A 144,179-nucleotide genomic window follows, 5' to 3' on the forward strand; every position below is an offset into this window, starting at 1 on the left:
ATAAATGGCAATAAATATTTTTTTCAATAATATTTACATAATATTTCATACCTGGCAACTTTAAGCCAAAGCGCGATTTTTCTTCCGAAAATTGAAAATTTGGGACGAGTTAAGTTTTTGTCTTGTTGAGTTGGGTTAACTTATGTCACATAATTAAGCGATGCTATTGTTGGTATTTCGAAAGTTAAAAAATGAAAAAAAAAATCTTAAAGAATGTTCTAGAAAATTACACATTTTTTACTTTAATTGCTGTCTTTTTTTTATAAATATGAAATTATTTTAACATATATCATGATGTGAGAATAATAATAAATATGAAACGGATATCCGTTATGATAAATAATTATTTTTTATTAAACGAACGCATTGAATATAGCTTAGTTTATTATTGTATTTTAATTTCAATATGAATTCTGTATGAATTTGCTAAGATCTAATTAATTGTTAGATAGTCACACTAGACAATTTTATATGCGAATGTGTATCTGTATAATAAATAATGAAAGTAAATTATCTATATCTTATATCAATCCTATTACATAATTCGACAAAACCTATATTATCGATTAGCTCGATAATAATTTCGATAAATTGACCTTAATCATTTGACCGACTACCATGAAAATTGGTACATATATATGTCATAAAGAATATTGTTATAATTCGCTACTAGATGACGCTGCGGTACATAAACTCCTATATTGTTCAACCAATCGCCACGACACAGGTAGGATAACGTCTGTCCGAGGGGTTTGCTAGTAGATTACATAGGCATTGGAAGTGATTAGATTAAATCGTTGCCATTATTGTCTATGAATATTTAACTAGAACACTTATTACTAATTACATTTACACTAATTACATATTCGAATATTAATTACGTTATGTACCGTGGAACACGAGGTGCAATTATTATCCTCCAAGATTGATTTTTGCTTAGAAATATATAATAAGACCCAACATAATGAACAATGAAACTGAAGAAAAGTTGAGGTGTTTTGGGATATCCGGAACGCAGTTGCTTTCGATATATATTATGTAGATTATATATATATGTATTAACAAACCGAAACCGAGCCGAGATGGCCCAGTGGTTAGAACGCGTCCATCTTAACCGATGATTTCGGGCTCAAACCAAGGCAGGCACCACTGAATTTTCATGTGCTTAATTTGTGTTTATAATTAATCTCGTGCTCGGCGGTGAAGGAAAACATCATGAGGAAACCTGCATGTGTCCAATTTGCATGTGTTGAATATGCTCCAAACCTTCTGTATGTATATATATAGAGGAGACGCACAAGAGGCGTCCTAATCGCTACGACAGGTATCTCTTCCAGGCATAAGGTAACCAAAGTAGGGGAAATAAAATAAACGTAGCGTTCACTACGTACATGACGTCATAATTATATATAAACTAACAACAATAATTAACAAAAAACGTGGAAACTAAACATAATATTAATACTATAATAAACTAGAGTCATAATACCCACGCAGCTCTCAGTGGTTATACCTACTCTCTTTGACGCAGTATACAGTACGCAGATCTCAGCACGAGCTATGAGCGAATGCCATTTTTTGAAGTTAATTCGGCTGCGGGCTTAATAAGACATGTGATTTGGGTATCGTCGATTTCAACGGATTAGAATTGACATTAATTTTGAGCGAAGATCCTTATTAATGTCACTTGTTTTTAGTAACACTGACCTAGCAAATCTAAAGCCGAGATATTTAGATTCAAGTTTATAATAAAAATTTACGTCTTGCTCGACGGCGAGTTTTATTAAGATTACTTATGTTGGCAATATCAGCTGCCTGTCGATATAGCACAATTGATATAATGGATCTTACCGAAGGGTTTAAATCCGGGCAAGCGTCACTGTATTTTTTTGTGCCTAAATTCTGTTCATAAGACGCTACCCGTCCGGCCTCACACTACAATAATGGGCTATGTACCTACAACTTTTATATTAAAGAAAAAACGACACAAGAAAAATCATTGTTTTTTTGGTAGAAAAATAGAAATTCTCGGCTTTTTTCTTCTATAATATGAATGTAACATAAACACAAAACTTCCTCTTGAAATACGCTGAACCGCATTAGTAGTTAAATAGATCTAAGCGTACAGAATTCAGAAAGCCTTTACTACCCATATATTTACAGTTAAAATGGTATAAGATTTAAATGATACCTACGTACTTCGTGCTGCTAATAAAAAAACTTGACAAAAAGTACCCAATAACTTTAAATATTGACTCGACCCTGGATTCCTTTGGTAGATTTGACCGTAACCGTGCATGTTCTACAAACATAATTATCAGTCTGTCACTAGGCCAACGAAGTTGTCAAATAACTGCTATCTGCGGACTTGTCAATCTATTGATGAAAACTTTCAGTACTTGAAACTACGTATTTTAATAAGAAATAAAATGTTTAAGTGGACTTATTTCGTCTGTAACAGCCAGTTAAAAGTAAAAGTCGTAAGATAGAAGCTTTGCTGAAATTTTGAAAGTTCTCCAATAAATCTTCAGTTTAGGGACACGTTTACTATCTCGTCGATAAAATAAGTATTTGTCAAGTGCTCATCTACTTTAGGGGGGCTATTTAAGTGATTTAGAAGTTTTTAAACTCAAATCCGGCCAGGAATTGTAGTCTTACTGTAGGCTTAGCATTTATTTCTAGCTTAACAATTTTAAATAGACCTTTTGTCCTATAATAGTTACTATTTATTATTTTTATTAAATAGTATCCGCTATACCAACCATTACTAAGAAAATAACAAGAAAATAGTTTTATTACGAAACAGATAAAAATGTGTACATGGCTTATAGATTAAAATTTGAATAATTTTAACTGCCAAGGTTAATTTTTTTTTTGTTACATCAACCAATTTCATCAGTGATTTTCTATATTCGTTCCTGAAATTGTTATATACAATCTTAAAGAAATATAATTGTGATCTATTTCTGAATTCGGCACATTCAGCTGAAAATACCAAACATTGCCACAATAATTATATTAAAATGTAAAAGACTATTTTTTTCTGTTACGCAATAATGTATTTTCAACTTTCGATGCAATCTTATAAATAATTGTACATATAATAAAATTGGAGTTTCTGTTGAAATAACTGTTTTTACTAAATGCATATGTATGTATACACGGTACATGTACCAAATTAACATTTTTTACAAATTGTCTGTCTGTTCCGGCCAATCTTTGGAACGCCTGGGTCGATTTTGACGAGACGGGCAAATAGCTGATGTAATAAGGAGTAAGGAGTTTTATCTTAGAATTATATATAAAATAATAATAAAGTCATGCTGCAATGTCCAAATACTGTTACTGTCCTGTATCGCGCGCAGCCCTCACGCATGCCACCACTCCGCCGTCACGTCGCGTCGGTTGCCTCCTACCAAAGACTTAATATCACAAAAGTTGCTTAATAGAGAATTAATAAGTTCAAGGAAAATCTGCGACTGAATAATAAATAGCACGAAGTCGCGGGCACAGCTAGTTGTACACATAATTAAATCTGATGCGTAATGCTAAAAAATCATAGAACAATGACAAAATTCAATGAATGACTTCATTAATATTTTTACCCAATATTCAATTATTCTGCCGACTATTTGTTTTCGAAATGTTCCTCAAAATCTCCAGATTTTTTTATCATAATAATTAAGTACCGAAAACCTTAAAAAGCAATGCGGTTGTTACTTTTGCGGTTGAATCTTCTACTTTAACTCATTTTGTACCTTTATAAGGAATATGGCATAGTTCCCAAGGGAAAACTAAGCGCCCGCAAATTACGGTACAGCGTAAAATTTAAACAAAAATTACTACGCCGTGGTTGGTTATTATTGCTGTTGTCATAATGATATTTAATTCATCTTTAAAAAAATAACTTCAGACTTCAGGCTAATTCTCAACAGATTAATATTGTGTAAATATATGTACGTATATAATTTATTTATTATCTAGAGATTTTAAATAAATAATATTTATACAGATATAATATAACTTTTGTTTCGAAGATTTTTCAAACTTTTTTGTTTTAAAGGCAAACGGACTCACATGATGATAAGTAAGTAGCCGATCGTCCAAAGAGTCTTGCACTGTAAGAAATCTAATGCTTCTCGAACAAAGGAATCTAATTTAAGATGCTAATTCCTGGAGCCTGTAATTACCCTAACACGCTTATAATTTAAAGCGTAATAACAATACAATACGTGGCGGTATAATAACTAGAAGGCATAGATGTGATTATCTCTGCTTTTATTTCAAAATAATATCTATTATCACTTGCTTTTATAGTCTCTCTCTAATTACACACACATATATATTATGAAAAACTATTGATTCGAAATCCTCACCTCGCATATACATATATACATAATATATAAATCCATTAATTTTTACTATTTATATTGCACAAAGTTTAAAGTTATTAATTTAGTGACAATTCAAATAAAGTGTGTTTTAGTAATTTTAATATTTCATATAAATGTATTGTATACTGATAGTGCCTTAACAAAATAAAGCTTCAGCTGGACAGAAACATTTCTCGTAATAAAAATAAATCTGCTACCCTGAGCGTTAAAAATATTATAAAACAGGATTTTTCTATAATGGAAATTTCTATTTTTTATAATGGAATTACAAAAGCTATGATATGCAAACGGGCCAGCAAAGCCCTCGTAGATATTTTAATATATCTACGTGCTTGAAAGTCTGACTACGTTGTTCATAAAGGCCGTAAATTCTCATTATACTCACACTGCCCGCGGCAACCGTCAAACTATGCTAATTTAACATACACCTCCCATGAGCTCTACCTGCAGTACACTAGGATATAGGAATAAGATATTTTTAGGATAAATTATAATAATAATAAGATAAATAAGTTTATCTTTAAAAATGGAACAGATTCTGCGTAATTGCTCATGCGAAATGAGGACATTATTAAAATATATTAAGTTAAATGTCACTATTGGAAACTAAAATAATTTGTTGAGCTCGCAGAGTACCGAAATACTACATAAAGAGAAACTAATTTCAACATTTAACAAGTATAACCCGCTGGAGCTTAGCTTGAGTCAATATCGGACTCGTATTTTGTTGGTTTTCCGAATTTGTACTCCGAAACGAATTAAATATTCGATGTTTAAATTATATTGTTAAATTATAACGTTGAAAAAAAAGTGCTTTGAAGTTTTTTTTTCAATTTTTTATTGACGCTTGAACAAAGTAAATTTTGAAGAACTTTTTTGTTTTTTTAATAGAACCCAAAATTGTTAAATCAGTTTGTGACTTATAAAATTTTTTTTTTTTTTAATTCTTTAGACACATTATTTCGAAACAAGCTTTTATATACTAAATTTCATGCCTATGACTGTAACATTGGGGAGTTTCATTGCCTGGGATTAATCCTGGGTGTAGAATCAGAACACGGTTACCATAAAAAAAATTGTCATCGAAACTGAACCAACATGTAAAATTTCGATTCCGTAGGCTTACAAGATTTCAACCGTCAAGATGTCACGGTAGCATGCTAAAGCGATCCCGTGGAGCCTACCAAAGAGACGAAGAGGTACCGCTGGTTTTTAGTGGGTATTCCGGTGTATTCGGACACCACCTATTACACATACCGCACCACTGCACGTGGGAATCACATAATTTTTCCTAGGAGAAATAAATTCTTTTAAGATTTGACTTAAAGATTGCAAGATAAATAAATTCTCTTAATAATTTAAAATATGGAATTTTAATATAACAAAAACATTTTTATTCGTGAAACCGATGAAATTGGTTTTTCCTGTTGTTATTAATAATAAATAAATGAAACGGTCGAACGTTTGAGCCAAATATAATTATAACTTTCCAGGAGGTTTCACCCAAATCACAGCTTGCTGATTTATATTTCACGCACCTCCCGAATATAGCGGTTGGGAATGTCACGGTCGGGGACACTCATAATGAGTGAAATATGGTAATGCATGAGTGATAAATTTTAATTTCTGTTTTTATTTTCAGTTCTATTTTTAACATAATGTAGTCTTGCTCTTAGCAATTTTACCATTTTCTATTGATTTACTGATCTAGCAAGAGTCAATAAATGAGATTTTATCTGTTCAATCAGGGCCGGATTTAGAGTACCGGGTCAACCGAGGCATCTGCCTTGAGACCTCTACAAGAGATGGGATCCACCATAGAGATCCCGACGAGTTAACGATTTAAATGTAATATATATTTAGATATCTACAGTTAAATTATAAAACATATTACTAGTTACTGTTTTAAAGGTTACTGATACAAAAAGTATTATTGACAAATGTGACTGACAGGAATGAAAATATTCGAATTAATTTGTAAGATAATATTTAGGGGCCTCCACTCAACTGTTCCACTAAGGCCTCCAGGACTTAAATTCGGTCCTGTGTTCAATTAAGTAAAAACAAACATTTCAAAATTCACCCATAATAAGTCTCCTAATAATAATTTATTAATTTTTATTTTTATTTTATTTTATTATTTAATAATACTTCATATGGAAAAAGCTACTTAAGCAGTATTGCATAGCGTAGTAGTTGTACTAGCAATCGGGCAGCCTTAAGGCTAATTAGGCATTTCGTCCAGCATTACTTAAGTAAAGCATTGTTATATTTAATAACTTAGTAGTTACTAAGATAATCTGTGGCAACAATAGAATGTACATACTCTACGAAAATGAGGATAAAAAGCTTTGATCTCTTCTAAACTAAAAGCTTAAACTATGATAACCGGATTACTCTAACGTAGATACCTTTCTATGCAAATATTTTAAATGAGTAACATAAAATTTTGCAGCCTCAATATTCGCAGTTTCATTTTCTAAAATGAAGCCTTTCAAATTCATGTAACGTTTGCACTACTTAAATATTATCATGTTTCAACCTCATAGAAGTTGACTACTGTATTTAGTAGAAAGTAGAATTAGTATAATAAAAAAAATATATAATTTATTATTTTATATTTTACATTGATTGTTCTATTTTTAACACCTCTTTAATAAAAACAATGTTTATAATTCGAAACCGAAAATATAATATATTTGTGTACTTCCCATTATACATGTACATCCCATAACATACACATTTAAATTAATTGATGATTTAATATAATATAAATCAATTACATCATACGATCAACTTGATATCGAAATCGAATACTAACTCGAATATGCATGATTTTGTTTTGATGAATTTTATATCTTATTTATTAAATGGCGGCTATATTACAACACAATTTAATTACACCGGGCAAGCAACACTCTGTGTTTATAACGCACTAACTATTACCGCCCGCTTTGCTGAGCAAAAAGGGGGAAGGATCAACGGATTACCATCCACGGATATTTAAGCTTCGATTGGTCATAGTTTCATACCGATACGTTCAGTAGTTTTCACGTAATTGACGCACAAAGAAAAAAATATATACGTAGATTACAGTTTTGATGATGAAGGAAAATATTGTGGAGGATACTTGTATCCGTACAATAAAATTATGCCATATGACTTCTACATCCAAAAACTCGCATTGGATAACGTGACCGGATAAGCACCAAATTTCCCCATAATAGGAGAGAATGAAGTCTTTTGCCCAGCTGTGGGATACACAGGCTTTTACTTTATTTACCAAGGATATTGTTTAATAATACACAATGTAATATTATATTCTCTATATGGATGCTTATTTTAGTCCAGATATATTGAGGTGACTTTTTATAAAACTCTGATTTCGCTGAGTATTTGTCATTGCATATATGTAGGGAGATAAAATGGGCGAAGATGGAAATGGGTCGAGTATCTGTGAGATTAAAGTAGGTACACAACTACACATTTCTGGCTATCAACGGACCCAGCGTTTCACTTCAAGATAGCAGACATACGTTATTGCGCTTTCTATTTGATTTGTATGCTCTTACATTTATTACGATTCTTTTTGAAATATATATTTAAATTTCGTTATATGCTCAAACGATATCATGACATTTTATTTTATTCGGATCGCGCACTCTCAAATGATTCATAATCCGAATACTGGAATATTTTAAATAAACGTATACCAAAAATGTTATGTAATATGCTTCCATGTTAGTTTGATATTGGTACTTTTTTTCCGGAATCGTGTGAGTAAATCTGCCGGATTTCAATTTTGAAGGTCAAATGATGCTCTAATGAGACAATTACCTGCTTTGAAGTAGATTTATTTATAAAATAAGTTATGATTCTTTTCTTATGGAGTACAATATTAATTTATTATCACGCAATACTTACAATAGGATTATCGCTCCAGAAGACTTGTGATCTCAAATTAATTGTAAAAAAATACACATTTTATAAGAGCTATCAAATATTCTTATACAATCTAGTTTTAACAATAGGTACTTAATATACTTACGAAAACCACCAAGATATTCAATACTCCATAAATCTAGTTAAGTTTACTTATCTTCTTATGAGTATGACCGATATTTTCTTTCATCTGTTTCATCTTCAAATCTCTAGAATTGATTCGTTATGCTGAAAGCTTTTACAAGCTGACTTCTAAATGTCAATCTAGGATACCTAATATCGTTATCAGATTTGTACGGCAAAACTCAAACGTCACAATTGCTGTTGTTATTTTAAAAAATAGACACAACAAATACTTGTATCAAGAAATCAATTTTGAAACGTGTTATATCACTCAAGCTTATTACATATTAACTTGAGATAAAACATCAAAAACGATTGCTTATTCAGCTACCATTAGCATCGGTTGGCTCGAAGCTGACAAGTCAATAAATCATTTCTCAGCGTAGGCATTTCTTGTCGATTTCATTGAATAGCGATTTATTTGCGAGGCGCTTACTTGCCGCTTTTAAAGCGCCTAATGCGCCTGTGGGAAATAAAACTTCCTTGTAATCTTGGCGTGTTTTTACAGCGTTATTGGATTTTAAAACGTACACAGGGATTTCGTTTGATTCTATTCTGTTTTGTGTATTAAAATTCTGAATACATATATATTTAAGCGTAATTTGGTATTATTAATATTTAGTTAATATTATATAATTAATCAAAACATTTTAGGTAGGTATTTGATATTTAACAGCTATTGATATAACAATAGGTACGCATTGTGCGTGTGTGTGTGTTTTTTTTAAATAACAAATTATTCTATATATAAACATTCCATATGCCTCCGGCAATATAAAATCTATAAATTGTTTTCATGTAAATGTTTAATGTAATTAAATTAATGGTCGTTAATAGATATATATGTACATATATTTATATTAGCAGTCATTATGTGACGCAGAATTGCTCCTGAAGATTATCACAATAAATATCTATCGCTGGGTATCTCAAGACACCGTGAAAAGACACAAATTCAGGTCGGTTCAGAAAAAATAGAAAGTATTCAAATATGTTGAGTCAACATTTGGCTTATTCTCTTAATATTAATAATTATGATATAATTAATCATTGTTTACAAAATAAAGGTAGAATCTAAATATAAACTCAGTTCTATTGTGATATGTTTAAAAAGGATCATTAATCTTTAGAGACAGACTTTTTATATAGATATATATTTGTTACATAATCTCTCTATACAGAGAGTAAAGAGGGTCCTGTATATTTGTAGAATATCTCTTTATTTGTCTAAAAATAAAATATATATTCAAACAATATACTTTTGACGGAACACGCATATCATGAATTATTTAAAACATAATGTCTTTGGTTATCTTAAACAATTTTATGAGCACAATCTTGAAATTGAAATTTTTACTAAAATTATATAAAGGATTTTCCGCCGATAACTTATATGATATAGTTTTCTATTTCCTTTTCGACTATCGATTAGATAATTTTCAATTCGATATAACAAAATATGTCTTCGGCAATCTAAAGATTCAAAATTTGGAAATTGATAAATGAGACTAAACCTACTGACGTACGTATAGTTTAAAAAAAAATGATAGTCAGCATCACTCGGGACGGTGAAAGGATTCTAACATTACCCCATACATCCAAATATGTTCAGGCATTTAAAATGTATGGCGGAATAAATAAACTCACATACATACATGAAGGCTAAAAACCTTGCACTGCTTTTTAAATAGTCGCTAAACGTTAAATTTTATTATGAATTTCAATTATCTCTATATCTATTTTTTACAAAATATATTATATTTAATCAATATATTATAAATAAATAGATCTTCAAGTCTTGGCAAGCGAAATACAAAGAGATGAAAATAGTTTAGCATGTTCTCGTATTTGCAAGACAATCTTGTGAACATTCGAACAATGCCGAGACAAATTGGTCTGACTAGAGAAGTATCAAACAAATTGCTGCATAGATCTGCATCTCTGCATCTGCACCTTTGATAATGTCTTACGTATTTACTTACTTGTAACTCAAACCTTTGTTCTCCTTTTATGGTATTACTATTAAAGAACTTTATATAATTTATTTTCAAATATGTGAAAAATATACAACCGTCAATAAGTAAGTTATCTCAATACTTATTTAATTTTTCATTTTTGTACATCTCACGTGCATTTTGCATTTTGACGAGATAAGTATTATAATGCTATTCTATAAATTAAATATTTTAATATATCCTGACTACGGGCCAATTCTGAAATCGAATCGAATTCATCCACCAACCAACTCAAACACAAACAAATAAATACATTAAAATTTGTCTAACCATTTAGGAGGAATTTACTGACACGCGTACAGTAAAGACGTATTTATGAAAATGTATACAATTTTTTAACGCTGAAGTAAATAACACGGCATTATCTAAAATACATAACACATGTACTCAATCATAGATTAAATCTCTTCATCCTACAACTAACGTGGAAACAACCCAGATTGCATAAGGAATCGGGGTTTGTATTGGATATGCATAGTTTGCGCTCGAATGCCACTCAGGTACCCCGGGGATACGAGGCGGAGAGGCGAGCCGCATTCAACATTTTGATATTTTGCCACTTACTATGTCAGATAGAATTCTATACGTAGTTATGGATAAGTAGCTTTTGTAAACTTAAGACTGGATGATAATAAATAAAACTATAATCGATATATTTGTATATATCCGATATATTATATATATTAACGCTTCGTATAGCCCAGTGGATCGGACACGTGGAACTTTAACGAAATTTTCACGTGTATAATTTGTAGAAAGAGTTCAAATCGTATTTGGCACTCGACAGTAGAAGACAACTGAACCTAATATACTAAATCTATCTCATCAATTAAACATAATTTATCGACGATCGTGCATCATTCATCTATATTTGTGCAAACATTGAATACTTTTTATGGCACGTGCGTTAATATTTCTGATACAGTACTGAGTAGATACAATGTGTGTGTGTGAGTGATAGGTAGCACGTGATAAAAAGTAACAGCTTGTATAGCTGGATTGAGGCCTCCTCTCCCTTTGAGGAGAAGATTTGGAGCTAATTCCACCAATAGGGGTTTTAGGACGCATGAAGCAGAATTTCATTTAAATTAAAGATTCATTTCATTTAAATTATAGAGGTTCCCGAGCACGAGATGAATTATAAACACAAATTAAGTGATGATTTCCGGACTTGAAACCCCGATCATCGCTTAAGATGCACGCCTTCTATCCACTGAGCCATCGCAAATCTTTTAAAAATGTATATTTTTGTTATTTTTCAACGTACAATAATTGTCGCGCGAAATGTTCAACCCGTTTGTTTGTCATTATCATAACTTGGTGCGACAATAAAACATTACTCAAAAACTTTACATTCGGAAACAAAAAACGTTAAAAAGTTAAAAACAGTCCCATAGTACAAGTACCATGCGTCATAATGATCTTGTATTATAGCTACAGTCATTATAATTTGATAGTATTCTGTATTAATATTGCGTGCCTGTTTTACGAAGTCATAATGCATTTCAGTTCAGAAGAATGCAATTAACCGTCAAATAATGTATAGCCGCGAGTGCCGATAGATTGTAAATGTTTCATGTACTTAAAGTGATTTACGAATATAAATTAATTTACTTTGAGGAAGGCAGGATTAATAGCGTCTGACTTTCATATAGTGTACACTAGCTCAAATCGCATTTAATATATTGCAACCTCGATCAAATTTTATTCATTTGAAAGTGTATTCTAGGGAGGTGCGTTTTAACCATTCGATAAAATAATCAGTTGGAATTCTAATAACCGATTCCTGCGACTGCATCAAAGATTTAAAAAAAAACATAACTTACGTAATTTAATATATGTACTATTCTGTATAAGCTATAAATCTTTATACCTTTTCTTATATTTGAGGTCAATTCTATATCAAATTTAATTACGATCGGTCAAAATCAATTTGATTGAATTAAATCAAATATCAAATTAAATTAACGAATCGTCATTGATCAACCGATCGTTTTTGAATTGCGAGTAACACACAATCATAGTCGTAAGTTTAACATCACATACCTACTTATGCTTTCGCAAATTACGAAACGTTTTAAGTTTGGATGCTTTTGCATTACCTCGTAGACAATTCTACCATTCGTGACTAAAACGAATTTCTTAACCAATTTATCCGAACATAAATGTTTTAACCGTGATGATGTAACAAACACACAGACAAGAATTTCGTATATATAATAATTATTAGTAATAAGAAGTTAATTATTAATGAATGGTTCAAGACTGATTCATATTATGTTTACTTATATTAAAATAAGTATTAAATGAATATTATAATAAATTTGTCTTCGCTTATTGAATGTCCAACATCTAATACCATTTTATACCGAATATGACACACTCAACAGGTTTTTATAACAATGATTGCTTTACAATTGTATTTTATTATTTGATACAGCCTGAAGGCGATCGTGTTATTTCCCTGGGGTGTTATATCGTCCATAAAGCAGTGAGGTTTGTAGAAACTAACACACAACATTTCGTAACAGTTTTATGAACTTTACTATTGAAAAATGTTGAACTTTTGTCGGTGTAAAAATGTACACATTGTTCCACAAAATAATGATTAAATCTGTGGTTAACAAGTTTATGTTTGTTCCTTGAATTAATAGTACGAACGTCATAATTTCGAGAACAAATTTTTTATGCTTTACGAACATATATTATCGTGCTAGGTGAAGAAGGTATCGTTTACCTGCGTGCGTCGGATTAAAACCAACTAATGTATCCATTAAATCGCATTAGAACAGCGTGGTGGATTCAACTCCAAAACCTCAAGAACAGGAAGGAAACTTTTGACCAGTGGTATGTAATTTACAAGTTGTTAGATTATTTAACTTTACGAACATATATCACATTATCAAATATACATTAAAAAGTGTCAGTCAATGATATAACAAACATCATCCTATATCTTAATAATACTTAGGGGCCAGTTTATAAGCTGCGTAAATAGCTCTTTTGTGTAGATCTCATCAATATCAACTGCAATACTCGAAATATGATGCCATTTCTGCTGCTATTCGATTCGTTAAAAGTAAATATAATATTTTAATACAAAAATAATTTTATAACTTAATAAAGAGGAGGTTCTCAATTCATTCAATTTGTATATAATTTATTTTTAATTATGTTCGAGTTTATTTTTTTTTTTAATTTGAATAATTGTTCTTTTGTTTGATTCAATACAGCTCCACGTCATCTCAATAGTATTTCATAGTATTTGATAGTATTGGAGATCGATATAAAACGATTGAGATTTAACCCATCTCTTGTCTATTATTGACATCTACTTTATTTATTGAAGCAATTAAAAACATTCAATTATTATAACATAAATTATTTATTAACATAAAACAATTTTGTAAAAAATGAACTCATAAATATTGTCGTTAAAACATTAATGCTACGTTATTATACTGCAGATTTTATTAAGCCGTACAGATTTTCATTTCGCAACAGAAAACTGTAGCCGAAATTGTTTTACAATATAATTACAGAGAGCCATTGTTCTGAAATACCGCCGTGCTTCGATTTACATTTAGAATGGCCCAATTTGTGCGGATTCGCTACTTCATTTGTTTTCATTTCAACATTAAATCCGTTGGAATACTATTGTTTTATTGCACATGAATGAAATTCAAAATTAATTACCAATAACTTTTTCGTTGAAAAATGTTGATAAATGTCAGTATCCGTTGACAAATATATTGTAATAATGAACCTATTCATAGAGCCTTTGTTTCGCGTATTCAACTTTTACAATTGCATTTAAAAATTATGACTTTAAGTTAAATAATTTTCATGTGCTTATGAGAACTATTAACTAATTTTTATTCTTTTTAATATTTGATACAATGATCCGGTGAAATTATGTCATATTTATCCACCAGTCTGCATTAGAGCAGCGTGGCAAAATAAAATGATCCTTCTCCTCAAAAAATAGGCGTAGGAAACGCAGTGGAACATTTGCAGGGTTTATTTTTTTCATTTTATTTTTTTCGTGTGTTTTTACATACTTAGTTTGATTTTTAAACAGCAGTTATTTATTATTATTTCCAATTTCACCCCGATCTTTTGAAAACACATGTGTATGTTATAGCCAAACCTCTTTTCGAGTCTAAACTACTTCTGATCGGGAATACCGTTTAAGTACTGAATTAAGGCTGAAGACAGAATGCAAAAGATCAAAAAGAAAATAGCCACTGTGGATTTGGTACAGTAAGGGTATATTTATGGTAGCCAACAAAAAAAAACTAAGCAAATCATCGCTCGTTTCTTTTTTGTTTTTTAATAGAAATAACTCAAATATGTTTCACTAAAGATCTTTATTTGTTCTTATATTACAATTAACATTATGTACATCATAATAATTACATATATTGTTACAATCGTTAGTAGCAACAATAGATATGATACATGAAACTTATCTATCTTAGATCTGCACTGATAATTTATTTGTTATCTATTCAATCAACGAGTAAAACGGTTCCGTCACGTATCCATATTTTTATTTAATTTTGCTATTGTTATAATAAAGAAGACCGTACTAGAAAAAATCGATTTGTGGGAAATATTAAAAATTTTGTAACTTTTTATATGAAAGAAGTTCAAAGATAATAAGTATACCTATATCTAATAATACTATACGTGACAGGCATCCGATTTAAATAAGGAATAATAATTAATGATTCATTATTATTAGTAGACTTCTAACGAATTACATCAATCATTTAACACAATGCTTCATTCATTCATTACACAAAATTGACGCTACATTTTTATACATTCAAACAGTAACAAAAAAGTTTTTTTTTATCGTTAAATCTTTATAAGTTATTAATTTATCATTTGGTATTTCTCGATTTGTCGAAAATTTCAGCTTCAGAAGTGACAACCTTGAAGCTAGCTGACAGTTAACTGTTGCCAGCTTCGAATTCGTTACAAGCCTAATTATAATCAATTAAGGATTGTCATGTGCTCATAGTTATAATATTTACAATTCGATTAAAACAGCTATTCTCTTAAAATCTATTTAAATATTAATAGCTTGTTACAAAGAAGATAAATTTAGATAAAAGCTGAAAACACATATTAAATCAATATTATAAATGAGATACAAATAAATTCTCGACCCAAATACATAGCGAGGTTTCTCCGCATATCAGAGCAAGTAACAGTAAATATTATAATTGAAATATAATTAACAAATATTATACGTGTATTAAACAACCATTGGCACTATATATTTAACATGTTTGTATGTTGTACATTACGGTGAAGCTTTTGGTTTAATTATTCAACTAATATTATTCGTATATACACGGCACATTTTGCTAACCTAATATCAAGCAAATCAAAACCTAGTCATCAGTGCATTTTATTTACATTATATAACTTATCTACATAAGGTACTTTAATCCACTTCATTTCAAACAAAATACAGACAAATGAATGTATGGTACATTGTCGCTACCACAAAATTATCGTTTATAGGGTTTATAGGCTTTGTTTTAGTCAACGGCAAATTCGATCTCCCCAAAGTGCATTTGATTTATTTTCGATTCGAGATTAATCGAATTGGAAATAGCATTCATGTAGAGAATTGGATAATTCATTCATTCAGTTAAATAATGTTGTAATTTCATAAAATTCGTACAATACATTCATATCTTTGCATAGGACACAATTATAACACATAATATATTCACTTATATATGGTATTAAGGGCATTAATCACGTCTCACAAATAGCACTCGAAGTATCACTATAAACCAACCACATTGGTTCGATCATTACGCTTCATAGAAGTCCACTGGTTTGTTATAAATGTGCTAAGATGTCGATTTCGGAGGGCGGCTGCGTCTGCATGTGCGTTTCGTTTAGTGCTGCAGAGCCGGACACCGTTACTATGACAGGTTGAGCCTCTGTGTGCACGATAGTCACGAGATGTTCGTCTGGATCCTTCTCCTGTTCTGTAGGCTTAGGTAAGGATTCTATCGTATCGTCGGCGTATTTGAGGTCAAGGGGAGTGAGAGTTGGAAGCGCGTCTGTCACCGTGACGGGTGGGTCCGCACGAGGCGCGCGATATGATGGCGGTCCGCTGTATTCGGAGCCACACCACGCAGCTCCTGTTGATCCCCTATTAAAAAAAAAACGATTTAAAAACTCTAAACTTAAAATGAAAGCGATATAATTGTTGCCATTTTCTGCGTTGGTGGGTGGTTAAGGATTCGAATCAGCTTAAGTCGATATTTTTGTATATCAAAAATATATTCTTTTCAGATTGTATTGTTATGCTTCCATCAAAGATTTTAATCTAAAATGTAATTAGTGTTCCAATTTATGAGATTAAAATAAATAAATTCAAAAAGTTTGATCTTGATTTGTTAGCTAACGAGTGTATCGATTAACGATTAGCGCGGTACCTGACTAGACTGGCTGAGTTGGATCTGTATGTAGGTGGCGGGGACACCGCTGGCGCACTTCTGTCTAGGAGAAGTAACCTGGAAACAAACGTTTAACTACTTCAGAACTAGACTTGTGTAACATTCGACAGTCACGAAGCAATTGTTATCTGTAGTTTGAATATTTCAAGGAGCTGAGAATTCAATTTAAGTTCTGTAACTATTGAATGACGTGGACTTAATACAAAGAAAGGGGAAGTATATGATCTTGAGTCATGATAATGATTAAAACTAACATTGTTAGTTTATACAACATAGTACACTTATTGGTTTTGTTTAAAAGTATTATTTTGACTGATTGTCTATTGAATAAATTAAAATAACCAACTAGGGTCATGTACACTTGAGTTATTTAATTAATTATAATTTATTTCTAGTTAATTTAAGAAATATCTATACATAGATACATTTATTGCATAATATAGATTTATCGCTAATCAATCTTTGATTAGTCTCAATAATAGAATACTAGCTGAACCTGCGGTTTCACCCGTTCGAAAATTATACTTGTTTGGTAAAGTATTTAATCCCAGGGGATAATTAAAAAATTATCATATGTCCTTCATCGGTTTAAGCGTGCAAGCTTAACAGACAGTTACTTTCGCATTGATATTAATATAGATGCACAAAATGAAATCTTAAATAAACAGGATTTACATATAAAAAATATAATTACATTGTGGGTTAGATTTGATTTAATTTCATTACAATCTGAAGGTAATTAGAATTACCTGAGTCTATACTCTTGCATAGATGCTTGGTAGGTGGGCGGTGGAGGCCTGTAATGAAACTCCGGATACAACATGGCCGCATAAGGATGGTGCGGGCGAGCGTAGCTCGGTGGAAGGCGGGATACTAAGCGACGACACGATGCCCGCCGGAGCCCCAGCAAAGCGCAGGGAGCGTCACGAGCACCCAATCGCCACGCTAAACCGGCCGCTGTCACTAGCACGACACCGATGCCTGAAAATAAATAGTTATATTTACTTACAAATCAAAAAAAAAGAATTTATTAGACGTTCTATAACATATTTATATTCTACAACAAAGGTCTGGATTACTTCAAGGTATTAAAATGCATTAGCCAATATTTGTCGTAATGATGATACCCTTAATTGTATGTGAACGAATTTAATTACTAATGATGTATTTAAAAACTAAACAGTGATTGGTCAATTTGATTAACATGATTGAACATTTCAATTATCATTGGATATTTTTACTTCTTTGATCTGTATTATTCATCCAAATACCCGATCAATTATACTGTTAATTATACCGTAAATATAACAAACGCGTCTTAAAACTTGTACAATTTTAATATTATCTATTTATACTCATATAATATATTTAATATGTAAAATTGAACACAAATTACGTGTTCAATTTTACATTAATCTAAAAAGTTTTTACTAACAAGTAGGTAAGAAACATGTGTTGATAAACCTAATGAAAAGAAAAATGCAACTCATATTTACATTGACATATTCTGTTAACAGATTTAACGCATAAAGGTGAAGGAAGTACGTAAGCGACTATTTAGATAATTATTTTCGAGCTCGTGATCACGAACAATACGTTCCGCTTTGATCTGCCGCGCTAATGGCTCGCACCTGTGCTATTGAAGTTCATAGAGAAAAGCATTACCTTTATAAAAAGCCTTTATCGGGTTCGAGCAACGCTGCAACAACGCTTTCGGTCAGTCTCGGTTTAATGGTAAAATATTTTTGATAATTATTCGTAGGAAGATTTATCATTTATCCGATTGTGATTTAACTTTGGTGAGTTGTTCTGTATACGCCTGAAAAGATTACTAGCTCAAAAATGCAAGACTTTTTCTTCATATCGTTGTCCTTCAATATAAAGGTTCCACATCGACTCCTATTCTAGCCGTTCGAGGTAGGAACGGTGCATTTGTAGTTGCATAAGAAATAAATATACGCTTATTTAGAAAATATGTTACGTAAGGTTCATTAAATTGAATAAAAATAATAATAATAAATATTTTATTAGTTTCAACGAATCCCGTACAAATAGTGTAACGAATATTCGGTTAGTTCGTTAATCTACGGCACAGACTCTACGTTGATGTGTGAAGTTCACTGAGTGACGCGTACAAATTGCTCTAGCGTCAAAACAATAGATCGCTTGCCTGTAACAACATCATTTGTCCCCAACGCTAATGAAAATCCAATTAATTCAGCTCCAAAACTCATTCGAAGTTTAATTGAAAACTTCGCCCGATGAAGGGCGGAGGCGACTTCGTGAATGATGTAATGAGGTTTTGGCCAGAGTTGTTATTGTCATATGCAGAGCGAATATCCAATGAGTCTCCCCGGATTGTTTCACGGTTAATTACAGCCATTTGTTAGCGGTGTCGCTTTGAACCTAAATTTTATTAAAACGCGAACGCTTACGGACAACTGTCGGCAGCTGTATTTATAGCCACTCTTATTTAGTTTGCCCATAGTATAACGGACAGTTTAAATTTGATCGTTCCTAAAAAGAATAAAAATTGTGGCTCGGAACGTTCAGTGAACTGTTCAGCGATCAAACGAGTTGATAAGCAAAAAAAAAGACTTGATTGATAAAGTTAACCACGCTGTAATTTTGTGCTTTTTTTAATAATAAAAAGTGTTCGATATCAAATTCAATAAAATCTTTATCATTACTTAACTCTAATTTATAAAACTACGCTGACAAAGGTTTTTATTAAGTTAAATTTTAAAACGAATCTTGTACTAAATAGCACTACACTCATTCGACATCATATGCCCGAAGTTAACGAACTACCTTTCTTTTTATAAAACTGTTAATTGTGTATTGTTCGAGGACTATGCGAATTACTTTTTTTTTTGTTTCGGGCACTATTGGCAACTTTGAAGTACCAGGATAGCATAAAATTCAAAAAGATAGTATTCACAATCGCAATCCGTTGCGTATTACAAAATTATTCTGATTTTTCTTTACTTATGTAACTACTTTTGAAATCAATCAATATTATTTAAAAGTATTAAATTAATTTAATGTTAGCCACACATTTACTCTTGGTCCGGGATGGAGGAACTATTATTAGTTCAATGTTAATGAACCGTATTGTACTTTTTATTAACTTAGGGCTTAACATTTTCCATCAAAATTACCCCTTAAAGCTGCTTGCATGAGTCGCCCACTGTAACCATATGCAAGCGAATCAACATCTTCTCACCTTGACGGAAAAGGTACCATTGATTTATATGTAGTTCGTTGCCTAAATACTATGCAAGAAATGCTAAAATACATTTGTCAATTATAAAATTCAAGTCACGATTGGTGCAACACTTGCTTAAAGATACAACACACACATACAACACTTGCGATATTGAAAAGATGCTTTACCTAAAACCGTTAGTAGAAAATGTACCAGCATCAATAACACAAAATCGTACTACCTTTGTTTATATTGCATGCCGATACAAATTCATTACATGCCATTGCTGTTTGGCGGTAGAATATTGATTGTGACATGGATTGTGATCGGTATGTATAAATAGGAATAGTCTTTAATATTCCTCAATAACATCAAGAAAATGAGATCCTAAGATTAGGTTATTCAAATAAACGAACCAACCTTTTAACTTTATATATTAGTATAGTCGGCATGATATATCAATGAAATAAGGCTTATTAATAGGAAGTACAGAATTGTGTGCTTACCTATCATAAGTAACAGTAACGTGAGTGGTGCTCTCGGATGCGGCCTCAGTGCTCCCAACACAGCACCAGCGGCCACAAGACAGGCGCCAACAACACCGAGGAACAAGACGCATAGTCTAAGTGGGGGTCGACCGCAACACGACTTGGGAGCATTGCCCTCCCCTTCTGAACACGCATATGCTGCACCTCTTCCTGATCTGTAATAAAAAAAGAATTATGGTAAAGTTATTGCAGACTGTATATTTATATTTGAATCCGTCTGTATGAAATATAATTTATGAACAAATATTGTATCAAACTCTTATTCAAACTGAATAAAAACGAAAACAAGAGTGCAAATAAAGCTGGTACTATTTTTTATATGTTCATTTAAACTAGGCTTAACGTTTATAAAAACAAAAGCATTCGTTTCCAATATATGTAAGTTTACCTCTTAAATTATTTAAAAGAAAAAAAAATTATTTATATAAAAGTTAGTTAATTTAATTTAGGAAACTGTATAGGTCTTCAAAAGTCAGTGATAACCAGCTTAAACAATAGATCGCATTACGTATGTACCCGATGTTCATGCATGATATAGGGCTTGTCTCCTAAATCCCATTTAACCTAGTACATCACGTCAGATTTCAAACCATCTGAGTTATGTCCACTGTATGATAGAAACGTCAATGTAAAAATATTTCTTTGGTGGACTTTTTGTAACAACAAATGTGTTTTTTGCACAAATAGAAGACGAATAATAAAATATTAGTAAAGAAAAATAATTAATAGTAATTGAATAGTAAAATAAACGTTATGTGTGTTTAATTTCGCTTTAAGAAGTTAGGACGTGATTTATATTAAAAAAAATATCGGAATTGATGTCGTAAACAATATTTAAAGAAAACCATAATATTGACAAACATGCTCATTTTATCACAAATAAATGTGACAATTTGTTACATTTCCCACGGCTGGCCAATGATTTGCTGTCCTTTTAAGGGGAAGGTATCGAAGCTTACATCACGCGTGATCCAATGCGGGTTGCTGGGTAATAATTTTGACAGATTGTCATCCGACATGACATGCAAGTTTCATGAAGAGGTGAACTAATTATAAATCTGTGGTTCTGAGAATATTTCAAGAAAATCGTAAAACAGACAGACCATGAGAAAGACCATTTTTTACGTTCGTTCAAGAGTTCAGTTGAAAATTGGTACTCGAAAAAGTTCTAGCCAATTAAAAATACAAAATCTTTTGACCGCTTTTATGGTATGTTTTTAATATCGTCCCTTATATATATTTTTTCTTTTCATTGAATTAAAAAGGTTCTTTTAAAATAGAAGAAAGCGTTCTTTAATTTTTCTGTTGTATTATTCAAAAATGCATTAATGAATGAGCAACAGACACGAATGACTACAATTGTGACTATATTCAAGAGATTTAACAGCGTATAGTGATTGGCCGGAGATACGGCTGAATGCACCGGGGTTTATCGACCTATATCATTTGACCCTTTTAAAACGAGAACCCTCATAATGTTAATTGCTTACGAAGATTACTAATACAAAAACCTTTTGTTTGTGTCACGTATGATTTCTATTAGTCTTTGTGAATGACATTTATGGATCACACTGAAATAAATAGTCAATAGATTATTTCTGTCACATCATAATGAATGGATTACTTTTAAGCGTTCGTATGTCGTTGCTTTTGAAATATGTTTTATTATATATATATATATATATTGTTCAGTACCGTTGATTGCCTCGTTGATCTAGTGAGTATAAAACTGCTGAGGAATATAATAATATAATAAAATTGGTAAAAATTACTAAGATTGTCTATGTCTAAATCCCATTTTTTTTTTGGTTATATTTTATATTTCACAGAACGCCAGAAGGCTATGTATCATTACGATTTATACCGGAGGACTCTGTAATAATAATACATTTTTATATAGTGTAATTAGTACTTAAATGCGACAATAGCTTAATAGTCATAAGAATACAATCTCGAAGCCCTGGGATCAAACTCCAGTTTGGTCACTTCAAAATTATTGGATTCTTTGAGAAATTATCATTAGCATTCATTACAATCCCGTACTTTGAAAAGCTTGAAAAGTCTATTCCGGCGCCTGAACCCTTTTCAATCGTGTTGGATTAGCCGTCCATCGGATTATGAATGACACATACTGTGTTTGCGTAAAATCTTGCGTAAAATCTATCGTCTACCGAGACCGAAATCAATCATCAACCGAGTTTATCATAATGAATGAATAAACACTAATATGAGTATTTAATATATAAGACCTAAATATTAAAAGTGAATTAATTTTCATTACATGAGTTCAGTCTGAATAGGCGCTTTGACGTTGTAGCTGTATGTCTTGGGACAATTTGATAAATGGAGTCTATACGATGTTATTTGTTTCATTTTCCCAACGTCTTTTGTATGTTTTAACGGTTCATAAGTACCCTATTTGTTATATAAATACTATCATCATTTTCATCTTTCTTGTTGCAAAATTTCCTATATATATACATTATTCCTATTTCCTATACATTCGTGTATAATAAATTGTTTGATAAGTTTTAGTGACAGCATTACTCAGTGGTCAGATGGCACCATATGTTTTATTATTCGAATTGGAAGTGAAAATAGGATGAGTCATTTTTTACGCTCATGATAGTTTCGGTCACGCGATCCTTAAACGAACTCCATTCTCTAATAAAATTTACGTATAGGGGTGTTATACTGGTACAAATATTATTATGATTTCGTAAAGATAACATTGATGCGAAAAGAGCATTCATATATAATGCTATGCATTTCGACTTTTCTAGAATAAACAATTTACGTTTCAGCTATTTGTACTTCTTTCTAGAATTGTAAATATTTCTTCTTTCCAATGTAATCTAATAATGTGAGGTCTTACAGCCATTGCAAGCTCCGACGTACGTAAATCGTAGTAATAGCGCTTAAAATAATTTCTGTACTAACAATCGCGGTTGTTAACACAACCGGGTCTGGTTTATTGTTTATGGATGTGTTCCTGAACTTTCGATACAGAATGTCGAAGTGGAATCTAGGTGTTTATTTGTCTACATATATTTTACCAATGTATGATGTTCCCCTGAACATAATTTGTTAAGCAATGTCTTCTTACGAATGTCGATCTATGATGACAAATAGAGATAAATAATTGTTTAACTATACGTCTTTCATAACAATAATAAATCTAATACGTTACTAAACTTTATTATAATGTTTTTTTATTATATCTTTGATTATTAAACATGTTATAAATCTTAAGTAAATTTTCACTCTAATACGTTTCTTTAACAACAAAAAGATATTAAAGATATAGACGATAAATTCTAACAATTTCAAAACGATAAATTTATAGAAATCGCACGATTCAATAATCTGAAATTTATCTCTCCGCTAACTTAGTTCAATATGATTCAATATTAGGAACATTATGCAAATTCGAAACAATTTAAAGCCTGGATATTGTTCCAAAGTATCTGGCTTAAGGCATACCCAGACTTAGACGATACTAGCTCACTGCTTAAGTCCGCTGGTTACGTTATGTGCATACTAAGCCTACATCACATATGTTATGAGGTAGACCGTAAAATTTACGATGTTCATAAGGACTGGAGGGTTAATTATCTGATTTATGAGTTTATTACCACACTTGCGCACGCGTCGTTATAACCCTCCCTACATTGACAATTTAATGACCTCTTTCGTTAATAATGTTTAATATAGTTTATGTAATTCAGCCGAGGTTTTGGAATGTGTTTTACGGATATTAAGCTGAATTATACAAAATTTAACGTAAAATATAAAAAAGATTTAAAAAAAAAACATATTCTAAGGGGATAAATTGGGTTTGAAAGTTTGTAAATAAATTCGTCATTTCTGTTAGTAATATGGAAATCGGTATTTTTGCTTATGTTAATAAGTTAAATCTTTTTTGAAAATTCTTCAGCTAAGAGGGTGATACTCAAGATGATTTTTTTTTATGGAAGTTCGTTTGTTTGAAAGTTTTGTTGAAAAGTATGGAAATTAGTATTTAGATTTATAAGTGAAAGATAGTCAGTATATCGTTATTGAAATTTCATCCCTCAGGTGGGTGAAATCAGGGATGACAGTTAGCCTTTTTCATTTACCGTTTTATCCGGCACACTGCTAGAGCGATATACTTTATATTTCTGTTCGTACGAAAACAATTTACTTTATATTTTTGATGATTATATCAGAATTTATAATTTTTCGTATACTAAGTTACCTTTTTTTCTCTCAACTCTAAAAACATTATCCTAATATTATGCACAACGTTGAATGCGAACAATACATGTTTGGCTTAAAGAGGGCAATTTCTCAACGGAATCCCCTGTTCGTGTTCATCCAGACAGACAGTCACGGTCCATCAACCACGGAACCAATAAAACCATAATCATTGATAATATATCCTTTGTCGATCAGGAAAAAGTATATATTTATCCTCCTCATTGTTCTCTAACGTTATGCATTCGAGAGTTTTCCTAAATAACAATCTGTAAAATGGTAATGTAGGAGGTTAACTTAAAATCAAACTCCTTGTTGCAATAACTTTTTGGTGAGTAAAAACTGATTCAATTATTGGACAATTTCAATATAAGAACGAAAAAAAAAGATTTAAATATGAATATGTAAGAATTTGAAAGAGATTTACGGAGAAATAATCGACGTGAGTGTATCCTTTTCTATTTCTTATTCTTCTTCTCTTTGTTTATTTCTTATTGTTAATACGATTTAAGTTAATTACTTCGTATTCTAATGTATTTTAGAAGCACCGTCTAGAAACTCAGTTGCTAATTATGAGAGTAACCTTTTTTTATTTCGAGGGCTCAGGAGTACCCGTGAGCTTCATCGGATAGAATAAGATTATATGTACGCATATTTAAAAATAATAATAAGTAGAGTTCAAAATTAGAAACTTTATGATTGATGAATTATTAATTTTTAATTTGTTATCAATCGTTTAATATACACCATGAGTATATGCGAACTAAATAGTTTTTTTTAATCTTCATTAATGTATTATGTTTATGTATATAATAGCAATATTATAAATGCGAAAGTAAGGGGCAAACCGATGATCCGAATTTGATGAAATTTGGTAAGAACCAAGCTTGAATTTGAAGCAAGGACATAGGCTTTTTATACCCCTACCACGTGAGCGAAGCCCGTGACAACAAGCCATCTATATTTCTCCAATAACATGTCCTATATTTTGGAGGTTTTATACCTCAATTTTATAAAATTACTGTCATTTAAAAGAAAAAGGTTGATATCGAATGGCAAGAGAACTATGTTCTTCTATTTAAATGCAATAGACGTTAAACCTTGAAATCCATTTCATTAATAGTTCGTGCATGAAATATATAGTCGTACTATCAACGTCTTGTAAATCCAATCTAAAAGCGCAGTCAGCACTGTGCTTAAGCTCCTTTCGCTGTACGTATAGCGCTTTTGATGCGCTACTTCGCTGTTGTTATTTGATCATTCTGTCGCCTTAAATTGCGTGCGTATGTGTTTGAACTGGAGACGATCTATCTTAATCGTTATTTAATCGTTTCCTCTTCCTGGTTTTTGTTCTGAATGCTACGAATGCCAATATCTATACAATAAATGTTATTATAATCGGACAAAGCATGAACTGTTTCTCAGTGTAACTAACTTGTATATAAGCCGTTCGATCTATCTAGAATCTATAAAAGATAGAATTACATAAACAACAACCATTTTTCTATTTACTCATCAACGCGGGTCATATTTCTATGGTCTGAAACAAGGATTAAAAAAGGTTAATAATCACACAATGTCGATAGAGTTTTTTTTTAAACTCAACAAATAGAGAACAATTTTGTACATTATTAAATTATGTTTTGCTTATTAGAAGCTTTGCAATCTTTTCCCCCGCGTTTCAACAAATGTAGCAAAATTTGTACGAGTAATATGTCCAATATACGTTTTGCCTGAAACGTAGGATGACAAGACTATGACAATATCACGTTGAAATCCCCAGGAAATAAATTGGGACCCTCGATAAGCGCTCCCTTTGACGAGGCCCGTCTTCGGATTAGGGTGTGAAAAATGATAGCTTAGGTACGAGTAAAGATGGGTACCATACGAGCGCTTTGTAAAACATTTCGACATGATTCCAATATATGTCTGGTTAATATATAAAATGTATCCTATTTTTAATTCGCATTCTTCCTTCTCGAAAAGTTGCGTTTTCCGTTCCGACATTCCGAATTTAAAATTTTTGATATTAAGTAAAAAATAAAATATTATCTGACGATATCATATTTTTCGGACGTGAAATTGTAGTTTTTAAATTATTTCATTCATTTGTTTTACTTCGCAATGGTAAATATTCAGTTACATTTTCTATAAAATGAACTCCATTTGAATTCATATATATTTTTTTTTTTATTAAACGAAAAAACACGAAACGAACCTAAATTATAAGCCTCTGTATTTTAGTGGAAAGCTGTCAGCTGGAAACTTATTTGTTAGTGACGCGTGGCGGTTGACACACGTCAAGCTCACAATTTAGGAACTTCGAGCAATACCTAGGCACTAGGTACGTTTTAACATTGAGTGGATTAGTTAATCAAACTTTATGCTAGCCATTCATATCTCACAAAAGCGCTCCTTCAGCTGAAATTTTAGCGCAGTTTGGCTGTTACGACGTGAATGTGAATTTTTATTTGCCTTAATTTTATAGGTTTAATATGTTAATATAGTGAGCGAATATAGTTTACAACTTTGATGATAATATATTTCACCGGCTTTGTATTGTATTTTTAAGATTGTATTCTTGACTTTTTAAAGCCAAGAATAGAATCAAATTTATTAGATCAAATATTTATTTTTTAGTTCAGATGGTATTATGGTATTACATATTAGGTACCTTGTCATGACGAAGCTATGTAGTCGAAATTTGACATAGTGGTATTTTGAGAACTGAACAAGGATGTATACATATAAATTAATCATTAGGAATCTGTGGTAAAAATGACACTTGCTGGAGTCGAATGGAACTTTTAATAGAAGAAAAAAAAACTAATTGAATTAAAACAAGTTTGAAGAATTTGCATCATACATACGCCGCTTATATTACTACTTACATCGATTTAGATACAAAATATTATATCAACTCTGTTGATTGCACTCGTAATAAATCATTTAAGTGAAACCACATTATATATTAATTAGTCAAATTAAAATTATATTTATCTTGCCGAGAGAATTATTGAAACCATTTCGATTTAAATTTATGCAAATCTGTACGGATGATAACGCCAAGTCATAAGATAAATTATACGTAAAACAAACATATTATTTCACATTTAAACAATTGCAACTGATTTTTATCTTAAAAACAATTGCGATATTGTATAGTAGGCGCAATTTTATATATTTAATATATAATGATAATTTTGAATATATATATATTTTTTAATTTGAGTCTCGATCCAGAGCGGTGGAGCCCTTATCTCGAAATTCAAAAGTAGTACAGAGCTAAAAAGCTTTGCGACTTGTGCAATTGTTGACATCCTAAAGATTGGGTTGCACAGTTTTCTAATTTCACAATTTATTGAAATTAAAGATGGATGCCACTCAAGCTGTACCATCAGTCCTACAAAATTGCAGTCCTACAAAAAACAAATGCTGTTATAATAAGCGCTCTTCATTTTAAAACAAAAGCAATATAATAATGACCGAACCAACCAACTTCTTTGTGACTATATCGCTAAAGTACTTTGATTTTATATTACACTCTCGAAGCACAATGAGGTTTACGCAAATCTAGTCTGCGCGAATTTACTTAAATTTGACTGTGCAATTTAAAATACACAGGTTAGAACGGGACTTCAAGCGAAATGTTTTTTCTATATCATAAATATTATATTTAGTTAAATTAATCTGAGTTGATCACGATTTTTCTTCTTCGCATTCGAGCAATTTGGTATCTTACTGATGGATCTGTCTAAATATGTCATACGTCTGACATGTCGCAATATTACAATACGTTGCCTACGTGTAAGAATAACGCCGAGCTGTCTGTGAACCAGAGCAATTTGTACTGTACACAAACATCCTGTGACTAATTGTTCGAACCCACGCACGTCGCTGAGCAAAAACAGATGTGACTTCTATTTTCCCTTTAAAATATAGCGTAACTTATCAGATGTGATCATTTCAACTTACATTTATTAACATGTAAGGGATAATAGTTTACATTATAAAGACTTTCTATAAAGAAAGACAGTTACCATTTAAGAATTAATATAGACTACTAGACTAAATCGTTAATGCACCGCTAGACACGGAACAAGATGATATCTTATGCCTGTAATTACACTGGCTCACTCACCGTTTAAACTGTTCATACAATTCATCGCTGTTTATCGGTAGATAAAATGATGATTGGGTAAAACAGACGGTAACAGTCCATCGATTAATATGAATTTATTAATTATTTGTAATGTAATAATCTTACAAATAATATTACAAAATATTGAAAACAGATTATTCGAGCTATCTTATAAAACATTTCAATAAATAAAATCCGATAAAGCTCTAGACTCACGGAAACGTTTCAGATATGGGTACATGTTTCTTTTTATTAATTCATAGGACGTGATATTCAAATAAAGAGCGCTTCTCAATTTTTATTGAAAGAAGATGATATTATTATTTTTCCTTCTATATTGGTTATTAAGTTTATTAAAAATATTGTAACGACATAGTTATTATTATCATATTTCACACAACTTATATTAAACGGACGCGTGTTATATTTTTCATAATTAAAAGTTGATTAGTTAAACTATGTCGTGTCTTTATCTATCGAATGTCAAATCAATGATTACAAATTTTCAGTGTTCGCAAATAAGGTAGTGTTTTTTTTTGTCTGAAAGTTAAATAAGCAGACGAATTGGTATTCGTCCGACAAATGATGCATCTGGGTGTGAGCTAACAGATTCTACGATGAAAGTCCCTTACGTTATTTCATCACAAAGAAAAATCACGTCTTATAAAAATTTAAAAAATCCGACGCGATATAACCGCGAACTAATTCAATTAAATGAAAACAAATAAAGCACCTTCTAATCCTAATTAATTTTAAATTGTTGAAAAGTATGTCAATATAATTTAACTAATAAAGGACGTAAAAGTTCAGAGAATTATGTTAATCGGTATAAAAAAGTCTGGCATATAAAATATTATTTTTCGAATGTTTCCAAGTTTTGTACTTGAATATTTTGTACAAATGGATGAGTAGGTAGAATATGTGGACCTTAACAGATGATCCACCTGGATCATCTGTTAAGGTCCACATATTCTAATACGGACAAGCTTCACTGAGTTATGCATTTAATTTTATATTATTTTTTGTTTATAATTCGCCGTTAAAGGAAAACATCACGATACACGTATATGTATTAGTTATGGTCAAGTTTATTTATTTTAAGGCAAAATACTTTACCGAGCTCGAGAACTGTGTACCGCATAAATATAGTCGCATTAGTTTACTTCAAGATCATTTCGTTTCAAATACCAATTCTATATACGTCTGTATTATCTGTCCGCAGGTAAAAATATTTGTCGTATAAAAAAAATAGAACATTATCTGTGTTTTGTTTAGTCCCATCCCGAGGGAGACTTTCCATTGAGATTTCGAGTCGAATTTTTTGTTGGAATGCAGCTGATGAATTAAAAGGACCAGATGTGACACGCGGTAAGAGCTCGTTGAGCCATTTATTGTATGTTTATTTAGAGGCCATTGATATTTATAGAGTGGACCGCGTAACAAATTGTTATAGTTAACTGTGACATGCGTTAAGTTAACGACAAACTAGTAAATATATAAACACTGAGCATTTGTCCTCCTTGAATAAGATTTTGTAAAAATAAATACTTTCGTTTAAATGTTAAAAATACTTAAGACTAAAATAATCAAACATGTTGATGTTATCGTTTATTTTTTGTATTGAAAGTCATACATCTTGGGATTACAGACGTTTTTTTAATACAACTTAAGTATAAAATTAATTACATTGTATCAATAGTAGTTAACATATCGTTTAAATAAAACTATTAAATAGTATTAAAATATAAATATTTGGACTACAAAAATAAGTGGAGTTATTTCATTTAAAATCCCTACCAACACTTCGTAAAATACACCAAGAAAAATATCGAAATCCATTCTATATAAACGTTAACAAATTGAGTAACCCTCATCTACAAGGCAGCGTAAATGTGGTCCGATAAAAGCGTATCGAATCTCACGACACGTTATACATCTCCTTTCAAAAACGTATAAATTTTCACCTATATAATACAATTTAAGAATTCTAGAATATTCTATCATAATACTAATATTGTAAATGCATAAGTAACACTGTCTGTTTGTCTGTTGGTCTTTCACGGTCAAAATATTGAATCGAATTTAATGAAATTCGGTATAGAGAAAGCTTGAACTTAAAGGAAAGACCACACACACATATATATAGGACATAGCACAGACGACAAACCCCTAAAATGCGAGCGTAACCGCGGATGAGAACTAATATTCCTTAATTAATAATAATATTTAGTTTATTAGCAATTTCAATGTAAGCCTTGTAACCGTTGTTTTTTTTTTAATATGTTTTTTCCACTAAGGTTAAAATGATATATTTTTTATTAAAGATGTTATCCCCCCCGTCACGCTGTTGACTCAAAAGTTAAATTAACATTTGTCAAGTTTTAAGCGAATTACTTCGGTAGCTCGTGACAAGATGCGAATATCTTTCTAAAATGAATTTGTTTCTATAAATGTCTTTGTAATTTTATCTGTTTAAGTGACGTAGGCGACAACGTCCGCCAACTCGGATATTCGTGGCTCCAAATTCAATTTGGCATAACGCTTCAGGCTGATGAAAAATTTCCTTTCAAATTATGACGGCGATACCCTTGTCACGGACTTCATCAATTAAATTATCGGTGGACTTGTTTTTCCTAACGGGGATCGCAAATTATTTCAAGCGTGAGGTCGTCCTATCAATCAAGAACGGCTTTTTTATTATATTATAAGTTTTCTTCCGTTCATAGAAGTAATTAAACTCCTTTGACACTCAGCAAATAGGTTGAAATAGTTCTCGACTTAAATAAAGATGGATTGCTGGGTTAAATGAAGATCTTCAAAGAAAGGCGCACGAGAGACTAATTCGTACGGAGCAATCCAGAGATTATATCGGAACGATCAAAAAAACGATTAGGCATCAAAGAAATAGGAAAAATCGAATTAATCGCCACCAATCCCTTTTTCTGCTTGAAATACTAAACTACCAATATTAACATACTGTTCATATCAATTATATCATCATTAATTTTTACGTAATTAATTTTTTTTCTGCTATTTTTATTAAGCAGAAGAAAAGTAGTCATTGTTCCTAAGTTTTTGAAATACAACTACTATTACTAAGCTGTATACAATTTTTCATATTACTTTCAATGTTTAAATTCCAAGATCTTTTGATAATACCTGTGTTAGCGAGTTTAAAGCCTCGTGGAGCTCATTGTTACAAGGAAAAACGAAGGCTTCGACCTCAGGGATTATCGTGAGACTATTAATCATTCGAGGTATTGACGTTCGCGTTAGGCTTTCCGTAATCCAGGATTATAAACCCGCACCCGGGTAATTATTTAACCATTTTATAAAATGTTTTATACCGGTTTTATGTTAAGTTGAATTTATAATGTTAAAATATATATGTATTTATATTATATTTACAAAGGATCATCCTCATTTAATGGTATACTAAATACTAATATTATATATCAGCTAAAGTACCAACTGTCTGTTACCCCTTCACGCTTAAGCCGCTGAACTGATTTAGATGATATTTGGTATGAATATAGTTTGCGTCCCGGGGAAGAGCGTACGGTACTTTTTTAATTTACCTATTGAGGGGGTAAAATAGGGATCAGTTGGTTATGTGCTATAGATAAAGTTATATACATTTCTTGCAGGTAAAGCCGCACGTTCAGCTAGTATAATATAAAGACACTAAGGCGTCGAGAATAATTTAACGTATTGGCTAAATAAAACTAAATCATTTGTTACCAAAGTTTCCTATATAACGTGAGTTAGTCCTTAATTCTGACACGTGAATTAATGAGTAACGTTAAGCCACTAGCTTTGACCCATGTCTGCATGCGTGGTTCGTTTTATAGTAAGTAATGAAGCATATTCCTATAGAACTTCTTCATCGATACAAATACATTAGTTTGAGGAAAAAAACAGAAGAATTGTATATTGTTGTTCGGTCTTAAGCACAACAAGCGCCTCGGCACAAACAGTTCTGACGATCTCCCATTGAAAAAAATATATTAAAAGATCTTCTGTGGCGCCTCACCGCCTGTCACCTGCGAGGCGCCTTGGTTCTTTGGACCCACTGCACCAGATTAAGACGGTTCTAATTTTGATACAGTTTGAACTCTTGATCTTTGGTTACAATTAAAATGTTATGCTCACCATACCATGATAATATTTTTTAATTCAAGCAACTTTACATTAGCTAAGGGACAAAATTAAGGCAATTATAGATTGTAATAGATTCAAAATTATTTATTAATATTAAATTGAATACACGCATACCTACTTAAATTATTTATTTATTATAAAATTATATTTTGTTTTACATCGTGTCGAAATAAAGTACCGTTACATAATACTTTTGTTGGATAGTAACAATCACCGTGAAAAATAAAAACTCGCATACCAATAATTTGCGGGCCGTCCGAGCATGACATCCTGCGGACAGCGACGCAACGCAACGGCGCATCGGGGACACCACTTCCCGACCGCGCGGCTACGACGACGGCTTCACAGATGTTTCAAAACTACTTTTTTTATCAAAAGTACTTGATTTAATGAACAGCTTTTTTTAACGAGCTCGTTGTGCCCGCGAATTGTTACTGGAAGTACAGTTTTTAGGCTCTCCCGGTGAGGCTTTTATTTCATATGTTGTTTTTAAAAACCTGTATATATTCCAGCAGCTAAAATAAAATATTCTCAAATTGTCTTCATGGTTTCTGTATGGATAACGAATATAGAAACGTAGTCCAAATTTATTTAAATTTCATGTCAAAAAAATATTGATAAATAAGGCACATTACTCGATAGAAGATTATATTAATAATAAATAAAAGCGTTAACTTAGTATTTAATGATTTCCAGGCAGGATATACTAAAAAAAAAAATTGTACTGTATTGACATAAACTTCATATTTAAAATGGAGGTAAAGATTAACAACTGAGTTTCTTCCTGTTTTTCTCGATAAAATCTACTAGTAGCTTTACATTTAATTCGAAAGTGCTTTTATGTGCCTATTTGAATAAAAAAAATTTGATTTGACTTGATTTGATTAAGCTATTCGTAAATAAAATCATATTTTATGTAGTTGTTTTTAAATTGACTGCCTCTTTGGTCTAGTGGCCACATATGGCCGTAGTCCGTAGGACAGTCCTGGGTTCTAGATCCAAGTGGATCTGATAAAGTCATTGAATTTTTCTGTAGATAAAACCCTCAGCATTTCCATGGCTCGATAAGCGCTGTCGGTCCTTCGCCTACGTCATGTGGGATTGCCGTCTCATCGGGTCATGAGAGTAAGGACACAGTTGTGCATTGGCTAGTTCCCATTGTTATGCGCCACCGTGGCCAAAATCGGTCAGGAGAACATAAGCGTCATCGGATCATCATTTAAAATACGTATCTACTGAAGCGCTTATTTTAAAACTTTATTAAATGAAAAAAATATGCATATATAACAATTTTTTTTTTTTCATAATAATCTCGAACACAATATTCCAACATTTAATTACATTCGTTATCTTTCTCGTCTTAATTACGATATGATAAAATTGATGAATCTGGAAAAAAAGGAACAAAGACGAAACGATTGTTAACGATCGTAAATTCAAGCCGAATTGAGGTCAAATAATATATAATTTAAAGGTTGAATTTAAGATAATGTTGATATTAGAATCAAATGCTTTTAAAATCAAAATACTACTTTATTCAAGCGCTCTCCTAAAAACTTTTGTGTTTGGAAAATGTTTTACAAGATTATATTGTAAAGCTACCGAGAAGATCGAAAAGAAACTCAGTTCATATACTTTTTTCCGCCAATTGAATTATGAAATTGTTTTTATACATCAAATCCATGAAAATAAGCGTATAGGTTTGATATTACTTCGAAACAGTTTGATCAGTAGAACTATTCTGTCACAAATAAACAAATATTGAAACTCATAACACGATCGTGAAAATTGAAGTTATTTGGGACATAGACTACAATAATTAAAATATCACAAATTGCGCATCACCGTAAAGTGTTTTAAAACATTTCAAAAGTGAGATACAATGTGAGTTCTTACGGAATAACACTGCTAGATTTAGTGTTATTATTATTTACTCAGCGTTATAAATAGAATTGCGTTGCAGTATTATGCTCCATTAGTTATTCGCAATTGGCCATGTGATTCTAGAACAAAGACTATAAATTATGTTAGGATTAAAACCAGGTCAAAGTTAATTAATACCAATTTTAATTCAGATGAACGCAAAAAAATCCATTTCCTATATAAAGCAGTTGTTTGCAAAGTTTATACAACTATATAAAACTAGTCTATACCCCGGATTCGTACGATATTTCGAATTTCATCCGACATATGTTTGTTTCATTAGGGAAATATTCTTCACCGCCAAACATGAGATGTATGAATACAAATTATGTATATAATTATAATGAAAACTCAATTCTTGAGTGGTATTGAACCCGCAATCTTCAATTAAAATTCATATGTTTCAATCACTGTTTTAATCAATCATCTCTTTTTTTATTGCAAAGATTGGCGGACGAGCATATAGGCCATCTGATGGTAAGTGGTCACCACCACCACCTATAGACAATGGCGCTGTCAACCATTCCTTACATCGCCAATGCGCCACCAACCTTGAGAATCAAGATGTTATGTGCTTGTAGTTACACTGGCTCACTCACCCTTCAAACAGGAACACAACTATACTAAGTATTGTTTTTTTGGCGGTAGAATATCTGATGCATGGGTGGTACGTACCCAGAAGGGCTTGCACAAAGCCCTACCATCAAATAAATCTCAGTTCATTTGACAGAAAGCCCCAATAAAAATACCCTAGTCGAATTCAGAATCTCGTAATGTAACGCCTTATAAAATTAACCACTAGACCGGCTTTAAGAGCCTCGTGTTGATACTTGACCATCAAAAGAAGACAAACGAGCGAGTATAACTGCTAACAAGTACAATAACACGGTCTTGACACCGATATGGTTTTGGACAGCACTAATAAATTGAACATCATTTTAAGGAACTACGTATAATATTTATAAGTAACTAGATCTTTGTTTGCTGTTGCATATCGATACAACCTATTTGCAATATTAAATATATGACATGCAATGATCTTATTTATGAGATGTGTATCTGTTTGAGATTAACAGATTTCGACACTGTTTGACCAATTACCATGAATGTAACATTTTTTTTAATATGGTAAAGGTTTCTATACCATTTACTTTATATAACTCGCTACTAGATGGCGCTGTCGCGTAAATCACACTTCATTCCGTTGAACAGATGACAATTATTTTTATATATACACAGACTAAAAACAAAAAACGTCCGGGTTTTGCAAGTTACCGTATAATAGTGAGCTTGCTGGCGCTGTGCTGGTTGGTACTAAAAGATTTAGACAAAAGGCGGGTTCAAACCGTTCTCATAACAAATAATTTTGTGGGTTGTAACCAGAGTTCCTGTGGTTGGGTCGGGCGGTTTCCGGACTGACACAGAGTTTCCAGGTCACTGAAAGTAAACCAAATAAAAAGGACCGCTACAGTTCGTTTTAGTTATACTTACTAAAATAATACATTCAATTTACACTCAAATAATTGGTGAAGTTCTTTCTAAGTCTCTCATAAATATAATATGTACAATTCAACAAATCAAATGTATTTTGAACAGTTACATAACGTGGCTATACATAACGTAGGCTATATTTCTTTCACAGATAAAGCCGGAATGGGCAGCTTGTTTAAGATAAATGGGTGAGGTGCGCGTAGGTTCTATTGAAAATTGATGAATGACATTCGCGAACTGACAGTTATAGAATGGACAGTTTTTATCTCTAACGATAACAAAATATAAATGAAAAAACCTTTTCTATTCTTATTTTTAAATAATATTTTATTAATTAGATTGTTTACCCTTCATTACCCTAGTAGGGTAGGGTACTCGAAAGAAGAAGAATAGAAATATATTTAAGGAGTCGCCCCCCCCCCCCTTCTAAACAATATTTATAATTAAAACCGTTAATGTTTAAAAGCTAAGTAAGTATAGCTTCATATAATCCATGTCGATAATAAAAAACTAAAAATGTTCTTTCTTCGTTGGTTCATATGCGTTCGTAAAGCATTTACTCTATGGAGTTGATAATTTATGCAGCTGTTATTGTGCGAAAACTATTAACGTAACATCAAAGTATACGGGTGGCAGTAATATATAATAGTTTTCAAAATAAAATTAACTTAGCTTTTTATATGTCATATTAAAAAAAATAGTTAAGTCCAAAGTCCACTTTGTTAAGTGGAAAATTAGTTTTTAATTATTCGTGGCCTTAAGCATCGAAACAGACTGCCATATATGCGACTTTTGTTACCATATCTGCCCACGTAGCCTTATTAAATAGCAAGGTTAACCAAGACACGTTTAAATACAATACACTTTAAGTTACGATCACATCAGACAGGATGCTATTGATCGCTACTTGATTATTTATAAGGAAAAATAGAAATTTAAAACAATTTGAAGTTTCATCGATTGGTATAAATGACTAAAAATATTAAAACTGACTTTCAAGTCTGTTCTAACCAATGGATACAAAAAAAAATTGCGCTGGTAACATTACAATTTAGTAATTTATATTTTATTAGTTTTTTTACTTAATATTTATATTTAATATGTAATTTTATCATTCAGTAAATATGTACAATATCATATATAAGTTGGTACCTGATCTATTTTTGGGATAAGACAATCTTTGTTTTTTTTTAATTTCCTTCAATTTACTCTTTGTATAATTCAAACTCAAACTCAAATTCCTTTATTCAATATAGAAGTATTACACTTTCTTATTGATTGTCAAGTTAAACACTACCACCGGTTCGGAAAAAGAAAACACCCTGACCTGAGAAGAACCGGCGAAAGAAACTCAGCGGGACTTTTTTTTTTTCTTTACGTCAAATTAATTATATACATAATTATATATGAGTAGAAACAGCCAGGAGGCGATCGTTTCATTCCCAAGGTGTGCTATCAAACATAAACTCACTAATTGTATAGTAACCTTTCGCACACAAGCGTTCCTTAACAATTTTTTTAAATTTCGCAACAGAAGCATTTTGAACGCTTTTTGGGATCCTGTTGTAGAAGCGTATACATTGCCCCACAAAAGAGTTACTGACTCTATGCAGTCGAGTAACAGGAGTAACAAGATTGTGTTTGTTCCTTGTACCAACGTTATGAGAATCACATTTTCTCATAAAAACATTAATATTTTTCCGTACTTACAAAACATTACAGAATATATATTGAGAAGCAACAGTCAATATCTTAATTTCTTTAAATTTATACCTCAAAGATTCCTTGGCTCCCAGGTCATAGATTGCGCGAATAGCCCTCTTCTGCAGCACAAATATAGTATGGAAATCATTATATGCTTCATTATATTTGTTAGAAATGGATAGCAAAATATAGTCGCAGATTCAATGAGATGAAAATGACAAATTAATTAATGTAAGTCTTAATTATTATAAGTTATTATTATATTATAATATAACAAATAAATTGTAAAGAAATGTGCTTCTTGATTTTTATATTTATAAACACATATATTTATGATTTTAATTATGGAAAATAAAATGTACTAATGTTTTCTTTTATTTTAATTTTTTTAATGTAATTTAATTTATAATGAAAAGTACTAATAATTTTTGATCTATCCCTAAATTTAATATTCTGTGCTACATTTAATTTAATCTTAACTGTAATACATTTTTAATACCAATTTCATAGTCTCTATATTTTAATAAAAAAATATAATTATTGTTTCGTTTTTCTTATTAAGACTAGAACTTGATTTTTAATAGGCAAAAAATAATGTTCATAATACCGTCTCGACATTTTTATGACTTACCATATATAAAAAAAAAATCTTATCCTTGTTACTGACCTCAGTTGTGGTCACAGATTATATAATTACCATTGACAGTGATCTTGATTTATTTTTTGTTTACATTATGATTTTGCTGTTTTTAGGAATTATTTACAGTGTAAAAAATTTAAAGGTCGAAATGTATGTATTTTTTGTCTTCATTTTTTTTCATAATGAAAATATTGCGGTTTAAATGTACTTTAAAATGAACGAATTCTAAAGATTTTTTACGTTAAAAAATATGTTTTTTGACTATGTCATTTAGGATATTGTAATATTGAACGATTCATTATTTAACGGCTGATCGTTTTGTTTCTCAATGTGTATTTATTGAAAACATTAATTATATTTGTTATTAATATGTAACTGTAAGAAACAAATTGTTCAATGAAAATAGTAAACCCTATCATTGAGATTCTAATTGTAGTAAGTTCCATTTTAATTTAATATTTTTGTACTTCTTTTGAGAATCTGTGTTAATATGTAGATAATAAACTCTTTTTAATCGACTAACCTAAGCTACTAAAAAAATTCTATCCTTATGAACATATATTATCCTAAATATATTGTGAAGCAACTGACAATATTTGAAATTATATAATTTTACTATTATATTAAACACTTTTTTTTACGTTTCGTAAATTATGAAAATGATTAAATATAAAGTGCACCACTCACCAGGGTTGTCGCACACACGTGTCTGCGTGTCTGCATGTGTGAACTGTAATATCCCTTAATCAATGTTTATTAACGGCTTATTTCCGTTGCAAAAGACCGCAACAAAATATATCAGAATTACATAATTATCATCATCACAAATGGACTTATTTAAAAAGTTATATATTTATACATATATTAATACTACACAACAGAATCTTTGAATATTTAAAATACGATCATGAGTTGATGGATCACTTAAATTGGTTCTTAAATCTTTACAGGTTGTCTGGGTATTATCATGTATGTATTTATTTAAAGAAAAAAATGTATATTTCTTTATCTACGAGCTAACCTAAAGTACCTAACTACACGGAAGGTTGTTAGCTCGTATGAAAAAAAAGTAGAAATGTATATGATATTAGTTAAATATTTCGAACGTTTTAATTCTATTCGTTATCTATTTCAGTCAAATTTAAATTCCATTATTTTTCAGCGTCACATCCTGGATTGCGTCTTTATCGTTTCGAACGCATCCATATTATCCTACCGTAATCTTCTAACAATTACTGATTTAGGACCTAAAATTCTCCAACGAACTACGACACTATTAGCTCCTATTTGACAATATAGTTACTTAAAGCCAGTCAAGGCTGAAATAAAATATACTTATTTTGTTTTTTTTTTAAATTTCTATGGACACGTCGAGTAAAACAAGTCTTATAACTTATAGCGTGAGAACGCAACGACCTTGCTTTTATATCATGTAAGTGGGTAATACCTACACTGTTTTTGTTGTCCTTTAAGATTCTATTACAGATAATAGCTATGTACAATATGGGTGTTACGCGCATTATATAAACAGATTAGGAAGTAATGACCTATTAATTTGCATAATTATTTCGTTTAATTAGCTACATATGGTTAGAATACGTGGATCTTAAGATAAGATTGCGTGTCTGCCAATACGCAGCGAACAGCAGCATGGAGCAGCGTGATGAATAAATCTTCAAACTTCAAATGGAGATGGCCTATGTGTAGTCCGGTAGTGAGATGTTTACAGGCGTTACTTTACATTTTTTTCTTTTACATATCCTCCATGTTGTTTCTATTATCATAATGGAACCAAAGTGGATTAAGTCACACTCCAAGTACATGATATTTTATCTTTTATTTGTATGAATTGATAAAATATATTTACATCGTACTCTATAGAGTCCGTACTTAAACTTATTGCGTTTGGCATCGTTCCGACAAAATACATGAACTTTCTAAATTGCACCGAACAACATTTCGTGCGGCACAAGCGTTATTTTAGTATCAGGGTGGTGTTTAATAGTTAACGATTTGAATTTAAGACGTTATATTTTTATATTTGTAGCATTTCAATAGATAACAAATTAATAATAAATTATGAAATTAAGAGCGAAAAAAAAATTTATAATATCCTCCAGCCAGGCTGGCTGATGATCTGTGGCTAGATCCGAATGGATGTGGAAGGTCGAAAACCGGAAGCTTTGGCAAACCTAGGAAGAGTTTTTTGTCTGGCAATAGATTGACAATTAAAATATGAGAAAATACTGATAAAATATTGATATTAAAGTCTGTATATGATTATGTGTCTATTTATATAATTTATTCGAACGTGAATCGATCCATAGTTTATTTAAAATATGTTTAAAATAACTGATGATATACAAATTTACATATACACTTCCCTTATAAAATGCAAATAACATTAATTAAAGTCTTTTGACCTAGAAAAGGTAACAAATTATCATACATATGTGTAACTTAACCTTGCCAACGCAACGTCGCAACTATTATTTGAATGAACCATACAAAAGGAAGCAAATATAAGGACCCTTTTAGGCTAACTTTGTATTTACCTATTTTTTGCGTTAACTAAACGAGAATGGAAAATAAACGGACGAATAGACATGCCTTTATATAGCACTTTTTACCACGCGTTAAAAGCAAAATCTATTAACCTAGTTTAGTTTGAATGAAATCAAAGGCGAATCGGTGTATTGTATAGAACTAGAGTTTTCATCGGCTGCTCATAAAAAGGTTGACACTGGTCTTAAAAACCTATAAAGAAACCATATAAAGTTTACGTCCGTGTGGCGTAAAAGCGACAGCTAAAAAGTGGGCATAATAAAATCAGATGGAGAAGTGTGTCCCTTAATAGGAATCCGAACATCGAATAGAAAATCATTGATTCGCTTATACATAACGAATTAATCGCACTGTGCTTCAAATTAAATTTATTTGATATCTAAACTTTATATTGATTTTTTATATTAATTAAAAAAGTCTTAATCACTGGGTACCTATCACTCAATCATCATATATTATATCGCCAAGTATAATAAAAATGCAATACTTAGTATGTATTGTTGTGTTTCGGTTTGAAGGATGAGTGAGCTAGTGTCACTACAGGCAAGGGGCATAACATCTTCGTTTCCATAGTTCTTGGCACATTGATGATGTAAGGAATGGTTAAAATTATTACATTACATTAGCAGACTGTAAATTTCTCACTGTTGGGCTAAGGCCTCCTCACCCTTTGAGGAGAAGGTTTGGAGCATATTCCACCATGCTACTCCAATGCGGGTTGGTGGAATAAACTTATGCCAGAATTTCGTTAAAATTAAACACATGCAGGTTTCCTCGCGATGTTTTCTTTCACCGCCGAGCACGAAATGAATTATAAACACAAATTAAGCACATGAAAATTCAGTGGTGCCTGCCTGGGTTTGAACCCGAAATCATCGGTTAAGACGCACGCGCTCTAACCACTGGGCCATCTCGGCCCAATTATTATTTATATTTTGTTCATTTATTTGTTTGTTTGATCATCATAAATGATTTTTTTTATAGCAATACAGGGGGTACAGGAAGACAAGGTACCACCTGCAGCCGATCTATATACATATATTTTACATTACCTACTTGCGAGTCATATGGAATAATAATCCCATATGACTCAAGCGCCATCTATTGTACGTTGGAGGTACTGTACTAGAAACATCACACAATTGACAAGATGTCTAAAACAATTGCACAAAGTTTTCGATGAAACTTGATAAAATAAAAAATATAGAATAGGAATAGCATAGAAATCTGATATTTTATATAATATATGTATATGTTTTTTTCTTACAAAAGAACCCAAATTAAACAATAAAATTATATATAATATTTTTTTATGGATACAATAAAGACATATATGTATGCCTCTAAGATAAATTTGTACATCCAATGACAACAATGACAACAACAACTATTAAATGCAAATTTACAAATTAAATACATTCTGTAGTTTTTTTTATTAATTTTTATCGAAATGACCATAAATAGGAACATGAGATGTTACCTTTTAAAGTAATACAAAACGCATATAATATCTTCTTTATAGTATAAATATTTCAGCCAATATGTTCGAATAGGGTATTTTAGGTAGCGTATTTCTCACTTAACCTCTGGCTGCTAGATCAAAAGCGGTCCATTTCCGAATGTGGTCCAACACGGAGTATTGCTGAACCACATGATTGCAACACGACACGACACAACACGTGACTTGCCTAGAGTTACTACACTTTATATTTATTGATTTTTATCCCTAATAAGGTAAGCTGTAAATATTATGAATGATATCGTATTCGATTAATAAGAGCTGCGATGACCCAGTGTCCAGACTGAGTTGTACATCGAGCGGACATCGAGTTCTTTATGTGTTAATAAATCGTAACACGTGCTCAACGGTGAAGGACGACCACATGGGAAAACCTGCATATTTCTAAATAAATTCTAAGTTATTGATGTCTCTGGACCTACAGTCTTATCAGTGTAATGGAATAAGTTCCATTTCATTTTCATTGGCAGGTCAATAAACACTGATCTATCTCTTTCTGACAACAATTGATTGATATTCGAAAGAAGAAGATGAACAGCGGTTTGTTTTATTTAAATTTCCTTTTGCATTATAAACTCTTAACGAGGTAAGCAGTTCTGCATCACAGAAATGAACAGATTCGCAATTACCACTACATGCGTAATTCCCTACAACATTGCGTCGCATCGGTTTGACCAACCGCTGTATCTACTAAACGCACATGAAGTTAAATGAGAAATTTATTTATGCAAGTTTGACCTTTAATCTAACGTGATATGGTTGAAATTTGTCGGCGAGGTCAGACTGTTATTCTAAGCTTGCCTTTGGTAATTCACATTCGAAAATCTTTTAAACTGAATCTCGTCACACCATTCTGAGCCTTTGTGTGATGGTGTACGATCTATTTTCCCATATTGGATTTTCGTTCATCAATAGTCTGCTGTCGATTGACAAATCAACCTCGTTGGACAACAATACGACATTTGCTAAGTGGGTTCAATTAGCATTGGCCGCAATGGCTTGAACTTTTAATTTTTTTTAATTATTCTATACAATATGATATAAAATTAAATACATAACTTTATATAAAAGTAGGAATACTAAAATTACAAAGAGGTACAAAAATGTTTGTATGTATAGGGGGATCATTTTCGAAACTAATGATACAATTCTAAATTTATTTTCAGTCTTAGAAAGCTACATTATTTCTGAGTATGGTACTGTAAGTATAAATTTTATTTATATCAAATAGTTTTCTTTAATAAGTAATTGCACACATGCCAGCCAGGGTATGTCGTTAGTAAATTTATAAAAAGAACAAACTGTGAATTTAACGTAACTATGCTATGAGTGGAAATAATTAATTAATTAAACGACACATGGTGAGAAAGAGATGACAATATCTTCAATGCTGTAATATTAAATCCTAACATCTAGAAAGGTTATAGAAAGTAAGCGAGATCGAGGTAGACATTTCTGTTTTGCGGTAAAATTGCAGTTTTGCGTAACCGTCGGACGGAACGAATCGTAACGATGCAACACGAACTCATTTCCCCGCAGAAGTTGCACCGGCTTAATAAATTACACTTTTGATATTATGCAGCTGAGCAGAAACTCGTATATCATATAGTTCGAGAAGTATGTTATACAAACTAGAGAACGCGTGAACGGGTAAAATTTATTAGGTGTAAACAAATTCAAAAATATAATTAACATTCTGCATACAGTTGTAAGTAAAACAGCCGTAAACATCATTTTATTATGAGTTTATTTTGTTTAATGAATGACGTGAGGCCATTAATGAATCACTAGATTCGTTAAATAAACACACGTAAAATTGAATGTTGGCTCACAATTTGTATACAAAACATAGACGCTTAGTATAAAAATAAACGAACCATACCGATGGATTCCAGAATCTTAATTGTTTTGAGAGAACTTAACTTGAAAACTTTAGTATACTTTTACATTGCTTTGTTTAGAAACAAAACAACTTTTGTTATTGGATAAAATATAACGTATGTCGTAATTTACCTATGATAATAATGAATATATATTTACGACCTTATCTTAATGTAATTAAAACTATTTGACAATCCTTTGTCCTTAGGCATCCGTATCGAGAAAACATGTTTGATACGTTCAATGCAGCTCACGTAACAGATATTACAAATGCGGGCAAGGTTCATATACAAGAATCGATTGAATGAAGGCACATACATAAATAATACATTGCTACTAATATAACTAGTTTAATTACAATTATATTACAATGGATTACATTTTTTATTATTTGTTTGATGAATAATTTGCGTTTAAATGATAACGAATTACCTTATATAATTTTGTTGTACAGTTTTAAAAACACAAAGATTCATAATTGTTCAATAAATCCGACTCATAAATAACCGGTCTCTTCCCAATCAAACAAAGATAAAGAATTTAAGAAAAGAAACTGTTAAATTATTTACAGTTACTTTGGGATTGTATCAAAATTACTTTTGTTATTAAGACGTTCAAATACTGCGTGTTAATCTTTGTCTTATAAAAATATGTTATGAAAATATATTGTGTTCGCCGATGGTGCCCAAGGGACAGAACACGCGCATAAATAGTAAGCTCATACATAAGGATGTACGTGTTGTACATTCATGTATATATTTATGTATAAATATAGTTTCCAAACCGTATCTGCTTCATGACATATTCGTGGACTTAATATATGATTGCAATTCATATTGTGATTTGTAAGAAACAAATAAAAATATCGTATTCGTAAATGTTTCACGGAAACATATATTTTTTAAATAAGAACAAATTATATTTGTTTACATGGGAGTTATTAACATCAAAACCTTAATACATACAAATAATAATTAAAATATTCACTGTACAAATCATGACCGCTTAAAATGTTGGCAAAAATGCTAGCAGCATTTCCCCGTCGAATCGCAATTCCGATCCTCTGGGCAAAAAAACTCGTCTATCACTAGTGGTGCCATATACCTAATATAAAATATTACTCTTTTTTATTATTTTTTTACTGAATATCTTAATTTCATGTTTTAACTTCAATCAATAAACGCCGTTTTAGTGCGAAAAATATTAAGACAATTTTATTTTATTTGGCGTTTTTTATCCATAGACAGCGGCTGTGAAGTTCATTGAGTCGATAGACTAAATGACCGGGAAAACTATTATTTACTTATATGACGATCATTATGGATTTTTATCAAACTTTAGATGAACCAGATATTCTAAATAGGATCAAATGATTACTAATCCTGATAAAAAATAGAACTTTATGGAACAAAGTTCCAGAAACATTAACATCCTCGTCAAATATTTACAACACAACCTAGAAATTAGTTAATTTAAACAATAATAGTACATTCATCATCAAGTATCTTGTTTTAGTTTAAACTTAGTATCTAATCGATATGAGATAGCAAGCCCTGAATTTCATTTACCAACAATATAGATAAATAGAAAAAAAAATGTTCTCTATGTGTACAAAACTTTGTTAAAATTGCCTAACACGATAAACTCAATAAATAAACACATACATTTTGGACTTTTTATCTGTTCGGACCGGAAACGAGATAGATAGTGTCAGCTGATATTTTCAAATAACTTTCTATATTTTGTCGAATATTATTTTTAGGCTTTGACGAATTTATAAAGCAAATAACTCGATAAGCCGATATGCAAAAAATATGAAATGTTTTACGTACACTACAAAACTAAACTTTTAAAAATTACAAATAGCATAAGATAGGGATTCCTAAAAACGTTTAGTTTTGTATAGGGTGGAGTCGTCATGTTATCTTTGTTGTTTTGGCGCCTAAAACCAACGTATTAATTGTGAGACATTATGTATATAATTAATTATTAACATAAATATTTCATTTTCCTTGTAAATTCTAAAAATGAAACAAACACAAAAGGTGTCACAAGTTGCGTTCCATTAAAAAAAGTAGGACCTACAATTGATCTCAGTGAATCCTTTGAGCTTCACAATGGAATGCTTTAATAAAATCAAAAAATAAACTCATTCTTTGACATCCCCAATTTAGCGTATAATACGCACCAATAAAAATCATAAAATACCTGCGAAATATTTGGAGCGATTCCTAGTATTGCTCCCTATGAAAAACAGAATTTATACTGAAACGCACAAGAATCGGCAAAGGGGTTTTTTCTAATAAAATTTACATAATGACGAGAGTATTTATTAGCTTCTAGAATTCATTCTAGAAGCTAATAAATTAGATTCATAAAATATATTTCAGGTACTAATTTAATTGAATACTTAACAATACATTTGGTAACTTTTAAATTGTAGTTAAATTTGTGACGTTATTTATACTAAGAAGTTCAGATATTTCTTCTACTTTTACAAATACCAACAGGATCACGATCACGAAGTAGGATAGTACATAGTAGTAAATAGATCCAGTTTGGACCGCGCGATTAATGCACAAGCTTAACCAAGACATTGTCACTAACGGAGTGGAGGTACATCGGCGGATTTAGTCGATAGAAATCAAACTTAAACCTCCATCATATACAACAAGATCCATGTAGAAAATTAATCAGTATGATTGTTGATCTGTGTATATTTAAATAAGCATTTAATAAATAAATATAACCTGTGACAGCAACACTTCTGTTACCTGAAACAAAAATAAAAAAATATTTATTACATGTAATATTATCCATAAAAAGAAGTGCGCACAGTCGTAAAGTTAACGGAACATTTGGCAGGGTTTATTTATGTCCCGAATCTAGCTTTTAACGTTAACTGTTTCCTCTAAATAATTCTACGCAATATAAATGTACTGTTGTTGGATATAACGATTGTTTTTCGAAGAAAGTAAAATTAAAATACATATATATTCGTAAATATATGCTTTAATGCTATCTAGATATATTATAAGATACTATTTCATAATATATATCATCCATCTATTAAAATAGCAGATCTTCAAAATATCATAATGTTATTAATAAACATTTGTTGAATATGAATTGTTTATGATGAGTGACCCCGTATTGCAAAATATTAACACAGACCAACTAACCTTATTATTGAAAATTGCATTTCATTAACTTGGTTTGTTGACGCAATGTTCGATAAATTAAAAAAAATATATAAATACAATTCATTTGCAAAGACAAATACCGTCTGATGTTAATTATTGTTAACAAACAAACATATATCCGGATGTATATATTTATCTTATCTATTTTACTGACTAATATTATAATATGAGACAGTTTAATTTAATTTATTTGTTATTAAGATAATTGAATTTCGTATATGGTTAACCCAAACTCCAAACGAACCACTAAATATTATATTCGTAACACTTTCTTAAATAGTATTATATGCGTCTTTTATTAAATAGTAAATATGCCAAAAATATTTTCTAAACATATATTCCTGTTGCCTCCACTAGCCAGGATCAGAATTCAGAGGATCAGAATTGCCATTCAATGGGAACATGCTGCAAGCATTGTTGCCACCATTCCGCACTAAGAACATTTGTACAGTAGCTATTTTTAATTTTGATGTGGATATTTAAGAAATTCTCTGTTCTCATTGTAAATAATTGTTATTTTGTTGCTGTAATATAAATACGTGTAATATTCCATACATTATAATACGTAATTGCTAATGATTGCGTTTGATTCTTTAACGATGCTTCACACGTCCAAACGCGTTACGTTACGCACTTTAATAGAATAATTTGAATAATTGCTTTTGATTTATATGGTTCGATGTTATTTTTTATTATTATATGTTATGATAAAGATAAAATATATGGAGCGCAATATTTTAAATTTCGAACAAATTTTATTATTTAGTTTAAGTATAACAATTGAATTAAGTGTTAATTTCAGAAGTCAATTAAATCATTTATACATTAGTATTTTTAAAAGTTTAAATATAAAACTGAGAAACAAACGTGAGTGTACTAGCACTTGGAAAATGTATGTGAAAACACAATTCAACAACGACTTGGACAAACATATGTTCAGTATTCCAAAACACATTGATAAAACAAAGGGAAGTGTTTTTAAAACACGTGCATAGAAACAATTCGCGTATGTCGATGTGGTTCGAGTAACCGGGTCAAGTGTGCGCAGAATAAACGGTATACACCAATTACGTAAACAACCATACGCCAAATCACCCGCCGTGTCATGGCGGCCATATTTTCGTCTTTACGTGTTAAGTTGCGCCACACACACTTAAATGGAATCTTAAAATAATAATTACAAAACAAAAAAACAATTATTATTTATTTATTGTCTGGTCTTATATTATCAAATAATTAACAAAATCTACAATAATGTTATAAATAACACAGTCTGTTACGTCTTACTCTTAAACCGCCAAACCGATTTAGTTGATATTATATCATCATCAAAATAAAATATAAATATTATTGCAATTGTGTGTATTGAACAATTTGAATACTATTTATTTATGTCTATACATAACATATTCCACTCTATTATTTATGCCGTATATTTGCATTATGTTATGTTAAATATTTGTTCATAAATCTTACATAAGAAAAAAAAAAGAAAAAGACTAGTATACCATAGACAAGAATGATTTCGTAAGACTATAATGTCATTAAGATATGTTAACTACAATTTTATCTTAAAATATTGTGTAACTCAAGAGCCAAGCAACAACACACCGAAGTGCACTTCAGCTAAACATTAGCGTTTAAAGCTAAATTTTATGCAAAACTATTTAATATGTTGTTGAGCTATCGTTTCTTATGAAGATGTTTTGCTTAAAATGACCCTGATGTTAAAATTGCGCGTAAAGTAAGATAATGGTCTAACTTCAGCTTTATTCTCCAGGAAACATATTAGATTGAAAATTAATATAATTAAAAAAGATAAAACGTTTTTTTTTTAAACAATTGTTAGAAGCCGATGTATGTTAAAGGTCTTATGGTAATATAATATTACATCGATATACTTTTTAATTTAATTCCATATACCACCTCCTTTGCGTGTCTTCAATTTGTGTAGTGCCGAATTTCAAGAGCTGCAAAATTCAGTCCGATTTCGATGGGCTTTGTAACAACATTGCAATAAAATGAAAAAATATGCCTCACTACGCTATCGTAAGCTATGAAAAACTTTTCGAGAATAGTTGGCTGTGTATATAAAATGTTTCGTTTGATTAGTAAGTAGTTTAGTTATTGAAATAACGGTATTTTTTTTTAAATGCAATTTGTCTCTTAGAAGTGGTTGTCTTGTTAGTTCTATTATATTAATTATCTATACCTGTGGTTATTATATATGCAAGTAATTTCTTCTTGATTCATTTATTAATTACTACTAAATTGGTTCGTTTTATAAAAACGCAATTTAAACTATATATTTTGATCATCTTAACTCTCTATAATTAATTAATTAATTTATAATTGATTTAGTTTCTGAGTTATTAAGACAATATACGTATTACTTAATTGAAATTCTTAAAAAACCTCGATTTATTTTCCCAAATTAACTTTATCTTCAAGAATTTTCAGTACAAATTAACAGTAACAGAATTGAATCTTCTGAATATAAATCTGAATAGATAGAAAAAAGTTCAAAGGTTGGATTCTAAACAATATGACGTACCTGAGGTATCTTTATTTATATCTGGCCTTAGGGTATATTTCCTTGTTATATAAAAAATAATTTAGAAATAAAAAACATTAATTCCAATCTTGAAACTTTGAGAATATATCATGTCTTTTTGTTTTTATATCCTAAAAATATTTCTGCGTTTTCATTTTTTATTCTACATTGGACTGACTCGGTTTTGCATATCACGCTCTGATTACTGCGCTGGTTTTGCGAACTTCACTGAATATTTTTTTGCGTATTTAGCTCTTTGTTCCTATCATTACATAAGTATAAAATAAAATGTCATTGAATATATTTGAAGATCACATTTTGATATTGTAAATCAATTTTATTCGTTGTTTAGATAATCAATTTCAAACCAAGTATATGTGAGCCATTTCAAAATTAAATAAGAAGAAAAACTTATTACATTTTGTAATTAAATACATTATTTAAAGATAAAAAACGAAGTTCGGATTGCAATGAAATAATATTAAATGGTATTTTATGAATTCTGTCAAAAAATGGGATCATCATTTTCGTAACAAATGCATCACCTGGCCACTTCTCTTCTAGATTCCGTTATATTAAATATTTCCACTTTAATGAACATTTTTTAAAGAAAATATTAATTTTGATGTTATTAATACTTTCGAACATGATTCATTATAAACTAACATAAAATGCGAATCAGCTAGCAAATTTAGCGCTATTTAATAATAATTATTATGTTTAAAATTATAAGTACTAATATATATTTAAACTTCTATATAATGGAAAATGCGATGATAATTTTTAAAATTCCCAGTAGTAAAAGTCCAAGTATAGAAGTGGCCTAGTGGGTAGAAAACATATTTCTTAACCGAAGTTTGCCGGTTTAATCCTGTTTAAACACCACTGAATTTGGATGTACTTTATATGTATTTTTAATTCATCTCGTGCTCGGTAGCGAACGAAAACACCGCGAGGATACCCGCATGTGTCAGATTACATTCTAGCACACGTCTATCCAACACCTCGCAATCTCTCATGGGGAGAGGAGGCTTTTGCCCAAAAGTGGAACATTTACGGGCTCTTGCTATGTTGAATTAAAAAAGCCAGCTAAAATTGAATCTCGACATTCTGTCAAAGCCTTTGTACTGTAAACCTGTTAGCCTTACTCGTCACAAAATGAACAAAATCTGTTGGAAAAAGTTGATATTACTTCGAATATTTCAATACTCAAAAAATCGTATGACTAATATAATGAATTAACTAAACACAGATTGAATATTTATAAAGTTTATAAATACGTATTCATATATATGTATATTTATTTAGGATCAAAGGTTCAATGAGTAAATTGTATGTGCTCAAAGCATGGGAACGAGGATTAAATAGTGTCACGTCGTTTATATTGACTCATGACATCAATAATTTTCATAAACAAAACGGAGCGATTTTAATTAAAGGAAAAACATGATCGTATTCTATGCAAATATATGGATGAAAAGAGCTGAAATTCTAAAAGTTTTTCTTTATATATATACCTACTACGTATATATGATTAACTCAAATATATGTTTTGCTGTTCTACGTCGAACTATTTTATTATCATATTATTTAATTACCAAAGAAATCACTAAATTTTTTTTTTATTACAGTTTATTAACTAGTAAATAAAAAATAATCTTAATATTTTATGTTTTCTAGCTAATTATATAAGGAAATAAAAGATAAGACTTTATAGAATAGAAAGAAAAATTATAAATAAATAATATATATTTAATTACGACCATTGGTGCGATAGTATTAAATTAATATGTTTTAATCAAAAATTATATTGAATCTACTGCAACAAAAATTCAAAAATAATGAATGCTCGAATCGAACTCGTTTCGCAAAGATAAGTAATTACGTTTAAAGATGACAGTTGTAAAACCGAAGGTTTTACTTTATCAAATGAAATAATTCTATGTATTTGTCATGGTATATTTGTTGCGAAGATTATGGGACGTGTTAAATGAGAATGATATGTAATTATCTAGAGAACACGGTTACTTCAGTTTACTCGTAGTACATATACATTTTCTCGCTGTAACTTATGATTGCATACAGTCAAATAGTACGAGTAAAACTGAAGCTATGGCCCAGTGGTTACAAGACGTGAATCAATGAATCTGAGTTCCCGGAGTAAGCGCCACTGCACTCATGTACTTAATTTGTATTTATAATTCATCTCACGTTGGTCGACGAGGAAAACATCGTGAGGGAACCTGCGCGCGGCGGATGAGAATCTGCCAAGTGTATTCCAACCAATCCGCATTGAAGCAACGTGGTTGAGCAAGCTCCCTCGGAGAAAAGGCCTTTGACCAGCAGTGGGACACTAACAGACTGTTACTTAGATTAGTTATTAATAGGTCTAGTTTTCAGCTTAGAATGTATCAAATCTCGAGGTCCTAAATTGATTTCAAATCAGTTCACGGATCCAATAAAATTTAATATTTATATCTAATATTTATACTATCTATAAACTCATAACGGAAAATAAGAGCAGGAAATTATCATGTTTGTGTATCGATATGCATAGTACAGTACCTCTAAAAACACGTATAGCCGTTGGTCCTTCGCCTGATTTGCATGCAATTTCGCTCGGCTATGAGAAAGTAACAACACCATAGGAAAAATGTAAGCTTTAGCTTTTGTAAGCTAAGTATATATTGTATGTATACGATGAGTATGTTATACGTGTAAAGATCGTTAACACCTTTTAGAAATAATTAATACACTCGGTATAGAATAGACGTGCCGCTGGAGACGGCACGCATCAAAGCATTTAGGTTTTCGTGCTTCTAGGTCTTGTACATACAAGCAATTAAAATTATTAAACAACTCGTTTAATATCACTCCAAGACCCGCTTTGAAAGGACCCGGAATCGATGTTAATAAGACAACATAGTATATCACTTCTCCGAAATATATATTTTTTAATATATTTATCGGATAAACAAGAAAATACTCGTTAATTATATCCAGTAACCCAGTTTCACGTGACACAGATCACCATCAGTTCACCGTGTCACATATCTTAATTAAAAACGCTATTAAAAATTATTTATCGTATTTTCGTACATCATACATACTTATAGTATTTATGTAGTTCAATGAAAATAACCTGTTTTTATCGGGTCAATGTATACTCATCATGTTTTTGTTGCTAACATCAACCTGAAGATTCGTATGAATGGTAATTGATGGAAACTTCGCGAAGTTTCTGTCACATTATTTTTATGTTTTATTATCTGTCTAGTTATTTTTACATATTATGACACTCAAATACACTTTCGCATTTGTAATAATATTATTATAGTTCCATTTACATCGCTTCTAGTGTAGGGGTCATACAAAAATGACTCCTCGTTATATAATACGAGTTTTTTGTGAAAAATGTAATATTTTTTGGTATATTTCAATCTCCAGTCAATTGACGAGTAGGATCACAGCAAGTATTCATTTAATTTTTTTATATTATGAAAAGTTTTATAAAATTGGACCATTATTATAATTTTTAATTATTATTTGCAATTTTATAAACTCCACTCTATAGTGATCGTTTATCGTTACCTTCACTTTATCTAAAAATCCCATCTTGAACTTACTTTTTGAACGGTTTATCAGTAAAGGTTTTAATACAGCAGTCAATTTAGTAGACGTTATAATGCAATAAACGATTTCAAAAATTACTAGAAATAACATAACGAGATGGTGAAAGTAACATTCGATTTGACATTCATCAAATATAACGATAAGAAATCATTATTCTTTATGGTTTGTATTAGGTTTTTTTCTATGTAGTCGTTCTTGAACTAATACTGCTCCGATGTATGAATCTAGCTTAACACGTACCAGGTATAAATCTATTCAATTACGTTAGTATGAGTAAGTGACTCGTGCGTACAATATGTCGTAGAGTGTGTGAGATGTCTAAGAGTAAAAACAGCAAAATACAAATTAGACAAAAGTTTGTTAAGTTTATTTTATTATAAAATAATTAATTAAACGTGTGTGTGTGTCCCGCGAAAAATCGAAGCCGCATTAGTTGTATGGTATTTCAATACGTTTTTGATAATTATCCGACAAATTTTTCTAGATTTCTTCCTAAAAATTATTGATAAGTAAGTAAAAAGTTTTTATAATCTCATAGTTACAAATAAATGGACAGCTACCTACCAGCTAATCTAATACGAGTTCAGTAATCATGTGCACAATACGATTATTCTATTAGCACACGATAGCCTCGTCCTATCGCCATGACACATTTACCAACTACGGCTGAATTTATATTGAACGCAACCACAATATTGCTACATCCATTTTGAATTATCGATACTACTGCCAATAAATGTTACATTTATTGATACGTACAAAAAGTTTTTACTTTTTCTAACTGATCAATATTTATGTAGGACAAATAAAACTGTGAACCTACTCTGTCAGAACAAATTCGAAACTCACAAAGAAATAATCGTGATTGTTAAAAAGTGATTTGCGTAATTGAATATAATAATCGTAACATTTAAAGGATATACGCGCCAAAAAAGACAAACACCGTAAAACGGTTATCAAAAATTTACGTGTGAATTACGACGTGAGCTCTTACAGAATAGTATATCTCTTCAGAATATACAAATTTAAGCACGAAAGTAAGTTGCATAAATATTTTTACAATATAGAATCAATTAATTTCCTTCATATTTATTTATTTCGTTTATTCTAAATAAATCCAACGTAACGACATTCTTGTATAATAATATTGTACTAGATCAAACAATTAAATATTTAGTGTTTTTATTAATTTTAATTAATCCCTCTATGAAAATCCTATTATAGATACATAAACACAATTCGCTTTAAGAAATTGCAGTTTGTTTAACATCGACTTCGCGCAAAATCAATTAAAGATCGTCGGCAGCTTTAAGTACGGAATGGAAATAGCAATTTAGTAGCAATAAAATTTCAATCTTAATATCTATACTTATGTGCTATAAAATCAGTACACGAAGGAAGTCTTATAACTTTCCTACAACTCACAGTCCACATTCATTCATTTATATATTTATAAACATTATATAGAACGATTTCACACTTGGACTTGTTCATAAATAAACGTAGAACAAGTATAGTATATATAAAAAGTCTTAGTACGTTTAGTTCTTAAACAAATGAGAACGTAAGGAGATCAAATAAATGAATAATTAAGAATATTTTTTTAGTAGCATATCAAATTGTGAGAATTATAAATTTCTTCAGCGTTACCCAGAGCAAGTTTAAACTCGTAAGAAACGACTCCACAGTTAATTACTTTGTATCCAGTTAACAAAGTGCTAACTTATAATATATTCAGGTCTTTTGTAAGCTTGATTAATTAATTCATAATATAATATTTAATTAACCATCTCCTGAATTTTACACATTGTTTTATAGAACTCGAACCTTAAAAGTTTTATAGTAACGCTTTCAGTTTTAATCTCTCGTTAAAATTAAAAAGATACGAGGCAACGTTTTTTGTTATAAAAGCAAAATTTTAAAACGGATTATGTTTCGGTATAAATGTTTATTTTATTTTAAATGTGAAGCAGTTCACGTTAATAATTTTCGAGTATCATATCTGCTCCTCGGAAACGGAATATTTGAAACGTATTATTTTGCGAAATTAATTTAAAAAATCGACGATATTCAATTAAAAAATAGCATCTGGTTACAGTATAGACATCTGCACAGCTTGCTTCTCTTGCATAAATAAAAGCGCAAACAAATTAGTACTTAGCTGGAAAATATATTTAATGAATAAACCCGAGTTGTGATACAAGAGGCGATGCCCGTCACTCGCCTGTACAATTAGGCAAGTTCAAGAGGAGTTGGAAATTTCTCAATGCTACACAGACGTTTGTTACATATCTGACGTTCCACAGATAGTATTCAATTTTAAAATTTAAAATGAATGATATTGTAATAATCATCTTGTTTGGAATTCTAAGATCGTCGTAATAATAATAAGAAAATATTCGTTATTTATCGATATTATTCGTTATCTGTATCTGACTTATAGGAAATAAAAATATATATTTTTTAGTTAATTATTTTAGACAGAGTTTTTTAAAAAAAAAATTATATTAAATTTACGTACAATATAAGATATTGATAAATAACTTAAATATAATGATATAAAAATCAATCACAGATTATAAATAGGTATAGAATAAATAATAATGCATCAAACTTTATCTCTTCTGTCCTTTAATACGAATACCTACATCTAGTAATATTTTACTTTGTCGATAAAGCCGGAGCGTCCCATAAATTAAGAGAGCACGAACGTACCAATATAATTATCTTTTTAGTGTCGTCGAAACAACTTTAACCAAAAATATCCGGTCGTTAGTCGCCTCGCCCCAGGATTAAAATTAGTTAACGGTTTGAACTTAGTTAAAATTCAGACGGTTAAAGCGGCTTGATTTTTTAAATATGTATTTTATATATATTGTTTTTGCATTTAATGATGAAAATAAATGTAATTATTGCTTTTATTATTGCTTTTTAATAATATGATTATATTTTAATAAATTGAACTACAGTTTTCAAGGATTCTAATTTTATTTTGAACACGTGCTATCAATTTTTCATCGCTAGATTTTGTATTACAGTTTATATGTTTTTTAACAGTCAGGGTTTAATATACATTTCCCCCCTCATTTCACTATCTAATTAGTCTAGTATGTAGTATATAAGGTCGTAGACTCCGTACAAACCCAGAGACGTGCAGATGAAAATAATATTGAGTTTATGGAGTCATATCAGTTTATAAGGGATCGGAAAATGCACTTGTGTTGTCGCAAAAATTTCTCCTATGGCCAGTAACTGGCCGAAATCAGTTAAAAGAACATCACTATCCACCAGTCCACAGCGGTCGTGGTGGAATAAGCTTCAAATCTTATCCTTAAATATAAGGATAGAACCTGAATCTGGGCTAGGGTTCAATATACATTTGCTACAATAACACTTTTCATCATGATACAGTGAAAGAATACTTCCACAACATTTTTTTATATCAATTAAACAACTATTGTCCAGTTCCATTCGCGTTGACAATGTAATTTATTTTCAGAGATGTATTTTATTTATTTTCCGGGAAAAAATGGCTGTGCTTAAAACCGGGACGCAGACTATCTATCTAGATGTTTTCAGTGATTTATTTCTGTCATTCCAACGAGTAGATATTCCAAACGCTTCGTTTTATAATATTACGTTATTTCTACTTTCATTTAACAAATATTTATTATTGTAAGTTTGAAATAAATTTCTTAATACGAAAAATGTTTTCTTAGTTATGCTGTAGAAAATACTTTTTCATTTAAGATAATAAATCTTTTGAACGTAAACATTATTCTATGTTATTGAATATTGAATTTATTTATGTCGTTTTTATGGCAGCACCGTGTTTATTTAAATGTCAAAAAAAAAGTTATATGTATATTCTGCCTCGGTATATTTGAATTTATTCGTCGATTAGCGCCTATTGTTTATATAAGTATTGTATCTTCGTTGAAACTGTACTGTTATCAGGTCATAGTTCAATCGAAGACAAATAAGTTTAAGCCTTCACAGTGAATAGATTACTATCGTAATTTATATAACTTTGAACAATAGACAAGGCAACTATTATGAAGTTGACATAATGAAAACATAGTTTGGTATAAATTTGATCTTCCTCCAAAGATCGCTAATTTTAAAGCATGTAGTATTAACTGAACTAACAACGAGTATGTTTACTGTATTAAGATGCTTACTACAAGGGTCTATCACGTATCAGAGATTGTTCTTTAGTAGTTCTAGTAGAAACGTTAAAAAAGTATTTACTAATATGAAAATGACAATATAATTGTCGATGACAATTGAAAGGATTCTGTGAAATTCATAACCGAAACACTGAAGGTTTGTTTTAATTTGAACATTCCAGAAGCAACCCAATTTCAATTTTTTTAGGAACAAGCATATACAAAATCAGTCGTTATTAAATCTTTTGTAAAACAATATCGTTTACGTTTTTAAATCAGACTAGAAGAACGTTCAATAATATTAAATAGTATAAATTAAAAACTGAATGTACATTTATGTTCCAATATAAAACAAACAATCTTATAGGCGATAGGAAAAAACGCGCCTTCGGGGCGTTAAAAAAAGACATTATATTGGGAATTTGTCAAATAAAACTAAACGATTTAGAAGCCATTATATGAAGTTATATTTTTTTAACAATTTAGTTTGGTTATGTAGTTATTATATATATAATCATCATAATTTCGTATGTTTCGAATATATAAGAATAATCCTTCGTAGATTTGTTTACAAGAAATATCGGTACTTACGTATTAATGCTACCTCAAAAAATAATATCTGGGAATGCTACAATGGTAAAATTTAATTTAATTTAAGTAAATGCTTTAAATTGGTTAGGTTGGGTTTTATGTATTTATTCATTTATTATACATATATAAAAAATAATAAAAATAAAACGATAAAGCCTAACCTATATACGCGTTTTTTTTTTGCTTCGGTGTTGGTAATGTTTATGTGCTGAAATATCCTTCGTAGAATAGTTTAATTGTCATCTTTGCTGAAAACACAAGTAAAGCTAATTTGACGTTGTATATATAAAAGAAAATATTTATAAAAGTGTTAAAATAAAATTAAAAATTTATCATTGTCACGAAAACAATTTAAATATTTGGAAAATTTTATATCATTTTTATTATTTTTAATAACAACGGTTACCTGTTAGGTGCCCCAGCGAATAAAGGACCATAAATTTAGCCGGGGAAAAAATTAAGAGGAGCCATTCCGCTCGGAGGCCTTAAAAAAATGTATTTTGGAATGTCTGATTAAAACGCGTACCATTCCGAAGTCGCTCGTGTGGCTAGATTCGTTTCGGACGACTTTATTTCTCTGCTTTTCATTACGCTAATCGAATCCAATGAGGTTTTTTTTCGGTGCAACGTGACAGGTGAATAGGAATAGGTACTCGTTATTACACAACTGACTGGCAAGCTATTCGCTCGCTCTTTGTTCGGCAGATATATTTCATTTACGAATGGCTTCACTCCAAACGTTATTGGATTATACTGTATGGAATACTTGAAAAAAGATTTAATTCTAGAGGTATGTTCATCTTTTATGTCATATAGAAAAGTAAAGCAACAGCCCGTGAATGTTTCACTGGGTTGGATGCTCTTTTCTTTAGAATAATGGTTAGAGCTAATTTCACCATGCTGTTCTAATGCAGTTTTGTCTATATATATATGGCACATCAGACACGCACGTTTCCACGCCATGTCTTGTTCACCGACGAACACGAGATTAATTACAAACACAAATTAAGCACACGAAACATAGTTGTGTTATTTAGCATTTGAAGCTGCGACAAAGAGCGGCGTATTCTACCTTAAGGATCATCTCGACTCGTTTATTAAAAAAACGCATGAAAAACATTTGTTAATGAGAATCATTTCTTATAATAAAAATATTTTTTGTTTCAAAAAGTTATAAAGGAGAAGAAACTGCAACAAAAACATAAAATAATTAGTGTCGCAAGATACAATGGCGTTATCTCATTCTTTAGATGTAAACAGGCACTCGTTGATATCAGAACTTGTTAATGTACTTTCCGTAGACAACGTTATAAATTCGTTCTTCGTCGAGTTTCTTTAGCCATTCTCTTAGCGATGTTACTTACGCCCATTCCAGTTCCCGCGGTACTTCATAAAGGACTTGCTAAGGGTGTGTTTATAGTGATGATAGTTTGTTATAATAACATTTTTTATTAAACAATACATATAAAAAATTAGTAATTAAACTTTTAAATTCATAATATATAATTATGAATTTAAAAGTTATGGAACTTACTGACACCTGTCTGATTTGAATTTATCCAAAACGACAATACTTAATTTTAACTATAAATAATTAATAATACTATTATTATTTTATATTTATTTATATTTAAGTATAAAAATAGACAGATTGTCACATCCCGTCAGTCATAGCGTCATAGCTACCTAGGAAACCATAAATCAGCGTCACCTATTTAGGACACGTTTCATTGCTTATCAAATCTCTTTCTTTTTCTTTTATTCTTTTTCTTTATTACTTTCCATTTTTAGTGTTTTGTAGAATAAGTAGTATGTAATTTGTTTATTTTAATAGTTTTTTTTATTGACAGAATATATTTATATTTTTGATATATTTTTTGTATACTTTTTATAGTTGTGCCACGTCCTAAATAAACTTTTCTTTCTTTCTTCTTACTTAGTATTCTTGTGTTCTGTTATAATTGGTGAGCGAACAAGTAAAACTAAAGGCACAAGGACATATCTTAGTTCTCAAGGTCGGTAGAGCATTGAGGATGTAAGCGATGGTAAATATTCTGTACAAGGCCAATATCTATGTGATGTGGTGACCATTTATGATAAGAGATATGTACCAGTCTGCCTACCTATTTAAAAAACCCTCGTGATGATTTATTATAATAACAATATAATAACTATCATTCTTGCCACCATTCCACGCGGTCAAGATTTATACAGTAAATATTTTTAATTCATATCTGTATATATTTAAGCACTTAATGTTATCAATTCTTATTTTAATAAATATTGTAGAATATAATAACAATTTCAGTATTGCTTGAAAACTTCTCAATATTTTTAGTACATCAATCTGACTCGACGAAAGTATGAACGAGTCCTAAGAGAGTAGAGCACCTCTGCTTTAGTGCACTCCATTAAAACCACATGTGCCGCGTCACATCGCGACTCTGCGCTTATGCGGTCGCTCCCCAAAATACTGTTACGATATACGCAACTAATACATTTAAGTTCCTATTATCATAAAATTGCTGCTACATTTGTACCCTTTACCGTATGATTTACGAATAAAATCTAAATTCAAACCATTTATCAAAATAGGCTTTTATAAGCACTTATGAATCGTCATTTTATAAGATTGTTGCCAGTCAGACGAATGTCTATAGAGTAGATTTTATAGAGAGAAACCATCAAGATAAATTATTATCTGCTTGCATTAATATGTGTGTTCGTGCATACTCGTCTTAGTGTGTGTGATACTAAAAGACAGCAAAAACTACTAAACTAAGATTCTATTTCTGAAGATTTATTTTTTAATTTATTAATTTTAGGTTCGTGAATACATAGCTCTATACGATTACATACCTAAATAACTCAAAATTTAAAACAATGGACATTAAATGTATCGATCTTTTAATTAATATTTTTATTAACAAATATAAAACTACCCAGGGTTTTTATCTAATTTATTCACAGGAAAAAATACAGTAATGATGTGAACGAATTAAAATTTAAATTAACAGTTCATTTATATAAAATGATAATAATTAATTGCTTGATTAAAGATTGATATGTATCTGAGTAAATAAATCAATCTAGTTGAACAATTTCGACTGTTTTATGTTTGGCTTTTCAGCGTTAATGTAATTAATGGATCTATCAAATTGATATTCGAATAAAATTGAAACCATTGCATCGGATTCAATATTTCACTTTGATAAACCGATTGTATTTAAACAAGATTCCTCTAAACAATTTTCAGTAACTTAATTTTCCGAGCCAAGATAGACTACTAGAATACGTACGTCATTCTTAACCGAATTATTTTAAAAAAATTCACGTATTTTTATTGTTCCCATACACGGTGGTGAAGGAAAAAGTTTATCCACCGATTTGTATTGGAGCATAGTGTTGGAATAAGTTCCAATACCTTCTCAAAGTGAATGAAGGCCGTATCTATAGGAATTTACTCTTTCCGCTATTTCAGATAATTTTGGATACTTACGTATGTAGTATATATACGAGGACGTACATATAAAGGAATATAATAAGGGCATTAATTGTACTTATTCGTTATTGTCAACATTTAACTGATTAAATTGAAACTGAACTTATAAACAATTTATCTTATAACTCAAACTAGAACTAACACCAGTCTCAATAATTCGAGAACAAACATATTTCAGTAAACAAATGACAAGTTCGAGTCGTCGGTGATAATTTGTTTGCGCCCGCGGTGCGCTACGCTCCGGCATGTTTGTGCGCCGTTTCATAATATTTATACTACGGGATCAACTCAACGATTTACAGCGACTGCCTAGTTCAGAAATGTCATTAGGATAAATCACCTTCAATTTAATACACCTACTTCATATATCATACGTTATATCCCAGAGAAAAATATGATTCTATTTGGAGTATTTTGAAGGGAAACTTTCTTATAACGTACCAGTGAATACAATTTATATCTATAAATAAAATATACATGAAGTACTCTAGCTCTGTGTCAAATATTTTATGAAATAAGCATAAGTAGATATTTGTGATAATGTTACAATGTATTATATTGTCTGTGTTGAATAAATATTTAATATTTATATATACATAAATACAAATATTGTATTTTTCTTGATTCATAAATACGTTTTATATTATATATATATTTTTGAGAGGATATAGCAATGTAATCAACATTAAAAATTATCTTCATAAATCTCAGAGCTACTAAAACTATTAAATAAAAGTTTATACGAATATAATATCTACGAATATTACAGCTTCCATTAACTGTTGATTCTTCTACTCTAATTATTATTTTCTATTACTTTGACAATACTCTGAAATAAGTATTAGTGATAGCAGTAGCAGGCAATTCTTTTATAGTAAAAGACTAAATACTTTTTACAAGAGATTAAGTTTTTCTTATAAAATCATTCGATAATCCAACAGTTTTAAATAATAAATTAAAATATATACTTGATGCATTTTCCGATAGAATCATTTTATGTTTAAATATTTTCATTAAAATTAACAAGTGTTAATATTTATGACATAAAATTATTCGATATTTTAATATATTTCGACGGTCACGAAATTATTAATTAGTTAAAATTCATTTAAATAAAAATAAATTGGTATCATAACGGTGATTTGAACATTCAACGAACAATGTGTGACATGACACCTGCCAAGCTTATACATTGAAAAAAGGTGTCGATAGCACACGTGGTGACCGAGATAAATTAAATCGGTATTTATTTTACCTTAAATATGTATGACTTCGCAGAATTAATTACTGGTAATATAACTTTAAGCAAGCCTGTCTTGTATTACCAACTCATCGTTAATCTTTCATATCATTTGAATTTGTATTGCTGCTTTACGCATTAAATAATTAGTGAGCCTGTGTAGTTACAGGCACAAAGAATCTATTAATGGAAGATCTCATAGTTAACGGCGCGTTCATTTTAAAGAATTATTTTTATTTCTTGCAGTACAAATGTAATACAAATATTTTTCATGTCTATATGAGGAAATAATTTGCTCATTTTTGTCTGTTTATTTTAAATAAAAAAAAATCTACAATTGGCTCTTAAGTACTCATTTTAATTTTATGTCAATACTAATAAAATATACAAGCTGGTACTCGCTAGTTTCGACATAAAGAAACTTTACGACGTGTATTTTTTTTAATATATCGATTTATTAAATAATTAAAAAAAAATCGCTTAAATATTCCGGCAATTTTTAACAGTACTAAGGTATTCACACTGCTTCATATTCGTCCAGCCTTATTTATAAAATATTTTTATGAATACAAAATAAGGTCAGTCCAATTAAAAACTAAAGGTGACAAAATTTTATATTTTTGTATTTCAACTTAAAAGTTTATTACTTTACCAAATCGTGGTTCACTCGCAATATATTCGATGGAAGTTTAAAGCAAATTTTCAACTAGGTTTCGTGAAATATAAACGAGGCTCTCGTGGCTGCGCTCAGCCTAACGGCCGATAAAAGATTTAACGGGTTCACGAGCAAAGACATCAAAAACGGCAAACCGCTATGAGTACCTATAATTTAGGTTAAGATTATTCTGCTATAAGTGCTTTCACTGAAATAAAATGGTTGTAATTAAATACAAGCCAAGAGGTGATAAAGCAAATTTAAGAACGTAATTTGAAATTAAATTTTATTATTTTCGGTGCAAAACGACGACGGTGATTAGTACTTTGTGAAATAAAGTAAAAAGATCCGTAAAGTCTGTAGGGTCTGCTTAAAAATGCGGCATAAAACGAAGTAGAGAACAACACAAAGAGCGCTCGGAGAAAAAATAGGTTCGAATGGCTCCCTTTCTATTGCATAAATCTGAAAGCAGTCTCTAATTGAATATTCTCTTTACGTAATGCCATCTTATTTCACCCTTTTAAAATAAAATATAGGCTGAAAGCGAAACATGTAAATTTTATCGTGTCTGGGAGGCCGCCCGACGGGACTAACTTGAATTTTTTTTCGCCAGACAAGGTAAAGCCAGAAACTTGGCTCGTATTTTCCGCTAAAAGTTTCCCTATTGCGATGTTCGTTGAATACTTTTGTGACTTGTAGACTAAGTTATAAAAGAATGGCGTGTTGTGTAGAGGCGGTCAAAGCCAACAAATCATGGCAATCTTTTGTGAGGATTTTTGGAACTTAATTTCGCAAAGAAAGCTTGTGAAACGCACAGAGTTCTGTAACAATACATCCTTAGATAAGATTAAGAATCTTTTTATACTTTTATTATCAATATAAAACATCAACGCGATAGTTTTTCAACCATACGTTTTATTTGTGGAAAGCTTTCTAAACTAATTTAGAACAAATTGAATAAAGTCCATCAACAATTACGTTATATGTACCTAACATAGCTTATATTGATAAAAATAAAAAACGCAAATCTGTTCACTTCCATGAATATTACTCAGACTTTAAAAATATAACGATTTCACGCTTTTTGCTTAACGTTTTGCATGATTGCTTCGTGATTAGATCTGTGAGAGTAACTTTACCGAATATTTTCGACGTACTTTTTAAAATGTCTGACTTTAGAATGTCTTAAATTGTACTGGAATTGTTTAAATTCGCATTTGATTCATCGTTCTAAATTATAGATTCATTATGAATACATTGGGATAAACGAAAATAAATCGTATTTCTTCTTAACAAAACCAAAAGCATAGAGAATGAAATTCAACACGGTTTATGAATAAAAACAAGATTTATGCCATCAACATGAAAATATATTTTCGCGAAATACCTGTACCGTATAAAAAGAACTTTTATAATAGAGAAGTCAGTAATGAAATCCGTGCGGCATAAATATAGATGACGTTGGATCTACGGAGCTAGGTCGCTTGCTTCGTGGTTGCCTTTCACTATGATAATATTACTAAACCGCTTTATAACCGCCGTACGCTAGATTTGAATTACGTTGTAACTAATTGTTTTAAAATATTAAGAAATAATTGTATACCTATTCAATTTTGATGTAAAAAAAACAATCGTCTTTAATTTTATTACTTTGTATTACGATGGCAGTTTGTAATATTTTAAAAAGAAATATATTAATGATGATTTAAAATCGGACGTATCAATTAATATATTTTTTAAATCGAGTCGGCATTTTTACATTTATGAAGTTGACAGTATATAAAAATATATACCCAATCAATGCTACAAATGTTTCATTTCCATTGAAGCGAATAAATAAAATCTTATTCAATCGTAAAAGGCGATATTTTAATAGTAGTCGTTTAAAAGATTATTATCAACTCATTATTATGTCTTAATAATCATTAGAAAATTTCCTACAGAATATGGAATAATGTCGAATTGAACCATGAACCTTGGGATCTGCAGCTACAGCACCAACGAAGCAGAGAGAACGTAATAGATATTAGATGAAATAAGAAACACTTAATACAATTGTAAGCACGGAGGACGTCCCGCACTGGAGCTGCGTTGTTGAATAAGCTTTAAACGTTGTCCGCAATAAAGAAGACATTTGTCAAGCGTTAAACCTTTACTTCTTCTTTGCCAGAAGAAAAGGGAACATGTCATCAATCATTCAATCAAAATTTATAAAAGGCAATTCCCTAAACATATTTAATATGTCCCAACTGACCGACTATCAATAGACAACTTTAAATGTAAAACAAGGAGAATATAAAAAATTGTAGGATGCCTCCTCGTTTCGTAATACAAGTAAGGTCAATTAATGCTAGTAAATTATTTACTTCATTTGATAAATCTACATCAAATAAATATATAAAATAACATGAAAGTAAAAAAAAAACATATTAAAATTTGATACTTCGACACAAATGATTTTTCCATTATTAATATTAACAGAGCAAATGTAATACGATTCTAATATGAACACAATCACGGCGATTAACGTAAAACCCCTAGCAATATATATGAGCTCATAATGTGTTATTTAATATGGACCAGTTTGTGCCAACGTGCCAACAATAAACGCATGGCTTCCGACGATAAAACAGCTGCCGGCTTTGTTACACAAAATACACCTATGCTATAACTAACTCGATTTTCATCGATGGTAAGTGAATTTGGCATTGAATCTGTTATATGCTCATCCAACTTTACAGAAACAGTTAGTATAATTTTGATCACACACCTATAGATTCTACTATTCTTAGTAATTATGTGATATAATTTATTACCTCATCTTTGTTATGTGTAACACCTATTTACTTGTCTTATTAATCTGATCGACACGTGCGTCCCCGTGTCGCTTCCTGTGTGTATGCATGGCGCATAATAAATGCTTAGTTACTTTATATCATTATAATAATTATGGGGAAAATATTTTAATTTTCTTAATGAAATTATGTTTTTATTAATTTTATTCATATTAATTTTTTTATTAATTGTTTGGTGATGACCACATTATTTTCATTAATGATACAAAGACAAAAATTATACAGAGTATAGTACAGATGAAACAGATTTCAGACTATTCAAAACAAATGTGGTCCAGTACAACACGCGTTGATTTCGAGAATCATAGACGTCCGTAGTCCGTAATAATGATAATGTTTACTGTCATAATGGATTCACACCGCACGCCGGAAGCTGTATGCAGCTGATTCAATTGATACACACTCTTAAGGCAGTACATTATTTTATTTTACGTTATACTATTACAATGATATGTGTCAAATAACGTCGTTTTATAAACGGGTTTCAAAAAACTAAAAATAAAGATAATAGTTAATTTTTTTTTTTTAGCATTAGCAGCCCGTAAATGTCCCACTGCTGGGATATAGTTAATATATAATTTTGAAATTGGAATTTAATAGATTATATGATAGTTATGTGATGTGAGTACAATCAAGTTAATTTTAAGAAAACTAGTGTAATTGCAAATGACTATTCGTCTTATCCAAATTTAATTTAAAATCAAAACAATTGTTGTGACTTTTGTGAAAGGTACAATAAATAATTCGAACCTCAAATAGAACTTAAAGCGTTATCCAGCCAGTAACTTGATTACAGTAATAATAAACTTTTTTTTTTTTTTTTTTTTTTTTTATTGCCCGGGAGGGCAAATGACTCTGCTCCACCTGATGGTAAGTGGTAGCAGAGTCCAAACGCGACGACGGCTAGTGCAGTTGGGAAAGGTGATCTGCTCTAGCCGCCCCCGCCTTGCCGGCCCGCGAGATGCCTCTTCACGCCTCGCTTGAAGGAACCCAGGTCATAAGAGGAGGGGAATACGTGCGCTGGTAAAGAATTCCATGTTTTGGAAGTGCGACAAAGAAAAGAGTTGCCAAATTTCTTTGTACGCGATGGAATTGATGTCACAGTTAGGCGGTGACATCGAGAACCAGCACGCGTGGACTTGTGAAGGAAAGGGGAAGCAGGAATAAGGGAGAATAGTTCCTCTGAGCACTCGCCGTGACACATTCGATAGAAAGCGCTGAGTGCCGCTATCTCTCGACGCAATTGTAAAGGCTCGAGGGTGTTGGTGACCTTTACATCGCCAATAATGCGAACCGCACGTCGCTGCAACCGATCCAAGGCCTCCAGTAGGTACTTAGCGGAGCCATCCCAGAGGTGCGAGCAATATTCAACGCAGGACCGTACCTGTGTTTTATACAGCAGGAGCAGTTGAGTAGGCGTGAAAAAACGCCGCACCTTGTTCAGGACTCCGAGTTTACGTGAGGCTGTTTTTATAACAGCCTCGATGTGATCCCTTGGATTGAGGTCGCACCGAACGTCGATTCCCAGTATGGCGACTTTGCTATGTATCTCCAGCGTGGTGCCACAGAGGGAAGGAGGAGGGGAAAATGGTGACTTTTTCGCTGTGAGAGCGCACACCTGTGTTTTCTTGGCGTTAAACTCAACAAGATTGTCAGAGCCCCATTTAGCGATGAGTCCTAACGTCCTATCGAGCTCAACAACAAGATCCCTCCGTCTCTCCTCAGTTTCCGCCCGTCCAGCCGCTGCGCGTCCGTGGTATCCCCCGTGCACTGTACTGTCATCTGCATAGCAATGTATGTTCCCGAGAGAGAGCATATCATTGATATGCAGAAGAAAGAGCGTGGGGGATATCACAGACCCCTGGGGGACTCCAGCATTCACTACATGGGATTTTGAAGCGCAACCATCAACTAGAACGCGAAGGCTGCGCTTGTGTAGGAAGCTAGCAATCCAGGTGCAGAGCTGAACCGGCAGACCGTATGCCGGCAGCTTGGAGAGAAGACTTCTGTGCCAGACTCTGTCGAAAGCCTTGGAGATATCGAGGCTGACGGCCAACGACTCTCCACGCTTATCGATAGCTTCACCCCAGAGGTGTGTTACGTACGCTAGAAGATCACCTGTGGACCGTTTTGGTCGAAACCCGTACTGACGATCATTAATTAGACAGTGATCTTCTAGGTAATGGATCAGTTGGTTGTTTAAGATCCGTTCCATCACCTTACAAAGAACTGAGGTGATAGCTATTGGCCGATAATTTGCCGGGTCAGATCGATCCCCTTTTTTGGGAACCGCTTGCACATTAGCTTCTCTCCAAGAATCCGGCACACATCCTGTAGAAAGAGACAGCTGGAACAGGCGCGTTAACACAGGAGACAGCTCCGCTGCACACTTCATCAGCACTATGGCTGGTATTCCATCGGGACCGCTAGCTTTCCGCACATCAAGTGATTGTAGCTCTGCACGTACATCACGTTGCCTGATTTTGATGTCAGGCATCGTGTAGCCACATGAAGGAATTGTTGGTGGCAGCGCACTACAATCATTGATTACGGAATTATCCGCAAAGAGTTTTGCCAGAAGATCAGCTTTCTCCTGCGGACTGTGAGCTAGCGATCCGTCCGGATACCTGAGCGGTGGCAGCGAAGGTTGACAGAAATTGCTTTGCACAGATTTGGTCAGACGCCAGAAGCTACGGGAGCCTCTAGGTTGTGAAATAAGGTCATGGCCAAACCGCGCAATGCGCTGTGCATCCGCTCTTGTGTATGCCTTCCTACAAGACTTGGAAGTTTTATTGTAGGTTGCTTTCAGTGAGTCAATGTTAGATGCCCCACTAACGCAGCCATTGATCCACGCGCGATAAGCCGCCTGCTTAGAAGACACAGCATCGGCACATTCGCGAGTGAACCAACGGTTACGCGTACCCTTACTGGCGAGGTCTGAGTTAGGAATGTAGTATTCCATCCCCAACAGGATCTCACCAGCAATAGCAGCGGCGCTAGCTGTCGGGTCATTCTCACTGAAGCAACGCTCCTTCCAAGGGACTGACGCATAGTAATCGCGCAAACCGTCCCAATCTGCCGACTTATAGTGCCAAATGCGACGTTTGCTTACCGTTGGTGGCGGCAGCTTGGCCTGTGGCACTTTGGTAGATATCAGGCAGTGATCCGAAGAACCAAGTGGAGCCCGAACCTCAACCTGATATTCCACCGGGTGGCTAGTCAGCAGAAGGTCCAGTAGGGAAGGCGCTTGCCCGTCAATGTCTGGGATCCTGGTGGGCTGATCAACCAACTGGGTCAAGTCATGCGTGAGAGCGAAAGCATGGGCAGTCCTTCCTGCATGGTCAGTTTTGGAGGACTTCAACCATGATTCATGGTGAGCGTTAAAGTCCCCCAAAAACACCAGTTCCGCGTTAGGAAACTGCTCTTGCGCAGCATCTGCCACCCGACTAAGATGGTCAAATAGTCGGCTTGTCTCCAAGTCACCATTGTGGGATCTGTAGAGGCACACGTAGACCCGACTCTGACGAACCAAGTCCACACGTACCACTAACAGGGAGAAGGAAGGGTCCTCCAAGCAGCGCAGACGGTGACAACAAACATCCGTCCTGACGAACAAGCATACTCCGGCTTTCGCTTTGAAGGATTCTTCAAGCATGTAGCCGGGATAATTAAGGTAGCTGGTATCGACAGGACGGAGTATTTGAGTCTCCGTCAGAAACAACATTGCTGGCCGTGCTGTCTCGAGATGGTGGTGGACAGCATTGAGGTTAGCGTGGAGTCCACGGATGTTAACGAACTCAACCTCAAACAGCGTGGGAATGGTGGGGGTGTGCACCGCTGTACGACCGTCATTTCTTTTATGCACTGTCATGGATAGGGGGAAAAAAGAGGAAGAGACGTGAAGCGAGCGATGCGTTGCCACGATAAGGACGGTCAAAGTGTGGAGCTGTGTTTCCCCAATAAGTTGCCAGAAGAGAAAATAAACCGACCCGCCGGGCGGAAGGGCCCCCGAACCCTCCCGGAAGTGGCCGCCGGGACCCCACCGTCCGGTCACCAACCGGCACGACGGTCCACACCGGGATTATGCGTGGCCTGGTGGGGCAGCCTCGCGAGCTGGTTAGGAACGCTTGGGCCCCTGTACTCTGCCACGGGCGGCCAGCGGAACAACCGTTTCTACGGGTCTCCCTGACCGGCGGGTCAATATACTTTCCTCCAGCATTGGTTCAACAGCAACATCCACCGGACCAACACTTATCGCGACAATGCGCGCTCGGGCACTGGCTGTACGCCGGCTGATCTCGAAACGCGGCTGCAAGCAGCCACTTCACGAGTGTTTCACCATGCGTACGGTGGTAACAAGCCAGGCGGATGATTGACATCCTACCACCAGAACTCGAAAGTATCGAAACAATCAAATGGGAAAATTGTGCGTTACTCAACAAAAATAAGATATATATCAGCAAGGCGGTAATATGATCCAATGTTAACAATGAAGGCCAATTCCAATGTAATAAACAATGATTTGGCATCCGTATAATATCACAACATCAACATTTTAATACACACCGTGGGTAAATTGTCTTCCCTGTAGTTCATCATACAATTACACAGTTGAAATAATACAAGGAAGTGCCTAAGGTTTTATGTTAAAACTTTAAATATTTAGTTAAAAACTAATGTCTACCAGCGGCTTCACACGCGTATGAAGCGTGTGAGGGAGGCGGGCAGGTGTTGTACCTAACATAAAGTATCCCCTAAAACCTTTTCTATACCCCTGACTATACTGAATTGTATGCAAAATTTTAATGATCATTTTAACAAACAAACATATAAAGAAACTCTTTATGGCGTCCATAATGTTAGATAGCATATTCTACCATGTTATAATTCACGTAAACATATCAACTTCAATTCCACAAACAAGAAAACAATAAGAAACAATCAAGATGTAATATTCATAAATTGTTTCTTATCAAAGATTAGCCTGACATTTATTTCATTTCTTAGCAAAATTTTATTAAAATTCTCTGAATTTTCATATCGTTACGACGAAGCAAATCCGGCATAATATTACCACTCCGAAACTTAGACCGAACAAACGCCTCCGCAGACTTATTAAAGAATTCTGCAAGCTTTAGCCTGATAAATAAAACCGCTAGTACAAGCTAAAATAGTGTAACAATCTTCAAAAGCCAAAATCTCAGTTCTTTTATTGCGGCAAAAGTGAATCAAAATGCGAGAAACATAAAACGTGTATCTGCAAGCTTCGGTAGGCACGAAGGAGTAGGCTGCGAAAATTGGATCCCACGGGATTTACCGAGACGCCTTACGCAAACGCTTGGATCTCGGGCCCCAGTCGTTTACGTTGACGTGTAAAATATTCACAGTCCTAGTCGAATATGTATTGGAGCCGTCTGGAAAAGTAACATCAAGAATATATTTGCTATTTACGGATATATAAACCATAGTACCGTATCATAAGACATTGTGGAATTCCATTGATGAGATCTAGTCAGTACTAGGAACTAACACTGAGAGGTTTGGTGAGAATAAAGTCCGTGTAATGTAATGTGCTTTACAGTCCTTGCAATATAATGTACTCTACAAAACATAGACTTTGTGACATAACTTGGCTTAACATATACCAATAAATCATACCAAAAAATAAATTAATAAAAAAGATAAATTATTCCATACAGTATTATATAGAAGATAAAAAAAATTTGGTTATCATATATTCTAAAAAATATTGACAAAAACTAGTTTAAAAGTAACTGAGTTCCTGCCTAGTTCTTCTCGATAGAGTCTATATTACAATATAGTACTCTACATGAATATTAATTTCGTAAAAATGGGTCTTCAAAATGCAAATTTAGATTTTACGGAAAACCTCGAAAAATACCTAATAACTAATTTGTCAACGTTAAAATTATATTAAATAAAACGCAAACCGTTCCTAATATTAACTAAAGTTATGCGATCGTTATTTATAACAACGAAACATATACAAATAATCATCTTACAGCTATTCCTATTTATGATACATTTATATCTGTTAATATTTTTTCTCATTTGTTTATAATACTTTCACTTCACTATTGGACACAAGCTGATGACGATGCTAGTTTACGTAGAATTTATATATTATGTGTGTGTAGAGGCAATGGGTCGAGTCTTTCCCAGGTACATGGGACGTAATTGAGCCGCAGCCCCGCGGGGCACACATTTTGAATCCCAAACGTAGGCTTGATTTGCTTTAATGACAGGGATTCGGGGTTTGTTCCACGTCTTACCGTAAACTGATTAGAATAACTGACCCTCCATTATTTATATGACTGAAACTTATATTATTTAATCACGTCTAGAGGTCGGGAGCGAGTTGAATAGATTTATTTATTATCGGATATACAAGATCATTTTACGAGATAAATGAACAACTTGCCTCCACTTTATGTCAGTTTGAAACTTCGTGAAAAATTTTCCACGAGTAAATTCAGAGAGAATACCAAAGTTGGATTGAGTTGAACTGAAATGTATTTTATTATTTATTATTCACGCGATGAAAACTGGAAAGTGGGATAAACCGTCAACTCGTACGTGACTGCGCTTCTCTGCCGCATCTCATTGTGGAAGCAGCTTTATGCTTTCTTATTGTCATGGAAAGTGCTACGTTTTGTATTGCGTAAGACTCCTGCTCCCGCTTTTAAACATCTGAATAGATCATGTCATACTATGAAATATATCATAATATCAAACATAGAATAAAAAAGTAATTTGTTCATATAGCTCCGCTATTACAATCTGTTAGAGATATTTTAATAAAAACCTACCCAATAATATCCTTATAATAAATTAAAAATTATTCACCTCTGCATTATTCCTAAATACCTTATTATTTTTGTAACTTCTTACCCACCACCAAGAAGGTTTTTCTAGATGGTGGACGATCTTTTTAGTTTTCCAGTAATAACTGGTTAGTAAGTGGCCTACTAAGATGAGTCCGACCTGACTTCAGTAAAAATAATACTGAGAGGCGCCATAATATACTTTTGCTACCAGTAATAATAACAATAAATCTATCAAAATATTTATTTGGCTACAGTACAGTTTAGCAATTAGTTTCAATTTAATTAACGTTATTGGAAACTATTGTGTTTAACCAACCGTTTTACACAAAGCAAATTACATTATTATACGGCGGATGTTGATCGGTTATCGCTTATGACCATACACACAGGACAACGCATGAATCATATTAAGGTTGACCATCATGGAACTTTGAAAAATTTTGAACTTAGAATATACATATGTTTCAAAGACTTATAGTTTTTAATTATAGAATTATATTTGCAATATTTAATAGTCGCTGTTTTCGTAAAACCCGTGATTCAAATGCTTATAGCTACACCAATGACAGAAAGTGTAAAGACAAAAAAACAACTTGGAAATTGAATTGACAAAGTATCATTGGTGAAAAATTGAGGATGTCGTTTTGAATATCGGCGAAGTTGTTATTGAAACTTTGAAAGTAAACCTAAGTGAGTATAAGTAGTTAAGTAGCACAATTTTGTTTTATAACTAAAGATACTTCTATCAAGAACTGTTTATAATGCAAAATATTATAGAGTTATTAGCAAATTGTATGTAAAATGTAGATTTTAGATCTAAGGTTTTTCATCTCTACTCGTTTATATATTTGGTTTCATCTTCGTTCAATTTTATAACGGTTGGTTTATCGGTATAGTCGTGATGAGCTTACAAACAAACAGACATAGACACCTTTAATTATAACATAATTCTGATTAAAGCGGCTTAAGTCAATGAATGAATTATCTAATAATGTTTTGAGACTGTCTATCTTATGTCAATGTCTTAAGACACTGTTTTCATCGAACACGAATATTACATCATTTACTTCCTTATGCATAAACAATGCTACGATAACACAGCATCAGCTGTAATAATGTAAATTAATAATTATTACGTACGCGGGTGGATAATTGAAACTGTATGCAAATGATCGCGCTTTAATAATAACATGAAGCGTCAATAGTCCAACGGTGTATGGTCATAGCGTCGAGCTAATTTAATTTCAAGTTGCGGGTTCGACCTCTTTTAATGTTTTCATCCCAAGCCTAACATATACGTATCCTTTGATCACAGATGATTGATATAAATACAGTCAACAATAACATATCAAGATAGACAGTTAAAGCTGAAAAACGCAGCGAAAAAAATAATTGGCCATTAACTACACGCACTCTAGTAAAGTAGTATGTTATTTGGTAAGTATCAAGCGTAGCTGTCACGTACACAAAAACTTATATAAATGTAAGTATATAAGTTTTCATATTTTTTTGCCTTTGTTTGTTTGTGCAATATACTCGTACATATTTCTTATTATTACTAATGCTAACTCATTCAAACTGTATACATCAAAAATGATAAACACAAACGCAATTTGGATATTGTCTTTGTGTTGTTATACACAGATGATACCTTCAGAAACATTACGTGATTTAAATGTAAATAGTCGCCGATAGCATTCCCGTATGACAACAAAGTAACAGACCATAACTATCCTACTAGTGGGTAAAGCCCTTTTTCCTTTGAAAGCAGTTTGAATTGGTGGTCGATACGACCATGCTGTTTTACTGCAGGTCAATAGAATGGCAGAATTCTCCTATGCGGGTTTTCTTGCGATTTTTTTCTACAATATTACCGGAAGAATTTATGTACTTACAAAAGATACGTGAAAAATCAATGGCATTTAAACCCACTATTTTCATTATGTTCCACGTACTCTATCTCCTGGGTAATTTCGACTGTGCTTAATTTATACTAATATTATAAATGTGAAAGGAGCTCCATCTCTCTGTCCGTCGCTCTTGATTGATGAAATTTGGTATGATTCTCCATAAAAAAATTCATCAAACGCCAAGGAAGGACATAAACTACTTCTTATACCGAACACCTTGCCGACCAAACCCTAAAACGCGTGCGAAACCAAGGGTGACTTACTAATTATAATTTGTTGAGTAATTTGGTGAGTTATTAATAGTATAAAATGAGACATTAGTTGCTTATTTTATTCAACGACTTTATAACGTAAAAGGTCAGAGTCGAGTTCTGTAACCTTTAGAAGTTGAACCCTAATTCATTCCACTTCATAACACTCAAATGATTACTTAGATCCACATGAACTATAGATGACATAGAGACCGGTATTATGAAGCTTGATCACTAAGAGGGAGAGTTATTTTGAACCAGGTCACGGTATTTACAGGTGATAAGCAACTATGGAATATGGCTTTCGAGACTTTAATTTAATCCAAACAAATTGAATACCTTAAAGGCATCAACTTATTAACTTAATAATATAGTAATAGTCTATAATAACATATTTGTTCATTTGCGTCTGCAATTATTTTAATTTGACATTTATAATCTGGTTCTACTTTTTTCGTACATACTATCTATAACCTTTAAAATGTTTTTATAAACTTTTTTATACAGCACTAGTTCTCACAGAGGTTTGACTGTGGAAGAACAACAGATATACTAACACATTAACAGACCGACTTACTTTCGCATTTATAGTATTAGTACAGATTATTATAAAATTGTTTGTCTGACATTCGACTGACATTCGACGAACAGAGAAAATTACTAAGTGTAGAAAATTTAATTTTGGAACATAATTTTATTTTGTATCGTTGAGGATATTTTAGGTAAATTGAACTTTAAATGTGAGAGGTGAATTTATATAAATATTACCTGTACGAAGACGGGATGGGCAGCTATAATTTAAGTACAGAAAACAAAATTTTATTTGACTATTTCTAAGTCTTGTCATACATACAAAACAAATACCAACTACGTAATAAGTAACCATGAAGTAATTTACAATGATTAAGTAATTCATTGTATTGTGTTTTACTTACCGAGCGTTAATATTACGAAGGAAAAGGCGCATGCAATTGCAAAATAGGTCCTTGAATATTAGGCTGTTCAATTTTTATAAAAGCTCGAGCCAAGCGAGAGGCCTTTGAAGGAAACGAAGTCACTGCGCCACATTACGGCCTTTTAACGGCCGTCGTTCTTGCAGAGAAAATCTATGCTAACAACGATACTATTGTTGCGGTTTTCAATGAATAAAAACACTCCTTATTATATAGAACAGAGATTTTCGCTCACCATTTATTAAGTATAACAAATTACCTGCAACAATAAAAATAAATTAGTCTCGTATTAAATATGTACTTACATATAATAAGTTATATAATAGAAAATATTTTTAATATGATCTCATCATTTAATATAAAAAAATATTTAAACTTTAATAGTTACACTAATGTATTATTATTGTTTTTTACATATTTTAAAACTTCTATTACCAAAATTCAGCAATGACGATTAATTAGTAATATTATTATATTTTATGTTGTTAATAATTATTTAATAGAGAAACGATTATAGTCCATTGAGGATGTTTATCATAATGTAAAATCACGCTTAATATCCTAAATTTTGTGATTACGTACGCAATTATCAAGAATTGATATTGTGCTGTGATTACCTAGATGGAAAATGGTAAAATTAGCACACTGGTGAAATTACCCAGCCACAGGGCATAACGAACCTCGAAATACAGGACAAGTTTCCAATTTGAGTTTGTTTATCATACTGGAAATACTGACTGGCTAGATGGTCTGCTGATTTTTAATGAACACGATTGATATTGCTTCATATTTATTACTCACGGAGCTGTGCCCGTGAATTTGTTTGGACTTTGGACGTGGAGATACAAATTTAAAACTATTCCTCGGGATTAAAAGTAGGGTCGTATATGTTTACGTTGTATTTAAATATGAAGTGAGCCCGCGTGACATTTGCACAAATAAAATGAACGGATAGTATTCGTGATGACTTTTTATTACTTTACAACGATTTGTATACATTTATAATTGCATTACTTTTGACGATTATTTTTTTTAGTGTTTCATTACAATTAGTTTAACTTCGAACTACTTTAGAGTCATAAAATGATCAAGATATAAAAACAGTACTTAGAAAAGTAAGTTCAATAAAATCATTTTTAATGTGTTTCTTATTCATAGTAATTTGCAAGAGCTCTCTAAACCTAATGGTAAATATCAAGAGTTAGAAAATGAAAATTTAATAGTGATTCAAATCGATCGTCACTTAATGCAAATGAGAACTGTAGAGATATTGTGTAAGAAGAAACTCCAAACTCAACGCACAGCACGAGGGTCAAATGTCAGAATGTAATATACGTTGACTATAATCATTATAAAAATTATAGGATTCACGTATCAAAATGGCGTATCATATCACGTATCAATGTCGGTTGTTATAATTCATATCATTCATTTATAATCATCACGTGTGAGATACGAAGTGAATTCTTACAGAATCGCATTCTGACTACCGTTTTAGCATACTCCAATTTAAACCAGTTTAAAGTACAAGCTAAAGTTCCGAGAAGTATTCAAAAAGGAGGCAATTTTAGTAAGTTTCGTGTGAAACACCGACCGTTTCGTGAGTTCAACCTTAATGTGATTGAATGCTCTCACTTTTAATAATGCCTCTGTATTTCTTGAGTCGACATTCTTCGACGCTTTCTCACGATAGATATCTCACGCTACAGAACACTTCGAAGCTATTTGCGATACCGTAACGGACCAGATGCTATTCAAAAATCGAACGATTGCCAACTGCTCGGCTGCTGTTTAATGAAGCATCATTTAATTTTTGCACAAAAAATTAGTAAATAAAGTATCGAAAAATATTTAGTACCAGCAGCAGAATTAGATCAAGGTAAAAATGAGGTTTTTTGAATACTAAAGCTGAATGTTAGCGAGAACGTGCTCATAAGAGCATCGTGAGTAATATGATCGATTAAGTAATAGGTCTTTTTTTATTTTGATTATATGGACGTCAATTTGGGTAAACGCAAACACCAACAAATCTTAAACAATGTTCCAACACTTTTATTTCACACAAATTAATTACTTTTTGCGGGTAATCACAAGTTTGCATACATATCTAATAGCGTTTTGAGCATCAACGGGTGCGTAACACCGGTTAGGTAGCTCGAAACACACAACTCCAATTATCCAAGTCGATCATCCACCTCCATTTTATTACCTTTGTTTCTCGACCATGCTCGAAGATTACACCAATCAACTGCTCTGATTACACGCCTAACATTGTTGGTTACCATAGCAACGAGAAAATGAATTATAATTAAATCGCAATTTTTTAATGTAATTATTTAAGAGCATTTTGAATTGAATAATGATAAATTGTTTGCGATCAATCATATTCCGAACAGTTCCAACTTATATATATGTATTTATATTTATCATTTTAAAAGTAAAAGTGACAGTTTGAAATGTTAATACAAATTACGATGATATACATAAAACATCGAGGCACCAATCTTGTTAGTAACATACTGTTGGTCGTGTTTTAATCGACTGTAAAAATGTAACAGTGAACAGTACGCGTTAAAATTTAAATGTAAATTTGGAGTCGTTTACTGCAAGCGTAATTACAAATGTAAGTAAAACGAATTAAGCACGTAATGATCGCTACTACGAGCATAAATACGGTATAAAGAGTTCATTGACTGTACAACATCGGATGCGGGTAAGCGGACAGTTTGCAGCCTTTGAATCGCACTGTTGCACAATATTTGCTACTGAGCTTTTAGATAGTTAGCCCTTAACAGACATTTGTGAATGGAAACTATTTCCTTAGTACTTGTATGAAAAATGTACAGAATGTACATTATAAACATTTTATAAGACCAGTCGACATCATGAAAGTTTGTAACGGATTCGTTGTTTATTTATTCAGCATGTGAAACAAGTTTATGTGTCAAAATGTATGAAAATATATGCAAAGGGTACGAAGACAATGCGGAAGAGTTTGGTTGCGTATTGGCACTTGGCGGTGCCAGACTTTTCGGATCGGTGCGCATCGGTACTTCTATTAAAAGTTGAAAAACTTATTCTAAAATTGTCACCGAACAGTTGGATATTGAATTTTAACATACGATTTTTTTATGATTATAGCGTCAAGTTCTGAAGTTTTATATAAAAATAAAACAATATCAAGCCTCAGTTTCTTAACACTTATAACTACAATCTCTTTATACTATTTTCTACTATCACAAAGTATTTTTTAATAATACTTGAAAGAGTAAGAAGGAATTGAACCACCTTATAGTAAAGCTCGTCCATAATATAATGTCGTTGGAGAAAATTTTATTTTTTACCTTACATTGTCAACATACATACCTTTAATGAAGTTCACGTAATTATAACCATTTAATTTATTTATCATATCACGACAGTGATGTACGGTGACATAATTATTGGCGTAATGGAACTTCTTAAAAATTTATTAGTTTTTATAAACCATTATCATAAAAATATCTTCGTCGAAATATTTCAGATAAATAGTTTAAGCCGTTTGAATTGTTTATGTCATATACTATCTTACAAGCGTCATCATCTTTCACTGTATAGTCCAGATAATACATACATTTGTAAATGCAAGTGAACCGAGAAAGCCAAATTTAGGATATTACATGGGGGGGGTGGCTAGAAAAGTCGACCGAAAAAGTGGAAATTGCACAAAACAGAAGGTTCATTGGCATTTCTCACCTTGTTTCCGACGTAATGACTGGATTAATTTATAACATAATTATAATACATTACATCGAAATACAAAGAACATAAATTTACAAATTTGAGGGCTGCCTGCCTGACACCAATCCTTCTGAGGAATTCTTTCGCTATTTAGGTGGTTTCCCACTAACATACGGTTTATTAAATCCCTAACCGGTTTTATTAATGGGTTAGATTAATACAGAAAATCCCTTACCCGACTCTTACAATGTCTAAGGCTTGGGATGACCTTATTCTATCAGCCAGAACATGGCTTTGTATATCATCCAGCAAACTTTAATCTTGTCTCTAAGAAGAATATGATTATTCTTTTAATTTCCATTCTGATAAAAGGGAGATTTAGACTCTTAAATTTAACTTTTCTTTGAATAAAGTAATAATATCGCTACAGCGAACGCTTTAAGGCCAGCGACGCGTGTTCGTCACGCAATGTAAAGCCCATCTATTCACTAACATATTACGAAATAAACTAACAACTATTTACATAACAAATTACATTTTTTTGTTATATCATAATTAACTATTATTATATATTAGTTTATATAAAAATTATATTCGCATTTTCGAGGTTTGTATTACATAAAATATTATATTATACGAATTATAACTTTTGATCGCTGTTCGACGTTAGTGCTGCTAATTAACACGTATCAGGTTGAATTAATTGAAAAAATGCAATTTATTTTTTAAATTGTATATTTTATATGCGTGTATTAGATATATAAGTATATGACCAAATCGTGTACAATACGTGTCGTGAATATTATGTTACATTCACAAAACGAAAATATACGCATCCAGAGAACAAAGGCTAATCAAAGGCTAGCGAAAGGAAGGACAGAAACCTTGTTACCATCGTTTCCCACGAGTCATTTTGTGCTTACATCATCCATCTCTTTCTATCATACGTTTTAGTATAAAATATGAAAGGAAAAGAAGTTCATCGAAGTATGTTTTATTGCTTATAAACATATGTCAGCAACGTGAAGCTAAGTTTAAAAGAATTTATAAAATTTCTTTAATAAAGGTGTAATAAAATTTTTTTTAGTACAACGTAGGCTTGGACTTTGTTTCAAAATTATTTGATTTATATGTTACTTACTTTAATGTTACAGAAATACATTTTTTTTATTTCATGAAAATCTCAAAGGACAAACTTTACAATAGAAAAAATATCCTACACACAATATTAGGTACCGTCCGCACGGTTTCATAAATACCAGGTAGACGAGCATTGTGATTACACAATAAATATCCGAGATTGGGGTTACGATACAATAACGTGAACGGACAAAGATGATACAAATCAAGTATAGGAAGGATTCCTTTGAATGTCACAAATACTTAACCGAGACCTTTACAAATCGATATTACAATAATTTCACATGTGATATTTATATACACAAAAATATATAATCATGTTGCTTATTAATTTTATTTTTATAATAAAACTTATTTCAGTAGTTATAAAGTTTCACAACCGTTATTAATAAAAAAACTTACTCTTCTCTAGATCGTTGTAATTATAGAATATTCCGGTATAGTCTGAAAAGCCATTAAATATGCATTGTAAAATCGAACCGATGCAATAGTTTTCAAAGTGTAATTAACACGGTAATATAGGTCACACCTCGATCGGGAAACTAATTAGGCAGGCAACCGAACTTCAATGAGAAATCTCGTTTTGAATACGGTTTTGTTATGTCTCAACTTTCGAGGGTAAATCTATAGCAGGTAGAAGCCCTTGTCAAAGATACGGACCACGGCACACGTGTTTTCAATACAATAAATCACTGCTCCCGATGTTTAAATTGTCGATATATTTATTAGCTGTTGTATCGTAACGTAAGGGAATATGTAAAGGTTGTCACTAAATTGTTACCTACGTGTGGGACATTCATTATGTTTAGAGCAATTTAATAATTGACAAACATTTTACATATGTATATCCGACACTGAATTGTCAATTGCTTAATTTATTTGTGTTAAGTGTAATTATTCTATCATTGTAGAAGCTTGATGTATTGTTTCACCAAACTTATTAGCTGGAAACTTATGCTCCGAACCCTCTCGAGAAGATCTTAGTACAATAATAAGCAAATAAAAAATAAAAAAACAACAAATATAAATATACTTACTAGCAATTACTTCCAAGCAAAATATCAATTCAACGACCCACTGAGTTAAATGAAAATGGAGCAAAAAGTAATTCTATAATTCTTACAAAACACCCCGCTCTGACTCAGTCTTTGTTATACTCACGAAAACCAGTTTGTATAAAAAAGATGCGTCGAGCTGACCTGCGTACCCGCAAGTTCGTATCTTTCGGTTTGCGTGTGTGAGTACAAAGTTTATAGATTGTATCTTATGATCTTTGTGTGTGTTAAGCGAGTCCGTAACCTGTTCGGTTTGGTTGAATGAAGAATGGCAAAGAAGGCAAGCTACTTTCTATTGCTCGGCTTAAGACGCGTCGTTGTTATGATACTGTGTACAGTTGCAATGGTGTTATTGCATTCAGTACAGTTTCGCCATACGTATTTTTAACTTTAATGTTTCATACAGTTTCATTAATCCAAACGAAATATCAAATATACCAAAATAATGTAATAAATGTATATTTTATAAATTGTGATAATTTCTGGGCGGTTAACAAATATTTATGGTGCCATGACAATAATGACTAAATAACGCAATAAACGAGATGAGTGTTTGGATTTAATTATCCCTTATATGTATCTAACATCTACATGCATGTATCCTAATAAAATAAAAAAATAGACTTTGACGCTATAAATCTTGTAGGTTTGAGCCATTCACGGATACAAAGGATACAATGCCGAAACCCGCAAAACGTCACCTAACATTGATTTATTTAAAATATATATATTAACTTATTTAGGAACTGTTTTTATCTTATCTAAATAAGTCATTCAATAAATATCTCTATAATACGCGACGTCTTAATCTTTTTATTTTACTTAACCTAGTGTATAGTGCTAGTGCAGTGCTCACTGTTCCCGTTCATATAAAAAATATAAATATTTTTTAAATTGGCTGAGCCGTCATAATTACTGTAGATAATTTTAAATAAATGAATCGACGTTTAATAACATTGGCTAATTGCAAAGGATTAATATTATCGGAAAAATAATTTGGTGATTAAATTGAATTGCAAAATAATTGTATTGTAATGTCTTGTCAAATCATACGATGGAGTAGGATTACGAATTGCAAGTACGTAAGCCATGAATGAAGGATTCTTCAACTAATTGCACTGCTTATGCACTCCTAGTCTACTACTATTAGGTACGAACTTTATCTACAACGTAAATTCATGTTTTATATTTGAGCGCTTTGAAGTACAAAGTACTAAAGACTATAAAGGTATATTTTGTTTAATTTTGTTTGCTTAAAAAATAGTAAATTTATTATAAGTTAATAAAATCCATTTCCATTGCCGAAAAATACATATTAAATGTTTACTAAAAACATACAAAAAGATTTGTTTCGTATTAGACGTTAAAGATTTAAATGACTTTATGCCGCTAGATAATTTAGATTTCAATGAAACTCACTCGTTAATTGAATTCTGAACTTGAATACACTTGAACATTTAAAATCCACAAAAGTTAATTAATTCCGAACGCTTGCGGTTTAAGTAGCAATCGATACAGGAATGTTCCGCCCGCGGCATATTACCCACTCGTTGCTAATGATGCTATAATTCCTTTTGAAACGTTTTCACCACATTTTTAGTGAAAGAAAAATTTGATATCTAACCTTTACAACTAACATTAAAGGTTTTTTTTATTAGTTGTTATAATATTATAAATTAGCTGTTAATCGTTGTAATAATAATTAATAAGGATAAATTTGAGCTAACAGTGGCCTGGGTTTCGGCAACAGAAGCCAATCAGAAAGCCTAGCCAATTACGCAGGACATATTAAAGTGCACTAGTGTGTGCGTAAATACAGAAACACTGTCAATCAAAGTCAGTCGGGACAACGATACAACACTATCGGCGAGAGGACACTTCACTGATTCGACTGAGAATTTACTTATTTGAGCTATTCAGCTATTTGAACCTAGAAACGCATACTAGTACACTCAAAGCAGTAATTCATGCATTAATCTGAAAGACGATTAAAAGTAGCGAATAATATAAAGGCTAGGCCAGGGCTGTCTATACATATGTTTCACACGAGCGAAAAAAATGAAATAATAAATTATTGATATGTTATTAGAAATACGTGTGGGAAAATTTGTAATTAAATAAATAAGTGTATTGTTAAATGTTCAATGGGAAACAATAGCCGTAATTTGTATCCCCAAAAATTACATTTAGATAATTCGTCCCCCGCAGATAATTATGAACATAAATCAAGCGCGTCGTACAATGCTCTATGGGAGGGCTGTTTCGTGAATATTGTGTTTAGTTTCCACAAGCTGTACCAAGCAATTGCTGGCAATAATAAAACTTCATTGTTATTTATACTTTCAATGACGTATTTATAGTATAGTATACCTATACACTTACTTAGACATATTTTTGTATGATAATTAAAAAGTACCTAAAATATTACAGAAAATGCTCTAATAAATAAATTTGAGTTTATATTGGGAAGGTTTTATATGTTCTTTAAAACTTTAAAGAATATAGAAAACCTTCTTCGTCTTAACAATATAATCCTATTTTTATATTTTAATTTTATTTTATTAATTATCTGTACTAATGTTATAGAGCTGAAAAGTCCATTATGATCCACTAGTCCATTTTGAAAGTCAAGGAAGCTTATTTTCCAAAGCATTTGTCGTTTTTAATTTGACAACAAATAAATTAAGTTAAATATTATATATTAAATAAAGGATTTTAATTTGATTTTATGTTAAATTAAATACAGTAAACTAAACTAATCAGTTATTAAATCCTCATTAAAAACGAGTGACAAGTCAATTATTTTATGCGTTAGTTTTATGCATTCCCTTTGCAGGATTTGTTCCCAATAATATTCCAATTGTATACAAAAGCCAGTGAGGCACTAATAGAGTGAGTACATAAATTATCAACAACGCTCCTCCATTTCCCTATTCAATATCTACATCAAAGTTGTATTACGACTGGTATAACTATTATTTGCCAAATATGAATTTGATTTATAACCTATAACGTTTCCTTTTGATTCAATAGAATGGTAATTATAACCTTTTTTAATTATCTTGTTGTGTTAGGTTTGATATATATATATATATATATATATATATATATATATATTTCACATTAATATTCTCGCTTGTCATGTCAATAGTCTAAATTTTAATGTGGAGGGGTGTAACTGCGAAGCGCGGTTACTTACATAATCATTTTATACACATAAACCTACTCTGAAACGTTCAGAATCGTATGGTATCAGTTTTATATTTATTGATTTAATTTATAAATTTAAATAATACAAGTATACGCTACTCCTACCATAACAGGAAAAAAACTAAATAAACAACATTTGACAGCAAATTGACGCGATATCATTGGTCGAGAGCTTGATCTATGATATTCACTATAGATTTACGAAAAAAATACGTTTTGAACGTCGATAAGACTGTTATCAGAATTTTGGAAGTAAAATTAAAATATAAATAAGTAGTTAAGTGCAGTAGTGTTGTATTATAAATAAAGATGTATTAATCAAAAACTCTTAGTAGTGCACAACAGTAGCTGAGTTTTTAGCAAATCGCATGAAATACGCAAATCTAAGGTTTGTTTATCTTTTTTCCTACTTCCATTGGAATCAGCTAAAATATATATAAATATATAAATTAAAAATAAAATTGAAATTTTATACTTAGAATATTGAACGATATTACTCATTCTATTTTTATTTCTTCAATAAATTTTTAAACTAGTATATTGAAAAAAGATAATCCATTAACGTTTAAATATAAATCATATTGTACTAGACTTAAAAGTGGAAAGCGATTGGATTCTGAATAATGTCGTTTGAACTCGTCGCGCTTTATGAAGCTCGGATGTATAACGTTTACGATTTATTGCAACGACTCAATAGCGATTCTATATCTAGATGCACGTGCCATTCATTCCAGTCTTCGCTAAATATTCCGTTACACGAATTTAATTTTATTACTTGGTTAAGCTTCATTAAAGAATGCTTAATTTGAAACTTATTTTGCTAGATATTTGCTTCATATTTTTGACCATAAACCTCCTTTGTTTTTTTTTTTAATATTAAAATACGGACGACGCTGCAGAAAGGCAACTGGGCAATTTCTTGGTAAGTATTACATTTACTGACATTTGCATTCTGCCATAGAAAATAAGATGTAATGAATCTTTTACCTCTTATAACAATGACCTACTCACCCTTTAAAACGGAACACGTAATAATTGTGTAATACCCTAAAGTCACCTAATATATTTTTTTTACAAGGGCATAAAGTTAGTTCCCAGGACTGGCAGCGTCTTGGCGATGCAAAGAATGGTTTATATTTCTTGCAGCGCTAATGCCTAAGGGCGGTGGTGACTACTTACCATCATGAGCGTGATCATGAGCCATTGGCCAATCCATATACTTTGATTAAAAAAAAGTTTGTGACTGAAGAATGTTTACTCCCAGATATCTTAATAGGCAATTTTATTTTTATTTCACTAAATATTTATTCAAAACTAGTAAGATGTTTACTGACATTGAATGATTATCACAATTATGCACGATGTTGGAAATAATAATCTCTAAAAAAAATTCACAAAGTATCCAAGCACTTAGGGAGTATTGCAAAATTCATGCCTAGACGAGATAAAACGAGAGTTTAAAACTTCAACGGAATAAGACAAATCTAAAAAACTCTCGTACAGAAAACTTATTAATCTTTAGATAAGGAAATATAATTATATACATAGTTAATTGATTTATTTCTTCTGATTTAAAAATTGAAAATTTATCCTAATATGGACCATGATGAATTAGGTTCTAAGTTCCGGCTTTCCGCGTCGAATTATGTTGGCATATAAACATAACCTTGACCAATTATAACACTGTTATAAATAGACGGTCGTGGGCATGGTGCTGGTAACAACAACTGTTACATGTCTCAACAATTGATCATTAGCAAGAATTGCAAGTGCATAAACGAAATATACATTTCGTAATAGGTACAAATTGCACACGTCAAATTGTAATCGGCTCGAGAAGCGGTTCTCGTTGGTCGTATTTGGCTCCTCGGTACACACTATTGTGAGCTTTATGTGCATATTTTTAAGGAATATAGTAATATGCAATTTTCAACGCAAAGTGCGCGAGCTCGGATAGTTTCAACGAGGTCACAAATCTAAATATCAAGCAGCCGGATTCTTGCCAGTATCATATACTGAATGTTGTCAAGTTAAAACTATTTATATAAAATATAAATTTATTTAATATTCTTATACTGATTATTAATAATAAATCAACTTTATATTCATATGGTGGTTGGTTATGTGGTGATCCATTTTGATTGCCATTACGTACTTATCAACCTATCGTAAAAATCAGTACTTTGTACTGTCGTGGTCTGGTTTGAAGGGTAAGTGAGCTAATATAATAACAGTCACAAAGAGATATATGTTATATATATGTATTGCAGTACCATCAGTGTCTTGGTGAAGGTGACTAGAATATATTCACTCGTAATAATATCAATATACTTATAAATAAAACAGCTTAAAGTAAAGTAGACTTGGATTATAATTTATCCGATTATCTACGTATCATCTCTCATGTATAGTAAATATTAGGCATAGAAATATTATTGCCTCCACGGGTGGCAGTTGGGCGGGTTCATTTTTCGTTCAGATTGAGTTGTGATTTAACGTCGGAAAACCGTCAGCAATCATACCACCATTCCAAGTGTTCGTGATGTGAAGTTATCACTTTTTAATTTCAACTTTACATATGTGGCAGTGTTTTTATATTTCATCAATTGGCAAATATATGAAGAAAACTAATCACTATCATAAATATTTGCAAAAACATATTATTTATATTTTGACCCAAGACCGTGATGCATGTATTTCTACTCACGCAGGCGCGCACGTTAAATTATCGACGTGCATTAGGAAATATAATCTAATTTGTAATTTTTATCGTGAGATGACTCACGCACACTAAGACATCTTGTAAATAGGAGCGTTACTCGTACTAATAACGCTGCAACTGCACGCTGATAATTGAGCGGGGACGTTTGTCGCGTATAGAGTCGTAGGGACCAACTGTTTTATAGTATAAAGTTAGTAGGGCTTTGTGCGGGCCGGTCTAGTGCAGTACTATCTCATTGATCGTATATTCTACCTCCAAGCAGCAATAATTATTATTGTTGTGTTCCGGTTGGAAAAGTGAGGGGAGCTAGTGTACTAAAGGCACAAGAGACATTAAAATTTTAGTTCTTAAGGTTGGCTTATTGACATTGTGAGGACTGGTTAATATTTCTTATAGCGTCATTGTATATGTGGCCTAATCACTCGTTCGCTTATCTATGTATGTTATAAAAAAAACAGTATTTATAGTTGAATTTAATTTCAAAAACAATAAGAACCAACAGAATAGACTCTTTTACAGTTTGTTGTAGTTAGACATTACAAAAAAGTCTCCTTTATTTTTCTAGATAGATAGTTGATATTTTTATAAAAATGATATGTTCTTTTTTCAACTGTTGATTTAGAATAGAAGAAAAGAAATATTCCATAACGTTAAAAAGAGGTCACTTGAAATGTTTTACATTAGTAATCCGGTCGGTATCCATGACAAACTCGTATGGTTTTGTTAAAGAACCTTACTTAGATAACAAACGAAAGTGTTAAATGTTATTATGTAACATGCTATTTGTCGACTGAATAATACCAAAAGTATTGTGTGTTACGTACGAGTATTCGTTTATTAACCTGTCGGAATTACGTAATCTCATGTATTGCATTGTTCGGTATATAGTTGCGATTTTATTAAACTGGAACGATCTCTGGTACAGTTAATTGAATTAAAAAAGTTTTACATTATAAGGTCTAAGAGGATTTATCTGGAATCACGGTGCAAACGCAAATAACTACGTTCATTGAGCGTTAACACAAGCAATATTTAACGGTGTAATTATTTGTTGTTGATGTTTATCTTTTACGCTATTTCATAATATCTCTATTACATATATAAAGCATTTTATACTAGACTTGAAATTTAAAGGGCACCTAATTTATAAAGTTTGTGTTTTATGGAGATACGGGACCTGAAATCAATTTTATCCAATCGACCCATTCAAAGTTAATTTTAATAGCGCACTATTATTTTTTATCTCGCTGGAAAAACGCTTTTACGAGTTTTCCCTACATTAAGTGGGGGGGGGGGGGGATTATGTGAGACCTACTAAAAAACCAGCGATTCCCACTCGATCTCGTCGGAGGGCACCACAGGATCGCTTGCGCGTGCTACCGTGGCGCCTCAACGGTTAGCCTACTTATATGGTTCTCCAAGCTAGAAGTTCCCGGGGTTTTATTCGGGCACCGAGATAAATGTGCTCATGTATGTTTTTTAAGATTAGACAAACGCGTTAAAAAAATCTTATTATGTATTTATCTAAGCGCTGGTTATGTAAGTTAAGGAAAATAAAAATTACCACATTCATAAGTATCTTATTTTCAGATAGATGTTGTAAGCAAACGAAAGTTTTAAAGACGACAATCCCTTTTATTTTCACGTAATGTCCATATCGCATGTTACAGGCCAACGACACGAAGTTATTTTTACAAGCGATGCTATGAAACAGACATTTTCTTGTGCGTGTCGCACACTATTATTACAGGGAATATTTTATAAGCAATGCACACTTAAAAGTAATGCTATTGCCAGACACGAAATTTGTTTCGTTGACATTTTCTGGCAGCATTGATTTCGATTCTTTGTCGCTACATTAAAATAGCAAATCACCACGACACCGAGCTCCTGATTTTTAATTTAAATACAGAACAAATTATAAATATTACTAAATAAACAACAAATATTTTGTCGTAATGTATTTTGTTACGATCCAATATTAATATTAAACTAGTTCGAAATTGCAGTTTAATTAAGTACCGACATTAATTGTTTTTATTTACCTTAAATATAATATAATAAGTAAGTCTTTGTATTACTTATTCCTAAAAGCGGTATATTTTATCGCACTTCGTCTTATGTGCTCGTATTATTTATATGTATGTTTACATAGATTTAATTTTATATTTTCTTTTATTAGAATACTAGTGTTTACATGAACTTTTGAAAGAAGATAAAACTTTTTGGCAAGCACAGGTAAAATTTTAACAAAAATTATTGTATTGAGAAATAAAGTACAATGGACGTTTTGTATAATGTACGTTTTGGCTAACAAGGGAAGGTAAAAAAAAACAAAACACTTTTTCCAAGTGGTCGAAGTTTTCAACTTTTCAACGTTCGACTTTATACTGTAATACTTTTGTTTTAATAAACTTCTATCAAAGTATTAAATTACCAAATAGTAATCCAAAGCCGGCTTCAGCTTTAAACCAACACACTACACACATTTTACTTTATATTATTTATTAATATAAAAGTAATGATCTACGAGGAATCGATCACAGTAATTGGATGTCTGGGATACACTTAATATTGCTTATCTAATTAATATCACGCATTAAAGCAATTTACAGAACGTTGATTGTGTGCACATATAACACGCGTTGAATACAAGTGTGTGAAAAATTTCATCATTCAGGTTACAAATAGTTATTTGTGAGTGCGAAGAACAATTAAAAGTTATTATTTTGACGCAATGTATTTTTTTAAATTCAAAACATGCAATCGAGGGAAATAATTTGAAAAATATAGTTTCTTGAACGCTCTGAATGTAAAAGAACAGAAAAAGAAAATAAACAAGTTATAGCGTGTTAATATTATTTTTATTAACATCTCATTTTTAAGTTCTTTCAATGGGCTTCAGACATCAAACCAATCGACTATGTTTTTTTTAAGCGAAGTGTGTACAGCAAGTGTACGTAATACCATCGATTACACGAAATGTATCCAACGCGTTTGTGCTAGCGCAAATTTTATCCCCGCAGGTCTCGCGTGCGGTGCACGCTAGGCGAAGTTAAAGTACGTACATTTAGAGACCACGCGCGGACGCTCTAGAAAGCGTCAATGTGCGATTGATTTGGCCGCACCGCCGCCGCCGCGAGAAGTAGTGAGCACGAAATCCTGCGCTACTTTTTACCGATTTTTTACTTTTTTATTTAAATGTATGCGAAGTTGTGAATTGATTGCCAGTAAAATGTAGAAATTTGATTTTGTTGTCAATAAATTATCTCTAGCAGTTCGGAGTTAGAAAATTGAATGTAAAGCCTTTTGTTCGTGCATCTATCTATGTTCTACATATCCTGTACAAATGACTGCCGTATCTGAAATCGGTGAGGATGGCATCATCATCACGTGTATATAAGTACTATATAATGACTTGGGAATCTCAAGTCATTTTATATGATGCAAAATAACCTTATGAACTCCAACAAATAGCAAAAAACTGATTAAAATGTAGATTAATATTGTTTCTAAAGACTTTAATACATATGGAAGTTTAAATTTACTTTCCATTTATAATATATTTTAAATAATGAACTCTGTAATTTTCTCTAAAATAGATTATCCGGTCCATTTCTATCACTGGATCATAAATTAAACTAACCTTAATTAATTCAATTACAACATATGTCATTATCTCTCCACATGGCCTCATCAATTCAATGCGATTACTCATTATATCTATATTGGAGACTATTTCAAATAACACGCCGATATACTTATGATCGCTTCTAACATAATATAAGAAAGAAAAGTAGTCAGAAACAGTAAGAGCCGTATACGTTTTCAGCGTTGCCGCAGCCATGCTGTTAGGTGAACGTCTCTTCTGTTAAATGAAAGTATTTGATTTTATTACAGAATATAGAATTTCTTTCATCTAGGTTCCCCCACCATGATTCTATCTGCTAAGAATAGGAAGAATTAAACTCAAAAATGCGATGTAATTCGATGTCGCGACATTCAAATATCTTTCACGTGATCTGTGATCACAACTGGAATATATCAACATTAAAACATTGTCAGTTAAATAATAAATACAACAGTGCAACATACAATAAGCAATATAAACTACAGATTACATAAGCTGGTAAATTGCAACCGGATATTAAGAATAACTTTAATTGCAACAAATAAGATAATAGGGGTACTAAAGAACTACATGATATACAGTTACAAACGGCAATGATCTTATCTGGTGAAATCCCGACGAAACAAGTACAGTGATTGCATAAAGTGATTCAAACGACAAGACTGGACTTCTTTGATACTTTATGAGGGTCACTTGGCAATATTGTACAGGACGCACACATTGATGTCGTGATTTTGTCTCTTTTTTTATCAAATACTAAAAATAAATAAAATGACCGTCGATTAAAAAAAAGTTACTGTAAGTTTCCAAAATGAATGGTTCTATTTTATGTCATAGGGATCGCATTGACTGCAAATAATCTTACTTCTTATGCATCTATAATGACAAACGAGGAGACGTTTTTTTTTGTAATGCCTTACTGAAATTAAAACTAAACATACTATATAAATAAAACTTTTTACATTCATCCGCCTTAAATTTGAGTATTGACATGCGTGCGACAAGCGTGCGTGAATTTGAGCGTGAATTTTATGTTTTTGTTATTTATATATGTGCATGTTTCTGTTCGTATTCTATGCATTCGCATATCGTTCATCCAATTTAGTTGAAACTTCGTATAGTTGAAGTTGACTCGAGCGTGAAGCTGCAACAGTACCATCAACATACAATAAGTGGCGCGCAAATTGTAACAAATGACAAACTAAAATTGAAAGAAAGTAATATATATATTTACATAGATTACATTTTGTCTAATATCTGATTATACATATTAACATTATAATTAAAAAACATTAAATTATTTACACTAAAATGACGAAACAATCAAAGTCATATAAAAGCATTTGTATCAAGCATTCGGCTTTAGAAATATTATAGAGTGATCGGTACCTAACGGCAAATTTTTGTGTTTTTTTAATTATTAGTTTCAGAAATGCAATTTCAGATGAGCGAAATCATATTAACTAAATAAATACAGAACGCATCATGAACTGCCATTGTCCAATGACCATTCAGATAAAGCTCAAATGAGCTTTCTGAAATTAGGGATTAGTCCTATATATAAATAGTATTTGTAAATAATTAATTAGTTTTAGTGGCACATTGTATATTTAAATAAAGTTTAGCAATAATAGTACGTGTGTGAAGGTTTTTACAATAGTACCATCAACATAAAACGTAGGTCCACGTGTCAATTAAAACAGTTTAGTTTTGTATATATAAACATTAAATACAATTTATTTCACAAGGAACAAACAAGCTTTTATTGAAACATAAAATAACGTTGCTTTGCGTAATACATTTGTATTACTAAATATCAGCAAAACCACGTACATCGACGCGGCACAAAACGCGTAATATGAATATAATATTGCGTGGTTTTGAATGTTACAATATAATTTATTTAAGTTGCACTACGAGACGGTACGGGTATCGCAGAAATGTACAGTGGATAGGTGCAGTGGATCCTAACAAAAGGTGGGTTGAAAATGGACAAGTACCTGCGCCATTCAATTTGTTAATCTTTGTCTGTAATTAAACCGGTGCGCTGCAGTAAAGCGAAACGTCGTTAGGAAATCTGTCTCCTAAGAAGTTCTAACACATCCGCCAACCCGCATTAGAATATCGTAATGTATTAAAATTGCAAAACACCTAGTCTACATACCTTCAGTAATAGAATATTTAAACGATAATATTTATCATTTAGCATTATTACTTAGTTCGTACTTGACGTTAAATTTATTTTTGTTATATTCGGATGATTTGTAAATACCTACGACAACTGCAGTCATAAAACTGCAAATTTTATATTCGGAGTCAGTTTTAGGGTTCGCATTGCACTTGTGCCGCGGACAGTCAGACAATGCTCGCAAATTGGATTGTCGGCGCCGTGAGGATCAGGCCACTCGTAATTGGCTTCGAATTACGACTCATGTGCAATCTCATGCTCGAATCCTAACCACAATACGAGAAACAAACAGAATTATGATGATATTAAGCGAATACCAATTTTCGGAGCGTTCATAAATAGTTGCGAATCTTTTAGTTAGTTTAACCAATTTATGTCTTCGACAATTACTTATATATACATACATATCTTGAACTAAATTTACTCTTCTTCTGATGTGAATGATTTAAGAAATTCATCTCTTTTCGAAATTATATTATGCTCTAATTGAAAAGAGTAACTACTAAGTTTCGCGTCCGTCCTTCTCGGCGGAATTTACATACCGAACCGGTGGTATATCTACATTTAATTGAATGCTGTAACATAAAGATTCAAAAGTGCTTTTGAGCCTACTTAAATAAAAAATGATTTTGTCAATTCCATTATTGGTCAATCTTTTCGTCTGTTGAACTCTCTTCATCTCGAAGCAACTCCTTATAGTCTCTTGTTCGTTCAAAATTAATAATACAGCACTCTCTTGCTCCCTAGTTTTCTATGCTCCACTAACCTGAAAGATATCTCTGTCTCAACGATAAAGTTGCTGTAGGTAAATCTTTTGGACATATTTCTATGTACAAGTTTTGTCGGTGTACAATCAGTATAGTAAAGTATTGGTGTTGTATTTTTTTAACTGATAAAGGCCTAACAACCAACAACTACTCGAGCAAATTAAAGTTAAGAAATATTTGGCATTTATGACTAAGTAAAAAGATAAAGTACCTGTATTTATGGAAACAAACGATTTTTAGGCTAAATTTTATTAGGATTCGTCCAGCCGTTCGACGTTATTCACCAATCGCATTTTCGTATTTATAATATGAAATTAAATTAAGAGCATTAAAATAACTATAATCTAATAACTTAATTACGATAAATATTAAAACACTGATAACGGGCGTTCCCATAAAAGCACAGCAGTTTGTTAAATTAAAATTAACGACTTTTAACAAGTCCATCCACTTCAGATACAAGTTTAGTTTCCGATATAGAAGATTTTCTGGTGGCTTTGGCGCTAGTCCCGGCCATTAGGATGTTGGCAGCGAGCCAATAGCGTCCGAGGTGCGAGTATATTTGTACATTTAGCATTCAAGGAAGTGTGGAGTCTTGGAATAGAAGCACATGGAATGACGAACCGGTCTCGATAAATAAATGTTGGATTTGCGCTCCAAACAGACGATACACTTAACGGGATTTTTGGAAGGCTATAAATTTTAATAAGAACGTATACTAAATGACAATTTACCTATAAAAGAGAATATTATTAATAAATCCAGTTTTTATAACGAGATGGTTAACGAGGACTTTCATGGCAAGTGAAATTAATACTTTTTTAATTGGTTAATATACATATACTAAATATAAGTACTTATATAAGTGTAATTAACATGCATGCAATAATAATTAGTTAGAAATTTGATTCAAAATACCAATTACAAGCTATCTGAACATCTAAGTTCGATTTCTTCACATGGAGTCGAATGTGCTATAAAATTGTACAAACGACGTTGCGCAAAACGGCGATATTGACCGATAAAACGTTTCGAGGGCAAGACTGTTGACTGACGTGTGCTAGCGCATCTTGCAAAACATCACACAGCCTTTGTTACTATTATATTCCATAATGAGAGAATATTCATTACTTATCTTGTTACATATAATATTTTGAAATATGAAGTCATGATGATTAAAATATATACACAAAATCTGATATACCGTGTAAAATAGTTCAATTATTTATTTAAATTGAATAGAAGTAAAATACTTGAAAATTATGTCGCAACTATATTTTACACTACATATTTTTAACTACTAATGCTGTAATTCATAACTTATAACGCACTTCTTTAAACTAAGATTATAATTGCGTTTAAAAAAATCCTTTAATGTTAATGTTGTGTATCACATATAAGTATATGTATATACGAAAAAACATTTACCACGGAATATACAACAATATACACCTATTCGTGACAACTGCTATGTCAATCACAATCTGCTCGCTCACTAGCATTAGCATTATTAGCATTAGCAGGCCGTAAATGTCCCACTGCTGGGATAAAGGCCTCCTCTCCCTTTGAGGAGAAGGTTTGGAGCATATTCCACCACGCTGCTCCAATGCGGGTTGGCGGAATGCACATGTGGCAAAATTTCGTTGAAATTAGACACATGCAGGTTTCCTCACGATGTTTTCCTTCACCGCCGAGCACGAGATGAATTATAAACACAAATTAAGCACATGAAATTTCAGTGGTGCCTGCCTGGGTTTGAACCCGAAATCATCGGTTAAGATGCACGTGTTCTAGCCACTGGGCCATCTCGGCTCGCTCACTAATAATAATTAATTGTGTATAATTACAAGATATATAATACCTTTCAAAAATCTAAATACTCCTAAGATTTAATATGCGGCTTAATAAACTTAAAATATACTCAATAGATAAGCCGTATTATTTAACAATATAAAATATAAATTTAATAAGCGTGAAGCATTACGTTACACATTAGCTAAACTTGTACATAACTAACACATAACACGTAGTAGTTAATGTATGTTTGTTTAAATAAAAGATAAATAAAGAAAGATGATTTTACCTACTTCAAATCGTTGTATTGATTTAAAACTTTGCAAATATATGTTGATCGGAGGACAATGCAATAATTGAGTATAAGCTAAACCAATAATGGATGGAATATTCTACGCAATGAGGTATATATAATGAGGCATAGTTAAGACTAAAGAGTCTTATAGTCTAAAGCGCTATGAATACAGAAGTTTACGTTCATTTGGTCCGTCGTATCGAGTACATGAACTGTTTTTTTTTAAATAATAATTTTAGATAATATTCACTTGTAATCTAATATCTTGTTTCGTATGCTTCAGGATCAAAATGTATGTGTATACGTAATTTATAAGGAGAACATTCATTCTTTATATTATATCTATTCGCATTTTGACCACAATCATGTATGTGTATTATATATGTACATATAATATATGAATAATATACAGAATATTTTTCAGTATACCGCTAAAAATTATACGAAAGAACATTTCAATTATGAATCTTTAAGAAATTTATCATTAAAGATAATTACAAAAATACAATAAACCGTAATAATAACTGACCTGTTGAAAGTTAATATTGGACTTAAACGCCGTTTGCGCTTAAGCGCTGTCCGTACGACACACAAGCACACATGCACATTGCACATCCGACTATCGAGTTTTCTGTGTCACAAGACCGACCTACACGGACTTCGTCATTAAGTGGGACATGAAAGAAGCACAGTATTCTTGCTTAACAATCGAATCCTATGTTATAGACTGTCCTCTGATTAACCAAACCGACACGTATAAAATTACAAACTTACGACATATTACGTTTCTAAATTATTGCATTTGAAGAATGTACATGGTTATTATTATTTTATTACATATAGTTATATTATATTACATAGTTATTGTTCAAAATAATAATTTCAAATTAAACAAAACAATGTTAATTATATATACAAAACAAGTTTTGTCTACACAATAACCGGATGTTTCCATGAATTATTTTTGACTATAAAATATCCAATAAATAAATATATGATTATATTATTAAAATAAACAAAACAAAACATGAATTTGTATGTATTTTATGTATTGTTATTTTACTACAACCTTCAACGGATACTGTATCAACTTAAAACCTGACATCTGTTAAAGTGAACCGAGTAAAAAGGCCGCGCTACTTTCCACGTCGACGCTCGGCTCAATAAAGTCGAGAGTAAAAACTTGTAGAGTCGTGTCGCACTGTTCTCACGCACTTATTCGGAGCAATACTTTTAATCCGCGACGATACTTGCTTTGATAATGATAACGTACAGGTATAACAGAGATCACTGCCTTTTCGTTTATTTTAACTTAAAAATATGTTATGTTCTGATTTTTTTATCTTTCGGTCAATGAATCGTTTTAAATAAACCGTAATGAAATTTAAATTAGTGCATTTCCTAGGGAGACTTATTTTGTGAAAAAATTAATAATTATTTGTTTTTTATTATTTTTAAATTAGTATTACTTTTATTTTTGTGTGTCTGATTTTTTTATTACTGTATTAAAAATATCAAAAGAAAGAAAAATTAGGTCTGAATGCACTCCATGTTCTAAAAAGCCGCTTTCCACCATGTGTTCTGAAACCAGTCCCGACCACTACCGCTTGCTGCATTATCACTTCACTAAACCTGTTTAATTATGTACATTACTACATTTACAGACACATTCTTTTCTTTACGATCCACTACACTGATAAATCATTAGTTTGTTAGCACGCTTTGCTATTTTTTTTATTTACGAATTGAAACATATTGTTTTAGAACGCCAAGTAACTGTTTTGAAATATTATGATAATCTATATATACTATCAAAATGAGGAGACTTTTTATATGTACCAGAAAATGCAACGTGTTTCAGCGAAGGTTTTACTATAATATATATTTTAAACAAGTAATTGCGTTTCGCAATTTCACCCTCTTAGATTTTTGATTTTTGACGTGACAAGCGTGAAATAAATAATTTAAATTAAACCAAAACCGTAAATAATTACAATGTATCACAATTACTTCAATGAGTAAGGAAATATTTATGAATATGCGTCACAAGTCATTAAAATGTTGTAATTTTACTAGAGCATCTGGTGAATGGCCTTGTTTGGTAAATTTGTTTATTAGACAATAGTCGTACATAACAAGGTCGATTCAACTATAACGAATTCGAAGTAGGTATATGATACACAATATATTTAAAACAAAAACTTAATCCATTTTTCAGGAAAAACTTCCAAATATTTTTAATATTATTCATTGAAAATGATTGTTTTCTATTTTGACGTAGTTTGCATATACATCAAAAATGATTGCGCACGTATTCGGTAGCTTTCATAGCCAAGGTCGGCTCGGATTTTGCTCCTGTTTTCACCGTGACTTTCTGTTCGCAACTTGAATTCGTAATGTTAACAGGTTCGTTAGTATAATATTTTATTTGAGTGTGCGTCGTACAAACGTAATAATTATACATTATTTATATTATGTCGTAACGAAATGATATTTCATAAATTGCATTGTCGAAATGTTTTATAAACAAACGATACGATAACAAATTAAGAATAGATCAACAAAAACAAAAGACTTCAACGGGCGTTGCTACGAAGACGCACACAGAGATGTTAAACATTATGTTTACCTTATACATTATTTATGTTCTATTCATAAAGATTGCAAATCATTTCGCTACCTTTGTCGAAATGACATTTTATGTGTACTGCAACATATGTATCACTTCTTGCCTTTCTCCGAATCCGCATGTTAACATGACCGACTAAGCAAAATAAAGAGGCGTTTCTATTTACAGTCGATCGCTCCATAAATGGCGGAACATTTATGGTCTATTGTTATTGTGTTAGTATCTACTTGAAGAATCTTTTGTTTTTGTGTAGGTGTCAAGACTTGAGAATTTTGGAATTATATGTGACCGATTTGTAGTCGCTGATGACTCAATACTTTCTTTCATTATCTTTTCAATAATTAATGATTACTAAGAGCTATTGTATAAAAAACTGCACCTGAGAGGTATAGGTTGGAACGGAAACCGATGCACTGGTGGAGGAAGAGGCGCCACGATGGGCGCGGGTGGTGGTGGTACAGCCACCGGCACCGGGTGCATGGGCGGCGGCAGCGTGCTGTACGGCGGCGGCGGAACACTCTCTAGCAGATCGGGAACGCGAGGCGCCCGCGCACGCCGCGCTCGCCGCCGCCGCGCAGGCTCCTCTGTCTGACATTCCGCGCTCGCTACACTCCTTTCTCTCTCCGTCTGCACCTCACTGTTCACGTTGGGACCTGGTGGTGCATCTTGCACCTGCACTATGTTCACATTGCACACGTTTGATCGGCTCGGCTCGCCGGGCACACGCACCGAGACCGAGTCCGATTTACGCAGAGGAGCGGGCGCCGGTACTGGCAGCCGCATCTCGTGACGGGGAGTATTCGCGCGGTACGACGCGCGCGCATGACGACCGCCGTTTGGCGACTGGAGCGTGTGCGCCTCGTCCCCCGCGCCGACGACGTACACGCTTGCAAGAGCGCCATCGGTGCGGGAGCGCAAGAGGGGCGGCGAACGGCAATCGTAAGGCTGCCACAGTAGAGCTGAGAGTGCCTCGGCCGCGGACAGCGGCGCGCTCATCTCGCCACTGCGCTCCGCTGCCGCGCCTCTCCTGCCACCCGCCACCCGCCACCACCTCTACCTAAACCACACATTAAAAAAATTTAAGTCAATTTCAAAATAAGTTCACTTAGTATATAAAAATAAACGGCTGGACTGAATAATAATGAAGTATTGGATTACACAATTATAATAGACACCCTACAATATAATTTAAAATGATAAAAAAAATATAAATTAATACCCTGCAAGTATTGATTATTGTACTAAAATTCTTAAATAATATGACAAAGATATAAAAGAATGCAGCTGATATAGTATTGTAGAGACAAAAAAATAATTCACTCTACATTTATTTAAGCTATCAATTTACCAGATACATCAGTAATATGTATAAGTCTGAAATAATTTCACTGTTGTTCTGTTTACTGAAAAGCGGTACTACATTGTTTGTACGCTTTTAGTTGAAACTTCGAAGACAGATTGCTCTACTAATATAATTACCAGCAGTTTACTGACAGGAGAAGTTGGAATACATCAACGTCCGGGGTATGCATAGTTTTACTTTGGCCGAAGTAATTACACGAGTTAGATTTACCTATAATTATTCTTTTACTTGATACTGCAATCAACATAATAATCCTATGTAACGTTTATTTAATCACTCTCTACATAATACAGGCTTGTTAAACAACGTACGTGTTACTTTGTATCGTGATTCGCTTGAGTACTTTCTTCTGTTACGTAACATTCGAATTCGCTCGACTTAACTCATAATGTTCCGACTCTAATCTTTTGTTCACCACTTGCTCTTACGATTTCTTTCATAGCGGTTTATTTGCATCACAGCACGGATATTTTATTATCCCTTTTGCTCATGTGTGTATGAGGCTGCAAAATGAATTATATAATAATCACGTCCGAACTGATTTCTCTCACTGATGTTGCGATAGCCATAACGTTTTTATAGCTATCTTTTGAACTTCATGTTTAATTCGTATAATAAACTTTTTAACGATTTAAATGTAAAACCATATATTATATAAATCATCTATTAAAATGTTACGAAGAAAAACGTAACGCGCACGTAATAAACTTTAATTAAATAAAATTTGTCGACGGAACGAAATCTTATTTAAATATACCGTTTGAGAGGTTTTAACAACCTGTAAATTTCTCACTGCTGGGCTAAGGCCTCCTCTCCCTTTAAGGAGAAGGTTTGGAGCATATTCTATTTTTTAATGTAAAAAAAAAGTATGTTGAGAATTTCAACTCTTTAGGGTTTTAATTTAAAATTGTTTTCCATATTTAAACAAAATTTGCTAAAACACGTATTTCATTGTCGTATGATCTAAAAATGAAAACCATAAATTAATAACTTAAACTGTAAACAAAAATTAGTTAAAATAAGATTTATTGTTACAAAGAAAAGATATCAAATAACCATTAAAATAAACAACGTGAAACAAAAACAAAGGCGTTATTATATTAATATAATAATAAATTATATACTCTAATTTATTTTACATAATTTAAAAAATTAAACATTATAAATTAAATATTAATTTTGTTATTATTTATATTTTTATACTTATGACTTATGTTTCCGCATTTTTTAATTACACATTTTGAACACGTAATTGTATTTACATAATATAATGTAAATCGTTTTCAAAAAATGTTAAATTCATATATAATATAATGAGTCATGTATAATACAATAATTGTTATCAAAAATATATATGTACACTGTATATATAAATATGTATATATACATCGTTATGTCCTTTATCTGTTTATTATTCACTGTTCCTTGAGGAGTTTTTTTTTTATTTATGACTATACTTGTTGTTTTTTTTGTTTAATATAAGGAATGAAATCTCCAATATTCGCTCATCCGCCTATTTAGTCCAGTAGCTATTTTATACAACCGCTGAACCTGATGTGTTGAGCTAAGTTTCATAAATTCAAATCATTTGTAAAAAATACACTGATAGAGAAGGCTTTTGAATTTAATTTTTAATTTTAAGGCCCTCGGTAGAGCCAATAAAGTCTTTCGGTTTTTGCCGTCAAGGAATTCTTAGCAGTCTGGAGTCTTGTATAGGCATAGTAGACAGTATTTACAAGCCTTTGTCTCAGACAGCTAGCGAGCGTTGTTCCTGAAGCTGAACTGTTGTCGTTTTGGATTCGCCGTCCCATTTGAATTGATAGTGAAGGAATGGAAATCCAAAATGGCCGAGTAGTTAGAACCCATCCAAACTGATGATGGCGGGTTAAAGCCCAGGCCACCATTACTGTATTTACATGTACTTGGTTTATAATTTATCTTGTGCTCGGCAATGAAGGAAAGCATCGTTAGAAAACCTGAATTTGTCCAATTTCATAGAAATTATGCAATATGTCTGTCTACCGACTCGCATTGGAGAAGCGTGGTTAAATAGACTACCACGCTCCTCAAAGGGAGAAGAGAGGTTAGCCCAGCAGTGGTACATTTACAGGCTGTTGCGTTACTTAGAAAGTGCAATTGCGTTTGCGCACGGAGTTATTCACTAATTGGCTAATTTATCTTGAGAATGGCCGCCGTGGCACAAATCAGTCAGTAAGACGTCGTCATCATGTAATTAAATAATTTATGAATATTTTCCAAAGTGAGTTTTGTATTACATTTTGTTTTTGTGAACTTCGTGCATAAATATGTATATCCTTCTCCAATTGAAGAAAGAGTAAAGATTAGCAGACCATAGATTTATATATTCCAGTCGATTTGCTACCTTTGTTTATTTTATGTACTACAAAAACATTTATTGATTAATTTTATTTTATTTTGAATCTTTATATTTACTTACGAAATTCCTATGATTTTGCTCACCTCATAAAACGAATATTCACGAATCCATAGTGAATACCATATTATAACCAAGATCTAGAGCAATGATATTTTGAATTAAATGACAAAGATGTTTATATGTCTTTACTCCTCTTACGACGGGAAGATATTATAATATGTGTATTTAATATGGTGCTTTTCAAATATCGAGTTTACAGGTTCCTACGAGGCCGGCAATAAATCCACCTTCCTATGTTGCAAAAGTCAGTGACGGTACTTGTGAAGTACTCTATATAGCGTACATTATAAATTAAAAATAATAACTTGATAGAACCAGGTATACTACTCTTTAGATAATTTCTTCATTATAATAATAAGATTAAAAAAAAAACTTTCGTATGTATTTCTTATGAAATAAGTAACGAAAGTACTATTACACTTTCATATTTTAAAATATTTAAAATCTTATATGAAAACTTAAATCTTATAATTTGCAATATAAACACTCAATAAAATGTAAATAATTTAATGAACTGGTTATGTATAAAAAATGATAATTGCTCATGAAATTAAAATCTAGATAGATGTTAAAGAACTTTTTGCACAAACACCGTGAAGAACAGAAACTTGTCCGGAGGAAATTATTAAAAAAATCTCGGAAGCGCTTATATAATATGCTCAAGCTGAGGCAGAAAGTATGAAATTTTAATATCCGACACTGTGAAACATTGCTTAATCATGCAAATAAATATTTATTGGAATTTTTAAACCTTTTTTTATTTGAATATCTAACATTATTTGGCTATGACATTAAGTTTACTAAAAGAATAGCTTCATAAGATATAGATGGAAATTGTTAGAGTCGCTATTTCGATCATAACTTCTAGGGTTGTCTTCGTTTCTTACTTACACGAGAATATTATTCTAATGCACTAAATGTACTAAGTATTCAATTGTTTATAATAAAAAGTTTGAGAGTCTAAAGAATACCAGCTGAAACTGTGGCTTTCCCCTCGCGAATTTTAAACAAACTACAGCAAATAAACCTTCAGCGTAGGATGGATGATGAGCACCGGCGGAGCCAATCATCTTATCCGCCGCAGGGCGTCAGCTTCGTTGACGCCCAGCCTCCAGTGGCGGACTCGGGGCAGTTCGTCACATTCCGACATGGAGGATGAGGGGAAATGCGCGTACCCCGTAAACCCAAGGATGTTTTTAGTGGGTAGGATACTAGACTAGACTAGACTAGACTAGACTAGACTAGACTAGGCCCTGGCACGGGGCATTAGGCCTCGGTTGAGTCCCACATAGCCGTCCCGGTCCCCCGACCGGGCTGCATGCGTAAATACATTTCCTCCTCTTAAACAAAAAAAAAGGGTGGATGATATATCCCTCATATATAAAAAAAAATAACCATACCCATTTTTATCGAAATCAGCTCAGCGCTTTATGCGTGAAGATATAACAGACAGAGATACTTTTGCATTTATAATATTAGTGGAGATATACAAGTAGATTGTAATTTAAACGCATCTTACAAAAATCATACATAGGACTCTCTACCGAAATATCTTTGTAGCGTTTAGACTACTCTTTAGTTTATGATAGTCATTATTTTTTGTCGTGTCCATTAGTAACATCTGGGCAAATAAATTGCTCCAACGTTTTAGTTCAAAATCGGACACGAGGCAGATGATTCTGTCCATGAGGAAATAAATCATTAGACATGCTTTGATACCAATACCCAGATTAAACACACAGTCCTGAATTGGTGATTTTCATTATTATTTATAATAAATGTCACTGTCAAATGAAGTAGCTGTTCATATAACAACTCATAACTTTATAAGAATTTTCTTGAAACTTGACCGAAACGGTCATTAAATATCTTGCCTCGCACATTCGATTAATATCTATACGAGTCCAGAAGATATTCGGGTGACACATTAGATTTATGATAGAAAAACAAAGATAAAGGCTGTAGGTGAAACGCAATATACAAGTTACACTTTCTCCAAGGCCGCGCGGCGCCGGCGCCTCCCACTAGTCTACAAAGAACACGGATACTGTTACATCATGCGTTGCGGTAGGCTTCGCAGATATAACTTTCATTCAAATCGATTTGTCTTAGCTGTCGTATTACGACTTTCTCATAAACAATAACAAATAGGATTTTTTTTATATTTAGATTAAGGACTATTATAATTATTCTATAGATCACCGAGATGGCCTAGTGGTCAGAACATCTGAATCTTAATCGACGATTCTGCGTTCAAGCCCGGAAAAACACCACTGAATTTTCATGAGGATTATTTGTGTTTAGGAGTCATTTCGTGCATTAGCATTAGCAGCCTGTAAATTTTCCCACTGCTGGGCTAAAGGCCTCCTCTCCCTTTTGAGGAGAAAGTTTGGAGCATATTCCACCACGCTGCTCCAATGCGGGTTGGCGGAATACACATGTGGCAGAATCTCGTTGAAATTAGACACATGCAGGTTTCCTCACGATGTTTTCCTTCACCGCCGAGCACGAGATGAATTATAAACACAAATTAAGCACATGAAATTTCAGTGGTGCCTGCCTGGGTTTGAACCCGAAATCATCGGTTAAGATGCACGCGTTCTAACCACTGGGCCATCTCGGCTCATCTCGGTCATTTCGTGCTTGATGAAGAAAAATTCTCTCACTTACACATCAATCAAGCCGCATTGGAGTAGCTTCGTAGAATAAGCTTCTAACCTAAAATGGAGAAGAGGCCTTAACCCAATAGGGGGAGGTCAGAACCGCGAGGAATGGTGGCAATAATGCTAGTAGCCATTTCTCCATTAAATCACAATTCAATTTCTCTAAGTAAAAAATGAACCAGTCCTCATATCAATTAATCGGGTTGGGGTGGTATTTTAAATTAATCTGTTCGAAATATTTAATCATTCATCAAAGTAATTAGTTTCAATATTAATGGTGTGTTTGTTTTAAATAACATTAATAATCAGATCAACTTATTAAAGTATTAAAATAATGAGTACAATTTATTCGCTATGCTATAAGTATTCCACTACATACGTACAAAATAGACAAGCGTCACAAACATTTTAAAGTTTTAAATCTCAATATTGTTTTCTGTGTTGTATTAGTGTATTGTAACGTTTGTCAGTATACAATACAAGTATTTTTTTATAATATAGTTAAGCGGACGAGCAAATGGGCCACCGCCTATAGACAATTAGCTAATTAGCGCTGTCAGAAATATTAACCATTCCTTATTCCTTTAAGAGGCCACCAACCTTGGCAACTAAGATGTTATGTACATTGTGCTTGTAGTTACACTGGCTCACACACCCTTCAAACTGGAACACAACAATACTGAATACTGCTGTTTGGCGGTAGAATATCTGATGAAATACACAAACCTACCCTATCACCAAGTACAATAAAAATAAGATGAGATAAGGATTTATCACGTGTAAATATTAGGTACAACAACGTCGTAGAAGACTTTCTTTTACATAATTAAAAAGAAATTTTTAGAAGAAATAAGCATACTTGATTTGATAACTCCATAGTTCATAACCAAGCAATCAAACTTCACGCTTTCTCCGAAGGTCGCCGTCTGTGACCGAGAGTTGATGGCACAATCGGCAGCTGCCTACAACGTTTCTCTTAATATTTACTGCCTATTGACACGAAGGTTACTCGAATATTTTTTTTTGTATTAAATTATAATAATAATCTTAAGAATATACAAACAAAGGTGAGTATTGCAAAATAAGTAACATAAAACTATTTATGATGCACAGCAAGGTAGTCCTATCGATAAGAAGCGATCTCTACCAGATTACATTATTTGCTTGAAACAAAAGTCAGTATAAATTTAAGTCTAGAACGTAGGTATAACAATACCGATTTGATTATATAATAACTTATTATTTAATATTATACAAATTCAAAATATTGAATGTTTGTCTGAGATGAGACGTACAAAATAATTATTTTCAAACCAAAACAAATAAAATATTCTTGAATCTTATATTATAAAAGTCAGCTAATTAGTTAAAACTAATGAGTACATGTATCTAAAATAAATAATCCGTTTAAAAGAATAACTGCTAAGTTTCTTACAGAGAATTCTCGGTCTAATTAACATTGCGATCTAGTGTCGGCTTTTTGTTTAATAATTGATATTATAAAATTACGACTTAAAACTGCTTGTAAGAGCATATTTAAATAACGTTTCCTTTGAATTGATTTATATTTATTAACTGCAAAACTTTCGCAAAAGATAAGCAAAGCCTGTTTACATAACAATATTTAATTATTAATATAAAGCAGTATTTATTTGTATATTATTGCCATGATCAAAAATTATATTAATTAGGTACTTGTATTGTAAAAAAACTGGTAAGTTTTTGTCGTCGTTTCTTCTCAGATCTGAAATGTTTCTTTCCGAACCGTTGGGACATTTTTTACAATAAATAAGAGAGTGTACTCCTTCTGTTTTGAATTAAATTCTTGAACATCAGTCTTAATTACATTTTAGTAGTAGTAGCTGTTAGAGACACGTTACATGAAAAATGATTAAAATAAATTAATAGTATTTAGAATGAGCTTACGTAATAGACTAGTAATTTGATGCAAATCTTCTTTAAACGTGCAATGTTTTAATTACACAATGTGTAATATATCATAATTACACGACGCTTCTGAATGCAGTCACTGTTCACTTAGCCGATAATAAATTTAAATTTCACCTCAATTAATATAATGAAAATTTATCCTTCGATATTTTAACATCGTTATTTAAAAAAAAAACCCGATGTGTCATCACTGTTATTTGAAATAATAAGCAATACGGTATCTACATTATATTCCAAGAATTTATTATAAATTTCGCACCCTTCTTAATTAAGATATGATTTTGTTAAGATTTTATTCCATTTATGGCAGCGATTTAATCAATATAATATGTAGTTTATTTATTTTTTAATAACAATACATGAGGTATCCGCTTAATACTTAATTTAAATCAAATATTGATTTCTTAGTGTTTAGTTACACACTATTTATTTCTTCCAATTATTAGATATTGATTTATGGATTTGTTTTGACATTCGAAAGAAGAACAACATTATGACTAAAAACTTCCCGAACATCATTTATAGGTAAATTATTTTAACGAAACATCAATAAAAGTATTCAACATTAGCATAACAAATTTGATTTAAAAATAATGAATATAATTTATTTAGGATACTTTTAAAGTGAATGATTTTTGAAATAAAACAAAAACTCTTCAACACGAACAATAGCGAGGCGCCGGAAGTTGGGAAAAAAATGAAAGTGGATTCGCCTGTTATTCGTAAACCAGACAAGCTTGTTTTTTTGTCGCTACGTCCTCATTAACATAAAATGTTATTATAAGGACCTACTGTACTAAGTTTTCAGCAAAAATAAAACAAGAAATATTTATTTAATCGTTATAAAATATACCTTTTCTGAGGAAAATTTTTACATATTGAATATTCCAGCAATCATGTTGGAATCAAATCCTTGGAGATGCTTAAGTTTGTTCCAACGTGCAATGCAATTTAAACGGAGTTCAGTGCATTAATACTTTTCACTTTGACGAGTTTGACACGTTATTAAAAAAAAATATACCTTTTGATATTAATCATTGTATTAAAAATATGGCCCGAGAGAGCCGAGATGGCCCAGTGGTTAGAACGCGTGCATCTTAACCGATGATTTCGGGTTCAAACCCACCACTGAATTTTCATGTGCTTAATTTGTGTTTATAATTCATCTCGTGCTCGGCGGTGAAGGAAAACATCGCAAGGACCCCTGCATGTGTCTAATTTCAACGAAATTCTGCCACATGTGTATTCCACCAACCCGCATTGGAGTAGAGTGGTGGAATATGCTCCAAACCTTCTCCTCAAAGGAAAGGAGGCCTTAGCCCAGCAGTGGGAAATTTAAATACTAATATTTGAATACGTTGTATACTAATATTGTACGGTATAGAAACAATACAGTTAAAAAAAAATGAAATATTGTTTTTGTGTGAACGAGTTTCCGGGCTTTGCGCGAGAATGACTGAGTAGATAGCAATCCACTGAGATTGTTAATTGTTCTATCGCCAAACATTAACATTTTTTTATTATGGTATCTAAATAGAAAATGTAGGATGAGCCAGTCAGTATAATAATCTGGAATGGCAAAATATGGAGTGATTGACACAGCCCATCCAAATAGTCTATGAGCGTTGATGACCTAGTAATTACCCAACATCATCATCATCATCATCTGGGTCATCAGTGGCTGTCCATTAACCCAAATTCATACCAATATATTTAACTATCTTTCTTTCATAAAGTTCGCTCGAATCACTTATTCAAATATCAAATTCTTTACTTGTCTTTGCCCTTTTAATATTTAATTATAGAAAAATCTTTAATATCCTACTAAATTAACACCAACAACAAGTAGTGTACAAGTCGACTACGCTAATACGGCCACCTCCTGAGTTATAACAATGACCATCCCATCAAGGTATTATGATGGAGCCTTAAATATCCCAGTCCGACCACGGGGAAGAGGACGAGGGCCCGCAACCTGGTAGTCAAACTTACAAGAAGAGGCTCAGAAAGAGAAGCTGAGTAAGTAGACCAGCCAAACCAGAGTTCTCTGGCGCAGACGTACAAAGAGACCCGACTCCGGCTGACCTGGGAAGACGGTTTGGACACAATAACGAATAACGTACAAATTGTATATAGCTGTATTATTAATTAATAATTGTACTATCACAGACATTAGCACCATACATATTTTTAACCATTCTTTACATAACCAATGCGTCATCAACCTTGGAAACTGAGATGTTATGGACCATGTCCCCTTAGTTACACTTAACATACCAGCATATAATAAGTATTGCTGCTTGGCTAGAATATATGAGGAGGGAATGGTACGTACCTGGACGGGCTTGCACAAAGCCCTACCACCGTGTTCATTATAAAACGTACATATATATGAATAGCTATGACATAAAAAAATTAAAGATTTTTCTAAGAGGAAGTAAATTGTAACTGCATAGCTCTTTATCCGATGACAGCGCAAACAACATCGCTAGCAAAGATCCTTAAATAATAATTAATGAAAGAATATTTCGTGAATATTTCGCTCCTAAAATACTTTATTATTTCGAAACGAGACTAAGACAATTGTTGCTACTTGGTCACTTCCTGCAAGAAGACAATAAAGTTGTCTGTAATAAAATAAAATAAAAACAGTAACATAAACATGAATCATGTATCACTTCGCTACCGGTGTCTAATATCGAGACTTTAATATAGATAGGAGCGCTACTTTTAGTAATTAAAAATATGCTACGAGACCAAAAAAAATTGAAACGGATAGTTTGAAGATAAATGTGGGGTAATATAGCAACGTAAGGAAAACCGCAGCGGTGCATCATGAAAGAATAAATATCCTTCTTAAATCTTTTAAAGGAGTTTTTGTAAATCTTACAAGAAAACCTTGGAACATTCTGGAAGTTTTGCATACGTAACGTGCAAGAGATTGGTATAATTTTGCTGCATTTTATCTATTATTTTCATGTTGCGGTTTTTTTAAACAATTTATTCTTTGTTTACTTTTTTACCCCGTTGGATGGCACATAGCTAATCTTCCATTTGTAAGGAAAATTTAATTGTTTCTACACTCTTTTACTCACGTATAGTAATGCTTTTGGCTATATAATGTACCTACTTGTAGTTACAACGATTGTGCTACTGAATAAAACTAATACAAAAAAGAAATCTAAGGAAACAGTTTAAGTCGGGTACTTCTACTGCAGTTACACAGCGCATAATACATTCTATTATAAGTACGAGGACCATATAACTATAAGTATAGTTTATAAGTAACCGCTCACATACATTGGCGCTGTAAGAGATATTAACCATCCCATTTTTCGCCAATGCGCCACCAACCTTGGGAACTAAGATGTTACGTCCCTCGTGCCTGTAGTTACACTGGCTCACTCACCCTTCAAACCGTAACACAACAATATTAAGTATTGCTGTTTGACGGTAGAATATTTGATAAGTGATTGGCACCTACACATGGCTTTAACAAAGCCCTACAACTAAGTAAATATACAATTTCATAATAATATTTATTGCTAACTAACAAAAACGAAAATGCATTAAATAGCCTTCATTTATCTTGTGTGAAGTTCTTACGGGTACCTAGTATATTTTACGTGGCTAGTGTAATTAGAGTAAAAATTAACAATTAAAAATAAAATATTATAACAACGTATCGTAAATAGCAATCATCGTTCGAACAAAATAAATAAATTGTGTGACCTTTATTGTGACTCTCGAGTCATTTAAACAGTACAAGATCACTAACAAACGCACCAACGATTAATGTCTATATACATAAAGATTTACATATCTCTTAGACAATATCCGATCAATATCCATTGGTCGAGGCAACATTGCAGACGTACAATCAAATTACAGCGGACATTATTTCATTAAGACGTCCCTACCGACTAAACGGGATCTGGGATGATGCATCCGCCTGACCAGATTCAATTACTTCGAAATTGATTACTACTATCCTCCTAAGCCAAGGCTTGCGTCTTCACCTATTTCTAATGTACATTAATTTTCTAATAGGAGATTTAACGTTTTAAACCTCGATTGTAAAATCTACTTTGAGTAATTTAAATAAAAAAATGTATTTTACAACAAGAAAAGCCGTACGTCGCACTATATTTACGTGTTATAGATATTATTTATAAAGATTATACTTAGAAATACATTTGAACTAAAATATTTAAGAATCGTATAAATTGAATTTATTTTATTAATCACACTTTTTAATTTATACACATAAATATTCTACGAATCCAATTTATAAACCTTATTATAAACAGGGCTCCAAAATAATTAATGCAAACTTAATCCTTTGATGTGGGCTTTCGGTCAGTCAGTTACATATGCAGGCTTCAACACCACGAATTTTCGTAAATGATTTATACGTGCTTTTATTCGTGAAAACTTTATAAACTTCTCACCTGTCAACCCAAAATTCTAGGGTTCAATAAAAGTCAAGCCTCTCTGACAAGTGAAACCATCACCCACAGGGCGGGGTGCATAAATAATTTAGCCGGGCAATCCGCCGCTTGTTTGCATGCGGATTATCATATTAAACGGATATCAGGGCCGACGACCGTCTGTCCGATACGAATGCAAACAATATCATGCAACATTCATAAGGGCAAACGTTGGACACAAACGCTGAAAGGTAGCCGCGAGGTAGTCGATGATTTAATGAACTTTTTTTCTTATTTCGAATTTGTGCTGCCGAAAAATATGAAAACGCTTAAATTTAAAAATTAAACCATCATAGAAATAAATAGAAAATAAATAGAAATAAAAAACACTCGTGAACAAGACATACACATACATACATAAATAAGCAGCCCGTAAATGTCCCACTGCTGGGATAAAGGCCTCCTCTCCCTTTGAGGATAAGGTTTGGAGCATATTCCACCACGCTGCTCCAATGCGGGTTGGCGGAATACACATGTGGCTGAATTTCGTTGAAATTAGACACATGCAGGTTTCCTCACGATGTTTTCCTTCACCGCCGAGCATGAGATGAATTATAAACACAAATTAAGCACATGAAATTTCAGTGGTGCCTGCCTGGGTTTGAACCCGAAATCATCGGTTAAGATGCACGCGTTCTAACTAAAATCTTAAATAGAAAATGATAATAAATAAAAATAAATTGTCATATAAAAGTTCAAGTTTTTTTTTATATTAGATATATTTTGTACTATAAAGCAGGGTTCGCGGATATATATCAGCAGATATTTATCATGATATATATCACGACATATATCAATTGATTTTTTCCTATCTTCTGAACTACAAATTTTGTAGATTAATGTTTACCCTGGCAACACGTAGCGAAAAACTACAATTCAGAATCATTTAGATTGTTTCCCAAAATGGCAACCTCATTTAAATTACGATATATTTCATATTGTCAACTTATTATTTACGTGAGACGTGAAGTCAACTAATTGGAGTTAGTCTAAGCTAAGAAGATTACTACTGCTACTGCCTGTTATACATACCGATATACTTATATAAAAAAATCGGATTTTTGATATTTATTATAAAAATCGGATTTTTTCGAACCCTGCAATAAAGTGATCATGTATGATTTTCTACAATAAAGAAAACGTTTATCAAAATATTATTACAAATAATAAAATACAGTACTTAGGTATTTCTTTATTTGTGAAAGCCGAAAGCTGCCGTGGGAGGAGACTTACTGTACGACTTGCTTTTGTTTCAAATTTACCAGTCAAAGTATAGTTAAACATTATACGATAGCATTGTCCTCTATTGAGTGTGTTCCGTTTCCATTTCCTAAGTAGACAGCAATGCGCAAAGGTCATTATGGATTTCCACAAGTAATTTTGGGTTTCCTTGAAGCGCTAACAAAGTGAGTACAGTACGACAAGAGTAATGGAAATGTTTCACTCAAGAGAATTTATCACACCGACTAGATAAATATGTACCTTTTTACAAATAAACAAGTTTCTGAACAATATATTCTTATTTTTTGTATGTAAAAATATTATTTTCCTACTTTATAAGTAACTAAATAATACCTTTAGTTATATGCCATGAATACGACGGAGCAAAAAATTGCCGTATAATTTTGTAAGGCGGTAATAAAATAAAGCAAAAATCTGCTTCAAAATTAAAGCAATAGACTATATTAATTAACAAGTCATTTCAGTGTTTAACAATTAAACAATGTGATCCATAATTACAACCTGCGTTTAATTAAAGCTTGTTCAACATCTAAATCAAGAAGCAACTTGTTCAGAACAAGCAAGAAAAGTTCCACAGATTGAATTTAGCAGAATCACTGTCTAGTTCGTTTCGCTTCAGTACAATTTTCGTACCTGACAAGACTTACAAACTATACTGGCATTTATTCGGAACGAAGTTTTATATACCAGCCTTTGAATTAATGATTGACCTTTAGCTATACAAGTAGGTTCCAATACATATTGGTTTATTTATAATGCATACTGAATACATTGATATTAATGAATTTGCTAATCATTATTAGTATTTATGAAATATTATGTACTTTATGTATATGCGAGCAATAAATAAAAATATTGTTTTTTATTTTTCTATAAATACTACAATTTAAATTTTATTAAGAAAACTAATTTTATTGTTATATTTTTCTTTAAATATAATATCGTCTATATATGCATGTGAGGTGATTTAAAAAAAATACTTTAACATTTCTATATAAATATATAATATTACGTTTATACATTATTAGGTAAAAAAAATGTATTCAATGCAAATAACAAACAAATAAATAGAAGATTATTTTAATTTTTTTTTAATGATAATACAATTATTTTTGTATAGCACAAGCGTTGATACTGGCAATATTAAACAAGAATCTAAATCTGCACAGACGTTTTCTACTGCATCGCCATCTCTGAGAGATATGTGCCCTACATTCTCGAACCCTTCAATCCGACTTTAACTGAGTTACTGACCTGGACAAGCTTTTTATAGTTCGACACTTAAACATGTCGCACCCAATTCCGTCCGTGCTCTGCGAACTCAACTTGAAATACTTTATGCCCATTTGGGAATCTATGTTCTATCGTTAAAAATGAAATTGCTTTACCGCTACCGTTTCATCTTTTAAGCGAGTTCAGAATCAGAATTATCTATTTTAAGAGATTATCTGAACTATTTTATCTTGTCAGAACTTGTCAAACCGAGATAGCCCAGTTGCTGTTCAAAACCCCAAAAATACCACCGCGTTTTCATGTGATCAAATAATAAATATTAATGCTAGGCTCGCTTGTATGGGATGAAATTAGTGCGAAATCTTCTCTTTAAAAGAAGAGAAGGGCTTTTATCCAATAGTGGGATATGTTCATCTTTATCATCCTGATCAGCATGTATTAGTCCACTGCTGGACATAGGGCTCTTCTCATCCACGTTCTACCAGGCACCTTCCGTACATCATCGCTCCACCGTACCACAGGGAGTCCTACACTACGCTTGCCGATTCACGTAATATATATTAATGCTGATACTTTTTTATACTATAAATGTTTCCCAAAATTAAATAAAAATAAATCAAGGTTTTCACAAGGTTTCCATTGAGCCTCGTCCTGGCTATGACATTTATTTACTTTTGAAACAATTCTGATTCATGAAATACGAGTATATGCAGTACCCAGTAAAACAATAAAAACCTACCCAAGTATAGTATAGTAGTATTATAAAACAATATTTTTCGGTATTAAATCACGAAGACATTTAACATAATTAAGAATAAATTTACAAGATAAATGTTAGAGGTTATTAGTTAACGGCATAATTCACTTAATTTATTTTAGTGTTTTCGGAGACACAAAAAGTTTTCCTCGTTAAGTCAAGAGACAACTGTAGTAAATCACGGGAACTCGAGTCGCATCTCCGACGATTACTATCTCCAAATTACAGAGAGGGGTAGCGTACCAAATTATGGGGCATCGTTACATCTGCCCTTATTTACCTTATTACAATTAGAACAAGATAATCATTTAAGATTTCAATTAAGGTTTGCAAGCGACATTCATTTTAATAAATATCAGTAAGATATAGTACAAAATTACGCTCGCTTTTAAATTGCAAAAATTTAAAGACATATAAAAAAACTTAACAAAAAAAGTGGTTTATGCTCTACCCTTACGGTTTAATAAGTTACTTTGTAATAGCATTATAAGTAATGATATCGAATGTTAAAAATTATAATTAAAAATTAAAACTACTAAAAGGTATAATTATAATTAAAGCATGTATATTGATGATTTTTTTTTTCATTATATGAAATCTCAACATAACATAATAATCAGACTTCGATTAATCGATGTTTGTCCATTGAGTGCACTTATTTATTATGCGTTATTAACATAACATAGACTATCAGTTATTTTACCCGTGTGGCGTCGACGGGTATCTAGTTTTTTATTAATAATGTTCAATGTTGGCGACTCCTTCAAATGATCACCTGTTTATAAAATTAGATAATGGTATTCTGTAAATTAGGTGTAGAGCTTCTATGAAATCGTGTTTTTACTTTAAGGCAAATTACATGTAGGTACTAAACTTATTTCTTTTCAAATCCTAACTATTTTATATAACTTAAGAATTTATATAAACGTTAACACAATTCTTCGAATTGGATAACATAAAAATATACATACCCATAGTTGAAATTAACCTATATTTTTTGACAAATAATATGATTCTCATGTCTCAATCTCAATCATCATCAGTCTTTTTATAAAAAAATATTAGAAATAAACAATTAAATTCTAAATATTGATGCGTTAATCGTATCAGTATTATATAATAATTATGATTTCCAATACTGGATGTATTTTAAACGTTTGTAGTACAACTATTTACACGTTCAATTTAAGAATTTAACCCTGCAATTTATCGAATAAATAGAACGATCGAATCTTTATTTACGTCTGTACGACTCTGGTCAAATGTAAGAAATAAAACATTTGTTCCAGTTAGATCCAGGAAGATAAATAGAGGTTTTACAAAGAACCACGGAAACGAACTCGGATCGAAGGACAAAAGATAGAGAGGACGTCGGTCACTGATTAATTCCACACCACATACTGACAGTAAGCTAGCGGACTTCCATTTAGACTCGAGTTACGAATAGTACAATTTGTATTTGACAAAAAGTGACGCAATTTCATTTATTGTTATATTATTATTTTAGATCTAAATAAGTAAGTTATTTATTTTCATTTATATAGATTGATTTTTATAATTTGTTCTAAAAATTCAAACTTTTAACCGGAAACGTTCAAATCCATACCAGCTTGATAATCATATATAACGCATTTTATTATAATTAATTTACGATTGCATGGTTATAAAATATCATAAGCAAATCTGAATAAGGGCAGTGGTACAGTGTAGTGAAATAAGTTTTGATGAGATGAAGAATTATGTTTCTTAATTAAGCACAATTATTAAATGATTAAAATTATAATTATCCACTATACATTTAAATATATATTCTTTACAAAATACGGATGTCCATGAACGAAAAATTACTTTCAGGATTTTAATTACATCATAAAAGTGTTCGAAATTTATTTCATCAACCTGATATTTGTGTCAGAGCGTCAATTCGTTAATTTAAAAATATTTACTTTGTTTCAATGGAAATATTTAAAGATAAAGGTAGAGTACAAAAAATAATTGAATATTGAATTATTTGAAGTAAATCATATCATCCCTCATCAGTAGTAGGATTCTGTCCGGTAGTGCAGGCCGTTAAGTAGGAACCACCTAGTCACTTTTTATTGCTGTGATTAGGGCATAGGAAAGGGGCATAAGACCTTCATCCCTTGGTTAGCGGCGTCATAATCGTGTTAGACGTGATTAATATTTCTTACCGTACCAGGGTCTCTGAGCAAAACGCTTCTTGTCACCAAGAGGTTCCTTTTGCTCGACTTATTACATCATTTTGCGTTGCGTTTCAGCAAACTAAAAGATGCATGAGTTTCTGCCAGGTACATACAATTTATAAATAATTTCAAAACTTATTCTGTTCAAAATATAAAAAGGTGTTTTTCAGTATAAGTTAAAACGTTAGAAAATAATTAATAATTTCACCCTACCTTCATCAAAGCTAAAAAGTTGCAACTTCAAACTGCCTGCATTAATAAAGAACGTATTTCAAAACCTTCTTTTTCATGATAATTCTGCCAAAGTTCTCCCTTTTTATTTTCCCAGTTTAATAACATGCAAAATGAAGGTCGGGTAAGTCTCGTTAAATGGTTGGTCGGCTCATTGCATCGTGGTAAAGCCAGTTCCATTGTGGGGTGGGACAACATCCCCCCACCCTCTAGCGGCCATCCGAACGTTGTCGGGTTTTTTATTACTAGAGATATTGAGATCTAAAATATGTTGAAAAATTAAAATTGTCAAGATAAATAAAATACTTTTTTAATATAGTATTAAATGAATCTGTTATTGTTACATAATGCAAAAATACTTCGAAAGAACTTATCAGTGGCCGCCGGAAATAAGAAACATGTAAAGTTTACCACCGTGGCGTAAATTAAGTCAGAACCAATAACTAAATATAGTTTTTTTATTACATAATTTGGCGGACGAGCAAATGGGCCACCTGACAGTAAGTGGTCAGTATTGCCCATAGACAATGGCGCTATAAGAAATGTCGCCAATGCGCTACCAACCTTGGGAACTAAGATTTTATATCCCTTGTGCCTGTAGTTACCCTGGCTCACTCACTCTTCAAACCGAAACACAACAATACCGAGTACTGTTGTTTGGCGGTAGAATATTTGATGAGTGGATGGTACCTACCGCACAGGCTTGCACAAAGATCTACCACTAAATGAACTATCACCTTTAATTATATCACAGACTAATTCTAGTATAAAATTAATAATGTATATTTGAATAAAAAAAATAATGTCTATTTTAAAATGAAAATTGTATTCAAAGTCAGAAATATCACATCTTTGTAACGTTACCGTTAATTAGATTATTCCTAATTTGTAAACCATGTTCCTATTTGGCTTTTTCTCAAAAGATGGTCAGATTTTCTAATACGGATCAACGATGACTAAATATTACGTTTGTAATCGTGAATTGTTGTATTTAAACCTATTTTGTTTTTTTCATCATCAGTTCTATACGGATTTTATCGTTCGTGTAGATAAGTATTAAAAATGCCTGTGGGCTATGTACTTATCACAGAATATTATAAATGATGATATCATTGGTAATGACATGATTGACATAGTGGATGACCAATCAGTGTTCAATATAAAGTCGGATTAGTAGACGATCCACTTATCCATATACTTTATGAAACTTATTTTTTTCAATCAAATAAAACTTGGCACATACACGATTCATCAAGTCCTGACGATAGTTAATTTTTATTTTTCATGTAATAACTAAAATCCAACTTAAGCGTGAAGCGGTTCAATATTAAACTCTTTTGTATTGTAACTATATCCAAAACATTTATAAATAAGAGCCTACTTTTATAAAAATAATTAATTTAAATAAAATTTGATAAGTATGTCAATAAATATTGATAGATTTAAATTGGAACACAATCCTAATCTGTAAAGATATTACTTCAGCTGAGATACAACAATGGAGTAAATTAGAGCCCGGCTAGGTTTAATCAGTGCCTGCAAATCCTTAGCCAGCGTGGTTTAATTCGCTTCGTCGCACCAATCAGAGCAATTAAAGAGCGACAAAAAACAGTTAAAAGCAAATAGACTATACGTACGGATGCTTTGCGCAGTCGTTTTATTTATCGAAAAATTACTTTTGTCATAGAATTTGCGTCAATTTTGTATTAAAAAGGAATATTAGCTTAAGTGACTTGCTATAAAAGGAAATTAGGCGCCCATGAAAACAATTTGGAAGGACTGACAATTAAAGTTCGTTAGATCTTGGGAATCAGTCGATCGGTATATGAAACCGACATTACTGAAACAAGACTAAGTCATTAACAAATAAAAAAGTGTTTTTTTTATTTGTAATTTTAAATCTTTTAATTCGTTTCGAATTCATCGTATTAATAAAATCGAAATATTTTTATTGCAGTACGTTATGATTAAAACTTTATTTGTGAGATTTATTATTTTACTTCATTTTAAGTATAAAAAACCTCTTGACGTTGCAGCAATCAAAATGCTAACGAAGTCATCAACGAACTAAAAAATAATTTGACCACAATTCCACCAGTAATGAACCCTGAAAATCTTTTTGTCAATGAATGGAACTCGCGGAATAATTGAGCAGGCAAGCGAATTTTAATTACTTTTAAGCTCACGGTGAAATTATTCGATTTCACCATATATTGTACGGTATCGGCTCTATATCATTTGTAGCACTGAATTAATTTCTTACATGACTTAAAAAAATTAAGAAAACAATGATGGCATGAACTATAAACAAAAATGTTGAAAAAACTTTAAATAAACTCTTGAGTTATAAAAATAATAGATAACATTATTGCAAACTACTATTGCTAAAAAAATACAAGTTCGCCCAATCCAAGGCAATTGCAATTTTTAATAAATATGTCATCTAACCGAGCAAAAATATTGTTTCAGATGGGACTAGCAAATACTGAAGTTAGCGCTTTCAAGCAAAGAAACCAATTTTTGGATTCTTTTGAGCGGCTTACGGCAGAAATCGTCAAGTAAGGAAAAAAGTGTTACGTCCTCTCCGGGCAACCTTTCCTGCATTTCTATTTCTCTTTGTCTCATAATCATCATCCTCCAGCTCTTATCCCAATTTTATTTGGGGTTGGCGCAGCATTCCTTATTCTTCCATACTTCTCTATCTGACGTCATCTCACAAGTAATATTCTTTCTATATCGTCTTTCACACAACCCATCCATCGTTTCTTGGGTCGTCCCCTACCTCTATATCCATTCACGTCTATGCTCAAGACCTTCCTCACGACATGGTTCTCATTCCTCCGCAAAACATGCCCTTACCATGACAGCCAGTTTCTACATAGCTTCTCGGATAGCGGTACCACTTTCAAAATTCCTCTTATGTACTCATTCCTTACTCTATCCATTCGCGTAACACCACACATTTCTCTCAACATTCTCATCTCCGCTACATGCAGTTATCTTTCAGTCATCCCTTTTGTAGTCCAACACTCTGTCCATATAGAACAGCAGGTCTGACCATGGTCTTATAGATCTTCCCCTTAAGTTTAAGGGGAATACGGGGATCTTTCTCGTTGTCTCTTTGATTTATTGTGATTATTAAATGTAAAAGAAATATATAACTTATAAATTACGTAAAAAATATTTAATTGTGTCTATTATAATAACTCATACTTAATATATAGCGAAAGCAACTTCGTTCCAACCAGGTATTCCCTCGTTAAATACTCTCGTTTTTTTAATAATATATATGCATATAAGAAAACTTTGATAAAAGTCATGTTCAATTTATATTTTCGGGTCGTACAAGGTGCAGCAAAGTGCAAAACAAAGTTTTCAAATAAAACTTGTCGCTCCGTTTGCTACTGCCTGATTCGGTATTATAACATGTACTGAGCTATGTCAACGCTCACATAAAATATTAAAAAATAAACTGCTCAAAAGTTGTAAAAAAGGTTTTTATATAAGTAACAATATTTTCACTTAAATATTTATTGTGGTAAGCTTACATTAAACCATTAAAGTTTTACAAGTATAGGCTTGTTATACTTTGAGGAAAATATCAAAGTAATCTTTAAACATTATTTAAATACTATCCAATATGTGCTCACCTTAATCAGACGTAAACGACTAAGTGAAAAAAAACAGAGCACTTGCCTTTTGTGTAGAATTGAGGAAAACAACGAAGACATTCTATCCGGTGCTCGCTTTTAAAATTGAATTTATAATTTTGAGTTATTTGAAGAATTCACAATTCACTTGAATGGTCTATTTTTTTTTTTCCGTGTTTGTATATTTAATGCTATTATTATTATTACTTCTATTATAATGTCTGTACTATGTAATATTATAAATGCGAAAGTAACTTTGTCTGCCTGTCTGTTACTCTTTCACGGACAAGCAAGCTTGAACCCCAAGGAAGCATAAGCTTTTTTTACCTATTTAATGCGTAACACCGGACAGTTAACTCCTAAAACACGAGTGTAGCAGCGGGTGGCAACGAGTGTTTAATAAAACATAAATATTATCGTGGTTCAAAAGTATAGTACTAGTAAAACTAAGAATATATATATATGGATATATTTACATGCTTATTTGTGGTGACACACACACACGCGTGACATTTAAATCAAATTATTCCTAAATTCAAGTAGACCCATAAAAGCATTTTTGAATCGCCCTGGTTTGAACAGTATTGAATTAAATGTAAAGCTACTACCGGCTCCAGTTTATGTCAATAAAATAGAGTTAAATTTATATACATAGATCCTGCCTATAAATCGACAAATAATAAGTACACGCTTTATATAATATTGTATTTAGTAATATGTCTTTTTAACATAAATTAATTAAGGCGAAACTACCCTACCTACGTCTTGTCCGAATTTTGAGGCCTACCCGGATTTTGAGCCTCAATCTTCGGTTAAGATCTGCGTATTCTGTCCATTGAGTTATATCGGCTTCTTATATTTTGCACATTTTGATATAATTACCCTAAAACCGGTCATAGTTCTGCCTACACTATTTGATATAAGTCATTTATAAAGAATTGTAAGTTAATGAAATGTTAATATTCGTGGAACACTTTTTGTCGAGTAATCTTTTATGTTAAGTACAAAGGCCCGGGCGTGACTCGTATGAAGCGCATCGATTACTTTGACGTCTCACTACCGCTTCTACATCGCTTTTGAGAAATTAATCGCCCTCCTAAAACAGGAGAACAAATTAAATAGAGAACTCTCATTTTAACAAATTTCCTATATTAATTATCCTCTTTGACGGCATGTTATAATTTCACGAGATTACATCAAAGTTTAATATAATATTTATTAATACTACAAAAAATTTAATTACAAGAACAAATACGTTCTAAAATTCACAAACAAACTACTGCGGAAATGGTATTCTCTAAACGTAATTTAATAACTGTTTAGAATTGAATTTATATTATATATTCCGCTTGAAATAAAACAAAAATCGCTTTATTTGCACTACACTTCCCGGGATGATATAATATATTTGTTTGACACAGCAACATACATATCCACATTTATTTTGACATTGATTAAATTATTATGACATTTAAAGGATTACACTCATCCAACTTAGGCGATAGTGTTTAATTTGACAGTTAATAAATGTAAATCTTCGGTATTTTTTTTTGTTTTGAAAATATGACTACTAATGTATCCACGTAAATCGATTTTTCCGATTTGTTTCGAAATGAATTGACATTTTTCTTCGCTGCTGCTCTTAAGTTCTCTGCTTCTTAAAGTTTATTCTGTTCGATGATATTAATTTGTCTAATATACCTGTATATAATAAGTACGAGTAGGAATCCAAAATTCTACAAACAGAATACGACATAGCATTTTTATAGATCGCTTTTAATTATTGTTTTGTTAAAATGTGAAATATTAATGATTCTTAATTACATAAGAAAATCATGACTCATTTGATCGAATCGTTTTTTGAATAGACATTAAATGTTCCCCTATCTTCATCACGAAAACAACATTACGTCAGCGCTTTTTTTACTTTTAAGAAGAAATAAGTATATATCATATTTTAAGTATATATTTTTTCAATTTAACTATTTACAAACACGTTTTAATTATGCTTATTTTAGTATTTAATGCGTTTAATAAAAATAATATGTGAATTGAAAGCACTTACAGTCGACGATTGACGAAAAATACGAACAATTTTAAGAAACATTTCTTTTTAAACGCCTGTAATAAATTGAGTTCAATATTGTTGTGTTAAGCTGATTCTCATAACTTCAGATCATATAAAAAAAACAGTTGAGCCGTTTGAAAATATTGATATTGTTTATTAAATTTGTTCAATTATTAGAATTTATTATTATAAAATAACTCAACTTTTAAGTTCCAAACATAAAAGTTGAGTTATTTTACGAATTGACTATCAAAATTACTGTACAAATCATGATCGCGTAGAATGCTGGCAAGAATGCTGGTAGCATTTCCCCGTTGAATCTCAATTACGATCCTCTGGGCGAAAAATGAACCTGCCGTCTTGTCAATAATCTATTCAATAAGACGAGGTTTATATATTTTTAAAATATATGTGCACTCCAAGGTACGAGAGTTTCAACTGCTAATGAAAAAGTTATACATCGGATGTAGAAACTAATATTTTTGGCATTCGTTTCGTTCAGTATTTTACGGTGCGACTTGAATCATTAACATAAAGTTATCTTGATACATAACGATGAATTCAAGAACTGTTGAACATATGATAACACTAAGTAGCTACAAAATTAATTTAGTTTCAAGAGATTTTTGGTTTTTTAGAAAAATATACGGTTGCGTCAATTATATAATCTATACATCAAACAATAGTCCTGTCCTGACTCTCAACACAGAACATTAACTAACAAAGACTTGAAATTCAGAAGAGACATATATATATTTATATATGTTTTTTTTAACTAGATCTTCAATTTTATCTATTCTATGTCTTAAAAGTATGTGTACTATGATTCAATTTAGTATACCATGATAAATTAACGATTTTAGTTTCAGATCAAAGTATCGATTTAAAAATGTTCTAACATATGTATATATATATTTTTTAAATCTGCGAGCAAAGGACTGACTTATAAAGCTAATATAATATGAAAATACTATATCATCAATTTGAAGTCTGTGTGTATCCTACCTACGCGTCTATATGTCTGATTTAGGGACACAATAGAAAAGGGCAAAAAGTTTCTTTGTTCCGTCTCATTCGTTTGCCTTTTGAGTTTTTGACGACCAGTATCCCATGATCATTAAGCCCGCTTGTTAGCTGTTTTTTACGATACGATGTGTTTTTTTATCAACTTCACGAAAATCTCTTTTTCCAATTATTGCTGAAAATATATCACACGCTACGAAATATAATGCTAACCAATGTGACTGTAATACTTTCTTCATTTCAGTCTTGCTCTTAATGATACAAATTAACTTAGAATAATAAGAAAACATGCGTAATATAACATTGCAGATTCGCGATAATTTTATATTCCTAATACTGATTTAACATTGATACTAAAAATTTAAAAATATAAACTTTACTATAAATTTGAAATTTGATTATAAATGATAATTTTTATGAAAGATAAATAGCGATATCAAAAGTTAAAGATGATTGTATCATAAATAAATAAAAAAAATATATATATACGACAAAATATTTATTGAATAATGTTATCCAACAATGTCATAATATTCAACAGTTAATACAGGTAAGCTATAAGAAATTATTAGGTCTTCCTTTGACTAGACTATTACATACGATAATATCGAGTAATGCATAACTATGAATTTAGTTACAGGACTGAATACAGAACTAATAATTTCTATATAAACTTTAATAAATTAATTTACAACAGGTAGTCTGGGAATTAAGCTACTTCATGGTAAGTGGCAACATCGCACTAACCTTAACACTCGGAACACAACAATACTAGAAACTGCTGTTTAGTGGTAAAATATTACCTGATGAGTGTATAGTTTCTTCTCAAACTGGCTTAAACAAACAAATAATATCATCTATGTACATGTATCATGTATGGACTTCAAATTACAACTGAGTTTTAATATATCATTGCCCATATATTTTCTTTAACGAGATATCATCTTATCAATGGCAGCTTAGCGTGGGTTCAAGTAATGAATTCAACACAGCGACCACTCTAAACGCTTTCAAATTACCGGGAGCCCTAATGGCCGAACTTAATATTCACGAAGGGATCACAACCCTCAATGACTATGCTTTTACTCACATTTTATCTTTGACCACAAATTGTTTATGTCGATTAAGGTACACACATACCCAAATCAAGGCAGCGTTAATGCAATTTCGCAGTTCTAAATATGGTAATAATGGAAACTAATAAAAAGTATAATTATTATTACAGACATTACCCTTAAAAGTTTAATGTAAATAAGCTATAGTAACAGTTAACAGTATTTTTTTTAATTATGTATAATTTGTATTCATTACCTTAGGTATAGTCCAATAAAACTAAAGTCCTTATAATAGTTTTATTTTCCTTCAATTTGGACGAGGCGCTAAAAGTTTATGTCTCTGACAGGAGTAAGCGTAGAACGCGATCTTGAAATTCAAGTGTGCAAATATCTCATAAACAGTAAGTTCTATGAAAACAATAATAATTAACCTTTTTGGAGAAAATTATATTTCTATAACTTTTATTTGATTTATTAACGGAAACGAGCGCAGCATTCTTTAAACTGGGTATTTACAAAAATAAAAGAGTATCGGGTTTTTTTATTCAGTGATCTCACTCAAAAGTTATCTTGAATAAGCCATTCTAAATATGAGAATATTTTTTTTATAAAGTTATGTATAACTATCTACAAATGCCAATTTAAAATACGATTACATAAAGAAAATGTTAATCATTCCTACTCGTATGAGAGGTTCCTCAAATTTCGGGGACTTTAATTATAACTCTCCTCAGGGAATCGTATCTGGTTATTACGTTTTCCCCCAATGATTTCTACTTAGTCGTATTCATTCATTATATGAATTATACGACGAACACAGATGTTATTATGATAATATTACAAACTTTGTAAAATAAAGATTGCATTTTACTTCATAGAAATATTTTCTATGCAACGCGGCGTGTTATAATAAAATGTTTCGTTTTAAAATTGATCCGGAGTAAAGCCGAACATAGAAAATATATATCGAAAGCTCGAGTTAATAATTTAGCAGGTTTCAAAAAGTTATATAAATTTGTTTTTATAGAACTAGGTTTAAAAAAAAAAACATCCACTTGTGATTAATGTTAAAGAATATTTATCCCTGCTATTAAGTTCTTTAAAAAAAGACGACTATATGTCTTAGGTTTTTAAGAAACAAATAAGTTGATGACAAACATTAATAAAAGACTTTAGCAATCAAAACAAAGCTATAGTGATCCAGATGATCGCTACGGGCTGCGCTACAATCCACGGCCGTCAAACGATATCCCATAGCTTTCCTTTTGTTATTCCACTACGTGAACCATTCTCTGCTCCAATCCGCATTTCGTATTATTTTCTTTTTACTGACTAACGAATCAGAGTTTTACGTTCATGTTTCCATGTCGATATTGATGGAGAATAGCGCAGAATGCAATAGCTTTGACTACGTGCATCAACTGTACTTCTGTTCGCATTCAAATTAAAATAGAAAAATATTTTATGTATCAATGTGAGTGTCGATTCTCAACTTATTAATTGGCACTCGGACTGTTAGCTTTACGTTATGGATTTGTTTACAAAATATGTTTGTTGTATTAAACAAAAACAAATCGGCACAGCCCACACTGCGCCCGGCACATATGAAACATCGAAATTAATAAAGGAGTTAGAAACTTAAAAAGCGTCGCGGGGAAGAGGGACGACAGCATGATAGTGTCATACCCTTTGCCCTCACGGCATACGAGACGGTCCTACTCCTAAAGCAACAGATGTTTCAAATAAAAAACTTTTAAATTTATAGTTACCCTGAAAAAAAAAAACGAAATTTTGATTGGAAAGATAATAAAAATACGTGTTAAATGAAACTTAATGTCTACTTAAGAATATTTTAAAATGACTGAAAATTATGAGGAATTCCTTTTGGGGCTTGACCACTAAAAAGGGATTTTTTAAAATTCATAATTCTTTAGGGCCTGTTCTCGTTAAGACGGACAATCTATTTGCTCGGTCAATCCAAAGAGACGAATACCCCAGTGGCACATTTTACGTGACATTTTTCACATTAATAAAGGTATCCGTGAAAAGGAATGGATCCACGTGTCAAGACGGACGTTTTGCGAAGAATCGTCTAAACGCTCGGATCCATACCCGAATGCACTCTCTGAATCTTGTGATTTGTAGAGTATAAATATAATGTACGTAATGTAGTATGTCCATTGAATCCAAAGAAGTGAATGCCACCACAGCACTGGGATATCGTCGTCGTCTATCTTGTACGAAGACTGAACCTAAACTGATTGGAGCCGACCGGTGCATGTGTGAAAACGCAGGTCCGGCCGCCAACTTACGTTTCAACAGATGTTCCGTCTTGATAAGAACGGGCTCTAAAGGAGTGAAATAGTATAGAAATAAATATGAAAATCGTCGTTTAGGTTGTTTATAAAGTATATTACAGTTCTAATAATGTGTTTGAAATGAGCAGTATGTTTTTAGTGTTTTTGAAAATCCATTGTTTAAGGGGATGAGAGGTTTTATATTTATAAATTACTATCATATTTGATACGCTTAATTAAAGAAATATCTAATATGTAGGCAAAAGGTATCGACCTTATCTGGTTTTATTTGACATTTCATTTAAATTGTTATCCACAATAACTAATTCATTCTATCCCTTAATTCCCAGGTATGAGGGTTTCATAATATTATTGCGCTAAATATGCAGCCGGATTTATCTTAAATGTCATCAGAGACATTAAAATTAAAATGTAAATGTTGATTGGCAGACGCCCTCTCTAATTGCGTACTGCGTCCGCCCGTTGTCAAAGTTGTCCCATTCGGAGCCTAAGCCTCACGTCGGCGCTGGATGTTATCATCTTTCCATTCTATAATTTTATTATACCTTACTAAATTCAAAGTGTAATCCACATGTAAATAAGTCACAGGTACTACTACGTACACATTTTATATATTATAAAAAAATTGTTGGCGTGACGGCAGACGAAGGAGAAATCATACGCCGTTACGGCAAACGGCATGACGCTCTCCTGCGTCATCTCCTTCGCCGCTCTCAAGTCTCTACTCCCGCGTGTGTATGTGTAGCGCAACTTTATACTTCCTTTCCATATATTACTATAATAAATTAATAATATATTTATTTTCAAAACCAAACCATGTTTTTATTTATTTTACTCTCAATTCATTTATCAATTTCGTTGATTCGATGTCGCATATATTTTTTTTATATTTTTGGCCTAAATACAAAATTAAGTTAAATTTAAAAAATATATTTAAATATCTAAGAATCCTATAAAATATAGCCTATTATGATCATACTATTATTCAAATTGTATAAAACGAAATCAAACAAATCTGATCTCTATGAGAGCATTTAAATAAATAAGAAATTGTATTTGTTTTTCAAATTTTATTCGACAAGACATTAAGATAAGCATTGATTTATTCCAGTAACTCTTATCAATAGTGAACAAATACATTTACTTATCAAACGAAATTGTAAATTCCCCTGTTTTACTCAGTGATATTGTGTATCCGATGCCATCAACCCTTCGCAACTTTTATCGACGACTCTAAAAGAATATCGGATAAGGATTTGAAATTAAGATTTACCGATCTATCTTGTTTGTTTAGTAGCTAACTAAATATGCTGTAGATGTGAAGGTCCTGGTTGCAATTCTGTATAGTATAAGTTATTATTTTTTTCTGTTTATAAAACAGTCTCAATTTAGATACGTATCACTATAAATACAATTTACAATGGCGTTTAATGTTTTATTTGTGTTTTATATTTCATATAAAAACTTTAACGGACCTTTAACGGAGATTTTTTTATATCACTGTGAGCACACGTCACGTAGTGTGAACAAAACTCGGCGTAGTGATGGTTGATATATTATTAACACAGGGAATACATTCATACCAGGAAATTCAATAGACCCTTGGCTTAAAAAAAAAAAACAAAGCTTGTAAATAGTGGGAATTGAGGTCCGTGTGATGAACCCAAAACACGACTGAGCAAACATTTTCTTTGTATTGACTTAAACTAAAAAAAAACTAACACGCTGTTTATAAGTATATAGATTTTCCATTCGGTTTTCGATTATTGGCAATTTATTCAAACAAATGTTTGTACAGTAAGTAGTAATGAATTTTCGCTAATTGCACATTACCAGTGTAAATATTTACCGATTTGCTATCGGTAACTGTTTTGCGTATGTTCGAAATACATGTACTTATGAAAATGAAACGCAATTTCAGAATACATCTTAATTTATTTTATCTGTTTATATTTCAAATTTATTTAAACGAAGCTGCAATACCCGTGGAAGTACTTAATTGCAAGGACTTTGGAGAATTTCGAAACTGAAACTGTAAAATTTTCGTCAAATATTTATCTTGAATACGAGCTTTAAGTAGACGAGCAACTACTTATGTTTGCTGACACTAAAACTTTATACTAGTGCTTTCATTATTTTGTACTAACTAGCCGTCTCGGCTTCGTTCGAGTGAACAGTGTATTTTTCTTAAAGAAAAATAACTAGTATAATATTACTAACCAATAATCTGACTATTAATATAAATGCGAAATGTTGTATAGATGGATGTAACTCAGTCGTGCTAGAACGGCGAACGGATCCGAATGGAATAAGACAGATAGAATATAGTGGATATTGACAATAAACTTTTTTCGATACATATCACAAGGGATCGTTTATTTATTTACTTTTGCATTCGATATCTCAACAATAAAATATCTCAGCAATAGGTTTAAAATGGATCTAAATAGTAACTAAAGAGACGTAATAACGTAATAAACGAAGAATCAAGTTATCGTACGAAAACGTAATATACTCCTTTTTAAAGCTCATAGAAAATCTTGTTCGACAATTTCAAGTTAGGCTTTTCTAAAACTCCTCTATACAATATCTAAAAATCAGTATTCTCGGTTCACTTGCATATTTTTCTGACGTAATTACTGGTCTGAATAAAACTCACTAAAATTGGAGAGCGGTATTCGTTACATAACATAGCTTGATTTATACACTATTTATTACAATTATAATATATTACTCTCTAATATTACATTTAAAAAACTACAAAAATAAAGATACAAGGAATAATGTCACAGTAAGTCAAAGCAACAAAACGGTTACATTATTTTTAAATGATATGTCGATATCGACTTATGCGATCCGCCTTGGTGAGCTGGTGTTTAAGATGACAGTAGTCAGCTAATCAAGAACCTTATATATAGATTCACGTGTATCGTTTGAGAGAACCCCATTGAGGGTAGATTTTAGTAAACACTAAAGGTGTACACATTTTGTTTTAATGCTTGCTAAACGTTTAATTGAAATAATAATTGTCAAGTTCACTTTAAGATTTGTCAGCGCAGAAATCATATGCTGAGGAAATGAGGAAGGCTTTAGCCCCCTTAGACCATTGCCTATACATACACACTAACTTTCAATTGACTCTGATATAGTCTTGATCGAGTCAAGCTTTAGAGTTGAGATATATACGATTTTAAAATGCCTGATTGTAGAGTTGACGATTTGATTTAAATCGAGTTAAAATAATTTATATAAATATACGAATGTGTTACAAAGATACGTTTCTGTAGAAATTTTGAAAGATCTACAAATATTTTAAAACAAACTTTTCGTGTATCTGTTATACTTTTGGCAACATTCGCTTAGAAAGCGCGCCCGTGCCGAAAATTTTCCTCTTCAACTAGGTAAACATATAAGCTAAAACATAATAAATGTCTTTCGTTCATCCTAAAATAATAATTAATTATAAGGAAATTCCATGTAAGGACTATCATAAACTGTAAATCCTGAATGTAAAAAAGTATACAAACATACATCACCTCTTCATATAATGAGAGAATAAATCTTAGGAAACAATCACAATCTTTAAAAGGTATTAAATTATTATTCTATTTTAAGAATATTGTATGAATCCCCCATAAATTTTAAAAAAATACACATCCCATTACCATATTAGAAAAATCTAGAACCATATCTTAGATTCAGATACTTAGCGCACATAGATTTTTAGCATTAAAACGTTCAATATAATTAGGTATAATATGTATTTCCAAATAAGACTTTACCTTACCTTAATATTAGTTAGAGAACATTTTTTAGAATTGCTATAAAAATTATAATTCCGCAAATAATATACTTTTTTCTTTTACAGTTCTACAGTATTATCACAAACACTGTTATGACGTCACTTCCATTGTATTACAGTAATAAATTAAGGGAAAACGAAATAAGTATTTTGATGACACAAATTTGACATAAAAACTAAAAGAAGTGTTGTGATTTACTTACTTAGTTTAGTCATTCCAAATATTAGAAATACATAATAATCCATTAACCCATCATTTTTTTACGAACTCACTGTTGAGAATATTTTTGGCTTATAACATGTCACTCTTAATAGAGATCAAAATAAATTCGCACCCTTGTTATTGTTCATCGAAGTATAAAAACGGGATAGACTCGGGATCACATTCGACAACGACCTCCGCCGCACGTGTAAACGCGCCACCGAGCGCGCCCGTACTGACAGATTTTCCGGCGAGCACATGATTTTCTAAAACAACCGTCAACCCTTGCCATAACTCGGTCGAGAGTGCAAAACCTTCACACAGTGACACGAGGGAGCAACATAATAGCAGTTCGTTAGCATAACTCGGCTCAGAGGCACTCGACCTTGCTTTAATGAAATATTTGTTTATTTAATCCAACCGTCAATTTTTTACTTACGCAATATGGTTTTTATGAAACATATTTAATGACTGCTACCCAAATTAAATATATAAAATGTAGAGGAATAGAATATTTTAGAAGCTCAGTGTGTGTCATAGTTGTAGTAGGTATTGACCAAAGATCGACTAGGTGAAAAGCAAAGGCAAAGGCGAAATTCTTTATCATAACTAGAGAGGAAATCTTTCTCAACAGTGGAACCGTAATGGACTGTTAGTTGAAGAAATATTTATTTTTTATATATAATTTATATTAAGTGCCTATTTCTTCACTAAAATATATAGCCGTAAAACAAGATCACCATGTTTTCCATCCACAAACAAAGGGTGCATACCAATTCATATCTTGATTAAATCCAAATCCCGTTAGAATCAAAAAGAAAAATTTTGGTTGATCTTTTTAAAGAATAAGATATATTTAAAGTGTTTAAATATTGTCTGTAAAATATGTAAATGTTATTAAAATATTTATTATGTACTGCTAAAGCAATGAAATTTGAAAGAGTTTCAATTGAGCTACGGTAATTAGCGTTATATCATATTATATATAAGTACTATTATAAATTTGGAATGTATTCCAATCGTGATTAAATTGGAACTGTGGCTAAGTAAATTGTATACGTGCTTGGAGCCGTGCCGAATGGGTCGTCGAAGGATACCGCCATCCCTCGGCGCAGGAGATTTATAATAGTAAATCTTGATTCACTGCTGCCAAAGCGCGAAATGTAAGACGTACTACTAAACCTAATTAATTCCATTCAAAAAGTGGACTTCATAGCTTCTGGTTTTCAAAGTTATCTAGAACAATGGCATCAAATGCTAAAGAAGCATTGATTCTATGCAATCTTGAGATTTTTTGGTTCTGTAGTGCTGTTCTGTAAGAATTCACTTCGTATACAAGTCGTGAAATTGCAAAAACAGACTTGGACTATTTTGATGTATATCCTTTAAGTATTATAATGAGTTATATTAGTCAATGTCGAATCTCACTTTTTGACATTTCACGATTTTGTGTTCTGCGACGACTTTCGAATTTATTCTACTGTTCTCGCAAGTGAACTTATAAAAATAAAAATATTGTATGGTATGGTTTTCATTCGTACACAAACAATAACATATCTATCTCGATTACTATGGCCATTAGATTTTAGTATCTGTAGATACTGTGTTGCAAATATCAGGTGAAACAAATTTCCTTTAAGCCGTGATTGTATTTTCGATAAGGTAGTTAAATCAAGTATCATCATTGATTTTAATGAATGACGGTTATAATAAGCATCAAAATACAGCAATTAACTTTTTAACTCAATTAACTGTTTTATATAATTGAGCTTAGATATCTAGATAGATAGTACTTATCTTAAATTGATTACCCAATATCATTTGAAATAGTACGAAGAAAAGTTAAATTACCATCCCGTAAATGTTCAACTCTTGGGCAAAGGATTGGAGCTTACATACCACACATCTCTAGTACAATTGTTAATAGAATTCTACCATTAGTGTAGTTAAAAATATGGTTGAAATCCATCCGACACATGCTATGTACTCACGATGTATCCTTCGTAATAATCATGATTCAAACACGAGTCGTATTAAGGTCCGCGTGTTTTACGTGCCTTCAGACCTAAAGACCTAATTATATACAAATAATATACCTACACAAAAAGCCCTTGGTTCGGTCTACTATGTTGCCAGTTCCGGTTTTTATTTCACAAGTTATGAAATGTTATTGTTTTATCTTACCTTGTAACTCTTAAATACAATTACAACAATAGGTCGCTGTTACCAAATATCAAACGGCAAGTATCAACTAATTACATAACTAATCGACCGAATATTTAATGCAACCTTGATCTATAATAGTGTTATTATTGGTTTTGTCTAAGGTCTGAGATGGCTCGTTCGTTATAGTACTTGAATATTAAGCGATGATCGCAGCTTCGAACTCAAACACCAAAGAATTTTCATGAGCTTAATTTGTATTTATTCATCTCGTGTTCGGCGTTGAAGTTAAACATCGTGAGGGAAGCTGAAAGTATCAGATACAATCCTGTCAAAAGTATATCCACCAAATTGCATTGAAACGTCATGAAATAGGCTTCAAAAACCTTCTCCAAAGGAGGTTTAGGCCCAGCAGTGGGACATTTACAAACTGTTCCTTAACTTTATTTTTACTTTACATTAAGTTTGTACTTTTTTTTAATCTAAACTTTTTATTACAATAAACTCTTAACAGAAAATAACATGTTAAGCCTTGTTATGGTGATGTATGAACTTACCAACTGAACAAATAGCACAAAATGCTCAACTTTGCCTTTAAGAAAACTTCTCGCAAGAATTGTTTATGCGACTTCTAGTTTCGTACCAAAGCAAGCGTCATGGAAGGAAGTATACTTGTTAATTGGAAACTCTTGAACTATTTTATATAAATTATGCAAACATATCTATGTACTTAATGTTTGCATTCAATTACATGGAAAACTCACTATTTTGTAGACGCAAACTTTTTTCATATGACAAAGACGTCATAACATTTTTTACATTGTACCAGACCTTTTTAATTGCTGACATTATTACCTACCTACCGTCGTTGTCGTTAAAACGAATCATATCATTCATTATTTAATATATAAGTTATCAGCAAGTAATGTAAAAATGTAATGAGTCTATAATACTTTCAGCTTGTAATGATAAATAAATAAATAAATATTGGACATCACAAACATTACTCTGACCCCAATATAAGTAGCTATAGTACTTGCGTTATGGAAAATCAGAAGTAACCACAAACACGCAGACCCAAGACAACATAGAAAACTAATGAACTTTTTCTATAACGACTTGGCTGAGAATCGAGCCCGGGATCTCGGAGTGGCGTACCCATGAAAACCGGTGTACACACTACTCGACCACGGAGGGCATCAAATAATATTTATATAAATTACAAATAAGATTTTTTGTTTTATCAATTAGTTAATAGTAGTAGTTTTAGTACCTTTAAACTGGTTTAAATTCAGTTGCAAGGTTTGTTAGCGTGGGTAAAGTTATAAAAAAAGCCGTAATTCCGGGCTGTGTTATGTTCTACTCAGTAATTATTGTGAATGTTTGTCCTTGTCATAATGTACAATTGTACATGTACATACTTATATACTTTATTATAAAGAACAACAACGCGTGAAATCGCTTAAAATTATGTCTATTATCGTGAAATACTGTTATATCTCTGATGTTAAAAGTTGGTGTACATCTTAATCTTGAATGTATTTAGTTTAATGAATTCTAAATATGAAAAATAAAAACGTTTTGTAAGAGGAAAACAAATTTCCTACCACTTCAGATTCTACATTTTATTCCTGAAGCGCGAAGCTTCGGCCAAGACGTTTTCTCTTTATTGCGAGACGTTCCATCAAGATTATTTTCTTTTCAAGATGTGCTCGACGCCATCGCCTCAATGGACGCTATCGATTCCAAGGACAAGACAGTTCAAGACAAGAGTCCCTGAAATCGTTGGATATATTACAATAATTTACCAAAAGAAAAATAATTAAAAATAATCAGCGCAAAAACTTAGATTCTTTTTCAGATATTTTTTTTGTTCTTTGTAATAAGTAATGTTAGTTTAGATTTATACTCAGTTTGTAAAAGACTTCGAGTATCTAGTACTTTACTTAATTTAATTAGAACTACGGAAGTATTGAATTACTATTAATTGCTAAATATAATTTAGTAAAGAAGCATAGATAAGGTTAACAATCTGTGTATGAGCCATAAACAATGGAAACTTTACAAGTTTGAATGTATTGTAGAAGCGATTTTGTCAACAGGAAAATGGCGGACCCCGCTGTCGCTTTCGGATATTTATGACCACGAGTCGACAAATTTTCGCATCCTTTTATTTTCAGCGCCGGACTAACTGAGCGTAAAGGTACATAAATTCGAAGAATAAACAAACGGCGCCACGAAATGAACGCTGCGAAATTTACCTGAAAATTGAAAGTCTATAAAATATATTTTGATTTAAAACATTGTTTTAACCTAGATTTTCAGTTATTTATTGACAAGCTCTGAATCGTTTTGTTTTTACGTTTTATATTTTTTAATAATAATAACAATATATGTATTTAAATTTTATTAAAATTTTATCCTAAATCAGCTCTATGTACTTTCGATAAGTAAGCTACTTGAAAAAAAAGTTACAATATATTAAATATAATAAATTACCAGGCATACGAAAATATAATGACATTTTATTTTCTTGAAAATGTCGGTAAAGATTTCGCTCAGTCTGCAATCCGGCCCCCGTGTTCACTGACGCAGAGGTGTGTCGTAGGTCTCGGAGCGCACCATTAGGCGACGAATTGCTAGCGACTTTGAGACCCGCATTATATAAGTATATGCCCCTGCCCGTCATCAAGCAAAATGTTTTTATGTGTAAAATACGCTTTGACATTTTCCCCTTTAAAGAGCTGAGATAAATTGGCGTACATATGTATGTAATAACTTAAAATTAACTGCGTTAAATGTTTTAGACTTAATCAATTTCAAGAACAGGCTGTTACACAAACAAACTTGTTGATGTTATTTACCGTTGAGGAGTTCTCTCGCCTGGAGTCAATACTAGGTATATAATTAAGTCATGTTTACCTTGAAAATGCAAGTCATTGGAAACAAACCAGTATGTACAATTTCAATTCCGTAAAAATAATTTATAATTATAATTTTGGTTCTAATTTCGCTTGGGAGATTTGAGCTAAACAAACAAACAAATATTGTAAGTTAAATAAAAGCTTATAAAAAATATTTACAGTTTAATGTAAAGTAGTATTTTTAAATCAAGATAATCTTTAGCCGAAAAGGGCAAAGCGTGCTATGTAAATGCGTTGAGCGACATACAAATTACTTTTGCATGACGGAGTCAATATGAAAACAATCACACAGTTGACTGGTCATTGATAACTTAGCCTGCGGTCCAATTCCCAGATTAGTCCTATAACTTTTCGGCATTGTTTATAATAAATTCAAATATTGTATATTTATTTGAAAAACACCACAGTAAGCAACCAGCCTTTAAATATCTCACTGCTGAGCTAAATCTTCTTCTATTTTTTTATTTTTTTTATGTTATACGGAGGTGGCAAACGAGCAGGAGGCTCACCTGATGGAAAGTGATTACTACCGTTCATGGACATCTGCAACACCGGAGAGAGAGACTAGCTGCAGCGTTGCCGGCCTTTGAAGACAAGGTTAGGAGCACATGTATCACAATTTTTAATAACACTTAAGAGTGCACGAGATAAATTATAAAAGCAAATTAGAAACATGACATTCATCCATGCTTGCCCGAACATCTGAATCTTAATAATTCTAAACGCTGGGTCAATTCGCCTCTTAACGTATTTAACACAACAGTACAGATATTTTAAAATTAAAACGGACTCTAAGAGTAGTTGTAAGTAATTAGATTATTCGTTGCCGTTCTCGACTATCTACTACAGTTAGTTGCTCACCTTATTTAGGTACCTATGTCTGTACAAGGACCAATTACTGCACCCTCACAGATTTCAACTGACGGTTCTCTTTCGTTACGTTACTGGGAGCTAATGACTTGTAACTGACGATCGACGTTATATACCTGTGACTTTTAAATACATATGTATATAGTTTTATATGATCTTATATCTTAATTCACTCTAAGACTATGTATTGAGTTTGTTTAAACCTTTGAATAGAAAAGTCCGATTTTAATAAAACAGTTTGTCAAGCTGCGATGGCCCAGTGAATCGAATACGTAAACCTTAATCAAATATCGGATTCAAACCTAAGCAAACACCGCTTAATTCAGATGGTTAATTTATGTTTATAATTCATTTCGATGCGATGAAGGAAAATTTTAGCTCAAATTTAGTACATTGTCTTTCTACTCCTTTACTTTAAAGCTAGTGAGTTTTGTGTCTATATAGGTAAGCTATGTCGAGATGGCTATACAACTTCTCGCTACGACACCGAGGAATAATAAACATCTGTAGTAATAAACATCAAGCAATCTGGCAAACTGTACTGGTACTTAGTTAATAAGATGCACTTGGCTTTGCACACATCGGGTATGTGAAATAGGTATACATAATGTATATTTAATTCGGTTCGGTCGGCCCCCGAAGCTCAACTAATAGATAAGATTGACAAATAAAGGTTGAGTTAGTTAAAACACAAATATTGCAATGGAATCAACTGAAATCCATAACTGTATTTATGCATTGTGTGTGTGAGTGTGTTAGTGTGTGTGTGCATAAAAAACATAAACATACATAAGCAGCCCGTAAATGTCCCACTGCTGGGATAAAGGCCTCCTCTCCCTTTGAGGAGAAGGTTTGGAGCATATTCCACCACGCTGCTCCAATGCGGGTTGGCGGAATACACATGTGGCTGAATTTCGTTGAAATTAGACACATGCAGGTTTCCTCACGATGTTTTCCTTCACCGCCGAGCACGAGATGAATTATAAACACAAATTAAGCACATGAAATTTCAGTGGTGCCTGCCTGGGTTTGAACCCGAAATCATCGGTTAAGATGCACGCGTTCTAACCACTGGGCCATCTCGGCTCGTGTGTGTGTGCGTGTGTGTATAATCTTTACTAAAATATAATTTCTTTATTATTATTATTGATTACTAAAATATATTTCTTGGTGATAGAGTTTTATGCAAGCCCACCTGATTTTGCCAAACAACAATACTTAGTATTGTTGTGTTCCAATTTGAACAGTAAGCCAGTGTAACTACTGATACATCTTAGTTATACAAGGGAAGGCATTATAAGGGCTGTCAAGATGTCTATGAAGACCGTTGACTACTTACCATCAGGTGGCCCATTTCTTAATCTGACTAACTATTTTACACAAAGAGACCGCTGCTAATTTAAGTCTTTAATAAATTTAGCAGCTAACAACTGTACCGAGTTTCGACCCTGATGAACGGGCTCTTTTTGATATGAAATGTAAATTGAAATATATTTTTATCCAATTCTGTTCTTTTAAGTGTAAGTATTTAAATACGATTTCAACCAATAAGTCACTACAATCGTTACAAAATTTATTTAGTTAAAAACATACATAACACGAAATAAATTCTCACATATTCAAAAACATTCCATTTATACTTAAAGTTCGACATGTACCCGTTTGCAAAAGCAAAGTTCTAAGTACAAGATTAATACTTACTATCTAGTCTCCGTTGCGGACGTGCGAACACGAAAGTTAGAAAATCACACTAAGGAAACAATAAAATTCACGGTTCAACGCTTTTTCGATAAAGATTTGTCCACATTCACTTGAAACTTGGAATAATATTCTTGAGTATTCCTCACCTATAACCTAACCTTAAGAAAATATGCGTTTACTCGCCAATAGAACGCTAGCGAGCTGATTACAAATTCAAGCTAAAATTATTTATTAAATATATAAGCTTTACACCCACTTTTAATAGGCACATTAAAAACTATCACAGGTTTGGAAAATAAATAACCCTGACCTAAAGAACTGATGATAGAAACTTCTTGTAATTACTTACAATTTTCAATATAAAAATGAAATAGCCACGAAGCGATAGTTTCATTTCCTAAATTTCGCTTGCTTACTAATTTTATTAAAACTTTTACTGATTTTTACTTAATATAAAAATAATCACTAAAAATTATGTAATTATTTGTAATGGCGAACTCAGGACTCAGAGAGACTTATCCTTGGTTATGCAATTCTTAAAAAATAATTATTCTACGAAACAATAAATTGTGGTATTCTGGGTTACGAAGTATGAGTGTACACGTTTTATTAAAAATTAAAAATTAAAGATTTTAAAGCACTTTTGTTGTACATATTATGTTCTTACACATTCATAAGCGATGCCCATGACCCATTTGATTGTGAACTCTATATATTTGTCATATTTCACGTATTAATGTAACAGTCGCTAAATGTCCCATTACGTTGTCACATCCACATAAACATCTAAGTTTTATAGGAGCCATCTTGGATCTTTTAAAATTTAAATTTCGAATATAACGTTTTTTTGTTTTATCACACCTCTTTTTAAAAAGTAAGTTTATCTAATCGCACCCTAAAAACGTAAACGATGAAAACTTACCGATGTCTATAAATCTGATAACAAAGCAAATCCGCAAAGCTGTTCAACTTTGATCATTACCGCATATTATCTTAAAATTACCATTTATTCTTATTATTTAAAGTGTGTCAGTGATTCGTAGTACTTATTAATAAAACGTTACGAAAATTCCACAAAACAAATGAGGAAAATCGTAATAATAAATAAATAATTGTGATGTATAAATATTTCGTGCAAAATAGATCAAGCTAACAAATGTAGACGAAAATAATGATTGAATTGTACCTCTAAAACAGTTTTAAGAAACGTTCGTAGACTATTATCACGTCTATATAGTCAGTGTTAACCGTGAGAACCCGAGGCGACTCGCTAGTTTAAACATACAATACATTGAATTCTTTTTTGGTTTGTCATTTTAGTCTCTAAAAGAGCGAGCTTACGTTCGCATCAAGTTTACAACGTGTCTCTATTTATATTGCGCAGAGCACAATTTCCCTTGGTATTTGAATTCCCATTTTATGTTCCAAAAACCAAATTTCCCGCCACACTCCATTTGTTTGATGCAATACGATGGTTTAATACTTGATTGCACTCGCCCTACATAGATTTATAACGGTCGCGTTATATTAATATAACTGCAAAATATAAATTGTAAAGTAGCTGCTTTTCTCTGTCCGTGTAAAATAATAATGATGTGTGAAGAGTAAAATACACGTTAACAAAAACACTACAGCCTGAGAAAACTAAACAGACTATGAATTACACTTTCGAATTGACGGGAGATTGATTGTTGAATATCGTTGTTACTTTGAGAGGTGCAGAATCTTACACTTAACGATATGGGTAAACGAATACAATGGTTAATACTCTTATCATGGTTACGAAAACTAACTGGTATTATAGAATCTTTGATGGTCAGAAACCACTTATCTTTTTTATCTTTTGATGCGAATGTATAAGATTATCCCGTGTAGATCAGTTCGTAATATAATTACATAGCAACTTTCACTTTTGACTATGAGTGAAAGGGTCCGCTTCTTTATACACAAATATTAAAGCTGGAGCTAGAAATGCGAACGCTATAGCGTCAAATCGGCTATATCAATTCTTTATTTTATAAACGTACCTTGAAAATACAAATCATAAACTTCTAAAAAGAAATGAATATATTATTATAGACTTATTATTTGATGACAGTTCCATATGATCTATCGCTACGTAGAGACAATTATAAATTATAACGAGTCCTCATGTTCCAAAAAGAAACAAAAAAATGTAAATCTATTTAATACATTCACAGACATGGGTCCTTACAGCTTTTTATCTTTACTTGTTTCAATGGTAGTTGATTGCAAAACATTCTGCCAATTGCAGGAATAATAGAGATGATATGAGTAGCAATAGGTACTGCTACACCACACTTTACACACTACACTACTTTGTACCCCTATTTTACCCAATATAAAGAAATGATTACGTTATTGGTATATAACTTTTAAATCATATAAAGGCAAATACTAATACCAATAAACTAACATTATATTTGTACAACCTTTTTGCGATTGGTACAACCCACACATATCATACCCCCATCTCATATTATACATAAATATATATATACATATATATATATAAAAATGGTTATCATTTCTTACATCGCTCATCCCACCTATTTCATAAAAAATATATGTTATTAGACAATGACAAAGATTATGTTGTGTTTAGATATATGTTTGTATTGAGAAATTACGAATGGATTGAATAGCTAAATCACGGAATAGTTGCTAAATAATATTAAATTATATTTGTTAATATGACCAATTATCCGGTTTGTTATTTCTAAAATTCAACTAATGCAAGGGAAGTATCAGATGAGGGTAGGTATATGTTTCGTATAAGTCGAGTTAATGCTTGTTGACTTCCAGGCAGGATATATAACATACATATATCATTGTATTTAACTAACATGACTGTATTTTTGGATGTTCAAAAAGAGTAACTACTGAGTTTCTTGCCAGTTCTACTCGGTAGAATCTACATTCCGAACCGATGGTAGCTTTTCTTAATATAGTTTGTTCAATGACGATTCAAAAGTGCTTGTAAAAGCCTACTTGAATAAAGTATATTTTGATTTTGATTTTTATACCGTATACACAATAGTCTTAGTAGTCACTTAGACTTATTACACAATAGTCCTTTAAAGTGCGACAAGACATGTCATCAACGACGTGACAATATGGTAGTTGTAAATGAAGAATATAAAATGGTCGTGGCGAGCGTGTTATTGAATTGATCAGAGCTACAAAGAACCAATTACGAGGGATGGCACGGACTACAAGGTCAATTGACAGTCCACTCGCCAGAGTGACTCATCCAGGATTTGGGATGTAAAATAAAATTACGGAAGGGTCTTG

At 31.9% G+C, this 144,179-nt stretch overlaps 1 protein-coding gene across 1 annotated transcript; it reads right to left on the reverse strand.

Annotated features, from left to right (window-relative positions):
• Nucleotides 1–14,839: 14,839 nt before the first annotated feature.
• LOC125065924 lies at nucleotides 14,840–101,508 on the reverse strand. Its single transcript, XM_047673784.1, has 5 exons — nucleotides 100,877–101,508; nucleotides 20,680–20,876; nucleotides 17,715–17,946; nucleotides 16,945–17,022; nucleotides 14,840–16,658 (listed from the first exon to the last, which is right to left on the reverse strand). The coding sequence occupies exons 1-5, from the start codon at nucleotides 101,491–101,493 to the stop codon at nucleotides 16,340–16,342; spliced, it is 1,443 nt and encodes a 480-aa protein (XP_047529740.1). The 5' UTR covers nucleotides 101,494–101,508; the 3' UTR covers nucleotides 14,840–16,339.
• Nucleotides 101,509–144,179: the final 42,671 nt, after the last annotated feature.

This window comes from Vanessa atalanta, chromosome 8 (genome assembly GCF_905147765.1).
Source record: "Vanessa atalanta chromosome 8, ilVanAtal1.2, whole genome shotgun sequence".
NCBI classification, from domain to species: domain Eukaryota; kingdom Metazoa; phylum Arthropoda; class Insecta; order Lepidoptera; family Nymphalidae; genus Vanessa; species Vanessa atalanta.

What these genes read in the sequence shown, in the direction of transcription:
- LOC125065924 (XM_047673784.1), bottom strand. Translation starts at nt 101,493, where the DNA reads ATGAGCGCGCCGCTGTCCGCGGCCGAGGCACTCTCAGCTCTACTGTGG. An exon ending in TTCCAACCTATACCTCTCAG is followed by an intron (nt 20,877 to 100,876) that starts GTGCAGTTTTTT and finishes TTTTTATTACAG; the next exon opens with ATCAGGAAGAGGTGCAGCAT. An exon ending in AACTCAGCCAGTCTAGTCAG is followed by an intron (nt 16,659 to 16,944) that starts GTACCGCGCTAA and finishes TTTTTTTAATAG; the next exon opens with GGGATCAACAGGAGCTGCGT.